Raw genomic sequence first — 144179 nt, 5'->3', positions numbered from 1 at the left:
ACGCCCTGTGAAAGAGAACTTTTCTTTCCTTTAATAAAAAAAACACTATCCGCCCCCTCATGTACAATGCTTGGAATAGTAACAACACTGCGAGGCTTACTAAATATAGCAGCCAGTGAGTGTTAACATATCAACTTCAGAAGGAGTGCAGGGAAATGGTTTCCGTACGTGTTGCAGTTATAGCTATATGGAGTACTATAAATGTAACACAATGTGTTTCGCTTTAATTAAGACGGGACCGATCATGTTTAGCCTAATCAAGCAAATACAGCAGTTAGATGCACTGCGGAATCCGCATGTCTTATTAAGTGGATAGTATTATCCTCTGAGCAATCGGCTCTTTAATTTTTATTACAGGTACTGTTGATACAGAGTTCTCTCCAAACATTTAATTTTAGCCTAGTGTTTGCAATTCATTCCTTTCAAAGAGATTTTGGGAACAGAACGTTCTATTTATAGCAGTCTGAGTTCTCAATGGAAGACGCTTGTGCAGCAAACCGTGCGTTTATTTGTTATGGAAGGAGACTTAAAGCCTTGTTACGTAACATAGCATGTGATGAGCGAGAACGGGTTGGGGAAGAAATGTCGACCATGCAGAGCGCTTTGCACAGAAGATAAATGACCAGAGCGCTATGTTGTGCTGGGTGCTCTTAATCAAAACCGAAACAGTATTGACCAACCCTTTGGCCCCGGGAGACTTGTCGCATTTGACCATTGAGATACTTCACTGGGTTGTGAATGAAGATATACTTGAATGGATAGCTCTAATGAATGAATGAGCACACCGTGGACTACGTTTCTTTGAGACAGCCTCATACTAAAGTAATTGTTACAACACACACCTTAGCTATTAGACAAAAACTTTTCTAACGTTATGCTGCGGGCAAATGTGTCAAAGCCAGTCCGTTCATAAATATGCACCGCCCTTATTCATGCGTTTCTCTCTTGAGGTGACTATTGTGCATCGGCTCTGAACCATGTGATTCTGGTGGTGGTGGTGGGGTGGGGAGTGTATTCTATAAATAGCTCTATAGCTCGGCTTCCATTGACATCATTTAGGCAGGAGAGATGGAAAAATAAACAGTGAGAGAGAGGAGAGGGGCGGAGATTCTTAATCTGAGCTTGAAATTCAAACAAACCCCCATCAATCCTTACTCACATCCAGCTCCCAATAGTAAATAACCAAAACAGTGTCCATTTCCAGAACGTCTACGTCGCCCGATAGGAGATAGAATGGAACAGCTAAAACAGATGGGCGGGACATCAAACATATTAAAAGATCCATGTCTACACACAACCTTGTATACCAGACAACCCAAGGCAAATATTTTGGATGTCTAATTAATGGAAATAGGGTGTGTAATGTTTTAAAACGGGCAATATTGACTCAGAGTGCTGGTTGTCTTCCACACACTTATTAAGGCCAATGATTCCGTTCCAACTGGATTTGATATACCGGACAGACGGGTGGGGTGACTGGTGTGTCTATATTATAGGAAGGGAGAGCAGAATGTCTCCATACCCCTGCATGTCTTACTCACCTACGATATGGTTACGTGCAGCTGGCATTGGCACTGACCTCTGAGTGACGCGTGACGTTGATTATTTCAAATGACGTTTTCTGATCCATTTTGGACAGGGTCTACAATCACAACATTATACTAGACTATATGGTTGACAAAATCCAACCATATTTTGATTTTCTCTCAATCTGTTCTTTCAAGAGAAATTCTGAAGCATTGGTCATATCTTTTTTTCGTCGTTAGTTTTTGCCACTGTCATTTCGCCAATCCAGAGTCGTGGTTAATCACATGTGTTCATTTGGACTATGAGTCGACAGTCGGCTACGACCAACAGCCGCGACGCTTAAATAGCTGATGATTTCGCCTCAGTTGAATACACCATTTATGAACATTTTGAATACTTGTGCCAGACAGTACACGTAGTGGCCTTATGGGCTGCCTAACCTATTTCATCACACTTACGGCGTTAGCTTTAAATTAACAAATAGATTTGAGTAGATGGTACCAATTCTTAGTCTATAGCACCTCGGTTACAGGGAGGTCAAATGGGTGTGATGCGCGACTAAAAATACATTTAACATAAGATAACAGTGCCATAGGCTACACTGTGCACTGGAGAACACCGTCGTGGAAAATGGCCTGACTGTTTCACTCATTCTTTCCTAATGTCATTTTTTAATCCAAAACATTGTATGAGGATGTTTTGAAGTCGGCAGCATCTGTTGTGTTCCATCACGATTAAGTTTTCGGTTATGTTTTATTTGACATGTTACGCCACCTTAAAACAGCATCGTTTCATTGAAAATGGGATAAGACAGCTTCAGACGTGAATCGATTCAGAAGACTTACAAAGTCTACCTTTTCACTCTGTACATGTAGCTCTGGGTATACACTTAAGCCCTGTTCATAATAGGCAGATCGAGTGATTTTCTCTTACTCACTTAATTTTTCTATGCTCTGCATGGGCAAGGTCCCCGCGCGAATGAATGAATGAATGAATGAATGAATGAATGCATGCATGTTGTCTGTTATGAAATGTTTATTACAAGTCTCATTTGCACCATTCAATAAGGTAAAGAGTGGTAACCCTCCTTCTGGCTTTCACTATTTACCCCTTCTATCCTTTCACCCCCACCCTACCCCTGCACCCGTCCACCCTCCTTGCCTGCTGAATTAATTTGATACTATTTTTGAAAGTCAGTGTTTCTAAGGGATACCTAATGACGCAGTGACGTCAATGCAGGTCAATAGCACACTGGTTGAGAGGAGCGTGCTGCCAGCTGCGCATGCAGGCTATGGCAGAGTGCTGGAGAACTCCCCCCAAAAGCTACTGTGTGTACGTAAAAAAACAGCGTCTTTGACGTTTAATAAACACACAGTCTTCTTTAATGCGCTCAAATCCTCAGAACGGTTCAAAATACTTCGTGAAACAACTAAAGTCCAACTTCTCACAGCAAGTCTGCCAAGAAATGGTGCTATAAAGCGAGATGGGATCTGTAGAGTGCGATATCCTCACACTTTTTTGTACTTCTCCCCTCAATCTAGGAGGAGCAGAGAGGTCGGGACGCATCCAGTCAAATCCCATGACCAATGGCAGGACTATCGTCTTTTCTTTTATAACCGCTTGGTTCTCGTACGTAGCACGATGTTCTCGCATTTCCATTCCAGCCTCGCCACCAGAGTGCCAACACAAAACACTTCGCGACAAACAGAAAACTGAACCAACACGGTATGTGACCCATTTTCTTCGTCCTGACACAAAAGGAGCGGTTTGATGCTTTTTTTTTGTCTATCTTGCTCTTTTTCAGTTTCTTGAACCAAGTCGAACGAGTTACTAACAATGTAAGTATATGCTTTATCTGCTTACAGGCAATAACAAATTACGAGATTGGTTGATTTTCAGATGTTGCGGACTATAGTTCATTCATACAGAACAGTCCACCACATAGACGAAGCTGTGGCTCAGTACAACGCTTTCTTCAATGAACACCTGTGGTGAATGTTTGGCAACAGTATTGTTATAGAAGATATTTTGTTGTACATGTTGGTGGTCCGATATGGTGCAGACGTTTGTAAACGTCTGTACACATTTGTTCTGTGTACATTAAGACTCATGCTGCCAATTAACAGTCAGTGCACATGCATACACGCGCATTGGATGAGTGGACCAATTCCTGAATGCGCTAATGCATAGGCTTATTCACGTGCTGGGGTTCCTCAGGTTCCCCTGCCATTCCGCTAAAATGCCTGGTAACAGCCTGCCACTAGGAGCTGTCAGACTACGTTCTATACGCTAATGGCAGGTTTCCACACCACATTCACCTGAAAAATCTTACTTTGATTTACGACAAGAGGCACTTCTATTACAACAACGGAAATACCCGCGTGGGAATTTGTTGAAAAACTATACATACAAGATTATTTATAAGTATTGTTAGCATTTAGGGGGGAAAAAACTCTTGTTTGAGACTGTTCCAAGTTAGCAAGTCATCTTGGTAGAGTGCAGCAATTGGGAAATTAAAGACAAAAAGTTTAACAGAAGTCCCATCAGAAGTCAATATTAATGGTTTGCAGGCATTATTTGCAGGCGTTCTTCAGATTGTACCTGGTGAACCTATCCATGTGCCCTCGCAGTACAGCTACTGATCAGGACCATGGAGAGCGTCGCGTCTAGATCACCTCTCAGTTCTATTGCAATGGAGCACTGGGATTTAAAGAGTATAGGAGCAACGCCCCAAAATCACCAAGGCAGGTAGATGTTACCCACAACAGTGTTGCATACCTTGTTCTGAACATCACACGTTTTCTTACATGTACACAATATCATATTTACCGACCTCGACTTCTTAATTTAAAGTTACAGCATGTCCGCAGCGTATCTATCTTGTTCGCGTCCCGTCAGTACACGCACAGGTACAGAGGGGGTTTACAGAGCGTAATCAATGGAAATAACTTTCTACATAGCATGAAGTCTTTGTTCCAACTTTTCAAATCAAGGCGTGGGAGTTTAATATCACAGGAGCAAAGACGTGGGACTAGCAGGGACATTTCCAAGATGGTAACATCCACGAAGACGTATAAAATGTCTCTCATTATGCCGGCACTTACAGTCCCTGCAAATAATTCAGAACCACTGGTTTGAGGGTTCATATAACCTATAGGGTTCCATTGACTTGAAACACGTTACTTGTGCGTCATTGTGTCACATAACTGGGTCAACTTCGTGAATGGCAATATGCTTATGAAATACAATTTAGCAAAAGTCAAGTTTTTAATGATAACTATTTCATACTGCATATTGATAGTCATGCATGCTGTCAGTACATTTTACTTTATTTGGCAGTTTTTTTGTTTCCTGCTCTTCATTTGTAAAAATGGGTGGCAAAATGCAACACAAGTTGCCAAACTATAGGCGGACATAGCTAAGGCCGTGTTCTTACTGTGTTTGCCTGTGTCGCTGGTGGTAGTGATAATGGGAGGTGTTTTAGTAGAGTTGCCTCAAACTGTTAGATCGTCAGGGCAAGTTTTGTCTGACTGCATGATGTTGCCTGCTAAGATGTTTATATGGTGTGTAAAGTTGGGAACCCGTCCATGGGGATGTGTACCCACTTGCAGATCTTCTAACCACCTAAGGCACCTACTTGTGTAGGTTCAATATGGACACAGACTACTTTTGCTACTTTATATGATTCAGTGTTTGGATGAGGCTTATTGTTGAACTGTATGGTGATAAGTTAGACTACATTTCAGAGGCAGTGGAAAGGTAAAAATAATGCTCGAGCTGACATTTCCATTAATGCCAGAAAAGGAACCTTTGAAACTTAGAAACCAGTCCTTAACAGCACGCAGTATGCGTTCCAAAGATATACCCACCATTGAGCTACTGCTGCTACTTAACTGGTTGGAAGATCTGTCACTGCATCAGATCAGATACAATGCTTATGAAGCATAAGAGGCACGATATGCATGCGTATGTAAGCATGGGCACCAGAACACCATGTCAATATTTAATTAGTGTTTAGGTATGTTTTGGAGGACAGGGGGCGTGAGGGAGTTGTGAGAACAATAATGGGAGACGTAGGGAATAAAGTCAGAGATGCGTTCTTTTGTTTTTATATTACGCGCAATTATAACCACAAATATCATAATTACTATAGACACAATACATGGGTATGTAAGTACTACTTCAGTGCAGCACAAGAACAACCACAAACAGGTTCCCTATAGTTATAACAGTGTAGGCTAACATCTAGCCAGACCTAAGGAACTTGTCGTGCGCTTTCGAGATTTTAACAATTTACTCTGTTTGTACAATCTGGACACCACCAATGCATTTTTCGACCAAAGAAATACGACTCGAAGGTTAAGCAGCCCCAAGGGGTCAGGGAAGAGACGAATCTATGTATATTTTCTAGTGGGGAAAATCTGCAGTGCCAGCCACAGAGGAGCTGTGCTTATGCGATAAAAATAGCATCGAGCGATGCGACGGGCACTGCCCTTTTTCTCTGAGCTGACTTTTCGAGGTAACCGTTTCTCGTTGTGCAGACAGCTCGATTCCTAAATGAAATACCGTGATCATGTCTCGCGTGACATCCACTGGATGCCGGGAGAACGCAAAAGTCGAGGAGAGTCCGTGACCAAATCCAGATGAGACTGAGGTTAGATAAAGGGATGATGGAAAGCGTCGTATTCATAGAATGGTTAAACTCACCGTGTAGCTGTGCTCTGAACTGACAGCTCACGGCGAGTCGATTCCGTGGGCGAACGAGTCTGGCGCGTGGGCACGAGCTGCTAGCAGAAAAGGCAGCTCACGTTGAGATCTTCCATGCACTAGTATTGTCACCTGCTAGAACAGAGCCTTTGTCTGACACAATACGTGCAAATGGGAGCTAAGCACAAACAGGGGATGCTTTCAAGGGTACCAGTAGCCAAGCCTAACATTTCTGCCACAAAGACTTCGATATAATGTAGCAGCACATCACATTTTATACCCCAACTTCCCACATCTCACCTACAATTGTTTTATGGTTTCAGGCAAATGTCATTAGAGATTGGCTTTTGTATGGAGCTATAGGCTGGAAAGTGGGAGAACCTAAACGTGACGTCAATGCCCAGTAACTGACGCAGCCCTGAAACGAAAATAAAATCTATTTTTCTAGTCAGCAAGCTTTAATTGTTGCAGTTTTAAGGTACAGAGTGGGATAAATGAAAAGGACAAACAGTATAACTGTAACATTTGAATAGATCGTGTAAGCATTGATTGTTCCGTGTATATTAAGATACAAACAACATATCAGCCCAGGGTTTTCCGGTGAAAGTTCTGCGAGGACAAGAGGACTGTACAAAAAAGGATTAGCCATATACGGTTGCAACATGCCAAACGAACCTGAAATAACTTAAATGCCAACAGTGTGCGCTCAGGTAGACATGTAGGTAGTGTTTTGTGTTAAAACAAGGGGGTGGTAATCGGAGGCTGATTGTTAAAAAAAACACTGCAATGATGCAATGGAGGGGAATCGGAGCTCTTGTGCAGAGTTGGAGAGGCAAAATTAATGTACATTACATTCACTCCACGTAACGTTCCTGAGCGATGCCTTTGTGAGTGTTTTTTCCTTCTCGTGAACTAAAAATAGCATCCGGGTTTGATCGCGCTCCAGAAATAGACAGAGGGTATCACTTGTATAAAAAGGAACGTGATTCTCAGGAAAACTTGGACTTGCTGCCGAGGTTAGAAATGACTGAATGACTGTTTGTTGATGCAATGTGTTGTTTAAAGGAGGGTGTTGTATTAAGCAATTTGTGCATTTCTTGCCTGCCTTTTTTTTCATGTACATTTCTATTTCCCTTTTTTTTAGGATGGGTTCCCTTTCTTGGTAAGTACCGTTTGCACGTGTAACGTTCACGTACCTTCCTCTATTCATTTTTTGCATGCGCGGGAGCACGTCTTTCATATTATGCTGTTTTTGGCTTTGCATAGGTATAAGTATAGGGCATGCATGTGTGTGCACGGAAAACTGACACCTGCGATTTCAACGAGAATAGCCAGTTTCTGCAGTAGAGGAATCACCCTAATGGTAAATATGTGAATGAGAAGCAACTGCAAACTCCTTTGTCTGACGGCGCTGTTGAGTCTCTTTCCACATTTCTCTCTCTGCAAGTATGTTAAGGAAGGGACTGGAATCCTCCTTTGATGAAGTAACCAATTACATGCTCTCATCTTTTAAGACAAGGACTATTATACATCGTTGATGGAAAAAACAACAACGGAAATATACTGGCGGACTCTGAACTGCAAAAACGCTGACCGATCAGGGAGGGTGTTGTAAGGAGCTGTCCAAGCGGTGTTGGTGCTGAAAATATGTCTTGAGGCACAGGGAAATAGGAGGGGATGGGTTATCGTGTAGTGTCCTGCAACAAAATCACGAACATCGGGAGAGCAACAAATAGATACATTATAGAATGGATTGATAGAAATGAACAATGCCTGCTTGTCTGATGGAAACTAGAGGAGCTATGGACGACAGCGAGTGTTTGAAACTCGCTATTAAGTGACATACGTCGGAAAAGCTCAAGTTGGCTGCTTGTGCGTACAGCAGTTTGCTGATCTTCCCGCCTGCGATGTTTGAACAGTATTATCAGATGATGTGCAGGAAAACAGAGAAGCTATAGGCGGGCTGACTTGCATTACTCTTCCGCCCACGTCATGTATGTCTTTAGTGCACCATACTTAGGCGAAATCATCTTGTACTGGGTGCTCGTCTAATAGTTTTTACGCACGCCACTCTTGAAGCCTTGAAAGATAAATGTATTGTCTTTCTTCCCTGCAAAGAACTGATAGAGTCCTAAAAGCTTTAAATGTAAAGCGGTATCGTGGCATCGCCACGCAAATGTTAAAATAGATTAACTATATTCTTAAAACGATCAGAATGTGATCATCACAGCAGTACCCATCCATTTTAGCTTTGCGTAGCACTAATGAGGCGTAAAGATTTCTAATCTCAGCCGTACAGTTCGTCAATGATTTTATCCTCACTCACTAGATAGACAGTCAACGACTGAGCATCGCTAACAGCTCTGTGCATTAATTACTCCCCAGTACCTTCTAAAGTCAGTCCTCTTCAGAATAATTCCCATGATATCCAGACAGAATGAGCTTTTAGGGAAAAAGTTTGTCTGTCTCTGATCCAAATAGATCTAAATACATGGTTTGCTTTGTGATGTTGTATGGTCTTGTCCTGTGAGAAGAAACTACAGAGATCAACTTCTTAAATCCACTCGTTTTTGTCTAATGGTCATAACCTAGACAGAGGTGATATCGTCTTAAATAATTCAATGCTGGCGTGTCATTTTAGTGGAAACAACACGGCTTCTGGAGTCGTGACTGCTAAAGTGAGTAATATGCGCGCGTTGGCTGCGTCAGGAGAGGCAGTCACTGTGCAGTGCAGACGGAGGGGGGGGAATCGTGACTGATTGGAGACGTCCGCAAATGAAAAGACTACTCAATAAAACTCTCATCAGGATATCATACGGGGAGAATTTTTCACATGTTCATGCCTGGCCTGAATTCCTCTCCATGTCCAGTCCACTGCCCCTGCACCAACAAAGAGAGGAGGGGATTTCTCATTTTTCATGGGGCGGTTGAGGGGAGTCTTAGTTCGGGATGAAATCAGACACAGAAGGAGGGAGGGGGTTGATCCAGATATAGATCGTGACCCTCCCACTTGGTACAGTTACTTGTACACCATTTCAAGAATGGAATGCCTGGGCATGTTAAGGGGCGTTTTGATAGATCGATGGGTCAATTCAAAGTTGGAACAGTGAGAAAAGGACGCCAAAAGTAAGTACGATAATATTTTATCCTGTCCTTATCCAACCTGTTTTTTTAAAGTAAATAAAAGAATTGATGCTCAACATAAGTCTTGTCGTACAGTATTCATTAGTAGCAAATGCCGCAAGTGCTCAGTGTCACTGTTAGGATATGTTGTCACGCATGTTGGCATATTTATTGCCCTCACTATCGTTATTATCATTGCTGGTATTATTCATCTGTTTAATACCATCTTAGTTCATTACGTTAGTCTGTTGTATGCATAAAACTTAAGAGGGTTGTGAGGGGAGTTTAGAGACCCCCTTGTCCTCACTTAGTGGTATCCTCCAGTGAACTCTCAGTGTACATGCAATGAAATCGCTTCAGAGGCTTGTCATGTTGTTGTTGTCGTGCAGGGGCGGTGTGGTGCCTTCCACACTTGAATTACATGCATTAGACGCTGCAACGTTCTGCTATTTTTCATTCGTATAGGCTTCGACGTCATTTGGGATAATCCGTTAAAATACTGTTCATCGTGACTATAGCGTGCTCTCAAACGCATTTGAAATCGCAATTGCTTCTCGGTTGCTATTGTGAATGTGGTTTGTATCGGTGGCGAATCCCGAAACATATAACCCTTCTCATATATAAACAAGGAATGATGTAATTCCTCTAGTATAGACATGGACATAGGCTACACATGAACAGCTGCTTTGTATACAACGCTAGACTAATGTATTTATCTAGAGTCTTGCGCCAACTAGGATACAATCCCCCCCCCCCCCCCCCCCCCCCTGTTTTTCAAAAAGGGGGGTCCCTATCTGAGCGAGACACCGATTGGTGGATGACGATTTTTTGTTTGCTCCAATAAGATCCCTCGCTGCTCTCTATTTATTGCGAACAGATTACAGACTGCTCTCTCCTTACCCAGAGCACTCCAGCGGCTATAGCGGCTCAGTTCAGTACTGGACGACAGCACGAACGAAGGAAATAAAACCTTACAAAATACACTGGTGCTCACAGAGACTGAGAACTTAATGATACAATTAACTAATAAGGCGTATGACAGGCGTCCTTCAAAATCAAGCGAGCTGAAACAATACCCTATTAGACTGGATCGTGGGCAGATAGAGGAAAAATATAAAGTGTAACAGGAGAATTCTCAGCACCACGGACAGCGCTAGATGGCAGTTCGCTGGCAGTGGGATATCTGCCTCAGTGGAAGTCCTCTGTTCGCTTAAACTGAAAATGAGTTGGAGACGCACTTGAGTGCACAAAACGTTGATGTGCCATGGTGTTTCGATGGATGCAGGGAATATGTTGTGAAGACAAGTCAGATCTCTGGATGTCACACTTTAATATTCGGGACTCCGCCGGACAAGACTGCCGTTTGTCCTTCGCGAATCTTTTTGCGGTCTGGGCTTGCTGTTCATAACTAGTAAGCTGGGAAGCCCTTACCCCAAAAAGCATTTGCGGGGGGCGCATTCACCGAATGTGATTCGCAAGACTGAGGACCGCTTATATGTCTCCTGGATGATGATGATGATTATTATTATAATAATTATAATTATTAGTGTTATTTGTTGTTTCAAATCATTTGTTAACGACCAAATGAACTGTTTTATTTGTAATATTGTTAACTAAAAATCAAGTTTGAACTTCAAATCTTGTTGCATTCCCGACTTCCTATATGTGTTTCGAATGAAGAGGGCTATGCCTCAGGTTTCAGCATATATAAGACACATTAAAAATCATTGCATTCATTCCTGCAAAAATAGCCATTCCCCCTCTTGCAAGAGTAAAATCACCTGAATGAAGGGACACAGTGGAAACTAATCGGTGTAAACACAAGGGGATCCTGGGATGGGCAAGTTCCACGTGGAGAAGCAAAATAGGGTGGGGTAGAAAGGGAGGGGGAGTGGGAAAGGGGTTGGGGCGGTCACCTCACCTGTGTATCCCTTGTTCTTTTTCTTGTACTTGAAATATTATCCATCTCTTAATCCTTCGATGCATCCTCCCCTGCATGCGCGCGCACGCACACACACACACACACACACACACACACACATGAAGGTATCAGTGTAAACATAAAGACAGATACACACCAATGTAAAAAAAAAAAACATCATCTTAGAAATACACGACCACATGGCCATCAGTGCAAACCTAGTGCCTATCTGATTGGTTTATACTCGTAGTACGAAGATTGACAGGTGAGGAAAGTGGCGACGTAACTTTCCGATTCCTGCCTCTCGGACCGAATGTGCATCGCCTGTGTGTGTGAGAGTGTGCGCGTGTGTGAAAGAGAAGAGAAGGAAAGAGCGAGCCGCGGCGTACGATCGCCTTTTGCGAGTAGCTGAGCGCTGCGATGTTTTTACCTCCGCTCGCACATTTCATACACACACACTGACACGTTTCTTGTGGAAAAAAGAAAGGATTTTTAATTGATGTCCCATGCCCCTTTACGTCCCTCGTACATTATGATCTTTTAAGAAAAACTCTCAGAGAAGATGTGTGCAATTAATACACTGATAATTAGTGGAGCAGGGTCGAAGAATGGCGGTAGGAAATTAACTATTATTTGATACAAGGCATGGAATTTCCCCAAAACAGGTACTAGTTAAATTATAACTTCGAAAGCCCCTGACGTGTGGTGTAAAGCTACGTTAGAAGTATGTGTCACAAGTTCCTCACAGACTGTCCCTTGCATTGATCAGGGAAAAGCTGTGAATCAGAGTGAAAAGTGTAAACTGCCTTATTGCATGTTTCGTGTTAACTTTTGCGCTTTTCTGTTTGTAGTTCGAGTTCTGAGGCTGATATTACCATTCTGACAGCAATCGCTGTAACAAAATGTAGAAATGTTGTGATAAGCTATTCATTGATTAAACACTCCCCTTTCTTACCTGGACCCGTTGTAAAAGCAACCGACATACTACGTCCAACTATTTGCGTGTAACCGTAAAAAGAATGGACAGTTAAGCAGCTGTCATTAAAACACTTGATGAAGCACCTGTTTGCCATTTAAATATACAACACTTGAAAAGAAACCCGAGATGAAGAATCAATGTAAAGTATGACAACAAAACACAACATCATCATTATAATTCAAGCCGTTTCTTTTAAGTCGCAAATCCGTGCATATCTCAGCCCTTTTGCTTATGAGAGCTGCTGACGGGCCGATGTAGCTGTAATCAAAATAATGAGAGACAGTAAACTATATGTTTTCAGTTATCACGCCTTTACGAAATAGCCAAAAAGCTTACGGCAAGGGCAGAGGTTAGTTGTCGGTCTCTGATTTGGCCGACAGTGCTCCAGACCGCCTTATACACTCTTCTTGAGCTCATCACATATAATATCGACCAAAGAGCCTTGACCAGTCAGTTTGCAAATATATCTACATAGAACTGGTTTCCTGTTGACCTATGCCCCCATATAAGGCCTGCTTGGCAATCATGTGAAATTGGCCGAAACTAGTTGTAGGCTTTCAATAAACAGATTACTGTGGAAGGGGGGCCTACAAACTTGTGAACTATGTCCCGTGAATTGCTTTTATGCTTAAGAAACGTTGTAACTATTGTACGTTACAATGGATCGCTTGGATCATGTCTGCTTAACTATCAGTAAAAACTAATTAGTAAAGTTAGGCCTGCGTTACTTGCGTTAGGGCGTTGTATCTCAGTAGAGCCCCGACTATTTTAACACTTTTCATAAACTCAGCGAATGTTGGTGCCATCTCAGCGATAACTTCTGAACTGTTTGATGTGTGTGTCACTGCCTTGCAAGACTGTCTTTAAGGTCAGATTAGCACTGCATGGAATGTGTTTATATGAATTTGGGATCATATATAATTCCTTGCACTGAATGCTTCCCAATGTTATGTGCCCTTGTAGGTCTGAGAACCGCATATCTGAAGAAGGACTATGAGCTGTCGGTAAAAACGGGTGTGCAATGGTTTCGCATGTTCAGAAAGGTAAGATATGTCCTGGGTCATCCTATTAACATTATACCCGCTTTCCACCGAGATGCACTTACATACTAAAATCTAGAGAAAGAAGAAAACTATTCGCCTCACCCCTCCCTCCGTCTGTATGGAACCCTGCTTCCCTTCTTCGTTGGCTGTGGAAAGAATACGTTTAGAAGAAGACATTTATTATAGTTTGTTTCTACTATGTTGACACTCTGAGATTCTTTTGAATGAAGAGTGTGTTACAAATAAAGTACATTATTATTATTATTTATCTTTTTGTAAGTAAATTATGAACACAGACATTTTATCCCTCCTGGACAGGTGTTATATGCTTCCTCATATTCTTTATGATTGAGCTTGACTTGTCATATTGAAGATGTTTTTCTGTTTTTCTTCTGACAGTGTGTTCGACGTTTCATTTTCTGCGTGGTAGCTTACAATTTACAGAAAGATGGCTTGATTTGTGAATGTAGTTGGGTATTTGAATAGTTACATTACTACATGTCTGCAGTATGAGCAAATGTTTCGAGTAAAGGCTTTTGCCATTTAGATGCCAGTTCAACTGAGCTTGCTTTAAAGTTTTTTCAAGAAAATAATATTTTCAGATGTAACCCCTTTGTAATGACCAACATTTTAATTATATACGTTGTCTCTGTAACAGATCACAATTACATTTATTTTGTAACTCAATAACATAACTCCATAACATGAAACTAGTTACTCCACAACCCTGTCAAGCTGTTTTTCTTTCATGGTTTACCCTTTTAAGGGGATGTCACAACCACAGTCACTCTCCATCACAGAGACTGACTGTTAATGTCATCAGGCTCGTATAAAATACAATTGAAGATGAGAAATCTGAAAATAGCCTTACAGGAATTATGCCTATGTCTTTGTCATTTACTTGTGAGATACTGCTGATGTAAAAAACACATAAACCTTCCACTGAAAATATATTGCATTTTGTGGTTCAAGTCACCCTCATACTTAATGATTACAGCAATGCTGTAGAAGTTTTTTCTTATTTAAAAAACAAAAAAAATATGGATTGCCATGACAACAGTCAAAAATAATTTGTATTGTGTCACTGTAGCCTTTAGTGAAGTTTAGAACATGCACAGATGCTTCAGCCCTAAATGTTTTTGATCAGTTTTGATCTTGTACTTGTTTAAAATAATTCCCTTCTTTTATGAGGTAATTTGTTCATTTCTTCATTCATTTATTCAATGGACACACATTCAAACTCTGTCACGATCATACACAAACTTTCAAAATAGTTAAGTGTGAACACACACATATATGCCTAGACAGGTATACCCCGTATACACAATATGCAGTTAGTCATACTGCATCACAAATCAACATAATACACATGCTGAGACAATACAAATATGTACACATGTACACATGTACACATACACCCTTACACACTCACACACACACACACACACACACACACACACACACACACACACACACACACACACACACACACACACACACACACACACACACACACACACACACATACACCCTTACACACACACACATACACCCTTACACACACACACACACACACACACCATACATGCTCTCAAATAAACTACAAGTCGGTATGCATGTGAGAAGAAATACATATATATACGTATATAAATTCCCATACACACATACTGACTCAATGTACGCACAAACACACACACACACACACACACACACACACACACACACACACACACACACACACACACACACACACATGCACACATACACCCTTACACACGCACACACACACACACACACACACACACATACACCCTTACACACACACACACGCGCGCACACACACAAACATACACCCTTACACACACACATACACCCTTACACACATACTGACTCCATGTACACACAAACACAAACACAGACACAGACACATGCACGCACACACACACAATAATATATAATTCCTTGCACTGAATGCTTCCCAATGCTATGTGCCCTTGTAGGTCTGAGAACCGCATATCTATCTGGAGAAGGACTAGGAGCTGTCCGTAAAAACGGGTGTGCAATGGTTTCGCATGTTCAGAAAGGTAAGATATGTCCTGGGTCACCCTATTTACATTATACACGCTTTCCACCGAGATGCACTAACATTCAAAACTCTAGAAAAAGAAGAAAACTGTTCGTCTCACCTCTCCCTCCGTCTGTATGGAACCCTGCTTCCCTTCTTCATTGGCTGTGGAAAGAATACGTTTAGAAGAAGAGATTTATTATAGGTTGTTTCTACTATGTTGACACTCTGAGATTCTTTTGGATTAGGAGTGTGTTACAAATAAAATGCATTATTATTGTTTATCTTTTTCTAAGTAAATTATGAACACAGACATTTTATCCCTCCTGGACAGGTGTTATACTCTTGCTCATATGCTTTATGATTGAGCTTGACTTGTCATATTGAAGATGTTTTTCTTCTGACAGTGTGTTTGTCGTGTCATTTTCTGCGTGGTAGCCTACAATTTACAGAAAGATGGCTTGATTTGTGAATGAAGTTCGGTATTTGAATAGTTACATTTCTACATGCCTGCAGTGTGAGCAAATGTTTCGAGTAAAGGCTTTTGCCATTTAGATGCCAGTTCAACTGAGCTTGCTTTAAGGTTTTTTCAAGAAAATAATATTTTCGGATGTAACCCCTTTGTAATGACCAACATTTTAGTTATATACATTGTCTCTGTAACAGATCACAATTATATTTATTTTGTAACTCAATAACATAACTCCATAACATGAAACTAGTTACTCCACAACCCTGTCAAGCTGTTTTCCTGTCATGGTTTACCCTTTTAAGGGGATGTCACAACCACAGTCTCTCTCCATCACAGAGACTGACTGTTAATGTCTTCAGGCTCATATAAAATACAATCTGAAAATAGCATTACAGGAATTGTGCCTATGTCTTTGTCATACTACTTGTGAGATACTGCTGATATTGTTGAAAAGGTGCATGAAGTTAAAACAAAACCTAAACCTTCCACTGAAAATATATCGCATTTGATGGGTCAAGTCACCCTCATACTTAATGACTAGAGCAAGGCTGTAGAACTTTTTTCTTATTTAAAAAAAATATGGATTGCCGTGACAACAGACAAAAATAGTTTGTATTGTGTCACTTTACGTGAAGTTTAGAACATGCCCAGATGCTTTAGCCCTAAATGTTTTTGATCAGTTTGATTTTGTTCTTGTTTAAAATAATTCCCTTCTTTAATTAGTTAATTTGTTAATTTCTTCATCCATTTATTTAATTGACATTCAGCATTCAGATGATTAGAAATCCTGCTTTACACACAAACATGCCTTGCAACCTCAGCCTACTTAATAACATTGTGAGTTGTGCAATGACTGAAGTACAAACACACACACAAAAATGTAAAGTTAATCATGCACACACACACAAACTCTGTCACGATCATACACAAACTTTCAAAATAGTTAAGTGTGAACACACACATATATACCTAGACAGGTATACCGCGCACACACAATATGCAGTCAGTCATACTGCATCACAAATCAACATAATACACATGCAGAGACAATACAAATATGTACACATGTACTCATGTACACATACACCCTTACACACTCACACACACACACACACGCTTGTACACCCTTACAAACACACACACACACCCTTACACACACACACACATATATCCTTAGACACACACACACATACACTCTTACACACACACACCCTTACACACACAGACACACAGACACACACACACACACACACACACACACACACACACATACACACACACATACACCCTTACAAACACACACACACATACACCCTTACACACACACACTACACACACACACACACACACACACACAAACATCCTTAGACACACACACACACACACACACACACACACACACACACACTCATACACACACACACACACACACATGTGAGAAGACATACATATATATACAAATTCCCATACACACATACTGACTCCATGTACACACAAACACACACACACACACACACACACACACACAAACAGAGATATATATACATGCCCACAGACACAGATTCTGGATGCACATTTCAGAAGATGCAATCACAGAGAACATCCATGCACGATAACATTCAGAAATGCACATACACCCACACACAAGCAAATACACTAAAAAATGTAAAGTTAATCATGCACACACACACAATCATACTCTGTCATGATCATACACAAACTTTCAAAATAGTTAAGTGAGAACACACACATACAGTATCTACCTAGACAGGTATACCACGTGCACACTATATGCACTCAGTCATACTGCATCACCAATCAACATGATACACATGCAGAGACAATACAATTACGTACACATGTAGACATACACCATTACACACACACACACAAACACACACACACACACACACACACACACACACACACACACACATACACCCTTACACACACAAGTACACACATACACACACACACACACATACACCCTTACACACACCCTCATACACATACACCCTTACCACATACTGACTCTATGTACACACACACACACACAGAGACACATACACACATACACCCTTACACACAGACACACACACACACACACACACACACACACACATACACCCTTACACAACCTCACACACATACAACCGTACACATACTGGGCCCTATCTTGCCGATCAGAAACGCAAGTAGGACGGCGCCAAGCGCAAGTAGCTGTGTGGGCGGCTCTATGGCGCAGTTGCTATTTTAACGGCGGAAAAAACACACTTGCGTCCAGCGCAAGTGTCAAAAGGGTTGGTCCAAAGGAGGTTACTCAGCCATAGGTGTGGTTTGGGCGTAATATGCAATAAACCAATCGGAGCGTCATTTCACATTCCCTTTAAGAGCGAGAAGCGCATAGTCCATAGCGGCTTGTTATTTTGATGGCGGAATTACCTGGTGGAAGACCGGAGAAGTTCACAGCCGAGGAGACCGACGTGAGATTTACACCAATTTTTTGGCAAGCCATATATAATTACAAGGAAAATAAAGTATTTACCACTTGAGGAAATCATTGTGAAATCCATATCCAAGATATTTTAAAAATAAGCATACATGTAGCCTACACATTGACCCAAATGATTCAGGTTAATTGAAGCTGCGTGACATTTGATTTATTGTATGGCTTTGTAAAAAGCCGGGAGATAGATATATATGGGGATGCGAGAAACCCTCCAAAAGTAAGCAAAGTCAAGCAAGCATGTCAAGATATTGCCGTGATTGTTTCTGCAACGGGGCACCCGAAAACGTTGCCGAAAACGCTATAATGACGTCCGGAGACGTGGGACATCCAAGCTGGAAGGTAACACACGTTCTCGTGCCTTCACGGGAGGTGGATCTGCCTCGACCCAGGATCTGACGGCAGCAGAGGACATCGCCACGTCTACCCTCACGCCTGAGAGCGTGCAGGGATTTGGGGGCATGGAAATCGGCACCCAAGCCAGTGCACCAGCTGACCAAACCCAAGGTACATAAATAAAGTCCACATACACAGAGATGAGTTTACAAGATTTATAATAATACTGGCATTAAATAAATGCAACAAAGCCATACAATAAATCAAATGTCACGCAGCTTCAATTAACCTGAATCATTTGGGTCAATTGTGTACGCTAGATGTATGCCTAGTTTTTAAATGTCTTGGATACGGATATCACAATGATTTCCTCATGTGGTAAATACTTTATTTTCCTTGTAATTATATATGGCTTGCCAAACAATTGGTGTAAATCTCTCGTGAAGACGACAGAAGTAAAGTGTCGCCTACAGGTCCTATACTGTGCGGGCAAGCACATGCGCCCTTAAAATAGCGTTCTGAATACGCGTTACAGACTTTAGACATTGCGCCTCACATTAGACCAGCTTTTTTTTGGTCAATGGCGCACGGCGCACGGCGTTGTTTTGAAACTGCAAAATACCACTTGCGCCAGAGAAACGCCTTCTCTGTTCCGCCCCCGCCCATGTCGACGCAAGTTCATTTCGAAGCGCGCCTCTGGAGGGAAAATCGCGCTGTGCGCCGGGTGCAAGATAGGAATGATACATGCGTCGGTGACAATGTCAATTGCGCTGGGTGCAAGATAGGGCCCACTGACTCCATGTTCACACAAACACACACACATGCACGCACACAAACTCACAATAATGTATAATTCCTTGCACTGAATGCTTTCCAATGTTATGTGCCCTTGTAGGTCTGGGAACAGTGTGTTTGTCGTGTCATTTTCTGCGTGGTAGCCTACAATTTACAGAAAGATGGCTTGATTTGTGAATGTAGTTCTGTATTTGAATAGTTACATTTCTACATGTCTGCAGTGTGAGCAAATGTTTACATTCAAGGCTTTTGCCATTTAGATGCTAGTTCACCTGAGCTTGCTTTAAAGTTTTTTCAAGAAAATACTATATTCAGATGTAACACCTTTGTAATGACCAGGCAGGAATGGTAGACAGGTATACCACGTACACACTATATGCAGTCAGTCATACTGCATTACAAATCAACATGATACACATGCAGAGACAATACAAATATGTACACATATGTAGACAAACACTCTTACACACACACACACACACACACACCCTTACACACGCTCACATGCACGCACACACACACAAACAGAAAGAAAAGCAAGCACATCCATGAAACACAACACACACACACATCTATACAGGACCAAAGACACATATTCAGGATGCACATTTAGGAAGATGCAATCACAGAAAACATTGATGCACGATAATATGCATACATCCGCATACACCCACCCACACACACACACACACACACACACACACACACACACACACGCACACACACACACACACACACACGCTCACCCACACACATGAGCATACACCCACACACACACCTATTCTGTTGAGATATATGTTTTGATATTTTATTTTGCTCATTTTCAAAGACATGGAGGATGACATGATTCTGAGAAATAAAAGCAGATCAGCAAAAGTATTTAGAGTAAACATGTTTCGTGCATTTTTTGTATTAGCAGGCTTTCTCGTTCTATATATTGCTTCCCATTTCAAACGTAATTAGAAGTCACAATTTGCTCTCCTCTAGACAACTCACTAACACCCTAGCACTGAATGAGATTACAGTAAGAATCAAAATAATATGCTCACTCAAGCTCAATTATAGCCACACATGCACAAAGACTTTAGGACCACTGAAAAACTTTTAAACTAATAGCGTTTCAAACAAAGACGGTTTCCTGTTGATACACATAATGGTCAACCTGATTTAACCTATAGATGCATTGTAATAAAATTCCCTCACACCCGTAGGAGAAACATCTTTCCCGATTTTATATTTGTGTGTTAACACATTTCTCCCTCCCTGTTTTGCTTGCTTTACGTAAAGTATTTTAACCTGTAGCCTAAAGTGTCGTAATATTGTTTTTTTGCCTGAAAGGGGGGGATCCTTTCTCTTCATGAAGGTCTCCTTTTGCTCCAGCAGTGTGATGTGGTTGCTTTTTTAAAAACATTTTGAGATATCCATACAATGAAACTGTATTTATGTTGTATCCTCCTTTTTACTCCTGTTGCATGCTGCTTTAGTCCAGCGATGTCTTTTACATCATCTCCCTTTATTTTATCTCTCCTTCCCCATCCATTACAGGGAAGCCGTGTCACACTAAACACATTTTAGTCCTAACTGGTCCTGCATCATAGCTGCATCATCACTGCTTCTCCTTCCCACATGGTTAAGTGTGGACAATTGTTTACTGAACATTCTACCTGCATCTTTGGTTGTATTTAACCTTTTACATTTTTTTTCATAATTGCATGTATGTATAATTTATCTGACACATCTACTCAAACCGAGGTCTATGCTCTTGAAAACTGACTCAATTTGCTAAATTCAACTTTAGGATTGGGATGTTTCCATCAAAACTACATACACTTACATTGACTTGTTATGTTCAGGTATAGTCACACACTTGCATCAAAACGTAAGGGTGTTTATCAGAGAGTGGTATTGTCCCTGATAAAATTAGTCTATGATTTTCCACTGTATAGATGATGTATATTATTCAGAAGTAATATTTCACCCTGCGATTTGCTAGAATTGTTACACAGCCTCACAATTACAGAAAGTTGTATGAACTACTAGACAGTCGTATAAATGAACTATTGTGTAAAATCACTGTGCTGTACATTTTGGTTCACAATGTACATCCTGGTTCAGGAAAGACCACTTACCATGTGGCCACGACTTATGTATGTTTTCTGTATGACACAATTTCATAGTCTAAAGTGCAGATAAAAAAACCTTTTAAAGTATTGTAAGCAGTCAGTGATGTATATTTCTGAATGAATATGTGAACAGAATATTTCATGTTCTAATTATGGTTCTGTCTTTGTGTTCCAATGTTGAGCGCAATAAGACAAATATTTAGGTGTCATGCTTGTGTGTGTGTGTGTGTGTGTGTGTGTGTGTACATGCATGCTCTGAGAGTTTAGGTTCTGTGTCCATGGGTGGGTAGCAGTGTATCTCCACCCTGCCTCTCGTCCATGTGTCCTTCCGTTGAGTCATGATGAGTCAGCGGAGGTGTGAGGTGTGACTCAGCATCGGCGCTCCTCCCATACCCAGGTGAGGGTCCCTGTGACGTCAGGCGATCAGGTACAGACCGCCGTACAGTCACTTCTCCACACCTTAGGTTCACAATGCGTGCCGTTTGGGGGTGCGTCAGCGTTAGTTCCTGGCTGCAAATAGCTTGAGATCACACTTCGGTGGGCACAGAGGACATATTAAGATGCACATGGAACATGTGTGGAGCGTATGTTTATTTATGTGTGAGAGGAAGGCATTCCATGCCACATTTCATGGGAAATATCAACCAAAAGGAAGATGGGTGGATGAGCATACACACACCCCCCCACACACACAAACACACACTCAATTCCTGATATTTGCAAATCGTAAGCTTTAAATTATTTGTCAATTTCGAACTATGGAAACAGATGTAGATACAATTCAGACATATTTTTAATGCATTGTATTTTTTTTCTCTCGGAACAGTAATGACTTGAATTGTAGGCAAAAGTAGTATTTCTACTGCTGTCTTTCTGCTATTCCTACAGACCAGTTGCTGGTTTTGTTTTAACTCACAAAAGTTGTTTTGCAATCATGGAACAAATTGTATGTCTCTATAAACATTACATTTGTTCCACTATTTAACTATTCAGTGCTTTCTTATGATGGTCATCTTGAGTAATACCGTTCCAAATTGTATCAAACTACATGCAGTATAATATAAAATGTTCAGCAACACGTAATATGAACTTCAGAGGTTGACTTCATTGAAATAGTGCTGTCAACTATTTCAATAAAACAATACACAGCTATCTGAACTTATTTAAGCAGAATTATTTTTATTTTAGTAGAATTCACTGAACATATTTTTTAACCATATGAAATATGTTCAGTGAATTTTACTGAAATGAATGCTTTCCATCAGATAAAGGCCATTCAATAACCTAAAAAGCCCAAATGGAAGAAGTATGGTGAGTAGTATACTTACATAGACTACGTCTAGGCAGCAATGGCTTTGAATTATTGACAGAATTCTTTATATATAGATTTTAATCTGGTATCACAGATTAAGTCAATTTCGGTTTAACGTTGGGCTTGACTTGATCTGTTCATTGATATGTTGGCTAATCCCTACCAGGTTAAGTATTTCATTATGGCTGAAATAATATTAATCATGACGGTGACAGTGCTCATTTTTTATTGTTTTCACAGTACTTTAAATACTTTGCATTTTAATCAAGGGAAACACAAGACGTAGGAGCTGTTTCGAAGACAACCCAGAAACTACTTTAACATAAAATGTAGCTGAGGCGTACATTTTCTATTCACATTAATTTAATATTTTTGTTCAGATAGCTTGAAGGCACACTTTACAGAAGTGTTCTGAAACTTTATTGATAAATAATTGTAATTTCAGTCTTGTTGTTGAAATTGACCGCTTATGATATGGTGATCAGTCTTAGTTAACTGCTTTTTTATTAAATCTAAGACATTTTAAATAATCAGAATCTATATTGAAATCCCGAACCGTTTTCCCAGTCCACGGATGTATCTTTAGTGATGATATGCAGATTTGGCCACTTCGACACAATACAAAGACTTCAGGACAATATTTAGGCAGATATGGAAATTAACATATAAGATCCATTTGTTCTTATGAGTGACCTTATGAAATCCAGGGTGTAATGGTGAAAAACATAGACATCTGTTTGAAAGTCTGAGCACAAAGAGAGCATGAGAGAGAGAAAGAGACATCAAGAGATGGATAAACAGACAGACAGACACTCCCACATCAGTTGGCAGCAGACAGAGGGTTGAGAGTTGGGTGACGCACTGAATCTGTGTGCCCAAAACTCAGACTTAAAAAACAAAGGGCCGTGTGTATTTATAGATGGTCACAGGTAAATTGAAGCTGTAAACAGTTTTAATGGACGGCCGGCAAAGGAGACAGGGGACTCTGAATCCACCAGACAAAAGTGCCAGCTTATTATCAAGGCACTCTCATCCTAGGTTATTTAAGCTTCTACTGGGAATTGTATAACATTTTCAATTAATAGCTTAATTAGCAGGAATATTCACCAAACTTCAGCTTGGTTTTTTTAATCACTTTCTGATCTGGCTTCTACTGTTTACTGGATAGAGTGGTTACATCAGCTGGATGACAGACAGTGATTATGGTTACCAGTGCATAATTTGAAATGTTAAGTTGAAGGTTTTTCAGCTTGATTACTTTAAGATGTGCATGCTGTATGTGTCTCTATGTGTGTGTGAGAATGTGCGTTCTCCTGTGTATAGTATGTGTGCGTGTGTGTCCCATGCTAGGAACTTCTTAACTTTGGGTGTTGCTTTACCTCTGTCTCTTTTGTGTGTTGTCCTGCAGTGGAAGTCTGTTGTGTCTACCTTAGGATGTATTTTCTCTGTCTTCCTGTTAGATGTTTGTATTTTTGTGTTTATAATGTTGCAGTTGTCATCTTGTCTTGATTTTGCGTGTTGTTCGCGATGTATTTTTTACTTCGATGTATTTATTACTTCGATGTATTTAATTTGATGTAAGGCAGTTTGGTATTTTTACACGTTTTTACAAGTTTAAGTTGTATCTCTAGCGGGTGTGGTTCTGATTTTTTGTGTGCTGTCCTGCCGAAGAAAGAGAGAAAGAGAGAGTGAGAGAGAGAAAGAGAGAGTGAGAGAGAGAGAGAGAGTGAGAGAGAGAGAAAGAGAGTGAGCGAGAGAGAGAGTGAGAGAGAGTGAGAGAGAGAGAGAGAGAGAGAGAGAGAGAGAGAGAGAGAGAGAGCAAACACTCCCGTTACACTGGTGGCCTGACCCATTGTTTGTTCAGGTACAGCCGAACACCAGAGTTGCTGCCTCAACATGGTGTCGTAACCTGTTGCTGCTGCTGCCGCCTGGAATGCCAGCTCCAGCCTATCTTTTGCATGGATTTGTTTGTCCGTATATTTTTTCTGAAGGTGATGTATATAGCATTTTGTATATAGCTGTATATTCCTAATTTCTTCTTTCTCTTATTTCTTGTACTTTTGATTATTAAGTTACAATGGATGCTAAGGTACGGGGTAGTGTTGGGAGGTTTAGAGGACTTCTGACATTGAGCCCTCCAGCTAGGCCAGATTTAGCTAGCCGTTGCTTTGCTAAGCATAGAGTTGGGTGTTCTTCTCTTTTACTCCTCAGTTAACCACCAGTTGAGTACACTGATTCTGATTAGCCTGTTAAGTTAACTAGAGAGCAGGTTACAGAGATCAGTGCTACTATAAGTCAGTCTGTCAGTGTGAGCCTTTTCATTAGATTCCCTTTAGGTCCACCGGGTTTCCCACTAGGTGGTTCTTTCATAGATGCTTCCAAATGTAATCTTTCCCTAAGATCTGAGAGGAAAGACCCACCTTTTTTTAGAGGTGAAAGCATGGATAAGTACTCTCTGTGTGAGTGGGAGGGATTAATGAGGGAGTATCTGAATAAGAGTAGCAACAGTGGGAGGGCATGTGTTGACTAGCTTGTTAGCAGATTGATGGGCCAGGGATGTAATTAGGATTTGGCTCCGCAATAATATCCAGGTGTCTGATTCAGGTGAAGTAGAGGCTGACTTTTGCATCCAGAGACAACACTTTGACAGTACTGTGCATTCGGGTATGCCCTTGGCTGATTTCTATTCTACTATGCCGTATGTCAATGAGCAACCTCTTGCCTATTGGATTAGGCTGAATAAGGCAGCTGAGGTAGCGGAACAGTACCTGGAGAATGAAGGCAGGACAATGCGGCTGCAGACTGTAGAAGTTGCTGCTGCCATGTTTATTAGGCATTGCCCTGACAGAGATCTTTCATTGATGTTTCTAAGTAAGCCTCAGAGTAAGCAGACTGCCTGTGAAGTCCAGGCACCTCTAGATTAGTTTTTTAGAAACCTCAAGGAACAGAGGGGAGAGGGTACCACACTGGACAGGTTACTGGGCAGGTTACTGGGCGTCCTGGAAAGGGTATTGGTGTGTGATGCTCAAGCTCCCCAAAATAGCCGACCTGATCAGAGTGTGAGGCAAAGTTTTAAATGTAAGGTCTGTCAGTGCTGATCATACTACCCATCCACACTATAACTGTGCTTTTTGTGTTTCGGTCCTGAGCACACAGTGTCAGGGTAGGTCACAGGGTGTGGGGTGTGCTAGTGTTTTCTACTATAGTGGGAATTAAACAGAAGCCGGATCAGGGACACACGAGAGCCTCCATTTGGAGGAGGGCAGTGGCAGGCATCTGAGTTTACCCATCTGACCACGCTTAGTGCAGATGTTGTGGTAAGAAGATGTGTTACCAGATGAGTCTCTGGACCCTGTTGATATTGTCCTGGCTGGCTGTGGAGGTAAGCAGACCCGTCCTCTGTCTGTGACGTGGCTATTGGGATGTTTGGATTCCATTTCAAAGTCCCAGTGTTGATTGTTGAGTGGCAGGGGGATCCATTGATTGTAGGCACAAATGTTTCTTAAGCTTCCAATCAGGCAGTTATGTGCAGTGATGGTTTCTGGATTGATGTGGCTCAGCCAAATGTTGCAGTTTAAGAGACAGTGGGCTTTATTCAAGTAATTTGTCTTATCTGGAGAGATGGAAAAGAGAGTCCATCGCAGATAAAGTAGGAACACTGAGGCTGAAGAGCGCAGTCACGCTGCCAGCCTGACTGATCATCTTGCGTGGGGTAGGTCACTGGCTAAGACTCATATCTCTGTTGGCAGCATGGTTGTTCTTGACCCCACTTCCTCTCTCTGTAGTAACAGACAGTTGGACGGGTTGTCTGTCCTATGTGATAGCTGATGTGTTCCTATGTGACTGCAGTCAGCCTTGTTTGTTTGTTAAAAATAAGAACACACTTCTTATTTTTAACAAACAAACAAGGCTGACTGCAGTCACATGGGAACACATCAGCTGATGGCAGGTGATTGCACTGCCCCCTCCCAGCAAAAAGGTCATGGGTTCGATTCCCGCATGGGGGGCTGTTGGCTCTTGGGGGCAGGTCCTCCCCAGACCTTCAGACCTGGGTTATCTCCCAGGCTTTTCTGTGTGGAGTTTGCATGTTCTCCCCATGTTCACAAGGGGTTTCCCTGCACTAAGAACCCCAACAGAAAAATATGCAAAAAGAACAGAACACTCCTGTCCGTCCCTGACCGAGACGGACGGTTTGCTTTGCTGAGAAGCTGCCCATCGCTCCTGGGGGATCCTGGAGGATCCTGGAGGAAGGAAGTCCCGGGATGGGAAAAAAGCAGAGCAAGAATTCATGGCAACCTAAGGCCTCCGTGTGCGTGTGTGTGTGTGTCCTGTGTCGCCTGCATATATAAGGATTCAAGGATTCAAGGATTCAAGGAGTTTAATTGTCATTGTAGTACACAACGAAAAACAGTTTGGGTCACATATAACACGTGTGTGTTGCAGTAAGTCGTTTGTGCAATAAAAAACTGACTGCAGTCAGCCTTGTTTGTATTGCACTGGGGGATTTTAATTATGATTTTGTTTCACATGGGGTCTGGGTAAGGTCTGTTCAGGCAGTTCACTGGTCTGAGTGCTATATCCATTGACAACTGTCAGGTCTCTTCTCACTGGAAGGATTAACTAGTTGATCTGATAAAGGAATATTAGGGTGTCTTTTCCCGGCAGCACTAGGATTGCATGATTATAACCTGCATCTTTTCAGGTCTTTGCAAGAGTCCAGCTACATTCATGAGGATGATGCTCTCCATCTTTGGAGACCAACATTTCTTAAGACTTCTATGTTATTTGGATAACCTTTTGGTGTTTGGCAGAAGAGAGTTTGCAGTGCTTACGCAGTGGTGTTTGACCAGTTGAAGGAACATAACCTGAAGCTGTCTCCAGCTAAGTGCAATTTTCCTAGGAGGTCTTTAAAGTTTTTAGGTCATATAATTTCTTAGGAGGGGGCTACTGTGAATGTGGAGTCTGACGGTGACACTCTGTCTGTGTGTAAGATCCACCCCTTTCTAGGTATGGTGGCATTTTAGTGAGAACTGCTCTGTACTCGCAAGGCCACTTTATCACTTATAGGTGGTTCTATCACTTTGTGCAAAAGTAAGGGTGTAATTAGGCTTGTGCAGTAGACAAAGGTCTGTCCTCAGGAGTGGCCCCTTGAGTGTACAGACTTTTCTAAATTCTGAAGTCTGCATTAGTGAATAATGTGTCTTCAGCTTACCTAGATTTCAATTAGCCTTTCCTCATGTCTGTTGAATAAGTCAGTCAAAATATCATGCTCATCGAGTTCTTCACTATGATGTGGGTTGTTTATGATAAATGTAATCCTTGGTTTCAGGGCCACAGGTTAACTGTGTGGACAGACAATAATCTGCTCAAGTATGTCCTGACGATTTCAAAGCTTGCTGCGATGCTTGATGCAAAGTTTGTTGTGATGCTTGCTGCGTTGTTTGTGCGATGTTTGCTACGATGCTTGTTGCGCTGCTTGCGAGCTCTACCTCTGTCTCTTCTGTGTGCTGTCCTGGTGTTGCTCTACCTCTGTCTCTTCTGTGTGCTGTCCTGGTGTTGCTTCAGCTCTGTCTCTTCTGTGAGCTGTCCTGGTGTTGCTCTACCTCTGTCTCTTCTGTGTGCTGTCCTGGTGTTGCTCTACCTCTGTCTCTTCTGTGTGCGTCCTGGTGTTGCTCTACCTCTGTCTCTTCTGTGTGCTGTCCTGGTGTTGCTTTAGCTATGTCTCTTCTGTGAGCTGTCCTGGTGTTGCTTCAGCTCTGTCTCTTCTGTGTGCTGTCCTGGTGTTGCTCTACCTCTGTCTCTTCTGTGAGCTGTCCTGGTGTTGCTCTACCTCTGTCTCTTCTGTGAGCTGTCCTGGTGTTGCTCTACCTCTGTCTCTTCTGTGTGCTGTCCTGGTGTTGCTCTACCTCTGTCTCTTCTTTGTGCTGTCCTGGTGTTGCTCTGCCTCTGTCTCTTCTGTGAGCTGTCCTGGTGTTGCTTTAGCTCTGTCTCTTCTGTGTGCTGTCCTGGTGTTGCTTTAGCTCTGTCTTTTCTGTGTGCTGTCCTGGTGTTGCTTTAGCTATGTCTCTTCTGTGAGCTGTCCTGGTGTTGCTCTACCTCTGTCTCTTCTGTGTGCTGTCCTGGTGTTGCTCTACCTCTCTCTCTTCTGTGAGCTGTCCTGGTGTTGCTCTACCTCTGTCTCTTCTGTGTGCTGTCCTGGTGTTGCTCTACCTCTCTCTCTTCTGTGAGCTGTCCTGGTGTAGCTTCCCCTTCGTCTCTTCTGTGTGCTGTCCTGTAGTGGAAGTCTGTTGTCTCCCTTAGGATGTCTTTTTTCTGTCTTCCTGTTAGATGTTTATAAAGTTGCAGTTGTGATATTTCTTTACTTCAATGCATTTAATTTGATGTTTAAGGCAGTATGGTATTTTTCCAAGCTATACATTTAAGTTGTAACGCAAGACAGTGTGTGTGTGTGTGTGTGTGTGTGTGTGTGTGTGTGTGTGTGTGTGTGTGTGTGTGTGTGTGTGTGTGTGTGTGCGCGTGTGTGTCTGTGTCTCGGTGTGGTTATGGTCACAGATTAAGAACCAGCGAGACACTTGATCTGTAGGTAGACTGGGACAGCACCCTGAGGGGGCATTTAGAGAGGACAACCTGCAGCCAGGTTCCCACCTCACGGAGGAGGGTTGCGCCTCTAATTACTCTCTCCATATGCTTCGCTCTGAGTGCAGAGAAACCTGTTCCAAAACAAAAAAAGATTTTGGTATCAGTCCAACCAAGGTTTCTTTCGCTGTCTCTATTGTGTTACTGCATATGTTTTAAAATAAGATGCCATGGTGTCTGGATTATTGTTCATCGTGACCTTTTAAGTTCGGATATTTTCTTTATACTTCAGCAAGTTTCTTGTGTGTGTGTGTGTGTGTGTGTGTGTGTGTGTGTGTGTGTGTGTGTGTGTGTGTGTGTGTGTTAATTGTATCTTTAGAGAGCGCGAGAGTGGGAGAGAGAGATATGAGAAACAGAAGAAAGAAAGACAGAAGGGAAAGAATATATGGCTCAGGTACAGTAGTTCTTAATGGACTGGGTCACAAATAATTGTTTAAACCTGACTCAGATTCAGGACTGAACACGAGAAGAGCAAAAAAAAGCAAAGCACATGTTACGTCATCTTGAGATACATAAACCTGTCCTCATCGAAGTGTTTGGACTGTTCTCACAGACTTCTGTGTGCATACATGTTTGTCTTTACAGGAGAGATGTAAGGGGGTAATTAAAGAGCGATCTCATTTTCCCTCCCAGCGGAAGAAGCAGAGAGGGAGGGGTGAGCAGGAGAGAACCAAGGAGTCGGGCTCTAAATAGGGAGGCACAACAGCTGCTGTTTGGGGCACCAGGTATCACCCAAAACATCTTCTGACACACCTGGGGTGGGGCAAAGAGAGGGAGAAGGGAGGAGGATACAGGAAAAGTGTGTGGCCTCTGTGATGTAAATTTTCTTGGAGTTTCAGGTGACTAGGTAGATTGGTGTTTTCAGTGAAGCTGTAGTGTTGGCTCTAGACCCACAGATTGGAATCGTAAAACCCTTAAATTATCCAAAGGTGTGTGTTTATCACAGATTACTTAAATGAATTCTGTCTCATTTTGAAAGATAGAAAAATCGAACTGTAATACTAAAACTAGCTCGAGCTGGACTGCTATTTTAAATGTCTCACATAGATCAGGCAAGGCTGTAAATTGTGTTTAAAATCCAGAATTAACTGATTTAAACCAATGGCATATGTGTCAGTGCATGACAGCAAATACATATGCCCCAGGGGTAGTTATTGCATGTTAGACTATGCAGAGAAGTCTGTAAAGCATTTGTCATATCACTTGCTGCTTTTCTATGACTATGGTATGGCTGGATGGATATTAGAGGAGCCAAAAGAGGGTAGATATTACGAGATTAGCATGTGTCTGTGTTTGTGTGTGTTTGTGTGTTTGTGTGTTTGTGTGTGTCTGTATTTGGGGGTCAAGCAAGACCTGAGAAAACACCAGTAGATGTAAGTGTGTGTACGTGTAAATCCAAGCTTTTCTCAAGGGTTAAACAATTGATGGTCATTCGCAGATAACTTGTCTTCAGAGTATGTATGTATATTATAGGCTTGTGTGAAAGTATTGCACAGTACAAACACAGTGTCTCTTTGCAGTTCTGCTCTGAGGAGACTCTGTAGACAGCGTCTATACATAGACAGCATGTTTACATTGAGAGTTTCTTTGTTTGTGTTAGACCATAAGTATCCAAGGAAGATGTCATTTTGCAGTGGATGAGTAAGGCTTGCAGAGTCTCGATACATGGGCTAACAGAGTGATACAATAAAGTGGATTACTGTGTGTGTGTGTGTGTGTGTGTGTGTGTGTGTGTGTGTGTGTGTGTGTGTGTGTGTGTGTGTGTGTGTGTGTGTCTGCCTGCCTGTCTGGTGAAGGTAGAGGAAGGGAGGCCACCATGTTATGGGTGTTCACTATGAACTGTTAAGCTCTGGTGTGTGTCTTTCAGTGTGTCAAATAGGGACCTATTTGTAGTGATGCTACATCACGGGATGGAAAGCCCTTTGGTGCCATTTGCTAACTGTTTTAGATTTTAAATTAATTTTGTGTGTATTAGAATGCCAAAGCATATTTTTTTTGAGAATAAATCAAATGTGATTTGTATGTTGATCTGAGTTTATTCTCGTATATTTAGTTATTTTAAAAAAACAAAGGGGAGAAAAAAATTGCATCTATGAATTTGAAATATGTTTCACCACATCCTTGACTTCTATACACTATATTGAGAAACTAGATGCATATAAATATTATATATCACCAAATAAAGAAAGATATAACGATGGTATGAATTCATGTATATTCAGGTATATTACTTTCTCTTTCTCTCTCTCTCTCTCCCTCGGTTTCTCTATATGTGTGTGTGTGTGTTTGTGTGTGTGTGTGTGTGTGTGTGTGTGTGTGTGTGTGTGTGTGTGTGCATATGAAAGAGAGAAAGACAAACAGAAAAGAGTGGTATTGTGTATGTAAACTTAGGTGGCTGAGTATGTTTGTGTTAAAGTATGTCAATGGAAGATATACAGTATCTGGTGGATACAAGTCTGTGTGTGTGTGTGTGTGTGTGTGTGTGTGTGTGTGTGTGTGTGTGTGTGTGCATGCAATCAAATAAGTGACCTGTTTTCTGTCTTTGTGTGTGTGTATGTGTGTATGGGTGGTTGTGTGTGTGTGTGTGTGTGTGTGTGTGTGTGTGTGTGTGTGTGTGTCTGTATATTGTTGATATTCAGAGGTCCGAATAGAGACCTTAAAAAATGAAAAAATTAATTTCTTTCAGTCACAGCATGATGACCAATATGGGAGATATACAAGACTGATCAAGACAGAGTATCTATTTGCAGATCTGTCCTTCCACCCACAAAGAGAAAGCAAGTACAGTGCAATCACACACATAAACACATCCTTCTACATTGAGAGATAAATCTAGAGATTATTGTGTTCTGTAAAGCTGCTGTCTAGATAGGTGTTGCTGTTTGTGAATGCATATCTGGGAATATAACAAATAAGGTTACATGGGAATATTATGGAAATATAATGGAAATATTATGGGAATATTATGGGAATTTTATGGGAATACTGACATGTAGGAGAAGGGATCCAGGACTCCTTTTAAATGTTATTGTAGCACTTTGGTCCCTTAAAAAAGACCTGTTGTAAAGAGTCGAGCTCTGTTTAAAATAATATACTGTTGATAACTGCTCTGAGAGATTGTAAGATTTTCCTGTTAACACACGCAGGTATAAAGAGATTTTGCCTTGTTCTTGATTGAACTTAATTATCATTTAAATGTTAGTGAAAAATAAGGGTGCTAAACTTCATATATTAAGGGAACCAAATATGTACATTTAAGAGCCTTTGCCTCCAATAAATGTCTACGCAGTTTGTTGTTAAATGCAGTAGGCAAATAGGATACATTTCTGAAAATATACAGCTTACTTTTGTCCATACTGTCATACAATTTAGAGGCCACATAAAACAAAATGCAGACCTTATCTCTGTGTAATGGGAGACCTCTGGCATTTAAAATATGTCTGATGTTTTGTATTTTTGCCAGAAAGAACCCGGATCAATCAAGTTAAATTGAGGTTTGGTCAAAGCATTTTATTTTTCCTGGTGAAAGTAGGGGAAGTGTGTAGCAGCTAATATCTGTCTCTGGTAAATGATGACTGGCGTTTCTTGTCCATGTACTCCTGGAATTGTACTGTAAAGTCAGTTGCCTGAGCATTTATTACTAGATTTTTAAAATGTGAAAATCGTGTTCATATTGATGGCCGGTCAGAATGTTAGGCAAATGTTGGCAATATTAAAGGTCGGACTAGGTCCTTGTGGAAGACAAAGGAGAAATGACATGGGAGGGCTCGAGGTGATTTCTTATTACTTCTCGCTTTCGTGCCGAAAAAATAACTTTGTATGGTGGATAAAAACGTATATGAAATTGTTGAAATAACTCTGGACGTTATGGACGTCACTGCAAACCGAAAGACCATTAAATGTAACAAACAGCTTCCTAGTTTGTATTTGGGTAGAGAGATTTAATAGCAACCACCGGTGGAATTAAGTCACCACAGAAGTTTATAAAATTCAGGGAAGTGTTTATTTCAAATGCACCTGATTCATTCTCGTTGCTGCTTGTGAAACTGAGGGCGCGAAAATTGTTAACATATAGCTTTGCAAACGGGTCGCTGTCCGCTGCTTGGTGGTGCTGAATTGCTGTGCTCTGATAGTGTTCGGTTTCTTCGGTCTACTTATATTTAAATGTGTTTGTTTCCTTGTAAAAACATTGCCCGAGATGCTGTTTTACTCATGGATATGCGTCTCTCTATCTAAGTTCTATGAAGCAAACATTTATAGTCAATGCTGATTTCCCTCAAAGGCAACACTGCTACAGAGTGAATAACCCGGTGTTAAAGCTGGAAGTACCTATACGGTACGGAAGTGTAATACACTGTGAAGAGCTTGAACTCTTTTTAAATGGTTGACTAGATGTTAAATAGCAGGCATTGAAAGAGAAAGTTGAAATGTTACGTGCTGAATCCATGATAAACAAAGACAATGAGTAAATTGTGTTTCCATCAAATGCATAAATAGGTTTTGGCCTCGACAAAAGCTGTATCCAGCAAGTGCGTGTAGTTTGTGGAGTGTAGCATAATTTGTGTCGATTGAGCAAAGCTAATGATAAACCCATTTTAATTCAGGGTGTAGAATTGACTGTAATATAAAACATGTATTTGTTTGATTTGTGTTTAACTTTAATAAACTTTAATTTCTGTCTGAAGTAACACTCGAGTTGTGTCCTTTGTCTTCTCTCAGAAGTTTTTAATTCTGTTTTTAGGTCATCACATTACAAACCATAACCTCATATATCATACATTTTTGAATTCGTTTTTTTTGTGTGGAAATTGTGAGTTATAATGTTTGTCCTTGTGAGTAATGTAAACAATAAAATGCAAGAAATTGTGGAGGTTTAGGTAGTCAGATATATCCTACTCAATGTCTAAACATTTAGACATAATTTAGACATAATTTAATTTCGTGCTGGAGCAGTGAATGTTCCTGTGAGATGGTGGTCTAGACTCATTCTACATTCTCTCGTTTAAATCAAAGTATTTACCTCACATTTTGTCAAAATAAAATGTTTTGTGTACTCGGAGAACCTTGCATGACAGTTTATTTATATCAAATACCAATTACCATGTATCGTTCGCTTGATATTTACGTTATATTCCAGGTCTATTTTATAAAACGAGCAAGAATGGCGACAGTGGGCATGCATATCATATTAACCCTCCAGACTGAACCACTCACAGCTCTACAAGCCTGTAGCCCTAGCTATCCTTTCCTCTAAAATATCTAGCGTGGGTCCCAAATTCACCTCAAACATAACGCTTTGGTTCATCTATGAGTCATAAAGAGATCTCTATGCGTTGATCAATTTATTGAGCTCTGCGTTTCAACTGAGATGCGAAGAAGTTGAGGCTCTTTGCCACCTGCCTTGATGTTTACATAATCATGGCTCTTCTTCCGTGTTTGTGAATGATGTGTTCTCGCGAGTGTCTGTCATGGGGTTCTGGGAGTTGTAGTCAATAGCACACATAGATTTTTTTTAATGAATCTAAGGTTCAGGCAAAGTAGCCTAGCGATCTAAATCATAAAACTCTCCCTGCCCTATAAACGCCACTAATTACACAAAGCGTAATTTTAAGCCTTGGAAAATGAAAGTTAAAGAAATATTTTTGAAGAGAAAATATTTTGTCAGGCAGAATGAAGGTTCGCTGTATGCCAAACTGACATTTCGTCAAACAAATAGCGTCTCTCCAAAAGCAACCATGAAGGTGGGACAACAGCTTGTCGTTTCGGCCAATTGGAGCAACCCTCCATTCATAAAGTGGTGTGAGCTGCTTTGGCAAGCGTGGGTTTGGAAGGTTTCGTAATCCTGACTGAAACAGAAAAACCTGTTATGAATCAGAGCCAATGAAAGTCCTGAACAGAGGCCTGCATCACCCGCTATCGAAACTGGCCCACCCTCCTTCATACAGAAAATGGAATGAATGAGAATGGAATTTTTCTGACTGGCAGAGCTATTCACCAATGAATGGGACGTACTTATTGGTGGACAGAACCGGCACCCAACCATCAATAGAAGAGGGTTGGCCGAGACTGTATGGAGTAGGTGGGGGGCGTGCGCATAAATCTGGATAGTCTAGTGTGTTGGGGGAGTTGTGGGAGTGTGAAGCTACAACCTGCTTATAAAGGGACTCGCACGTTGTTGCTCTACATTAGTGCATATTGCCGTATTTTGGGCCACTTCACGGTCAAAGACACTCGCTCTCATGGAGTCGTTCTACCTGGCGGACTTGCTTCATTCTGCTGAAACGCCGTTTTACTGGGTCGGTGCACTTGTCACGTCCTCATTCTCGGTGTGGCTGCTCTATAAACTTATCACCGCTATTCGGATATGGGTGATTGGGAACGGAGATTTACTTACTCCTAAATTGGGGAAATGGGCAGGTGAGTTGGTATTTGAATTAGAATTATTTGAATTTTCACCTCCAACAAAAGGTCAATATCTTTCCACTGTTTAAGGACTCACTGACTTCAGAGTTAATTCTCAAGATGATAATGATTTACTAGGTTATTTAATACTAACTTTATTCTCAAACCCTGAAGCAGCAGTAGGGTAGGCTATGTGTTCCATCGAGCCCTCGCTATATTGGGTGATTATGGTTGAACTAGCACTCATTATTTGCTATCTGGATATCATTAGTGGTCAAATATCTTTGGTGTGACATACGCAGTTAATAATTCTTCATTTGAATCGTTCCTTTGGATGATTACAGAGTAAAGTAACCTACTTGTATAACTGGTTGAAGTGAGAGTGTATTAATGGATTGGGTGCTGTTCTAGGCTAGAGGTGATGATAGTTAAAGCAGTGTTCCGGGTAGGGAGGCTGGTGAGTGAATGACTGCGCCATAAGTGAACACATTTATGCGCAAATTTGATGACCTGTAATCTCTAGGTGAGCACCCAGCCAGAGATAACCACATGATGGGAAAAAATGACTAGACTCCATGATGACCAATACAGTTATGTGCACTGACAAGACTTCAGTGACCCAAACGTAAAACACGTATTTTAACGTATACCGTGTAGTTTTAAACGATGCAATGTAAAGTAATTGATTTGTAAAGATTCACGCCCTCAATTAAGCATTTAATGGGAACAATTAATATAGAACATTTGATTGAAAACCACAAATAGGCTAACCTTCATAGGATTTGTGTTTTAAACATAATGTTTTGTTTTCCGAGAGTTATTCCACTAGTCTTCGCAGTTATCGGTCATATTTGAAACAACGTCATGATAAAACCCGAGGAGCCATGTCCATATCCACGGCCTGGTCTGACCCAGTTATCTAGTTCCCTCCGCTCAGTCTGGCACTGCGTCTCTCTACCATTGAGACTAGCGCCCTTGGCGTCCTGCTGCTCCAGCCAATTCGGCTCCTCTGTTCAAACAAATGTTGTGTCGGTTCGATATCGTTGTAAAAGATTTAATGGCGAGTGTTTTATTTTGTTAATTGAATATTCTGTGTAAAACTCCTGCGAGATGACGCAGTTGTGATCTGTAACGTGCACCTGCATCGGTATGCAGTCTTCATATTCACCACGTGTAGTGTAGCGAATGATGACCGGTATGTCGCATTGGTGGAGTGTATGTAGGTGACTAGGCTACATTTTTCAGGTAGATATATTTCTCTAAAGTCAAACTGACTAAATTCGCGTAGACGATGATCGCCCGGAGAATTTCAATACTTTGTCACTGCACATGCGCATGAAACAATGTTATGTGCTCAGGCTACTGGATTGCTTGTCGCAATGGGCGGAAGATGACTTGCACCCGGTAAACATGTCATTGTGAGGGCAGCAATAGCGTCTTAAAGCCATATTTTCCAGCTTCGTGCATGCACGATGCATGGGTCTTACACAACGTGGCGCGATTATCTGGTGAGTTGGTGCGCCACTCCTTGAAACCGACCAAGCTCAGGACCTGTCTGACTTGTCTCCAGCACATTCACTTCCAATGAACGTCAACCCGAACCTCGGGTTATCTTGGAGAACTAGTTTTTTGGTCCTGATATTCTTGAAATACAACTTTAGCATGGTTACGAAGTAACGTAAGACTGTTTCGTACAATCTTTTTAAGATCTTCCCTCACCACACTTGATGCTATGATGCTATCGATTTTCACCATAACGCACAAATCAATTCAAACATATTCCACTTATGTAGCTCTCAGTGGGTTGCTATAGTGTTTGCTATTTCACCAGAGGCAGGTGTGGGATAGAGGACAGATGAAACAGTTTTTCTTTCTTGCAACATTCATGTATGAGGAGCAACCAGACCAACAAGTCCTGTCGTTTCCAACATTAATATCGTAACTCCCACACTAAGCCAATTATGAGTTTGTGATTTGTTTCCTTTCTGCCACATTCTGCCTCTGGTGCCTCAGGAGTTACTGGGAAACAGATATGGAGAGCTGTGTGGAAAATCGCAATTTTAATTGAGATGCATATGCCACTCAGGGCTGCAGTGTTGAATGTGTGCAGGAGACCCCTTGTGCCTAACGCTAGTATTGCATGTTAAGTGTTTTTTCAAGAAGGGCTATGCCGTGCTGACGGATGAGTTGGCTTCAGTTGGTATTTGGGGAAGAGGTTGCTGCTTATGTGTTAGCATTTTGGATCAGCAGTTGGAATTCCAATGAAACTGATGTATCTATTCTGGATGTATACATTCTAAAATGTATGCTTGTTAGTCATTTTATTTTCATCGTCATTAACAAACCAGCTTGTGTTGAATCTTAAGTGAGGTTCATTTTTTCCCCCTCAAATGAAAACTGAAGTTAGTAACCAGCCCCTTTGCTCTCCACATATAATTCAAATAAATAGGCCTACCCTTATATGGGTATGGAATTGTATAAACCCTTACTATATTAGAGAACAGGATAAACTGAATCCTTTCCCGCCCTCTCCCTGTCTTTCTCCTGGGCCAGCAGCATCATCATTGCGTAATAATGCCAGGACTTGTCTGTGCACATGCCCATCACATTGTGTTTAGTTAGAGAGTATGAATATGCACAGGAGAACAAATAACCCTTTATTTAGAGGAATTGGCTCTGCAGTCTCACAGGAATAGCGCTTCAAACTTTTTTTAGATTGTGTGTATTTTCGGAATGCATTCAGTTAAATACTAGTACTGCATGTGTGATTGATGCTTGTAAGATATGATGCATATATGATGAAGATAAAGATATGCTATTTGTCAGTGAGAATGAAATGACGTTAAAATGGCTACAGCTACCTTATTTGCATATGCATGTACATTAGATGTGTTGCATATTCCTTGCATGGTGTGTTACCTAGGGATGAGTTCTTATTCTGAGTCTCCTTGCTTGTGAAATGCGGCATGCCTGTGTGCTGTGAATGATTACTGGCTGTGGTTGTCTCTGTCGTTATACAGAGGTGTGTGTGTGTGTGTGTGTGAGAGAGACTAGGGGGCTTGAGTAGGAGGGGAACGCTGGCATTCATGTAATGGAACACACTCTGAGACACGTGCTGCAGCGGAGGATGATGGGTAAAATAGGATCTCTACAATTGCAGACATAACCCACGCCCCTCAGAGTCTTTCTCCCTCCCTCCCTCCCCCCCCCTTCCCTCTCCTCTCCTCTACTCTGTCTCCCTCTCCTCTTTCTCAGCTTAGTACATCCCTTCACTCCTCCCGCCCTCCCTGCATCCAGTGTTCGCCTCCCTCCTTCTCGTCTCGGTCACGACTCCACATTTTATTTATTTATTTACAAAAGGAAATCTCCCATCTGCTGTTTCCCTTTGGACTTGTTTATGTTTGCACTTTGCTACAATAAGAAGGAGCTTATTAATTCTGTTTTAGTCTTACTTGTACATTTGCAGATAGACCATGCACATCTGTATGTTGCTCACCTGTTGACAGGGCCATGTTTATTTTACATTTATTTTCAGTAGAATGATGTTCAGCCTTAGGTCGAGGTGAAACCTTTTTGAACAGGAAAAGGATTACTGGACTGGACTTGACAGTATCAACCTGATGGTATAGTTGGAGAACATAGGTGAATTAGTAAAGTCATTGGGTGCAAGACTAAAGGTTTTTGTCCTGAAATAGAAATCTATTTTCATCTTGTGGATCTGGTGTGTACTTTTGATTTTGGCCATGTGACTACATGTGCTATTTAAAGCTGCCTGGCTTTTGGGAGTGGGTGGGTGGGTGGGTGTCTGCACGCTGTTCTGCAGCAGCAGTGAATCCAATCCTAGCACAAGGAGGAAGGGGTTCATTCACAAGAGAGGAAGGGAGAGGGCAGGGAGGGAAATGATGCGACAGATTACATAACGCTGCATTCGGGGGAGCACACAAGGACTGCAGTCTCTGCTCTCACCACATCCAGCGCTGATTGGAAGAGTGGGGGTCGATCAGCGCTGTATTGGAATGGTTCTTAGTCCACAGCCTGAGAGTCCACAGAGTGAGGAGGAGGGGGCGAACATCTTGTTAGTTTTCAGGTGCTGAGGTTGCCCCCCCCAGACAAGGCTGCTATTTTTACCCAGGCTGCCGCTTTTTTTAGCCTAGGGATTTTTTTTTTCATGCAGGACTAGGAACGCTTGCATCTGCAGTGGTGAGGGTGTTGGTATTTCTGAACTGGATGCTCCGTTTTCCACAATTCTGTTTTCTTTCTTTTTTTTGCAATCAGGGTCTTGCTCTCCCTTTCTCTCCTTTTTCTTAAGATATGATTAACGATTCCAAGCATATCCACTAGTCTTCCAGATCTCATGTCTTACCCCAATGCCACACACACACACACACACACACACACACACACCATGTTTGCTCTGTGGGCTGCTCTGTTGGCAGCTCTGTTGGCATGTCTTTGGAGTGTCACTGTCGTATGACGCACAAGTGTGCTTGTGCAGCTGATGGCTGAAGCGTGCCACAGACACAATGCTCCACTCTCACGTGAGTGGGAATTAACCCCTGCTGGGAGAGTATGTGTTTGTGTGATGCATTGGATCGGATTTCATTGAATTATTACCTGTAACAACCAGTATGTTCAGCAATGGTGGTGAGAAATGATTGCAACCTTCATTGGGGCCTTTCAATAGTCACATATTTTCCACCTGCTGCTTAGACTGACAGCCGTTAGAGCTCTGTTGGCCTTGTAAACCCGTCTGTCCCGCCCTGACGTAAACACACCCAAAAGAACATGTCAGAGACAAATGCATGTATAGCTATGGTTGTCTCACGTAAGGCACCCCACCCGAAGCAGACATTCTTGGGTGTACATGCACATGCAGACTTTGGCTCAGGCCCTCTTCACATACCATGAACATCTCTCTGTCACACACACACACACACACACACACACTCGCACATACCATGAACGTCTCTCTGTCAGTGGCTGTCACAAGCTCCCATGCTGTGGTATCGATTCATATTAGTTTGGAATGTGCTTTGTGCTAGGGTGTCACCGTGTTCCGTGGTCTCTTGCAGCAACAGTGTTTCCGAGACTGAGGATTCTAGGCTTTTGGAGAGGGCAGATGCATGTCCCTCTAACTATTTTGAAAGGCTTTGTATTTTCATTATTAGAAAAGGCAAATGTTGCAAGGTTGTTTTCAGCCACTTTTACTATCTAAACTATTACTGACTACTGGCAGACTCCATGCCTCCATGAGGGTTTGGTTAGTTTGTTTGCAGCCGATGGCAAAAATTAACCTGTGCAGTCAAATGTGAGAATAGGTTCGCTACAATGCTAACAAGGCTATCCTTGATTGGGCGTTGGGACATGAAATGGAGGGGACTGGAGGGTGTCAAATTCATTATCAGATGTGGTTGGAAAGTGGTTTTTCATTGGCTGAGTAGAGAATCCTTCTTGGGGTTCCCATCTATTGACCCTGCTCACCAACAGCGGTGCATCCAAATGGTCGAGGGAATAATATACCCCGTTTTTTTTTTGCTGTGAAGCTCCCAAAGCAATGATCATTCTTTGCAGAAGCTTTTCTCATTCTCAGAAAGGGGGAAAAAAATAGTGAGCGAATCTCTGTTCTTTCCCCATCTCCTCATCCCCTTTCTTTTCGCACAGCCTTGCATCTCGCCCCTCGCTCGTTTTCTATTTATAGAAGCCCCCAGGATCCCTCCTCACCCCTCCCCTCCCTGTCTGTGCTCTGCACTCGTCATCACCCCTCCTCTCTCACGCGCTCTGCTCCGCTATCCTCATCCCTTCTCCTGTCTGCTGCACAGTATTCGTGAATGGCGCCTGCCATAGCTAACACAAGTGTGCTTGTGTAGTGAATATATGTATTATGTAGTGAAGATGGATTAAAAGATGCAAATGGATATTCTTCCTGTGTTGCCTTTCTCCCATTCTTGTGTATGTAGGATGCAAATGAAGGAGCAATGAGGTCTGAAAAATGGCTTTGCTGACTTGATGAATAGTTTGCACTGGAAACTAGAAGAAAATAAACATAAAAACTAGAACATAATATATATTTCTCTGTTGTGCCCATATGAAGTCATTTTAGAAGTACACGGCATAGTGTATTTATCGCATAGTTGTATTTATCAAACTAAGAGGGACTGTTACGCATTGGGAGGGGGTTTACTGTTCACTCAGTGATGCACCATAAATGGGGACGTTAAATATCAGCAACCTTAAAAAAACGGCAGATGTACCTAACTTTACCAGATATACATTGGCCTCGAGACCTTAAATCTACCTCATAATATCTTATCCTTCAGGAACATGCTGTACGGCATATTTTCAGAGAGCTTTCTGTGTTTTGCGATTCTTTTAAAACATGGGTCTCGGATCTAAAGCCATTTTGAATATCTCTTTGGTCTCTCTATACATAGACCCTTTTCGATTGATTTCTTTTGACCCTTTGTCTGTAAAATTTGAATTTTATTCAAAGACTAGAGGATTTATTTTAGTGCAGAGTCTGTAAGATCTAAAACTGAATGTGTTGTGCTGTAGATGTGGATGCAGAGGCCCTTGATTGACCTCCATTGCTTCTGTCTTTTCCAGTTGTCACTGGCGCCACGGACGGCATTGGGAAATGCTATGCAGAGGAGGTGAGTTCTCAGTCCCTTGTTTCTTTTCCTCTCTCCACAGAAGCATGGTGACTCATCCATGTCAGAGAGGGAGAGAGGCTTTACTCAGAAGCCAGGGCAGGGAGGACGTCTAGAGTACTTGTGTAAAAGAGGGCCCCCCTCGCACGGCTGTCACAAATACCCTGAATGACACACACACACTGTGCACAAATGCACTTAAACAATACCCACAGACCGCACATGTTTAAAAGCTCTACACTTATTTTGCACTCTCCCTTCAACAATGACACAAGACAATGGACGTATCTTGCTCTCCATCTACCGTTGTAACAATGGACAGTGTAGTCTCATCTTTAAGACAAGACACACCACCAAGGCCTTGTGTTAAACTGTTTTCCTGTGTCTTTCTGTTTTTCATAGCTCGCCCGCAGAGGTTTTGCCCTGATGCTCATAAGTCGTTCTCAGGAGAAGCTGGATGATGTCTCCCAGTCCCTTGGTAAGTCCCAGACCTGGGATGTGAGCACTGTACTCTGAAGGTGGAAGACAGTTACTATGAAGGGTTGTCATCTGCTGTGGTTGTGCAGTCCTCAGTTTCATCTTTGATGGACTGAGCATGGTACCTTAACCCCTTGTATCCCACGCCATATTGTTTGGCATGCCATGATGGTGGGCATTCACTGAGAAGTACTGACGCTGTTAGATGGCCAACAGGCTTCCCTTCTCTGTGTATTCCTTTTAGCACATCCTGCCTCTTAGAGTGTCTGTGTGTCATCTCCTTCAAATGTTGCCTGAAGGAAGATTGCTTTTTGATTTTTATCAAATTTTTGTTCATCCAACCCTCTCCAACCTCCCGTTGTAAAAGCCTGGAACTCTTTCAAATGACGTCTGTCGTCATGGAAAAAAGTGTGGGCCCTGAGCGCATATGGAGGGGGGGGGGAAGAGGAACTGCGTCTGAGTGGTTGTTGACGTGTGCAACCCTCTCCTATCGCAAGCAAGGCCAACATTCAGGCTAAGCTCCTGCTCTCTCTCCTCTCTCTCTCTCTATCTGCCCCCCATCTCTCTATCTGCCCCCCATCTCTCTCTCTCCCTCCTATTCTTTCTTTCCTTGGGGGAAGACATTTCTCTCTGTACTAGATGTCCTGGAAAAGCTTGGTCCAATATTGCTTGCTTTTCCGGCAGTATTTACTGTGCTAATGCAGTTGTTCATTGTTGGTTCGGTGAGAGTCAGGCATATTGTGTGTGTGTGTGTGTGTGTGTGTGACTGGTGGGCAGGGGCGGAGTGGGACACAAAAATCCACCGGGACAATTCTGACTGCACCGGCCCACCACCGGCCCACAACGTGCACAAAACTGGCCCAACCCGCATCCCCTCCACCTCCCATATATCAACTACACAAACAAACGGTGGCTTTTGATCATTATTGTTAGATTTAGTGTTGATGTGTGGGTGACAGACATGACAGTGACAGTGTATTTGTATATGTACATTTATGGAAATACGGAACAAATCGCGTACCGCATTGGCTCAAATGTTATGCTAATTCGCAACAATGTGTCCTGTCAACTCACTCGCATCTAGTTGACGGCTGGTTGAATAAATCCGTAATTCTTGTACATTTCCTCCAGCATCCGCCTCTTTTTCAGTCTGGCCTTTTTGCCCTCTCCTTTCCCCTTTCTCTTATGTCCCTCCATCATGTCCGCTTCACCTGCTCTCTCTCCCTGATAGCCGCTAATTTATCTCCCTAGGTTCACTTGATAAAGGCAGAACGATACTTATTTCCCATGAGGCTGTGCTCCAAACATTCTACATTCAACAAAAAAACGAATTAAATCGCTGGCCAATTTATATTTGTGGTCATGAAAGTAATAGAGCGTCTAAATAAAAAGAATTACATCAATATAGGAGGCTAAACAAAAATCAGAAGGTTGGATTAATGGGAGTGAGTTTGACACACACCATAGGTGTGATGTACAGAGACAAATAGTGCTATAAATAGTGGTCGGACTGCTCGATCGTACAACTCTCGGAGAACTTAGAGATTTTCTCGGGACCATGATTTGACGTACATGCAAACTCGATGGACCGCTCATGAATTTGTCACGACGGCTGCGAAGGCCGGGCTGCAGGCTGGTTCTCGAGAGATTATTGGCCGACCGGCCGACCGGGAAAAATCCCGGTCCTCCCGATGGCCACTCCGCCCCTGCTGGTGGGTGTCTGGGCTGCTGGGAATGACTACTTTCTCGCCCTGCTGTTGTTGCTGAAGAAGTGAATGAATGCTACTGTGGAAGGCGCTAATGTACCTCCCACATCCCCTCAGCTGGTTCTTCCTGCTAGTAGAATGAATAGCTCCATCTCGGCTTAAACGTTCAATAGTGAGTGAGCTTTTAAAGTCAGTCCTGTTGCTTTTGAACGGCTCTTAATGTTGGAGCGTGCGCCTCGTGATGTTAGTGAATGTCTGCAAAACACACATAGACGCACACACACACACACACAATCACTCAGAAATGTAATCACACAATGACTGTTATGGCATTGCATGACTGGACTGGGGCTTTGCAATTACCCAGAGTGCTGCTGTGCCACAGTCGTGCTGGAAGCCTGCCGTGGGTGAGGAAGTGGGGGGAGGGGGGGGGTGCCATGGGTCCTCACGAGTCAGAGCTCGCTGTGCCGAACCTGGCACTCCCATCCTGCACTCAGCCTGGCGAGCCTCGGGGGGGGGGGGGAAGAAGTGACCACAGTCACGGCGCAGGGATGACGCTACTGTTCAGAACATCCCCCTCTCCTTTCATCTGGGTAGTACACTTGTCATTTTAGCGTGCCTCCTAAGTTGAGAAGAGGGCTGCCTCCCCTCCTTTTTTTTAATCACCTAGCCTCTCCTTCACAGGGAGGGGATGGCGCTAGCTGTAATGTCACCTTAGTGAGCAATTACTTCTGCACTGGCACAAGCAATCTTTGCTCGTGGCACATTGGAGGAATTTTTCGCCCATAATTCACCCCAGCGCTGTGCCGACAAACGAGTCTTTGGACAATAAATTCTAATTGCAGCAGGCAAATCAAAACACGGGAAAGGAGGTGTGTCAGGAGCTGTGCATTTTGTGGTGAACAGCTCCCCCCGCTGGTGGGGAAGTGGTCGGGTTGCTGCCATTCTTCCCAAAGCACAGGAATGTTTCTCCAGTGAGGTGTGTGTGTGTGTGTGTGTGTGCCTGCGTCTCAGTGTGTCTCAAGTTCATTGTCAGATCCTGAGGTCATGCTTTCGGGGTGTGTCTGCTTTAGGGTATTGAACTTGTTTGGCACGAAATTCTTGAAGAGCTCATACCGCAGGTGGCCCCTGTCGGTTTGTGCACATTGTTCTCAGAACGGGAAGTCCCTCTTCTCTCTCTCTCACACAAATGCATAAAAACACACTCACTGTCACACAAACACACACACACTTGTTTGTTGGTCACCTGTGTTATGTCTCAAATTTGCCAGGTAAATGCTAGTTTCCTATTATTGAATTTATTTATTTTTTTTTTTATTTTTTATTTTTTAACCCAACAGAGAGCCAGTACAAGATAGAAACCAAGACCATAGCTGTGGACTTCGGAGGTACTGACATCTACACCAAGATTGAAGAAGGACTGGAAGGGTTGGAAATTGGCCTTCTGGGTGAGTTTATGACTTGCATGCTTGCACAGTGCTGTCAGGTAATAATTGTTCCTGCTGACGCCAAACACACTTTCCCTTTGTTCCTCTCCTTGACAGCTTGCATGCTTAGCACTGTGTGTGTGTGTGTGGCCACACAGGTGGTTTGAGATGTCTGAAGGCAATAACGTTGGTATTTCACAAAGTATTCGCAGACGTACTGTACACTGGGTTCTTTTTTTTTTTTCAAACATGCCTGTTTTGTGCAGCCTTGGAATTTGTCAGTTTATGAGTTAAACAGGTTGGATTGCTTTCTCTACCTTTTTATAGTATTTACCTTTCACCTATATAACCTAAGGGTTATAATCCACATTAGAAACGAGAAATGGATAAACGTTATGGAAATGTCAGTTTAGTTGGGCATTGTAGCTCATAGCCTTTTTTTATGAAATGGAATTACATGATGTGTGTGTTAATTCAGTGTGTGAATATTTTTCTGTGGTTCATTTTGCAGTTGTTTTTAAAAGTCCACTATTGTAGCTAAAATAATCTTTGGTTGTTTTGGGGAAGCCCTTATTCTTATTGTGCTGCTTCCCCCTTCTGGTGAAGAGAGGAATGGTCGCCTTACGACTTGGCAACTAGCAATAATGACATTTATTTTCTCTTCGTGTTCCTTCACAGTTAACAATGTTGGAATCTCTTATGCCTACCCGGAGTTTTACCTAAATATCCCTGACCTGAACAATGTGAGTTGCACTCCATCAGCGCCTATTGTTTATCATTTATATTGTTTGAGTTGATTGTGACTGACTCTGACAAACCTCTTTGCAATGAAACTAAATATTCCCCTTTTGTTTTATTTCAGTTTATCTACACTATGATAAATGTCAACATCACTTCGGTTTGTCAGGTAGGAAGCATGTTCTGAGTTTATTTTGTTGACTACTAAAGAGACCTCAAAGGGTTTATGAGAACTGGAACTAAATCACAAGCTGTACTATATAGTTCTATTTTATATTCATGAAACAAACCAAATGTGCTTCTCCTTTAAACATGTCTGTTTCAATTCATGGCTGGCTTTGTATGTTGGTCTGGTATGCTGGTCTGGTTATAATCCATATAACCTGTAAACTCTGCTTAAAAAAAAAAAAAAAACACCTCTTTCTTATGCCGTCCACTGAACTACAAACATGACGCCGAACTGATGCAGTTTGTCCATGAACCAATACTCTCCATGCCTAAAAAGTCCAGTTTGCGGTAGCTGGACTGACTCCATGTAAAATGTGCCTGTGCTGATTACTTTTATTACATTTTTTGTCTTGGTTTTTCCATTTAGATGACTCGATTGGTGCTGCCCAGAATGGTTGAGAGGTGAGCAACTTGTCATTCCTTTATGTGTGAAGATGTATCAGGTGTGCTGCAAGTCGAGCTAATGTACCTCCTGGATTTTACTTTCTGGTACTAGCTTGCCTTGGTGCTCCTGAGCAGTCTTGAACAAATGAAATTCACTCAAGTATTCCAATTTAATACACCTCCATAATGGGACACATAGGGCATTTCTCACAAGAATTGTGGGTTATGCATGCAATGCTACAGATCTGGTACTACTGCTGGTACTCCTGATTAGCTGTGACCTGAAAAACTTGAACAGGCAGCTTGTGGAGTGGCTGTAATTGAAGCCCTATAGAAAAGGTATGTGCACGTGTGCGTGTGCGTGTGTTCTCTGACTACCCAGCTCTAGTCTGCATGGCATCCCCAGCCTCCCCCCCACACTTTCTTGCCTCTCATTGTGTGAATTGAAAAGGTGTGTGTGTGTGTGTGTGTGTGTGTGTGTGTGTGGTGTGAGACTAGTCTTTTCATTGGCTGGGGAGTCCCACGTGTTCGCTTCGGACCAATGGGGGAAGCTAACAAATGTGGTGGTAATGGGAACAGCCCTCGCTCCTCCAGCCTCTCTCTCAAGCACATCAGCACAGCTGCAGGGGCACTGCATGAGAAAGCTGGTACCATGGCAACACACCAGGCAACCATGATTGGACTATGGTGTCTGTGTGTATACACACAAAAGCAGTTTTCTATGGCATTGCTGCTAGGGCTGAGTTTCATGGGTCAGGGCTAGCTTAGACAGCTTTCAAACTGTAACTCAGAACATGCTGGTATTGATTATAAAGGAGTTAATGTCTCTCTGTTCCTTCAGGTCCAAAGGTGTGATTCTGAACATCTCCTCGGCCAGTGGCATGTACCCTGTCCCACTGCTGACTATTTACTCTGCCACCAAGGCAAGTACCCATGAGTGCAAGTTTCTGTGTTTTTTCTTTTTTTGCACTGTTGTTTATGAAATGTGTGTCTTATCTTATGGTAGTTTAACAGACATGGTTTTTAATTTTTCTTTTAGGCCTTTGTGGACTTTTTCTCCCGTGGAGTCCATACTGAGTACAAGAGCAAGGGCATCATCATCCAGGTAAATTTGTCAAAACTTGTAGACTTCAACTTTTCTTCCATATGACTATTTCGATGGTATTAATTAATATGCTTTCATCACTCACTACCCTACAGCCACATTTCCAACCTAGTCAATAAGAGCTGTGAATCACTTTTCTCCCTCTGCTTGTTGTTCCCACAGAGTGTTCTTCCTTTCTTTGTGGCCACGAAGATGACCAGGATCAGGGTACCCACCCTGGACAAGCCCACACCTGAGCGCTATGTTGCTGCTGCAGTGAAATCCGTGGGACTGGAGTATCAAACCAATGGCTATTTCCCTCACGCCTTCATGGTAAATCCTTTACTTCAAGTGTCTGAGAAAATCATTGCCTTTCCTCACACACAGCTTAAGTAGGGAACGTGTGGTGGAGTAATTTCACTCTATGCTCCTTTAATATTTTTTCATTTTGTTATTGTGATTTTTACATAGTTTTTGTTTAGTTTGGCTTAAGTATTTATATACCCTCATACTTAGAGCCCCTGAGCCGAAACTGCAAACATCTTAACCAGACTTTAAAGTACAGCACAGTCTAGTCATGTAAGGTCTCAGATACACATACGCGTCTTTTTTCAGGCAGAAACGCTTCAGTAACGCCTTAGCAAAGTGCGGCGGCCAAAACAGAAGCGGTGCGCTTCCCTCCCTTGCGCTGGAAAGTTGAGAATAGTTCAACTTTTAAGCGCACCTAAAAAACGCTTCAAAGACGCAACGCGTGGTGGAGAAGGGGCGCACGCTTTAAACGTGCCGTACCATAGGAATCGATGCATTTGCTCGCGTCCCGTTTTTACAAAAACGCGTATGTGTATCTGAGCCCATAAACATTCCTCCTTTAATTCATGTTCTTTTTTTATTACAGGGCTGGTGGTCTGCTGTCTTCGCACCCATCGACCTGGTTCTCTACCTCGGCATGAAGATGAACAAAGCCCAGCGTGGGGGTTACCTGAGGAGGAGAAAGATGAAATCAAGTTAACCTGAGATTGCCGAAGAAGACCTTCAGGCCCTAATTGGCTGTACAAGCCGATATTGTTTACTTTACATTGAAGACCAACCATGGCCATGGCCACCCAAGCCAATGTTTTGACATAATGTCTTTGTGTGTATCTGTATGTCTGTCTAGTTTTTTATAAATATATTTAGTTTGAATGTCTGTACTTCTAAGGTTTTTTCTTTCCAAGGGCTATTTTGTTTGTGTGTTTTCTTACTGTATTGTATCTTGTTTGGAAATGGTATAAAAATGGCTAAGTCTAACTAAGTGGAGGAATTTGCTACAGGTCTAAAAAAAACAAAAAAAAACTCCTGTGTGGGATATCATTTTTGGTTCGAGTCAGTAGTACAGATATTTTCAGAACAATGGAAACTGTATGTACACTGCTGTTGTAAGCAGATAATAATACCACCCAAGTTACCTTTAAGTTCATTTTTATTTATAATTTCTTTTATATGCGTACATATGCCACACATCCTGCCTTTAATTATTTATGGCTAGAGCCATAAATCTGAAGTTGGCATGGGAAAAAAAAAAAAAAAAAAAAGAACTCCTCCTAAGTGCCTTATTCTGTATAGACCACCAAAGGTTTACTCTTTTCTAAGGTTCAGACACATACTTCAGTCTTCTTAGTATATTATTTGTCGGGTTGAATGTTTAAATGGTGCTGGAAATGTATGGGTGAGTTGCACTGATTTCCATGATGTTCTTCTGTGAGGACCAAAAGTCTTGGCTGGCGCACACTATGGCGATAGAATGTAAACTGACTTTAAGCCATCATCTGAAGGTCTAATGAATGGGACTCCGGGACAGTCAACAGTTGGTTGTCTTTGGAAATAGTATTACCAAAGAATGAACCGCCTAATTGAGCACTGCCTTATCATATTGTGTTGCACAGTTTGGCTGGATTTCCAACACTGCTTTATGGCCTAATTTGTCCTTAATTTTTCTTCCTGACTGCTCATCAGGGAAACTTGCAACCAATGCCTCTTGTCAATCATGACTATTTTCTATGGAAACTTGTCAAGTTATTGATACTGCCAAAACATGTGATATGCAATGTTGTTTGCTAATAAAGTCTTCAACATATACCCCTGGCTACGTTTCTTCTGAAAGAATTTGTAAGTAAGGAAGAAATTGGTAGGTAGAGTTCTTAAGATGAGCTGAAAACACAGAACCCCATACTTTTGCAACAAGCCTATTTGTGATCAGTTTTAGTTTGTAACTAAGCTCAAGGGTAGACTCCTCTATCTGTTTTTACCAGAAGACTTTCCCCAAAGAAACAATCAACAGGAGAAATCCTATTGGTAACAAAAGAGTACCTGGTATCCCCAGAATCTGACTTTATTTAGCCTAATAAGCCTGGTAGGCAAGGGATAGCCTATCTAGAAACTGGAGCAATTACACTGCCAAGATCACATAGGAACCATTAAGTGTAGTTCATTTTGCTATGGGACTTCTTTTCGAGTGCACAGTCTGTGTACACACTACGCAGTTTACAGAGTCTTCTAACGTTAGACATTTATGTTAGCAATATACCATTATACTGCGGACTTGACTTACTGAGTTCTCTGCACAGAAGCACGTTAACACGTAAGTCCTGTGGTGGGACACCGTTGAAATTATTAAATTGTTAGAGTTAGTTGCATGAGATTATCTTAACTCTGGAGACCTGTCATAACTTCATTCTGCCTAGAAGGCTAGTCTAGGTCGCTACCGCTGCATCCAGGAAGGCACGCATAACGTAGCCTACATAAAGGTATTGATGGATTTTGATAACGTTATGAATCTAGATGGGTATTTTGAATCTATTCAACCTCTTTAAACAAGCCAGCGCTAGAAGCTGTGTTCTTTCCAGAATTATTTTGTTGAACAATTTTTTAATCATGGTCTACTCTCTTTTTTTAAAGAGTTCAGCAGTTATTTCTGGAAACGAGCTGTAAATGTGCAAAACTTGTTGTCAAAAATGTATACAGGCCTACTTCAAACATAGCCTAGATTATTTTCCTTATCTTGGCAGCGGTCGGATAGTCAAAAATGACGTCCTGATGTCCTTTCCTAACCAATTTCCTTAACCTCGATGGAAAACGTCATTGGGTCAAGGAAAGATGTGAAGGAGAATTAATAAGTTGGCCACTTGCACTTTAACTATGTAATTATGCGATGGCGTATGTTATTGACGTGGGTTTTCAAATTGTATTGTTGCCAGGAATTGTGGGAAGGCATTGTCTCTTTTCTCTGTAAGGATGATTTCAGTGTACCTTATGCTGAAGGAGATATGAAAGGAAGCATTCAGAGACCTTTCCTCAGCGTTAAGCAAATTCCACCTGCTCTTATCAACACTGCCACTTAGATACTTCTGGGTTATTTCACTCAGTTAGGTAAATTCCTAAGCAAAAAAAAGACTTTAGTACGTCTCATAACATTATTTACCATTACCTTTCCTCTGTCATCCTGCTCTTGCCCTGGAAATCATTCAAAGTGTGACGTCAGGAATGATGTCTAAATTCCAGAATTGCTGCCAGAGGAGACGAGGAAGAAGGAACAAGGGGGGAGGAGAGAGTACTGATGAGTGAGGAAAAACAAGAGCATCCTGTGCTGAAGTGTTTTTAGAGATGGGTCTTCTGACTGTGGTTACAAGGCGTGACATGCGTGACGTGTCCTCTTTCAGTCATCACGTGTCCTTGATGCCCTTTCTTCCTGTGCTTTCTTCAGCATACAATTTAAAATAAGATGTAGCGGTTTATGAACAAAATTAAATCTTCAACCAAGAATTTTATACAAAAAATATGCAACTTTAATTAAACATTGATGTTTGTTGCCTACAGGATCATGTTTAAAAATCAATACATTTATACCATGTTATAAAAACAGCAAATTATCACCTTGTTAACAAGAGAAGTGTTAATGGAGAAGTCTAGCAGATTTCAACAGCTGTAGTATGATGGGCCTTTTGTCTAGATCAGTATTGTCTGACATTTCCACAGACTTTGAGGCCCAATAAGTAGGCCTAATTACATTCAGAGTTTGCTTAGAATAATTGATGCTTTTCCTTCTTAACACGCTCTCTCAAAAGGCTAGTTTATATGAATTATACTTACTGGTGTGCAGTTGTATCTTTCTTTTGCACTATAATAAATTGTATTTTACTGTACGCTATTGGAATTCAGGTAATAACACATTTAGCATAGTAAATGGATTCAAATGGAGATCTTGGCAAAAGTGATGTTAGCATTTGGCGTAATAGACAAAGAAAATAATGATGAAGAATAATCAAATTAAATGTAGATTTATGTAGAAATGTAGCCTCTCCGATGACAATTACATTCAGTAGAATTTATGTTTTTATTGATCTTAAAGTCCTTAATTTCTTACATGCTGTATATAGCAGCAGGTTTGTTTAGTCTTGCAAGAGGTGATGGTGCTGTGTCATCAGTAATTGACGTCTCTTAAAAGTGATGTGGGATTGATCAAGCCCATCTCATTTCTCATGGATGTCTGTCCTTGATTCCTCAATCCTCATTGCATTCCTTCCTCATTTCCCTCACATTTGAATAGAGGAAGGGGCTAGGACGTAAGGAATGATGGAAGGGAAGATTGACACATTTTTATTTTTTATTTCTTATGTAAAGTAGTATTTATTTTATGACTAAATGTATGTAAAATACAGGAAATTCCGACATTCAAGACCATCTTCACTCCCGTGATTTCATGTTTTAAATGCTATTGTTTACAAATGGACTGCAAGACATACACAGTGCATGCAGTGCACCGCAACAGGACTTCTGGATTTTTGTCATTTGTTTTTCAGGTCTTGAATGTTTTGCAATATTATTGCATCCTTTAACTATTAATATTGGATTAATTGCAGTCAATTCATTCAAAAGTCTAATGAGTTATGTAAAGGTTTGTGATCCAGTTCCCTTATTGGCCAATCTGTGAGTCAAAACCCTAATCTGCTTTGGGCCTCCAGACTATACCTCGTGACAACTGAAGTGAGATAGAACTATAGACTGACAGAGCCAGCCTACACTCCTGACCGATAGTAGACACATCACAAATCATTAACTAAAAGGTATGGTTAACAGACATTACAGATTGGAATAAATAAAACATGTTGACAGTACTCCCAGCTCCGTCAATCTTGGTCAACGGGCCAGAAAGTGGTATCTGTCCTCGTCACAAATAACACAATAATCTTTGAACCTGTTGGCTTCCACTTGTCAAAGTCAACAGACTGAAGCAGATGATAACAGAGTCGTTTTTTTGGAAATCGTGGTAAAGTTGTCGTCTAACCCCGGCTTTAGGTCTACATCCCTAGTCTGTATGCAGGGTAGGGCTGCTGAGCCTCAGAATGTGAAATGGCTAAATGTTGCCTCTTGGTGGCAGTATTTACCAGCTAATGAGAATAGGCTGCTTAGATTGCTAGATTGTGAGGGGTTTGTGGTTTTCAGAATTAGAAAAAGGGGATGTGTGAATGAGATGAATATTATTTTTTCCCACAGTGTTTCCTTCATGGGAGACAAACGCCAGCGAGCAAGAGTCCAAGGCGGCTGGGCTAAACCACTCGTCAAACCAACATCAGCTAAACCAAACAGCACTGCAGGTAAACAAGAGGGGCGGGAAGCATTTTTCACTGGATGGTTTCAGTGCATTTTTCAAATGTAGATTGGGATTGTATAGGTGTGCTCATGTCTTCATCTCAGGCCCTTGTCCTGGATCTACATCATGGAAAGCAGGGCCACGGACATGTGAATTTCAACAGCCATCCAGGGTAAGAACTGATTTATTCTGATTCTTTTAACATGGCAAGCTTTTACACCTGGCTCAGACATGTCTGTCTTTTCTCCCCATCTCACACAGCCAATTCGGGACATTCCTGTGGAGAAGGTTATTGAGTAAGTGTTTAATATTTAACATAATGTATGTATATCATTAGATGGGCAATCCATATCTGACCCATTGACCAGATGTTTTTTAAAAGATGAATCAAATTATAGAGAAATCTCAAATTTTGCAGCCATGGGGGAATTTTTTTTCATCACAGCCACTCTTACGAGGGAATCGTTTAATATTTTTTGCTGAAACTATATAGAAAGTATAGGGGTTTCATAAAGCTTCTTATAAATGTTGTTCACCTATCATTTTGGTTATGGGGACCCATGGGGATATGCACTTGGTCTACAGGGCTCAGGTCAGTTTGGCACATTTCATAGGGATTGCGTCAGATACAGCCCCTCAAAAATGAAAATAAAAAGAACAGATGTTGAGGTTTCTTTCTGAAATTCTAACATCCACTGGTCAAAAAGTATTTATAATATCCAACTATTTGTCTTCCGGCTGTCCTGGTATCTGTAAAGTTTCTAGGCCATTGGTGATTTAATCTGGCCTGTAGAGAAGGCTGAAATGGATGGAAAATGTCAAATTTAGCATATTTTTTTTTTCAATTAAAATTCAAATGTGGGGCACATGAAAAAAGCTTTTCAGTGTCCCACATATCAAAAGCATCAAAAGTACAACATTGAATAATTTCTCTCATACTTCTTTCTTCTCTCTTTCTCTCTTACTTGCTGCAACACATTCTTATCTGACTCATTTTTTCCTTATCTTTTTTGTCTTTCGCTCTCAGGAAAACTGGGGTGTATGACATTAGCCATGGCCCATCAGGAGTGTCCCGGTAAGAATGATCATCTCTTTCCCTGAGAAAGTAATTTCTTGAGGAGAACAGGAACACTCAAATGTTCAGTTTATTTTTTCTTCATTTAAGCATCAGGCTGTCTGTCCCACTGCTCTAGTAATGTGTAGGTGAAGTAAATGTTGGAGAGCTCTGGCTCTTCTCTTTATCAGAGTTTATAGATCCCAATCCTCATTTGAAAAACCAGTTCATTGGTACCTGCCATGCTGAAGTATGCGTGGTTCACTGTTATTTCTTCTTTTTCTTTAATCTACCCTGCTCCTGGGCCATGCTCCCACCCTCCCATCACGTGTAACGTTCTCCAGGCTCCGGCTGTTCACTAACTTCCTCCAGCAGGAGGAGGCAGACTGGATGTTCAGTGTTCTCCTGGCTGAGCTTCCCTGGTCACAAAAGACCAACCACAGGCAAGGTTAGTCGCTGTGGCTGATGAGGAATGCTTTTCCTTTCCTTCCTTAAGCTAAACTGAACTTCTGCTTGAATCTTCTGGATGTCAGTGAAATTAATAACGTACTTTCTCCAGTAGTCATATATGATGTTTTGCTATTTTTTAGTTGTGAAAAAAGAACGCTAATAAGACTATGGCTACACACCTACCTTACTTCCACGATTCCCTTAGTTTCAGTCCCACTTTCAGTCGTCCTTCACGGCCTCCCCAAGGTGTTACTTGCTTTACCCATTGAGAGGCCATAAATGCTATAATTATTCCCACCTTAGTGTTTATGCTTTTAGTGTCTTTGAAATTTCCAGAATTTCCCCACAGGATTAATAAAGTATCTATCTATCTATCTATCTATCTATCCGGTAAGTATGATTATCTCTTTCCCTGAGAAAGTAATTTCTTGAGGAGAACAGGAACACTCAAATGTGTTTTCTTCATTAAAGCATCAGGCTGTCTGTCCCATTGCTCTAGTAATGTGTAAGTGAAGTAAAGTATCTATCTATCGATCTATCTATCTATCTATGCAGTTCAATGTCATAGTTCTCCTTCATGTGAAAGGGAAGATCTTTATTAGTGTGGTAGCAAGTAGTTTGGTCTCCTATTTGAAGGTAAATAGCTTGATAGAAATTTCAGTGCAGAAAGCAGGAATCCCAGCTATACTTTGGGTTTAGAACCTAGTAGCATAATTTGGCATCAAATTCAGGCAGCAAAGATAGAAGGCCAAGACCTCCATGTGGTATTTCTGGATCTTGCAAATACCTCAGGATCAGTTTCACGTAGTGTTGTGGAAGGTCTTCAGTTACTTTCAGGTCCCTGAGAAGATTTCAGTGTTAGTCAAAGGATATTGTGAGGATAAGCTTCTACACCCTTTCGCCATGGCAATGGAAGTAATTAAAAGGACATCTAAATGGGTTGTTGGTGTAGTGAGGCTGCTGTCTGCATGGACCCGGGTTGCCTCCCATCCAAGCTTATGTGGACGACAGGACGATACTTACAACAACTGCTCCATGTGCCCAGAGTTAGCCAAGATGAATGACACCCTTAAAAAGTTGAAACCTAGCAAATGTAGAAGTGTATCTATCAGTTAGGGAAAACTGGTGGAAGAGAGTTTATATTGATGGTGAGGAGATTCCTTCTAGAGAAACTGGGGGAAGCATATAACTAGGCGCATATAATCATAATATGGCCCCTGTAAAGTCTCCTCCTGTTATGACCAGGTTCACCCCACCCCCTTGTATTTCTTTTTTTCTTTTTTCTTTTTTTTAAATGTCTTTCTTTCTGTTTACTTATCTCCCCATGTATGTTTTTACTATATTCCTGTTACTGTCTCTACAATATGTTAGTGTGTCTTACTTCCAATAAAGACAAATCAGTTAGCAAGCTAGCTACACACATATTATAATGAAATACATCAGTTAGCAAGCTAGCTACACACATATTGTAATGAAATACCTCAGGTAGCAGGCTAGCTACACACAATTTGTAATGAAATACATCAGTTAGCAAGTTAGCTACACAAACATTGTAATATCTCTCTAAAATTGACAGAAAATGACAGAAATCCCCAGCTGATGCAACCCATGCCATCTGGTGCACTCTGCTCTATTATTAGTTGCCCTGAGTGGTGTCTGTTGAGCAAGCCCGCGTAAACTAACTTTTGACCTTAGAGCAAACGAAAACATTTCATTTCAACATTTCATTTCAAATGTGTGTTTTTTTTGTTATCATTTTCATCACTACTTTCAGTGTAAGACTAGAGTCCACCTCATTAGAGAATCTCCTCCTGTAATGCCCAGTTTGCTTTTGTTTGCTGTTCAGATAGTCACCAGGAGGTAACTGCGATTTTGTAAACATTGATGGTACTCTCAGGATGCATGATCTAGGGGAAGCTGACGACAGCCTGACACATTCAGTCAAAATAAACTCATCCAACTGCGTTGACAATCAGTCATCTGCATTCAAGCATTTGAGAGAGCCCAAAGGAGCGAGACAAGAAAAGAAAGTCATGCTCTGAGTCACTCTTTCCAGTCCTTTAAGTGTCTGCCATGTCTCTCTAGACCTATTTATCGATTCTCACTGGGAAAGGCTGCCATGCTTTGCCAAGGTTCCTGCCAGACTTCTGGAAAGCCCAAAATTCATCAGTCAAACACAAACATTTGCTTTGGAGGTAAAACATTTTCCTGGTGCTGTTTTAGAACTGCCATGTTTTCATTTGCCTCTTTTTTTTCTTTCACATCCATCATTGATATCACATGAGGATGAAGGAAGGAACGTCTGTGCTTTGGGATTGTTACCTCTTTTGGAGTTAGTTTTGACCAGCTGATTATGTTTAGGATCAGTGAGCATTTAAACACTGCCAAGTGCTCACACGCAGAGCATGGGAAGTGGGACTAGCCATTCAGACTCTCCTCAGTAGTCTTGGACATACTGGTACAATACAATACAGTTTGTTTATTTGATCAAGAGGGACAGTGTACATTCATGAACATTAAGATGTAAATGCACCCAATTATAGCCAAAAGGCTAGTTTCCATTGGCAGTCCCCCTGCCAGAGTGACAAAGGATTTACAACCTAAAAAAAAGGCATTAACGTATACATCAAACATAAATCAAAAATAAATTAAATTAAATAAATCCCAAGATACAAGTTCTACTGCTGACCTACTATATATATATAAGGTATATGGCACTTGTTGAGCGAATAGAGCTCTGGCCTCTCTGCACGGCCTGCGTTGCGCGTGTGGAGGCTGCGTTGCAGAACTGCTGCAGCTCGGTTGCGTGTTTATTCACACCACCAATGTTTGTGCCCGGCCTTGCTCCTGCCAGCCCTATCTACCCGCATTGAGTTTGCTTTGATTATGGCTGTCAATACACCGTCAGTTTGGTATCATCCATTGTTGATGAGGGAAAACCAGAACGTTGACCAGTTGTAACCAGAAATTAGTCATGTCAAGTCACTTTTATTGCCACAGTTCAGAGGGAGGGAGGGAGAGAGAGAGGGAGAGAAAGAAAGAAAGAGAGAGAGAGACAGCAATGGAAAACTATTGCCCTTCATCTAATGTTCTGTTAACTGGTCGACAGAATATAATTATAGCCTACATTGGGTATCTATACACATGTAGCCTCTACTTCCCACTTTCATAACATGCAATTGCTAAATTGGTTTAATAAATGGTTGACGTATAGCCTAGACAGTGAAAATGGTCAGTCATGTAATGTTGCTGGTATGATGTCAATATGACTATCAAAGATGAGAACCGCTTACCTCATGCGTGAAAACTAGGCTCCGCACCGAACCTCTACATGACTTGTGTCTCAAAGCGTGCCTAAGACGTGCATTTCAAGCAGGAAAGGTGCGTGCTTTCACCTGAAATGAAAATCGACTGGTAGTGCAACCCCCACGCACACAACGCACAGGCAGTGTAAAAAGGGCCTTAGCGATGATAGCCTTGCTTCCATTTGTAGTGGTTCTGGTTGATCAACCTCTCTCTTTCTCTCTCACTCTCACACAAACACACACACTTATACACTCATACACTCATACACTCACACACTCACACACACACACACACACACACACACACACACACACACACACACACACACACACACAAACACACACACACTGCTGATCTATTCGCTGCTAATCCAGAGTTTTTTGGTACAGGTGAAGCCTATAATGAGCCCAGACTAACATGTTGGTATGGAGAACTGCCTTACACCTACTCTAACTCTACCATGCAGGCCAACGCACAGGTACGACAGTCTTCGCTGTATTTTTCTTTTTTATCTGTCTTACATTTCCTGTTTTCTCCAAAGTTTTAGCTGTAATGAGATATGCATCACCAGTGCAAATGAGTCCTTTTTAACACATTCACTTTCTACATTTTTCAAGGATTTAATGAAGTAATACTGTGATCCTCTGTATGTGCCCTGGTCTGCCCATATTGTCTTGTATTTCCCACATCCTATTCACCTCCTGCCTACCTCTTTTCACTGCTCTCTGCTATTTCCCTATTTCTCTCTCTCTCTATCTGTCTCTCTCTCTCTGTCTCTCTCTCTCTCTGTCTCTCACTCACAGTGGCACCCAGTGCTGAGTAGTTTACGAGCCTCCATTGAAAGTCACAGCGGCTGCTCCTTTAACTCCCTCCTCTGTAACCTGTACCGCGACTGCAAGGACAGCATCGCCTGGCACTCGGACAACGAACCCTCGCTGGGCCTGCAGCCCACCATTGCCTCCCTTAGCTTGGGCGACACGCGCGCCTTTAGCCTCCGCAAGCAGCCTCCTCCAGTGAGCCTTGTGTGTGTGTGTGTGTGTGTGTGTTTGTGTGTGTGTGTGTGTTTGTGTGTGTGTGTGTGTGTGTGTGTGTGTGTGTGTGTGTGTGTGTGTGTGTGTGTGTGTGTGTGTGTGTGTGTGTGTGTGTGTGTGTGTGTGTGTGTGTGTGTGTGTGTGTGTGTGTGTGTGTGTGTGTGTTTGTGTGTGTGGAGGAATGGAGTGGCAGAGGAAGATGGAGAGAGAGCAAAAGATAGGGGAAGTGGATGGGACAGGCTTGGAGGAAGAGCTGAAGAGTTTGACTGGGTGTTTCTGCAGAAACAGCTGCTACAACCTGATTTGCCCTCTGTGTGAACTCTGTTGCTTATGATTGTGTTTGTTTGTGTGTGTGTGTGTGTGTGTGTGTGTGTGTGTGTGTGTGTGTGTGTGTGCACATGCTTCCTTTACTAAGCTCAAAGTCCCAAAGCCCTTCTCAGACAAATGCGTGTTTGCCAGGAAAGATGACTGGATCCTGTGTGTGTGTGTGTGTGTGTGTGTGTGTGTGTGTGTGTGTGTGTGTGTGTGTGTGTGTGTGTGTGTGTGTGTGTGTGTGTGTGTGTGTGTGTGTGTGTGTGTGTGTGTGTGTGTGTGTGTGTGTGTGTGTGTGTGTGTGTGTGTGTGTGTGTGTGTGATGCAGGAGGAGAATGGGGACTACACGTATGTCGAGACCATAAAGATCCCGCTGGCCCACGGCTCCCTGCTGATGATGGAGGGTTGCACTCAGGACGACTGGCAGGTACAACACACAGGGCTCCCCTACACACTATTACATAAACCAGCCTTAGTACTGCAGACCAACCTTACATAATCCAGCACAATTTATGATAAAACTGCTAAAACTTCCAAATAGTCTGATACATTTTAACCTGGTTCTGTTTGTAACATTAGTGTCTATAACAATTATGTACATTCTTAACATTGCTGTTGGTACTTTTGAACTTCTGCAGATGGTAACTATGGCAACTCCTCCTAAATAGCACTGTACATCATGCAGTGTATCATTAGTTGCGTTCTCAACCTTGGATCGAGAACGTTTTGTGTGACAGTGTTTTACAGACGATATCTAATCAATCTAATCTCATTTAAAAAACATTAATTCGTCCGTGCATGCTTTCTGCATTCGTTCGTGCATGCTTTCTGCATGAGAGTGCATTACTTTGAGCCTTTCACTTAACTGGAAGTACACATGAGCTGCAGCACAATAATGTGAAGAACCAGTGTAGGGGGGAGACGAGTCCTTGGCAACAATCCCTCCATTTCAAAAGACTGCTCTTCCTAGCCCGCCTGCTATTGTGAAAGAAAACGACAGTATGACAGACAGCACCCAGACAATGTTCCTGTTCTTGACTGTTCTGTTCTGTTCTGTTCTGGCAAAAGAAGGCTCTGCAAGTATTTCTAATTTCTTGATCCTCTCTTTACTGAACCCAGTAGAGACCTTTGCACATGTGTGCGTTATCACATATTAATGAAAATACTACATGTCAAAAATGTCAACCACATTATATTTCCCAGAATTGTCATTTTTCTCACCTCTGTGCCCATTACAAAACCCGTCTGATGAAAAGGAATACGGTGACATTGCAGGGTATACTTATAGACGAGACACTGTGCTCACACAGGTCACAGACTGCGTGTTCACAGACTGCATGTTCACAGACTGCGTGGACTGCTGTTTATTTATCACTCTTGGGAAATGGACTGCATTCCAAAGACTGACAGAAGACACTTTTTCAAAAGTCTGAGCAGTCAAAGCAGTGGCACGTCAGATTAGAGTGTAGACACTAAGACAGTTAGACAGTTACACAATCCACATACTTATATGAAAACTGTAAGGGCATTATGTGTCTAGATGTGAACAGCCTGCTGCCATGGGGTTTTTGGCCCAGAAATCAGGTGTTATGTAGAGTCATGGGGCAAGAATAAAGGTCAATGGCATTTTATGGGGTTAACTGAATGTCTTATCCCAGCATTAGCGCCTCATGGGCCAGTACTCTGTCGATCGCGTAAGCTGCTCGTAACTCACACCGCAGGGACTAAATAAGCCACAGTCTTTAGCGCTAGCTTAAAGTGTGCACTAAATATTTATTTTACACACGGGGAAAGCGTTGCGTAACTTTGGCTCAACTTTGGGCTTGGAAGGCTGTTGCCGTGTGGTTGGAGTCCCTAAAGACACCCTGTGGATAAACCCCGAGACAAATGTCCTTTCGATTTTTGTAAGTAAGGGCATCTTTCACGTTGAGCCGGCGTGGTCGAGCCCCCAGTGCAGTGGAGAGGCACCTTTGCTCCAGCAGAAGGGAAAACGTGGCCAAAGTTCGCCCTTCATTGTGAGAGGATTTCTGATACATATGTTTGTGTTTGACTTTGATTTATTCTTTACAGCACCAAGTGGCCAAAGAATATCACGATCGAGGACCCCGAATCAACCTCACCTTCCGCACCATCTACCCTTAACCCTAACCTTGCCACAGCGTGAAAGAGGAGACGTTTGTGACCCTTAAGAGAAGTTCACAAGACATGCGGTCGTAAAGTCCACAGTTTTAGGAAGACTGGATATGGACAGAAATAAGTTCACTGAAGTATCCCTATTTCACTTATTTAATGCAGTAGCCAATGTGTCATGAGTGTCTGTGTCATGAGTACTCCAGACGTGTGTCACTTACAGGCAGAAGTGCCATAGCAATTTTTTGGCAGAGGGCTCTCGTGAAACAGCGGGTGTACAGGCCTTCCCCAGCATGTGCCAGAATTTTTTACATCTGTAGCGCTGCTTATTAACAGTGAGAGTCATCATTGTGGTGACTAACCTCTTACAAGAAGTGCTCTGTTTAACATAGAGCTGAGAGAGTTCATGTGTGTGTTTGTGTGTCTTTTGGTGTGACAAAAAAAATATTTATTTTTGAGTATGGCCGCATCAGCTTGTTTTGCAGTGTCGGCTTCTAAGTTCTTATTTTGAAATGAGGTGTCTATAAAACTGACGGACATTCTGTTAATGTTTGGAGAGCACCTTGGTTGTAAAATGTTAGGGGAACAGCTAAGTGCTCTATTACCGTAGTTCTATTTTCCCGAAGGGATGTTTTGTAATGCAAAAATTCAGCTGTAAAAAAATAAAGTGCAATTTGCTCACTCTAGTTTCTGGCCCCTTATTTTCTATTTCTGAGTAATTCGGTCTGAATCAGAGGATTGTTCTGTTACTGTTCTGTCCTTCTTTGTGTAGTCAGTGCTGTGGGGTACTTTCCCAGCTGTATAAATTACTTTAATGGACTGTTGCCATGGTGGTAACTCATCTGGTCGTGTGATTGTATTTGATTCTTTTAATTAGTCCTAAATCTTACTGCTACTTGAAGAAATGGTGAATTATATGTTTCATACAATGTAGGATGGTGTAGGTCACATACATTGTGAAACAATGTTCTTAACTATTGTAGATCCTTATCATTTTAGTTATTTAAAGAGCTTTCAAGCGTTTTTGTCTAAGCTAGTGGAAACGACAGGTGTGTTTACTTAACTTAACATGACCATTTACTATTAACATGAAGTTTTAAAAAATGTACCCTAAAATATTGGCAAAATAATGTTGCCTTAATTAAGCAATACCATACCGGTTTCTACCATGGCCTTGGCCACTTCACTAGCCACTGCAGTCAGAGTAAATCAAGGTTATTTGTTTGCCATGCTATTTTACATTTCTGAAATGATGCTTCTTAAATTATGTTTTCACCCATAAAATCCTGTACAACTCTCATCTGGGCTGCAGTTTTATTAGGGCTGAAGGCACACACACACCTACACACCTATCCTCAGTCTTACTGGTGTGAACTTCGTAGCATTTCTTTAATTGAAGTTCAGCGTCAGTACATCCTGGCTGCTTTTTAAATAGGTTGAGGCTCCCACGGACCTGATAAAGAGAGGAGAGAGACTTGTGTCCTGTCTCAGCCCACAGCAGGAGTCTGGCCGTCGCTGGAGCTGTGTGGGAAGACCAAGAGGTGGGGAAGAGCCTACCTATTATCTGGATGGGTGTGCATGGCAACTACAGAGTATACACAAAGTAATCCAAGAGAGAAATGCCAAGTCGCCCCTTGTTACTTACATAACAGTACATATCCTTACTGTCTGAGGAGTGCCTATCTGGGAGAAATGTACGATGTGCTATAAATGTTATAAGCCTTTTGAAAAAAGTCCAGAAATTAGGTTGTCCCATGTGTTCAGTGTATTGCTCCTTTTCAGGATAATCATCAGATTTTTTTTAGACTTGAAATGTTCATAGTCTGTAAGTCTTTGAAATTAAACAGCTATCGCAAGTAGATACACACAGAAATAGGTACACATGTATAAGATTGTTTACACTCTTTCCCGCCATTACTATTAATAGCTCGTCACTTGAGCAATATCTGTTACAAGGCCTGAGGCCTGACCTGGCACACACTCCTCTGCCAGTAGTGGCATCAGGGCCCTCAGACTCAGTCTCCCCCAACAAACATGCGCTGACACAATGATGGGGCCACACTTGACAGTGTTGACAGTTTCAAAGTGAGCTAACCGAGAGTAGACCCCCTTCTGCATCTCCCTGGCCCAAATGAGTACCCCCCCTCTGTTGACGTTGGTAATGGTTCTCTCTTTTGAGAGATTTGTTGTAAAGATTTAATTAAACTTGCAGTGCTGGCATCTGCTTCTTAAATGGCATTTACCCAGCCAAGAGCCTCAGCACTCCCACTGTTCTCCTAAGGCCGACCTACACTGGGAAAACAAACTGCTGTGCTGCTCTGGGATGCTGTAGCTCAAGCTGTTTAATGAGATAAATGGCCAGTATTTAGACCTCTAATTACTCTGTGTGTGTGTGTGTGTGTGTGTGTGTGTGTGTGTGTGTGTGTGTGTGTGTGTGTGTGTGTGTGTGTGTGTGTGTGTGTGTGTGTGTGTGTGTGTGTGTGTGTGTGTGTGTGTGTGTGCGTGCGTGCGTGCGTGCGTGCGCGCGTGCGTGTGTGTGTGTGTGTGTGTGTGTAGTATTTAGACCTCTTATTACTCTGTGTGTGTGTATGTGTCAGAGTGGGTCAGTGCTTCTGGGAATAGTCTGGCTATCTTGCCTCACTGAGTGCAGAACATGCCTCTGGCCACCTGTCCTCCGGTGGAAAAGTAACCGCAGGTCCTCTGAGGGTGCAGGCTTCCCCGAATCTGCTCTCAGGCCTTACAACGGAGCCCCATGGTCTTCTGTGATGCTGACACACACACACACACACACACACACACACACACACACACACACACACACACACACACACACACACACACACAGACACACACACACACACACACACACACACACACACACACACACACACACTCTCCCCCCTCAGACCAGTAGCAGGGTGTAGACAACACGCTCCTTGTCAAATACCATCTGCCTCAAGAGAGCAGAGGTGAATGTGATAGAGCTGGGCTCAGTTAAGCCTAGTGGGCACATAAAGGATTTTTGTGTGTATGAGTGTGATGTGGAGCAGTTCATTAGAGTGTAAGAAAAAAGGCACGTACAGATCCTTTCACTTCACTTCCCTTCCCTTCACTATGGTTCCCCTCCTCTTCCCCAAAACACTTGTAATGGTTGGCAACCCCAGCCGGTACAGCAATTTATGACATCTGACATACGATTGGTTAAGTCAGCAAAGCTATTACAGCTTGACATTGACAGTGTAATTATTATAATTAATGAATGAATAATTATTTTCATGTTGATATTTGTGACTTCTCTATTCACCTTCTGTTCTCAATGAGAGCTTTTTATGTAGATTTGGCTGCATTCAAAAGTTAGTAAACTATTTACATGGTAAAGGTCACACACGCAAAGACATAAAGAAATCCTCCTTTAAGGTTTAAGGTCAGCCCAAACCCAGCAGAGTGCACAGCTTGATGGAGGCATGTAAGACAAAGTGCCTTGGTGGTAGCTCACTGGGATAAATACTTTTTCTATGATCAAAAAAGTGAACTTGTTGGAAATTCATTTAGTGAAAATATTTAAATATGATTAATGTTTGACAAAATCAATTGGGGTATTGATGACATTGCCAACTGTTCAGAAATGATTAAGCGACTTTATTAAAAACAACCAACACCTTCACAAAATAATTGAAGGTTTCAGTCCATCAGACGATTGTCAGTGGCAGCATTAAACAAGTTGAATTTCATACAGTGTTATTTTTGGTGATTTTTTTAGATCAGTTTAACCACAGTTACCTATCAGATCTTCAGTGATCAGAATTAACATGACAGTATGTGATCTTGGTGTCACAGAATTGTTAATATAACACGTAATGAAGATACATGACCGCAGCATGGGTAGACCCTCCCTATAAATACCCATGGCTATCTCACCCTCTTGGTGCTTTCTGGAGCAAATCTCTTGGGTCATCTGTTCCCGTAAGAAGCTATTTTTACTGCCCCCAGTCCTATCATCTAGAGGGCATGTTTTCATGTCAACGAGAAAAACACATGTGTGGGTCCCCACACTACACACAGCCATTTGGCTTTCACAAGCAAACACAACGTTGCGCCGTGTTCTGACCAGAGATCTGTTACATTTCCCTCCCCATTAAGGCCTTTTCAAAAGCCTCTTTGTTTACTGACACCCTCAGATATTCTCTTTGGCATGTTATGTTACTCACCTCGGTACTGGTCAGTGTCTCAATATCATGTTGGCTGAAATGTATTGCAGCTTCCTGTAGAAGGATGTGTTACTATGTGCATTTGATGATGTATTCAGCCAGTCCCCTGAACAAATGTATTGCTTCTAGTTATACATCTGATGCTATGACATCATCAAATGTTTTAAAAAATTGGGAAAAGATTGTCAGTTCTTGACCTTAATGACCTCCTTTTGATGCTGTTTACACCACATGCTGTTACTCAGATAGGGGCTCGAGTGTGCAGGTGTTTTGTTGTGACATTCACCAGACAGGAAAAAATATTATCAAGGAGGCACTGTAAATCTGAAATCTTGGTGGTACTTCATTGCTTTATGCAGCATGACAAGTCTTTACATCTGTTCTTATCCAACAGTTCTACTTTCTTCAGTTCTCAGTCGATGGCTCTCTCTGCACCATTGCTGCGACCTTGGAATTGTCATGACATAAGAAGAGATACAACCAAGCTTCACTCCCTGCCACTGGGCGAAACTCTACCTCCTGTCAGCTGTTGCCACTCAACTTCAGTCCCAGGAACAATACAATGGAAACTGAAAATCAAGATGGTTCATTAATTAAGACAAGGACAGTGTCCATGCGGTAGTCTTACCTCTAGCTCAGACCTCATAATGCCATGTGGCTTGTAGCTCTGAGGTTACATTATAGTGGGAGGCAACACGAGGCACCAGCTGAAATCCCTGGTAGCCTTGGGTCTCCTTAGTGTAAAGGTTTGACTTTAGCATGTTCGCTAAAGTTAGCAAGCTAATTCAATAAAATTTCCTTCTCATCTATCAAGCCTGAGCCAGCTGTCACTGGTCTTATTGGTAATAGCCTCAAAACATCACAACCTGCTATCTGACGAGATCAACATGACAGTTAAGAGTGTCTTTTTTGTGTCTTGAGTGTGGATTACTTTCCCAGTATCAGTATGTGAATAGATATTGGCATCATTTAATCTGTTACAAGAATGTCAAAAAAATCTGCTGTACACATCAGCATAATTAGATGGCAAAATCTAATTTTGGACTGACACTGGGATAAAAAAAATCTTGCAGATTAACAAATTATTGTATTGTCATCCATAAAAGAATAAAACAGAGGATGCAGATGAGCCTCTCTCGTTGCCTGGCTTGTCTATATGCGTGACCTCTCATGTGAGCAGTAAAAACCGAGGCCAGTGGCAGGCATAGTAATGGACTAGACAGACCTGAGTGGGTTCCTTTACAGGCACTATTCCCGTACTGACTAAATCAGGGTACTTACTTCCCACCCAGTGAGGTGTCTTCACAGTAAGGGATCCATCAGCCACGTGTCATGTGATGTCACCCAAACCTGAGGGTGAGTGGAGTGACATTATTGCAGAGCACCAGAAATAGATGGGGTGGCATTCGGACAGGCACGGCCAGCACGCGCCCCTGTCTCTGCTAGGGCTGATGGGAAAGCTGGCATGTATGATGACCCAGTCTCCTTCCAGTGCTCTTGCAGGGTTATCCTCGGAATGCGTGACAGAATCTGGACCTGTTTTGCACACCTCACGTCACCCCTTTTGCCTGGCAGTAAAACAACTCGTAAAGGTTTTACCTCAGTAGACGTGCACGCACTCCATGTTTGACACGATCAGGGGTCTAACCATCGCTGATAATTATGGGTATCGTGTCATGCGGTGGTATAGATCGTCAGGGGTGTTGGCACACAAATTAAGCCTGAGTCTGATTATGGTTATACTCTCAGTCTGGTTGACATGACAACAGCCACATCCTTTCCCCAACCCCTTGGGATGCCACACTCACCTTTGGTCTTTTAGCTTTTTTGTCCATGTGTCCATGAAATCAATTTTTTTTGTAAGAAGTTAAGGGTAACAAGTGCTATTTTTTAAGTGTATGTATGAAGTGGTTGTGTTTCCATAATTAATTATTATTAATTTGATTATGATGAATTTGTCAATAGATGTTGTGAAGTCAGAGACCTACTCTTCCTGTCTTTGTACGGCCCTGTGTGTAGGTGTGTTGTGTAAATTGGAATGTTTTGTCTTTGGAGTGACGCAAGATCACTTTGAATCCTTATCTTTGAATGTCACATTATGCCTACATTACATTTCAAAACAGTTATTCCTCTGATAATGTGGGTGCATTTGTGCCCTCTCTCTCTCTCTCTCTCTCTCTATCTCTCTCTCTCTCTCTCTCTCTCTCTCTCTGTTTTTTTCTTTCTCTTTGTATCTCTCTCTCCATGTCCCGGTTTCCTTCTATTTGGCTGGTGTTTATTTAAGGGGGCTGATCCTGGTTGACTGGTATGGCAGTGGGAAACAGTGACTGAAGTAAGAGGAGGGGCCAATGGAGAGAAGGGGGGGGCTGGCTAGTGTGTAGTGAGCAGCTATAAAACCCAGACTCAGAGCCATTGGCAGCAGACGCACTCACAGACAGATGCAAAAACCCAGAGCCCGGAGTCCGCAGCAGCAGAAGCAGAAGCAGCAGCAGCAGGAGTAGCAGCCAAGAGGAAAACTCTGACTGACTAGCGGAGGGCTCAGCCACTGACGACAGCACCACAGTGCTTGCCACGGCCACCGGGTAAAACAGGAGCACAGAGTGCTGCGCCAGAGCACACCAGGAGGATTTTTTTTGGAGCACTGCATTTAAACATTTGACGTGAAGCTGTCTACGGAAGCTCAGGCCAAAGAGGCCGGTGCGACAGAGGAGGCAGTGGAGACAGAACAGCTGGCCCTTTGCAAGAAGGGACAATTGGCTTCGCCGACAAACCCAACGCACCACTCGTCCTCACCACCACACATGGCTGCTCGTCATATGGAGGTGGTGGGCTTTCCTGTGCTGCCTGCCCACCTGCTCGCCTCCACCATGGAGGAGTTCCCTCAGCAGCTGCCTGTCCCCAAGGGCCCCGCCCATGGGCGCAGCCGACCTCGTCGACCCCGCGAGGCTCGCTTTAAGACCCAGCCCGTCACGTTCGCCGAGATTGCCGAGGTCGAGGAGGAGGGCGCCTCACCGCTGGAGGAGGAGAGAGCGCGGCGCTCCTTCCTGCAGTCCCTGGAGAGTCTGCGGCGGAGCACCCAGACGCTGCACGGGCCCCCAGCCCGCGCCGCACACTCCTCCACCCCTACACAGGCCAGCCTGGACTCCAGCGACTCCGACTCGGCCCAGTGAGAGAGGCTCTGGACTGGAGGAAGAGTGAGGAAGAGGAAGAGGACAGTCAAATGAACTTTTAGTTCCTCTCCTTGGACTGGACATTTTCCCATATGTGCGTAGATGCTATGCTGTCAAATGGTATATAAATATATATATACACGTACATATCTATGAATAGAACATATCCATAGTCTCGATATGCATCTGATGCATTCTCAACCAAACTCCTCTAGCAATAGCAGTGTGGCCCTAGTTGGCTGACTACATACCACTGCTTGGCAAGAGCTAGTTGTAGCTTGAAAGATGTGATTCAGTGATAGTACCACTTTAATTCCTCACATATATTCCTTTATTTTTACTGTGTAAAGCATTTTGAACTTGAAGCAGAGCTTGAAAGTTGACCTATGTATTTTATTTTTGAAACAATGAAACATTTCTTTTTCTCACCTTGTGCCTGCTCATGGGTTCTTAATGTGCACATGCCCTGTTAATGTGGTAAAGAGGTAGCGGGTAGGGGTGAGTGGAGACCTAGAGCACTGACAGAGCTCTCAACCCTGCTCTTGAACTTTCTCTGAAAAGCTCTGATCTTTAGTCCCTCCTTTTTTGGTAGAAATGTAAAATTAACTACAGTTATGTTTCCAGAAATGTGGAGCAAACTTTTGTTTTAAATGATTCTGATATTTATTTACTGATTTTAGTTCAATTAGAAAAAGACACTGTGGACTGGTAAATTCACTTTTTCGTAGATACAGAGGGAAAATGCATTTATACTTTTTGATTTACTTTTTGTTATCTTTGTACAGTTTCTTATTACTTCAATAAATACAGTATTTCCAACTATACTTTTTTTGACGGTGTGGTGGTATATGTTTTGGAAGAAGGTTACGCCATGGTGTTTATGAGTTCTGGGCTCATAGGGGAAACCATAAACACTCTGAAGAGGCTCGTGACATTCAGTGACTCAGAGAGACGCATGCAGCCCTGTGCATAACTCAAACTGACAGGCACCTACACTGCGTGCCCCCATCGACCCCATTAACCTAACCCTCCACATGTGTGTGGGTTTGTCTCTTATAATTATTTTTGCGAGTGATCCCAATTCCTTAAAAAAAATACATGGAGCTAGAGTTCATCATTATACATTTCACAAGATCTGGCATTGTTACCTGCTTGGCTAGAGCAGAGATACAAATAGTCTGATTTGCCTTTTCATCTAGCTGGAGCAGCATGCAAAAAAATGTAACTCAAGGAACATGTTATTGTCCCTCCAGTGTCTCTTTGTGTGTGAGTCAGTTGTGTAAGAGCATATCTGTGATAGTTGTGACAGTGCATGACATAATGTTTTTAAGCAGGGACAGTATCATGTCATGGAAGTTGAACACAGTTAATCTGGCTGTGCATGGAGTCCTCTTTGTGACGTAAACACAGTGTGTCAGAGGCACTGAATATATAATTCCCTGGCAAATATCCCAACAACCATAATTGTATAAGCCTATTTCTTCCCAATATTAAATGCCAATAGTGAGAGAGAAGAGTGTATGTGTGAGAGAGAGTGGAAGAGAGAGAATGTTCTCACGTCCAGGCACTGCATGTTAGGCTGCTCTAGTTTATCTCTTCACCTCTCCCCACTTTTTGCCTGCAACCTACTTTTTATCCTGTTGCCGTGGTAATGGAGGAATGAAATATGATGTTCAGAAAGTGTCATCAAAACAAAACCCTCTGTTCCATTTCTGCCAGACTGTCTTGTTGCCTGCCCAGTCATCCACACACATACAGACACACACACACACACACACACACACACACGGACGCATCCACTCATACACACACACGCCCACTCATACGCACAAATGCACGAACACACACACACACAGGCACACACACACCCTCTCTACTGATTCACTTGTCTTCTTGGCTGTTTATTTCAGGCTGTATATTGATGTTGGCCACAGCTAGAATATGATTAGAATCTTTGTAAAAGACGGTACTGTAGCTGTATCCTGAGAGCAGCTTCTCTCTGCAATTAAAAACAAAGTGTTCCAAAACAGACTGGGCAAGAAGATATTTCCTCCGTTACATAACCCTGTATTCTGTCCAACTGACAGTTATTCCTTTCGGAGAATCCTCTGAGCCTCTGAACTCTTCAGAGAGAACTACTCAGTAGCCTTGGCAGAGCATTAGTGTTTATCAGACAAGGCCACAGAAGAATCACACTGCCGCATAAGGAGATATTTTCCTCTGTGTTCCACCTGCACAACCAGGGATTGGCCACCAGACAGGCCAAGGAAAATAAGTTGTTAGTGAGAAACAAACAACAAATGTGTGAGAAACAGATGGAGCTGAGCTGAGTGGCATCACACCCACATGTTTGCCTCATCAGTCGTCTGTCCATTATATGTGTGCATGAATAATCAATACATTTGCTTTTTGAGAGTTAGTTTGATTGCTGGCATGAGCCAATCAATCATATAGAATATGCAAATTAATATTCCAACACATGTACACATGAGCGGAATGGTTGGATGGCTGGATGGATGGATGGATGGATGGATGGATGGATGGATGGATGGATGTGGTTGTCATAGTTTTCAAGAAACCTGGAAATGCTGGTTTGGATTAATCCTCTAGATGGAAGGATTGGTGATGAGGTTATTTATTAAAGACAAATGATCAAACTATCTATACAAATCATGTTTGACCAGATTGGTTTTTCCTATATCATAATGCTGTTTGAAATTGTTTTCTGCATATTTTTCTTTACACTGAAAACATTAAAACACCCAGTTTTGATAGCTGTTACGTAAAGTGCATGCAGGACTTGATGACATTATCACTTGCTGATAGATGTTATTTAAAAGAGGGTAATAAGTGTATCATTAACAAGTCTAATGTTCTCAGGGTTCCTGTTCTGTGATGGAGTGTTGCAGTCTGTGTACTAAATGACCTACATTTTCGAGTCTCAGCACAGCCCACCCAGGCTTTGGGCCGGGACCAAGAAACAGAACTCTTCAAATGCAACAACCCCCCCCCCCCCCCCCCCCTCTCTCTTTTTCTCTCCTTGACATTATGTGAAAAGGCCTATGGACAATGAACAGAAGGTAACCCAGTTCTTACACTCTCCAAGAACAAGGTCAGTTTCAGGCCAGATATGAGAGTTAACATTCATGACAGCCAAATAGGCATTGTAACAAATCAGCCCTACTAAGGAGGACCTACCATACTCGTTACAGGAAATAATGTACGGGCTGTTCATCATTCACTTTATAATCCCTGTAGTAATCTATGAACTCAGTTTTATGCTAATAATGCACATCATCCTGGCAAATGTTTCCTGAACAACTAGGCAATCATTTCTACAAACAATAGAAAAATAATATGCTCAAAGAAAAGTATTTAGGAACAGGCCAACTTTTATCAGTGTTTGTGTTCTCTGAGTTATTGTGTTCAGTCGAAGTTTAAATGTTAATTGATTTTTCAACATGCTTGTCACCTGTAGAATGAGGAGTGCTTGTACGAGGCATTTCCTTAAGCCTATCCTATGCTGTTATGGAGAATTGTTGCCTTCAAGTAATTGAGTAATAGGGGAACAGAGTAGGCTACTTCAGAGCAATGTGCTCTAATGGCAAGAAGAAAGATTTTGGAAACTATAACATTACTACCAAGGTCCTTATAAACGGGTATTACTGCATCTGATGACTGATACACTCAGCTGGCAGTTTATTAGTAACACTGTGCCAAAAATAATACAGTCTTATACACCAGTCCTGCAATGAATCTTAGCTTTGTGAAGGTTATGATATTCAGTATTAGTTTAAATTAATTTAGAGAGCTGTTGATTTACTGTGTGTTAATTTTGGAGGCTGGAGTTTGTGGTGTTGGTGAGTTGTATTGCCTTGTTGACACGTCCTTCTTTTATTATTACCTCCCCATTTCACTCAATGCGGCAAGGCTAAATAACAGATACACCTTTGCGTTTATTTCAATATAATTAAGAAGCATGTCTCCCTATGGAAAAGTAGTCTAGATGCTTAAAGTTCACAAATAAAATAAGTGTATAAATAATATAAATAGAATAGAAGTTAATGAATAGAATAAATAGGATTTAAAAGATTAAAAACTATTCATTTGTTTTCTGGTTATTGTTATGTACCTAATGTGAAATGTATTTTCTTTTCTACTCAGTTCCTGATTCTGTAAATGTTTTATAAGGTATTTTATTTTGTTTATAAGATAAGAAATTAGTGTAAGAGTTTGTATGATGTTTTCATTTATATATATATATAAAAAAAAACCTTGAAAACATTTACAGCATCAGGAACTACATTTTACATTCGGTACATAACAATAAATGACCTAAACCAGGAAACATATGGAATTTCAACCTTATTAATAGTTTTTCATCTTTTAAATCCTATTTATTAACTTATTCTATTAAATCACTTATAATGTTTATACTATTTATGAACTTTAAGCATCTAGCCTACTTTTACATAGGGCTACAAGCAACACAAACTACATCCTCCAAAATGATCATACAATTGAATCGCCACCTCTCTTAAACGGTTTCAACATAAACTGAATATCATAACAACCATAAAGGGGGGTTATTGCAGGGCTGTTGATTGCATTACTACTGACATGCGTACAGAGTATTTAGTTTAAATGTTTAAAAGCTTTAGGCATGGCACATGACCCCAGCGTTGTCCAATGAAACGCGTCCCTGTAAACGTGTAACCAGCGATCGCTTGATTGATGGTTTGTGAAGCCAGTGAGAACTACAGCTGCAAAAGACGGAGAATATTCCTCCACTGAGAACTGAGTGTTCGTCCAATGACGCCAGAAGGACTGAGACATTAGTTTGAAGCGCGAACAGTTTGAGTGAATGGGAAAATGGCGATTTCGACTTAGCCTAACTTCCCCCTTGTAACGTTAGCGATTGTATTTCAGAGCTTAAGTACATGTCGTTTTTACGTTTTGTATTGAGCGGTACGTTAATTGTAGGTGTTTTGTTTACTACACACGAAGACCATTACCAAACTTGCTAGGCTGCTCTTGTCAACAAAGGACTTCAAACTTTGCCTTTTCCAAAACAGCGCTTGCTAGCTAGCGGGACTAGCCAACGTTAACGTTTGATATCTGTTAGCTACGGGTTTGTTTTTGCTGTCATTAGTCAGACAGATATTTGATAGGTAACAGACAGAATGATGACAAGGTTGTACGATATAAACATAGTGAACTAGTCTACCTTTAAGGTAAAGGGTAAAGGTAAGGGTTAACCCTCGGAAAGCTGCTCCGCTAAGAAGATGCTTGCTATGTTTGGTTTACTGAATTGTGTGTCTTGCCTAGCTAACTAACACTTTTGCGGGCCTCTTGTTAGCTTGGTGGGCCGATATGGCTTCGCATAATGTGGTTTTTGTTATCGACGTTGATCAGCAAATAGAGTTCGCAGTAAACGGTAGCAGTGCTGGTCCGCATCCTCTGAAACAATGGATCCTAAGGATTTTACTGTATTTTGGAAACAAATATGGGATCGAGAAGGTGCGATGGGGATACAAATTCTTTTATTCACGGGTTCCCCGTAGTACTACTTTGATTTCGAGGGGCTCTGATCTTAGGGAAGTAACAGAAAAGTCGTTTGATGATTTTGAGTCGGAATTCTCATCCAAATTCGATGGAAAGTCAATGTGTCGTTCCCATCAAAAACTTCAGACCACCCCTGCTGCTGCGGTCCATAATGCGACAAAAGAGGCTTTGCTAGATATTCAGTGGGACAGGCCAGACATCACATCACCCACTAAGCTGACGCTGCGTCCCAAAAGAGCATGTCGTTTTGGAACAACTGCTGCATCACCAGACGATGAACTGTCAAATCAAGGCAACAATGTCATGTTTGTGCTCACGCGGTGTCCGCATTCAAGAGCTGACATGGAGGAGTTTGTTTTTCCCCGTGGCAATAATAGTTGTGGCCTTAAAGACATGTCTGAGCACATTCTAAATAAAGGGCTGCAAGATATTCTTCTGAAACGTCGAGTTGTCCTCCACTGGATGGACATTACACCCTATCCTAAGGTAAGGGATGTGTGTAGTGGAATTATGTCACCTACTACAGAGCACTGACCGCTGACACACACACACACATAATAACTTGTATCTAATATACGCCAGCTGCGTTGTTCTTATCTTATCCTATTTTTATTTATATATTTTATTACCTTTTACCTTGCTGCTATTACATCTGCATTTCCCTATGTGGATTAATACACGTTTATCTATATCTGATACAAATCCATTTAATCATGCATGTTTTGTGACCATTGTTTTCACGTTTGTAGGCAGTTACTAGTGAAGATAACCTTGGAACTGACATGCTAAATGATGCCTTGAGACAAATTGGTGGCAGTGTGGTGCCCATGGATGCCTTGCACTCCGTCTGTCTTCCGAACCCTCCGGTGGACTCAAAGCGGGGGTGCCCACCTGTTGGTGAGGGGAGAGCTGTCTTTCCACTGGACACCAGCCTCAGCTACATCTTCAACTCCAAGAAGTTGCATCTTCTCGCCTTCCCATTTGTTGGAGGGGTTCTCCAGTGGGGTCAAGGTAAACTACATGTTTCATCTGTGTGTATCATAATATTATCCTGGAGTAATCACATGGACCCATTTGTAATGTTTTTTAACTTATATTTATGCAGATGAAAATGCATTGACTGGCGATGTCTCCCTGAAGCCAATGTCTAACAGACAGTCTCAACTTTCTGCACCAGTGGTGATCACACTGAGAGCGTTGTTATCTAACTGGGAGTCACACATTGTGGAACAAACTGTCCCAGAGTGTTGGATGTTACAGGCTGTAGACGATCAGCCTGATTTGAGGCACCTCATGAAGGAGATTTCAACTCAAGGGATTTCCATGGTAAATACCCAACCTGGTTAGAATGACCTTGTCTGGAAGTATTGATCATTTTGTTATTCAAAATATGTTTTTGTCCATATTGGTTAAAAACGATCACATTGGGGCTTTATTGCAGGCTTTGTTTGAAGTTGTGTATCTGTAATCGGTTGGTAATGTTTTGCAGGTGGCAGATGTCTGCTGTGGGGGCCTGACACACTCCGCTGTGTTGTCACCTCTCTCAACCCACACAGCTTTGCTTACTGTTCTGCGGCCCTTGATGGTCCCAGGCAGCGAGCTCGTGACCCCTGACCTGGTCTCTCAGGCGGCTGATGAGGAGCTTTCGGACCTGCCTGATGTGGTTAACAGTGTGCTGAGTGTGGTGTACGACCTCATGAAGGATGATCATTGTGACGGTGAGGCCAGAACTTCTGTGAAGGCTTTGGAGAGATTCCAGTTGTAATTAGAATTCATATGACTTGTCTGTCTGTGCTACCAACAGGTTCTACTTAAGTAGTTATTATTTTTATAATCATCTTAATTAGTATTAGAGTTAGTACAGTAGTAGTAATGCATTGCCCCTCCATTATGTTCCAGTGTTGGACTGTGTTGCAGTGTGTAGGTTCTGGTGTAATTCAAAGATCTATTATGGGTTTAGGTTAACTTAAGTTGAGATGTTGGTGATCTGATGTATACACAGCTCCTTAGAAATAGAAAGTGGTTTAGCTGCTTGTTGAGGAATGTTGCATATTCCTGACAGTTGCCTTTTCTTCTAGAGAAGACAAACAACTGCCAGATCCCTGACTGGGCCAGCCAGGAGCTCAGGCATGGGTCGCGCTCTGTTTCGACGGGGTTGGTTGAGTATTGGTTTCCAGATTCGGATGAATCGGGGATCAGCGCTAACCTGATGGAGTCAATGAGGTAACTGTCCTTTCTTACAAACACACCTTGTAGTTTTTGTACAATTTAAAGATGCAGACAGCGATTTGATTTCAGTTTCACGAAAGGTTGTTGATATTCCATGCTCATGAAGCACCGGGATTGGCTGGGATTGTTTATGGCTCGGTAGGAGCCACTATGTTTATTTCCCATTTATAGAGCCACTGTGTAGAAACACTGGAGGTTTTTTGAGCACATACACTGAACACACAGCTAGTGTTGGGAGCACATTTGCTGAATTTGACAAAGTCTATTGAGCTCAATTCGCGGACTGCACCTCTAATTATAACTGTGTAAATAAGACGGTTTTACTGTCAGACAGTAAACACCCATCCATCCCATCCATCCATCTATCATGTTTGTGTTGCCTTCCCCCTCTCCCCCAGGCTGCTTCATGCTGCCCCTAACGAGGCAGAGCTCGACCAGGGAGAGGAGCTGTCAGGCCCCCAGCAGGAGCTTTTCAGTGGTCTGTCTGAGCTCTATCAGACCAGCACCTCAGAGGGCAACTCCAAGGGCAAGAAACGTGTGTACCACACCATAACTGTCCAGCCAGCATCTTCCATGGCCTCCTTTTTTAGTTTTATGCTGTTTGTAATGTGATGTCAGATTTACCTCCCAGCTCAGATGTTGATTCATAACGCTGTATCTCCTGCAGGTGGCGCTCAGCGCACTCCTGTGAGGCAGAAGATGAAGACGATGAGCCGCTCGCTGCAGATGCTGAACTTTGCTCGGCTGAATGTGAAGGCCCAAAAGAGCAACGCAGAGCCAGAGCCCTTAGGGGGTAGTAAGGGGTTGGAAAGGATGGGTAAACGGAGATCAGGGGACCAGGCTAAAGGCAGCTCTGCCACCATGCGTGAGTGCTTCTGCTTGATACTTGTTACCACTGCATGCATATAGTGTGTGTTTTGTTTAGATGAAAAAGCAGGCTGTTTACACATTAGTTACACTATTGAAATAATGCATACTATTGATACTGATGCTGCGGCTTCTGTATGACAGACTTCAAGAGTGAAGCTGAGCTGCTGTCACAGCTGGAGTCCAGCTATCAGAAGGCAGTAGAGGAAAGGCTCTGTTCTTTCCAATCTGTTGTACAGAATCTGCTGATGATGGTGAAAACATTCTTGAAAAGCACAAATTCCTCTGAGGTAAGAGAACTCACCACAAGATCACGATTCAGTCAGGCAGGTTTGCTCGCAGTCCCCTTTGCAAATAAAGACTGGCACAGAAGTTACATTTTTGTATTCCATGGTGAATTATTGGAAATTCATTATTGATGTCACTGCAGGATGGGCACTAAATCTGAATTATATATTGAGTTACTGATTTCTCAACTGTCTGCTCTTTTTGTCACTTTCTTAACAGGAACTCGCCTCAACTTTAATTGAGAAGAGCCTCTTAAAATCATGTAAATCTGTCCGGCAGCTCTATGGAGACGATCCAGATGCTGAGAGCAAAGTCAGAGAGTGGGTGCCATTATATCCTCCTTGCTTTAATCTGTTCTGGAATTCCCATAATTTTTCCCTTAGTCATAAAGCACTGAATCAATTCTGATTCTGAATAGAATGAACACATCTGCATGCAGACCCAAGTTCTCTACAATCTGCTCCAATTACAGTTTCCACAGTTTTTACAGTATAAGCCTGATACATTTTTTGTAAGTGAGCAAAATTGAAGTTGTACCTCATGTAAAAATGTTTGGGGGCAAATGTAAGGTGCAAAACAAATAATTGTTTTGTTCTGTTGCATTATGTTTAAAAAGTCGCCCCTGTCACAAGATGTCAATGAAAATATCATCTGTTTGGATTGCAACAAGATTTCTTTTGACGAAAAATGTTTGTGTCTGGAGCCTGCTTTACAGCAGAGCTCGCTGGGTATGTCTAAGCACTTGTCTAAATCTAATCAAAAATGCACTGTTCTATAGGTGCCAGTTACAGGCAGTACTTAGGCTAGAGCTCTGCAAACAGATGGCCTCCATCCCAGAACATGGTGACCGTTTGGAAGAGATGGCGGAAGAGGTATATTCATTGTTTTGAAGAACCGTCAAAAAATGATGTATTGGTCAGATAACTGAACATGCCAAGGTTTTTTGATTTTCAACTGTGTATGTCTCTGCTGTGTTCCCAGGTTGCCGGTATGTTAAGGGCAATCTCTTTGTCCAGAGATCCTGTCTATCTAGCCAAGTTCATGCAGGATGAAATTATGGCAGCGTAAGTAGCAGCGTTGTTCCCCATTATCACTGCATTTAGCCCCGAGGCACACAGACCGTGTTGAGACCCGTGCTTGGCTAACTGCTGTCTCCTCCCATGCACAGGTACCTGACAGCCATCCCTCGCATCCTTGCAGACGTATATAACAGCCTTGGTACCCAGCTGCCCGAGGCGCTCGTTGATGTGCTGCCTTCGGACTTCTTCAGTGATGAATCTGTGCAGAAGGACAGTGTGTCTCCAACGCACTCTTCTGTCTCTGCAACGCAAAATCCTTCCTCTGTTACCGGGGAGCGTCTGGATGAGCTACGCAGTCGTTCAGCACGCAAGAAAAGGTGTGTGTGTGTGTGCGCACTTCCTCTATTGGTGTGTGTGCGCCTGTGTGAGGCATGAATGTAGCAGTATTATTCTTAAATGTTAATCCCTGATGGTAGACTCCGTGGTTATCCTAACCCGTGGTCTTCGAATGGCTACTTTTGATGTCGGGTTCATGTACTAGTCTCATGGCGGTTCTTTATTAGTGTCTCAGTCTCACCAGATTGCTTGCTATTAGAGCTCATTCATTTTGAGCCCCTTACGCCCTGTTTTGCACCAGGATGCAAATCAAAAGAACTGCAAATCATACATGTTTTTGTTTTTAAAGAATGGATATTTGTTTGCATATGCAAAATGCTATTGTAGATAACAGCAAGCATAATTTGGTGCTTCACACTATGAAATTCCCTAATCGGATTAGTAATCCAATAGTGAATGGAAACGCGATAACAGGATATGCATCATATTTAAAGCTGAAAACCTGAGATCAATTATGCCTCAGAATTTGGTGTAGCGACTGCTGAGTAAACGCTCAGTAAATGAATGAATGACTGACTGACTGACTGCTAAATCAATTGGGACATAAAAATGTGAAGTACTTTGAAAGACTTTAATTTGTTTTGAACTCTTCCAGAAGTGGGATGCTTACACGCCATCGAAGCATGACCGAGGCTTCTCAAAGGCCTCAAATTGAAATGCCCCGAAAATCTACCAGGGCGGTGAGTATACATTTTTGCCAGAGGAGGTGTATAATGATTCTGAATGTCTCCATCTTTGTTACCTGTAATTGCAACATATAATGCCTACTGGTTTGCTGTTAGATGCATTTCCAGTGCAAAGAGGAAGTGTTTATTTATGTGTATAATAGAGTGTGCAGCAGGTTTTTAGACATCATGTCCCTTTCTCTCTATACAGACCAAACCAAAGTTAAGCCTTTCAGTTGAGAAAAAGAACCTTGAACAACCGCCGCCTCAAAAGCAAGAAGTACAAGGTGAACCATTATATTTATTCATAACACATTCAGTAAGTGTTTTTGTATATATACTGTTCCTTTCGAGAAAAGCTTGATTTATTTTGTAATGATAAATGTTCTGTTTCACAGAAGTAACAAAAGTGCGCCGAAACCTCTTCAATCAAGAGACACCGACCAAGAAGTCCAAAATGCCCCGTAGTCAGTCTGTATCAGCTGTGGAGGGACTGAAGAAACGCAAGCGCTCGCAGATGACTGACAACAGCGGTAAATTAAAATTAACAATAAAAACGCACACACACTGACCGAATGTCTGTGTTACATCAACAATGATTTCATCCTGTACTTTCAGATAACCTTGCTCTCTTGACAAAGAAAGTGTCTGAGACGCCTCGACACAAGCAGGTTTCCAATAGACTACTGCACAGACAGATGACTGGCAGGTAAGCCAATCTTTTAATTTGTTAATATATATTTTTAAAAAGGTTGATTATGTGGCTGTTTCAAATAACTGGTTGCAAGTTACTGACTCATTATTTACTTTGTTCAGAAGATCAGGTGAAAGCGATGTGAGCATTGTGGAGGAATCACCAGCTAAACAGCCATCAGGTAAAATAAACCCTCATAGAAAGTCATAGGTGAAACCGTGTCACTATAGTCATTACAATTACGTTGTACTTTATTAAAAAATAAAAAAGAAGCTGTTCAGCTGATGCTATAGTTACTGTTGAGCATTTATGGATTTGTTGTCTCATTGGCAGACGTGAGGAGAAGCCCCAGGATAAAAAACTTTGCACGGAGGCATTCCAGCGTGTTCTATTCCAGCTCTCAGCCACGATCCAGAAATTTGGACCGAGTTCTGTCCTCATCCCAGCTCTGCAATAGTGAGGGCCGCATAGGTGAGCAGAATTTTTGATCAATGCGGAATAGTAGACTTAAGTGGCGGGAAATCTGACTGAAATTAGACAGTAATTATAATATTTGTGTTGCATAGCCTGAATGTGAACATTTAGTGTTACTTGGACGTGTTTAGATGAACAATTTAGATTTATAGTCATTCAAACTGAATATGGATAAAAACAAAACCATTTCCCAAATATCAAAGTCCAGACCAGGGGACACTGGTACGCTGAGGAAAGGATGACCATCCTCCCTAAACTTTCAAACAAAAAGTATATTGACCAATGTATGTAAATTTAACAGATCCACTTGTTAAAACATTGATAACAATTTGTGATTTCAACATGTTGATGTCAATGAAAAGTCTAAATACCAAAACACTGCATCCGACCATGTCTCAAGCATGTTTACTTTGCTGGTAAAAGTTAGTAATTTAATCTTGTTCATAGGAAGTATTAGTGTTGGTGCAGTGAAGTCTCCTGTGCGACTGCTCTTTGGTGCCGCCAAGTCCCCTGGAAGACCTTCTTCGTCCTCGGCATTCATTGGTAGTAGAAGTAGCCGGAGGTTACAGATTGGGTCCACTGAGTCTGATGTCTTTGAGGTATGTACTGACACTAAATTCACAATTGTAACTTAATAGCTAATCATTATATTCCACTGATCCAGAGCAAACTCGACAACACTAAAACAATTTTTTTTTTTTAAATCAATGAATCTGTTCTGTTACTTCCGCAGAGTCCCAGTAAGACGCCAAGAATATCACCACGTAAAACACCAACTAAATCTCACAAGCTTCCGCCATCTGTTGTGGGGAGCGGAACTCCTAGAACACTTCGTTCGTCTGCTATGGCCTTGGGCTCCCCAGGCTCTCGGAGACCAGGCACAGAAGCAGCAAACAGCCAGACCCTCTGTGGGAGCCCTCACAGAGCCTCAGCTCAAAGGGACCTTGTCCTGAAAACCCCGAAAAAGGGCCCGATACAAGGAATTCTTAGAACCCCAGTGAAAAAAGACAGCCCACTGAAAGGAATTCTTAGAACCCCAGTGAAAAAAGACAGCCCATTGAAAGGAATTCTTAGAACCCCAGTGAAAAAAGACATTCCTCTGAATGGGATGCTCAGAACCCCAGTGAAAACTTTTCTTGACTGTATTTCCCCTGGTGGTGCCCAGATGTTCCAGAGCCCCAGCATCAGAACACCAAGAAAGAGTGTGACCTGGTCTCCCTCGCCAAGAAAGAGTGTGACCTGGTCTCCCTCGCCAAGAAAGAGTGTGACCTGGTCTCCCTCGCCTCGGAAACTGCAAGTAGAGGCTACCAGGTCACCTTTCAAAGTTCCGGAATCTCCATGCGTTACCACTCGAGTGTCACCAAGGTTGCTGACGCCAGGCAAATTCTGGAGCCCAATGAAGGGTGAAGGACATGGAACACATGTTTTCAAGACACCAGAAAAATCCCCTCAGCACATATACCAAACGTCTCCAGTAATACCACACCAAAGCTTGCCTAAACGGCTTCTGAGGAATCTGTACTCTCCTGCAAAAGATGTGACAGCAGTAGAAGAGATGACATCATCTGGAATACAAAATACAAATACTACAGAGTCTCCCTCTACGCCGAAGAGAAAGACCTTGTCGCCAGGGACAACTCACTGCATGCTGAGGCGCTCTTCAGGAACACCACAGAAGGACTCCCTCCATCAGTCTCCTTACAAGACAGCGAGGACGCCAGAGAGAGTAAATGTAACGTCAGAGAAATCAGATACTCTACATGCAAGACTTAAGGAAATCCAGTGTGAGAGGGAAGATGTTGCTCAAGGGAGGGTGTACAGTCTCCGAAGATCATCAACTCACGAGAGTCTACCTTTACAGAGAAATGGGAGTAGCCCCAGAACCTCAAAAGTTGAATGTAAAACGCTTGAAGCAAAGGGCCTAAATCCTCAGTCCGGTTCCAGCCAGTCAGCTGAGGGAGGGGTAGAGGACCGCTCTTCCACAGACTTGCAGCACTTCGATTCGTCCCAGTTCAGTGCAGCCACAACTGATGACGAGAGCATTGACATCTCTGAGGCCTCTGTAGTGAGAACCCAGCTCACTGGTGGACTAAAGATGAACATTTCCTTTTCCAGGAAGTCATCCAAGTCCTCGGAGGTGTTTGAGTTTGCAGGCTCACAGAACGCTGAGGCTGTGGCCACCACGCCCTCAAAGAGCTATGGTTTCCGTCAGACTCCAGACCGCAGGCAGAGAGAGGCGGCAGCCCGCCTGGGTTACTCTACAGCGTTTCCAAAGGTCTCAACCCCACGAACTTCAAAAACTCAGCAGAAGACCGCTAGTACTCCAAACACCCTCACCTATCAAGTAGAGCTGGAGATGCAGACCTCTGGGCTTCCTAAGCTCAGATTTAAGCGCACAGACTCTTTCAGTGCTGGGGATGCCTTTGGCGATGGTATGGCTAAAGTGGGCTCTCCCAATGTCAGGTTTTCCAAAACGGCTCGAGTTGACAGCCCTTTGGCTCACTGCGTCAAACACCGTGATTCTGGCTGCAACTCGCCATCACTGTGCTCCCGTGGAACCCCTGCCATAACCACCCCGGGTAAGGGAAGCATACAGACATACATATGCCAGTCCTACACACCCACACACACCCCAACTGGCACGCCGTCCCCAACGGGCGCAGGCGAGCCAATCCCCTGGACCCCATCCCCACCAAGTCGGGGAAGGGCTACCCCAGATGGCCTTAACAGTTGGCCCCGCAAGAAAAGAGTTGGAGTGGTAAGCAACAAGGACCAGGGAATATGGGGGCAAACTTTACAGGAGGAGTTGGAGGAACTTGAGGACCCAGAGCTGGAAGGAGTGTTCAGGTTGCAGGAGGTGGAGGAGAGCAAGGACCTTGGCTTCACCTCCAGGAAGAGAAGAGGTGAGCCGTCTCCTGCTAAAGGGCTGGCTAACGTTCCACTTGACCAAGCTGAAGATATGGACTGGACAGAGGCTTTGGTCCCACAGTTTGACACTAAAGATGCTCTAAGATGTGATGATATTCCGTGGCTCTCTGGAAAAGACTCTATAAGTGCAGGTAAGAATCTGAACTGATAACTGATAGGATGCTGTTTCGAATGGAAGGCTTCTGAGTCTGGCTATCTGTAGGTGTAATCATAGCAGGTATATTATTAAATTACACAATTAATGGAGACCGTGCATGTACATTGTAGCTATGAGTACAATATAATTGTGTTTCTTGCTAAAGCAATAGGATAACTGTATTAAGTAGAAGTGCCTAAGCCACGTAACTGTTATTAAAGAAGCAATATATAGATATATAGAAAAAGAACCAATTAGGTTGTTATCATAGTATTGATCTTTGTTGTTTTCTCTCTTCAATAGTGACTCCTCCCAGCTCCAAAGTAAAGAAACCAGTGTCTGCTAGTGGCATACTGGCTCTCACGCAGTCGCCACTGTTATTCAAAGGGAAAACCTCATCAGCATCCAAAAGAACCACTGATGGAGAAGGTAAGATGACATTTTTAGATCAGAAGAGTCCAAAGTTCTATGCACTTGCTACACTGTAGGGATCTATAGCTGTTTTTAGAAACTGGAATGATGTTCCTCTAGCTCACCTGCCAGAACCCGGTGCTCATAACCCTGCAGGTATAAGGAGCACACATACTGATGCAATGCTCTCATCAGGGGTGAAAAAGGTGATCGATGGCATCATCAAACAATGTAATCTTACTGTAGGTGCGAAGATATCTCACAAACAGTAATCCACAGCATGTATATCCTAATGGTCACCACCATACCTGGCTGAAAATAAACAGGACATCTTTGTTGCCTGTTGTTGCAAATGGTTTCCCCTGGTAGGCGAATACATAAACAGGCATGCACTTTGGCACAGTAGGGCTACAGGTGTTGTCAGGGGAACCCATAGCCTTATATTTACATAATATGATGATGATCCGATATGGACCAAGGTCACGCTCAGTAACACAATGAGAGTCAAAATAACATATTTTTTGCTAATGTGCAAAATAATAATATGGAAGGAGCATAAACAGGATGGTGTGTTTTTACATGCATTGCTTATGCATAGGCCTACTTTTGCCATGCGTTTAAGGTGTGTGTGCAAAAAGGTATGTGAGCAATAGTTGTTCATACAGTTATTTAGTTAGGACAATTGGCTGATAAATGGAGTGCTGATTTCTTTTTTTAGTATTAGCTGTGGAGTTTTTTTGTCAGCCTCGAATCAATTAACTTGTAAAATTACTGCCACTTCCATATCCCAAAGTGGATTGTTGTGTGTCTTTCATTGCTACATAGGGCAACCACAAGGGGGGGCACTTGTTAAAAAATATTTTGTGACACAAGTTTGCTTAATATTATGTATGGCTGGGCGGATATGCCAGGATCTTAAACAGTCCTAAAGACATTTCTGTGGAGTTAAGGGAAGCATTTCAGCGAATATCACAGCAAAGACTGGATTTTCCAACTTGTAACACTCACTTGGAATAAATAGTAGCAAACCATATTATTTTATCCAAACTTTTGTTGCGAAGCTAAAAAATTACCCCTCTGTGACCCCTGGGATTTCCGCCCCTGCTCATGACATCGCATGGACAGTGCTTGCTTGCTGTTCTGTGCCTGATACAGAGTACACCACCCTGCATAACCGCCTTCATTGATGAAAATGGATTCATGTTCCGATTTAGTCCATAATCAGACGTTTCCTAGAAATTTCCACCCACGCCATCTTAACAAGTAGCCTAGCTGACTTTGAAAGATCCAAGCATGACACTAGTTTTTAAAGTGAAATACTTACAACAAAGTTTACTTGTCGTCATGGGTTCCCGTTTTTGCACTCATTAGGTGATTTGTTTAGTTTCCAGAACACTGTAGGGCAGTTCTTAAATATTATTGAAATATAATCTACAATAAAAAGATATTGTTATTTAACTGAACATTTTATTCCAATGTTTTCAGCAACAGCGGAAGGCTGTATTAGCATTTAGATTTATTCTTAATCTCTTTTCTATTTTCCCAGATGAATCTCGAAAGAATGTTCTTTTTGAGGTGGACCAATCCCCTTTCAATCAGTCACATCGCCAAACAGCACGTGGAAGAACCTACAGCAGGAAAAGACTGCTTGATTAATTTTAAGGTTTTTTAACCTCAGATGACAGATGTCTGACATAGTGGTAGGCATTTGTCTGTACTGTTCAGTGTCCTACACCTTTCACACCTGTTACTTATTAAGTTAAGGGTTGGAATATTTTCTGAAAAGGAAATCGTGTGATTGTATGTTTTATTGTTGTAGACTGCATCAAGTCTGTCGGCTTTTTTATAGATCAAGGTTGGATAATTCTTAATTTATTTTTTGCTGTTTTAATATGGACTTTAATTTGTATGTTATTTTAAATGAAAAAGGCTTGTACATATGTTATATAATGTGTAAATTTAACAGATTATTTTAATAAAGAAAGCTTGAACCACTGTCCTGTTTAAATATTGTGATGTGGCTCTTTTAAAAAATGAACTATAAATGTGCAAATTAGAAACTGTTGACAGTGATTTCTGAATCCAATCTTACTTCCTTGACTTTGTTATTCACTTTTAACTTCGTCATTCAGGTATTGTTTGCCTGTGTGCACACTGTTAACATTAGAGGGTGTGGTGACCGTAGGGATCCTTTTTTGGTGGTCAATCTCTTATTTAGAAGGCTTCCAAACTGCAAGTTATATTGGTAGTTTGAATAAATCACTACGGATGTAGTGAGTTTTTATCTGTGGTCGGCTGGCTACCTCACCGTATGTTGGTCAAAGGCCTAAGGTGTGTAAAGTCCTGTGGCTACGTGACATCTTGCCATGTCCCAGATAATCACAGCAGTCAATGTATCATCTCTACCTGTGCCAGCAATGATTTTATGAGAATGAGTGGGGGTGGGGTGCATTTGATGTCATTCAAGCCTATTGTTTGACATGGTCAGAGGTTCTGGTGAGCACTATCAAATACAAACAGTCACAGTAAGATAAGGTGACGCACCTCCTGCAGCTCTTACCTCTCAGAGTGACTTGACCTCGAAGGTAACAGGCAGTAGAGGCTGAACGACACCACACAACGTAAGTTTAACGAATGAGGTTGTATATAACGTTTCTTTAAGATGATTATTTAGAGTATGTGGAAATCAGAGATAGGCTGTAAGTGACGAAAAGTTGTCTTTTCAATGTTCTGCTTGATTGATTAACTCAGTTATATCCTTTTAGCCTTAAAGAGATTTAAAATGGGTGTTTAATCTTTCATCAATGTGATTATGATAGTTAGCTCTGATGGGCTTTAAGTTTTTAAGATGCCACCCTGTAGACCAGCTACCCCTCCTACCTCCTTTGGCTGTCTGGGGACCGTGAGGAGTTGTCAGAGCGCCACCATTCTAAAACAGTGTCATATATGGGCAAGTCACACCTGCTAGCTGTCTGTCAGATGGTGGTCCCCAACCAACAGTGCTGTTGCAGTTTATGGTTTTACAGCTTTCAATGCAGAAGTTTGATAATAACTACAAAGGCAATGCCTTACAGGAGGATATCCACACCAAGTTGCACCCCAGAGGTAACGAGATGTTCCAGGATCAGTGAATGTTCATTCTGTGGCCATGATCCCATTCTTCAGCAACGGCTTAGCTAAAGAAAGCTTTCCTTACAGTAGCTCTATTGTTTCCAACTAACGGCAGACTGTCAGAAAGCATGCACATCGATTTGACTTATCTTTCTTTCCCCACAAAGCAGCTGAATAGCCCATGCTACATTACCACATACAGGGTTAGCCATGGAGAATGACCACTAACATTTATAACTAACATACAAGTCATTTAGCAGATGTTTCCTTCGAAGGCAACACAGCTGTGTGGTACGGATAGGCTTATACATATTTATCAGTAGGCAAAATGTTTGCTCCTTGTGTCGAATCCATGACCTTAGAGTTGTTGGCACTATGTTCAAGTTGCGTTAAATCAAAATCAGAATCAGCTAGCTGTCTGTCAGATGGTGGTCCCCAACCAACAGTGCTGTTGCAGTTTATGTTTTTACAGCTTTCAATGCAGAAGTTTGATAACGCTATTTGGCCTAAAGTTGCTTAATAATAAGCTTTATTAGATTGTGGTTTTCAGTTCGGTTTATCAGTCATACGCTCTATCTTCTAATCTAGATGATATAGATTTTCTGTGTGAAATCGTTGCACTGTGTAATACCAAGAGCGCACCGCCCTACGCTATGAGTTGATAACCAGATTTGCTTCACTCCCACATGAGCAGGATACCCTGTCCTACAGACTGCATTCTGTCTGCTCAGTCTCGACTGTTTCACATTTGCAAACACTGGGACAGTGTCAACAGCTGCGCATTAACTACAGTTATCCTCAGACGGAGTCAGTATTTTTGCAGCCACTGTTTATTTCTTGCTCGGTTGGTATTCAATACACGCGTCTGATTCTCTTCTCTGTCTTCATAGTTTCAGCAGCATACCGACTGCGAAGTCTCTCCTCAGCTCTACCTGCGTCGGCACTCGGGTTGTGGAAATAATATGGCAAATAATTTCGCCCGGATTTTGTCCACCAAAAGAAATGTGGGTATTCTGTCATTAGTTGGAGCTGGATCACTGGCCGCGGGGCTTCTGCTGAGCAGGGAGCAACATGTACACGCCGGGTCACAGGTCCGGAGACTGTACCCAGCCAGGTAAACCTGAAGACTTTTGCAGACTTTCCGAGAGAGACCGAACATCCCATGTATTTACATAACCATTCTCAGTTTCATGTAGGTTATCTGTCCGGTCGGCTAGGTCATCTACGTCTGCAAACGAAATAAGTTATTCATTTTCATTAAGGGTGGGTTGCATGTTCATAATGTGGAGGTAGCTCACATATTTGACGTCTTATTTCTGCTGTGCTTTTGTTGATTATATCAGGCTTCCGTGCATATTTCTAGAATTCAATAGTCTACCCTGCATAACTTAAATCGAAAAAAAAATGCTAATTCAGTTTTGCTGGGAGTCGTTTATTGTAGGCATCAGCCGCTATTTATCACCTACCTACTGTATATTCTTTTGTAAAACAGTTAAACTGAAATGTGAAGGGAAATAATGACAGAAACAGAGGAATGACGAAGAAATTGCTAAAGCCTAACGATAGCCTAAAAATTCGATGATTGAGGTACCGTACACAGAACCGTCTGGAATGTCCTCATGTGACCTGGAAACAGGCTTCGCGAGGCTGGGCATTTAGATCCATGTATGCCCTTATGTATTAGATCGTGACGTAATATGTTTATCTAGATTTTTCTGTAAAGACGTCCCTACTAACATTTAGCTTAAATGTCAAAATTAAATGTGGAGCTTAGTCGGGCTACATAAGGACAAATGGACAATACAATATGGGTTAGTTTGAAAACCGGTGTGGTAGCATATCCATCTCCATATCCATCCATAATCCATGCTACAGTCTTTTTGATACCTAGGGATCATACACACTGAAAAATAGAATTTTCTTCTAGGACTACCTTCTCAGTGTCTGACAGAAATAAATGTATGACTGTCAAACAGACACCTCTTATGTCACTACACGGACAGTATTCACGGCATCTATGTTAAGGAAATGTATCTATCTCTGTGCCCCAATAGTGCAGAATATCCAGATCTTAGGAAACACAATAACTGCATGGCCAGTCATCTGACTCCTGCTATCTACGCAAAGCTGTGTGACAAAGCCACTCCGAATGGATTCACTCTGGATAATGCCATCCAGACTGGTATCGACAATCCAGGGCACCCCTTCATCAAGACAGTGGGCATGGTGGCCGGGGACGAGGAGACATATGAGGTAAAATGAGTCTCAGATTAACCTGTGGGTCATGGAGGTAGCAAAGTTATACAAACGGTCAGTCATCATCAGCAATTGACATTACCCCAAGTAATACGTCAAATAGAGGATCGTGCTTGCTGACTTCCATGCTCCATGTCTTTTCAAAAAGACTGCAGTAGACACAACCTCTCTGGAGAGGGAGGGAGATAAGATGAAGGGAGGGGGAGGAGAGGAGAGGAGAGGAGAGTTTCACAGAAGGTTGGTCCTCCACCCTACGGTGTCAGTTAAAACTAGTCTGACATTGCACTGTGTATAGGTATGGTTGGAAAACCATGCTGTCTGCCTTTGATGAGAGGCTCGTGTTTGAACTGCAGAGCACACCATAGCTGTGTGTTTGGGTTATATGTAGTGAGAGGACGGATATGCCACAGCTGTCCCAAGACTCTAAACTTTAATGTAAGGAATGTGACCTATGGATTTCAATCCCTTATCACATGACGTCTCCTCTGTCTGATATGACCTGTTTTTTTTGTATTTACTTTTAATGTAGCAGATGCATTTTACTCATGTAGTGTGGGTATGTGCTGAACCCTTTGCATAGTTTTGTCATACACCTTCATAAGCCTCTTAGTAATTACAAGCTTTATTACTATAAACCTTTTCAGTTCATAGTGATTTCCATACTTAGATATAAATACAAAATTTGACAAGAAACACTGAAGGATGCAAATATAAAGTATGCAAAAACAAGACAAGGAAATGTATGTCAATAAAACCTTTGTTAAAATGGAAACAAAAATGTCAACATAAGTGTAGGAAAGGCATACAATTCAAATATATATAAAATTATCAATGAACACAAAGTAATGAGCAGAAACTGCAAAGGTAAAACCAGTAGTTGAAACTCTGAATGTTTCTGAGAATGTCATTAGATAGATTTGTTGGTAGCATTTGGTATGAGAGCATTTCTCCACTATTGAATCTAAAATGGCTCCTGCCTCTTTTCCACTGGCAGGTGTTCGCTGATCTCTTTGATCCCGTCATTAAGGAGAGACACAATGGGTACGACACCAGAACGATGACCCATCCCACTGATCTGGACTCCAGCAAGGTAGATAGATCATGACAAACTCCATGGAGTTCATAAATGCATATGCAAGCTATGCTCATGGACTCTTACTGTAGGTCAAATATAATTATTGTATGTGATTTTTGTTGTCGTGACATCTATGAAATATATTGCACCGTCAGGTTAAGTCGGGGATATTTGATGACCGCTATGTGCTCTCTTCACGTGTGCGGACGGGCCGGAGCATCCGTGGGCTCAGCCTGCCGCCGGCGTGCACTCGGGCGGAGCGACGGGAGGTGGAGCGCGTGGTGGTGGACGCTCTGGCTGGTCTGGGGGGGGATCTGTCGGGCCGATATTTCGGCCTGGGTCAGATGACCGACCAGGAGCAGCAGCAGCTGATTGATGTAAGAAAAGAGTCATGGCCTTTTCCAGCTACCTGTATTGCAGGTGAAGGTGAAGTCGAGTCTCAGAGACTTTAGAGGGTTTCTGGGGAGTTTGCTCTGTCACTGGCATTACTTCATTCCATTTGATGAGTCCAACTGGCAGAGGAGTGTCGGGTCAATAGGCAGCTATTGTTTTTTTTTATTTCAGAGATGTTAACAGAAAAGCAAGGGTTTGATATGAATTGTGTTCATACAGGACCACTTCCTTTTCGATAAACCGGTGTCACCACTCCTGACCTGTGCAGGAATGGCCCGTGATTGGCCTGATGCAAGAGGAATCTGGTAGGTTTTACAGTATTATGATCCTTAATTTCACCATCTTCATTGTTCAACAGTACATTCACATCAAGTCTTACCTCACGCCCAATTTTTAATTTCTAAGTAAATTTACTACTAGTGTTTTAAATGGATGGCACATACCTAATATCAACAATGTGTATTCGCGGAAACGGTTTTTCGATTTCGCTTGCTGCGTTCCTCTCTGGTGTATTAGGAAGAGGTCCATTTGTGATGCTGACTGTGCCCTTCCAGTTTCAAGTTACGTCCGGCGCCCAGAAATAGAGCAATGCCAATGCTATCCCATTATGGTCCCGCTTCAGCATTGATCACCTGTGCCCACAGGATGCCAAGCTCTCCTTTTCCATTATTCAGCCCTCTAGTTATACAACGTTCTCTGTTTGCTTCTGTGTCCTGGTCTACCCTCGACAACGACTTTAATAAATTGTGATTCATAAATGACAGTGAGCTACGCTCTAATTAGAGGAAGTGCAGTGGGTTTTGATGACTGTCCATTTTGCCCATTTAAAGGTACAAACAAGCTTTTTAAACAACAGAAACAAAACAAAAACATAGGGAATGTGTTCCTGTAAAATGTGTATTAATCCTTGGATAAAAGCGTCTGCTAAATAACGAAATGTAAATGTAAATGTAATGTGCAGCCCATACAATAGCTCTAACCAGTTTCAGTTTGGAATCCCTTCTCAAACCTTTTATGTCTCTGATGAATGATTCAGGCACAACAATGAGAAGACCTTTCTGGTGTGGGTCAACGAGGAGGACCACACACGTGTCATCTCCATGGAGAAGGGGGGCAACATGAAGAGGGTCTTTGAGCGCTTCTGTAGGGGCCTAAAGGAGGTGAGCTCACATGCATGCATGCACACATTCATTCATTCACATGCATGCACACACACACACACACACACACACACACACACACACACACACACACACACACACACACACACACACACACACACACACACACACATACACACAAACAAACAAACAAACAAATGCGCTAGCACTGGCAAATGGACACACACATGCACCCACACATGCTGGCACACAGTCATCTTGGAGGCCAGACAAGTATCTGTTATTTACCAAACAAAGCTCTATGAGATGCAGTACAGCTGTGGGAGACACAGCAGGCATAAGAACTCCTTTGAGGACATTCTGTGAAACTAGAGCACATGCGTCAAGTGTGGAACTGTGTGAGCGAGTGTGTTTGCGTTTGCGTGTGTGTCTGTGTGTCTGTGTGTCTGTGTGTCTGTGTGTTTGCATGCATGTGTATATGTGAGTGAGTGTGTTTGCGTGCATGTGTATATGCAAGGGGGTGGAGAACACAAACATTCCAGTTCCACCAGAAAACAATGCAGTTCATTAACCTCCGTACAGACAGTGTATGCATTCAGTGGAAATAGCCAATCTCAGAATGCTTATATCATATAGATTTACAACATTCATGTGATTAACCTGCTGTCTTATTTCCATTAAATGCAGTTCCATTGGGGTCTTGCCAAGAAGAACAAAAATACTTTATTCATATTTGTTTGCTGTAAGTGGTGGCTTCTATGTTAAGTGGCTGTCTGTGTGGCTCCATCAGGTGGAGAGGCTGATCATGGAGAAGGGCTGGGAGTTCATGTGGAACGAGCGATTGGGCTACGTCCTCACCTGTCCGTCTAACCTGGGCACAGGGCTGCGTGCCGGCGTCCACATCAATCTGCCCCGTCTCAGCAAGGTGCCGTACAAAACCCCCCACAATTCTCAGCCTCTGAGGAAACATTCAATAGGATCTAGGTACATAGGTACATGTTTTAAGACGATCCGAATGAGTTGTCTATAAGATCTAGATCCGAATGAGTTGTCTAGAAGATCTAGATCCGAAAAAGTTGTCTAGAAGATCTACAACCAAACAAGTTGTCTAGGAGATCTAGATTCAAACAAGTTGTCTAGAAAATCTAGATCCGAACAAGTTGTTTAGAAAATCTAGAACCGAACAAGTTGTCAGGAAGATCTAGATCCGAACAAGTTGTCTAGAAAATGTATATCCTCCTGAGAGCCAGTGATGAAAAACTCATACCAAACAATTTTGAAGGGATGTCTTGTGCACTCCCATGAGAGCCACTGAACCACCATTGTTCTCACATTCCAGACTCTGTTATGAAATGTCAGTTTGTGACTCAGCTAGTTGTTTTCCAATTAGCTTTATAATGACAGAAACACTGAGCCCCCATGCACCATTTAAGTAAAATGACAGCATGGTAGCCTGCATCACATTTATACCCTAGTAGAATCCTGGATTCTTGTAGTTCTTCGAAAACAGCACCTCATTATACAATCAGGGTGTGAGAGGATTACAGAAGGCATAATCTCCTCTTGGGCAAAGCACTGACCCACTTCATCACAAAATAGCTCATTGTCCTAGAACCTTTAATATCTTATGGGTCACTGATACTGAGTCTAAACTACCTGTGTACCTGAAGGACCCTCGCTTTGCCAAGATCCTGGAGAACCTACGTCTTCAGAAGAGAGGCACAGGAGGAGTGGACACTGCAGCTGTGGGCAGCACGTTTGATGTCTCCAACCTGGACCGGCTGGGCCAATCAGAGGTAAGCACATGATCACATGTCTAGGTTGAGATGATATGGTTGTCAATTTCAGTGACGGCGTCATTACGGTCCATCCAGAAAAGCAGAGCTGAAAGCTAATCCATTTAGCCCTGCACTTTCTATAGTCATCAGAACTGCACTGAATTACCACTCAGCCCATGACCCCTCAAGAGGAGAGGGGAGGCAGGGGTGGCGCTAACCTCCATGGATTCTATCAAAGACGAGAGAATGGGAGAAATCACACCCAGATAGCCATCACATATCACAATCAGAGCCACGTCCTACTGCCGAGGCACTTTGATCCCAATTTTACTGGTGTCTGTGTTCTTGGCCCAAAGATGCTAAGATACAAAGATGCTGTTCAAGTCACTCAAATTACATTTATCAACAAACTCTCAAAATTAAGATATTTAACGCTTACAATGTCACTTCTAAAAACAGCAGTGTAAAGCAGTTTCAACCTTTTTAAAGAATAAATTATGAATTTCCTTCATGTTATTCCATACGTCTGCAGACCTCAGTGATAGTCATCAAACTCATGTACCAAAACATCTCAGATTAGCATTTCCGCCATAATTGCTGTGCTTTAATTTGGCCTCCAACTGCCATGGTACTTCTGTTAACAGAGATGCATGGATTTTACAGGGAAGAATCTCAAATCTTACAGTAATTCAAGACTAAAAAGCCTACTAAAAGTGTGTACAAGTACACAAGTGTGAAGAATCACTGATGATCTGCCAACTATGGTTGTTAAATATGAATACTGTCACAGTGGTCTACAGGGCAACTATACAGACGCAGTTACGCAGATACACACACACACACACACACACAAACACACACAAAAACACACACACACAATCTGCCACACTACCTTCTTTCTTGCGCTTTGCCGGACAAAGAAAGCCCGCCATGTCCCCAAAATCGAGTGTGGAGCCTTGCTCTGCTAGGCAATAACTCAGCTTAGGTTTTGCTGGTATAGTCTGGAATTACACATGTGTAAGTGTTACATTCAAAAAAGTGCTGGAAGAGAGTAGCGATGATGGTGATTGGTTTAAGGTTGATACAATCACATCTACTGAAAAGACAGTTGCCAGACCACAGTTAATGCACTGAAAGTCATAGAGAGGTAACATGATCCTATATGGAGCTTAAATCTGACTGAGAATAGTCATTGCTGAGACACATACACAGTTTACATAAACACTGTTGATAGCATGTCAATATACTGGGGAAAATTAGTTGAAAATGGCTCAAGATGCCTTCTACTGTTTAAGATCGCTTAAGATCGTTTGGGACTTCTCTACGTCATGATATTCATATTCATAGACTCTCAGTCTAGGAAACTCTCAGCCCTTGCCTAAACTGGGGTAACATGTATGAAAGCTCAAGAGCTGAAGAAGTTTTTGCATAACCATTTTCCTTGGTGAATGTCCAGGTCCAGCTGGTGCAAACAGTGATTGACGGCGTGAACTACCTGATCGAGTGCGAGAAGAAGCTGGAGAAGGGTCAGGACATCCGCGTCCCTCCTCCCCCCAGCAAGTAGATGGAGCGCTGCCTCGCCCTGTTCTCCAACCCTCCTCCTCCTCCTCCTGCTCTCACCCTCCCTCCTTCCAGTAGTGGTCAGTCGACTTACCGCAGTTATCACTGCAGTAATGATGAAGCACCCCACCCTTCACTGTTCCAAACCCACACCCAACCCCCCACCGTGCTAAGTCTGGTCTTTCCCCATAGCATGCCTTTTGTCTGTTGGATTTAATGAGCTTGATTTTATTTAACTCACAATGAACCGGAGAAGAGAATGTTCTGTACTCCATGATTGTGTTACTGTGGCCTCATTCATTCATGTGGCGGACAACCATACTTGATCAAGTTTTACTATATGTAATATTCAATAACAATAATACTAATAATCTTGGATGTGAGTGCTTGCTCAGGTGAAATAAATAATCATATCCAACAATATAAATAATGATCAATATTTGTACTGAAATAAATGTAGCTAAATAAATTATATGTAGTATTTATCCAAGAATGTCATTGGTGTTTTGTGTGAGTGTATGCTAGCGAATTTTCAGTTTTAAACTTACTACATCCATAATCCAGATGAATGAATAGCCATACGACTTAATTGTTGAAAAGGTAGATTTAGAAAATGTCTGAAATTCCTGACTTACTTAGCAGTGGAACCCATAGAAACCAACCTGATGTTATGGGTCAGACATGGGTCACATCCGTTTCTCCTTCCTTTTTTCTACACTTACATAAGAAGTCCGGATACAAAATGGTGTAACATAGGTTATGGACTGCTATTGATAAACCACTTAAAAGCCATAGTACCATAGTATGGTTCTTGGTGGCCCAGATACCAAATTGTAATTGTTCACAGAGGTATTTTCAATTTTGATAGAACAACAGACACGGAACAGATACTAGATTTTACAATGATAGTGACAGAATTTCAGATGACCCACAAAAGTATTGGGATTTAATACATTCTGGTAACTGTATTGCAACAATGTAGCAACCTCACATATGTTTAGCATAATCGTGATTGAACTGTTGACCAGTGATGCTTTTCTAATACGAGTATGATCTTAGAGGACAAACATTTAACATGTCCTGTAGGGGGTGCTATCCTGGACACCCCCTACAACACTACCTCATACGTATACATGAACAATTTCCTTAAGGAATAATAAGATAACAGGTCAGACCTCAGAAAACTTGTCTGAACTGTGACATTGTGAAATGATAAATATAGCAATGAGAGTCAGGACTGGGAAGTATGCCCTCAAACAGACAGGCTAGTCTTGCTGTGTGCCATATGTGCATGTGTCTTGGCAAGATGGTGAACGGTGAGTAATTGCACCCTCTTGCCATCATCTACTGCTTAGTAACAGTTCAGGACAAGGAATGCAATATTTGTATGGATGTGTGGTCCATCCATTAGCGGGGCCATTAAAAGAACAGCGAGGCACCTGTTCTATGTCGTATTTATTTAGCTTTTGTCTCATATTGTTTGCTTCACGTGCCAAATGAGACAATATGTTAGCGACTGCTTGGTGTGTCTGTCTAAGCTTGTTTAAAGAAAATGCTCTTCAGTTAAGGCCTGCCCACCAGCCAGTCTTCTTCAGGCGCTGTGCTGCAGCCTTCTGTCTTCTAAATCTGGCAGCAGAGGAGAGCTGTTGCCATGGAAATCCATGGCTGTAGGAACTCCTGCTAAGGGTTGTGATGCCAGAGCAATAAAGACAATAACACTAGTGTAGGCCTTGGAAAGTTTACTGGCAGAGAGAGAGAGAGAGAGTAACACAAGACACGCTGGGTACCTTTAATATATCCATGCTGATGCCACGGGGAAAACCCTTGTTTGGTTGTAAATGTAAAGCATAGATTAAAGGTTAATGCAAAATCTGAATAAACACATTTTAAACCAAGAAGATGCATGCTTTCATTACTTTTCTGGCTACAAACATAATGTCGAGCAGTATATTGTCAATCAGTAATGTTGATCAGTATATTATCAATCAGTAATGTTGATCTGTATATTGTCAATCAGTAATGTTGATCAGTATATTGTCAATCAGTTATGTTGATGTTACAGAAAATAGAACTAGTTTGAATAACAGCACTTTGAGCGCTCTCTTATCCTGCAAAATGTACTTCACTAAGCCTGCTTCAAAGAACACCCCACTTAAGGCAGCTAAGTCAGCCACCAACATATACAACACTACAAAACAGTAGTTTTAAGACCTGTGCAAGTTACATACAACAGGGCATGGCGGTAAGAATGACGTCCGTCAACACATCAGGCATTAGGCTACTTTGCATCCCCCCCCCCCCCCCCCCCCTCTTAGTCACACAGACACAAATATACACTCAAGCACACACACACACACACACACACACACACACACACACACACACACACACACACACACACACACACACACACACTACTACTGGCCATTGTTTTAAATTAGAATGCATATCCTGAGACCTGTGCAAGGCTTACATCAACTGTTTCTGTGATGTTCATATGAATGATTTTGTTGTAATAAAAAAGTAATGAATAAAAAAACATAATTGCAATAGCTAGTTGTTAAAATAAATAAGTGATTGTGAATACATACATAATAATTATAAAATACATTAGATGTTGTTGATAAATACAGTTGTTGTGTATTGATTTATATACTGACCACATCATACATAATAAATATGTTGTCTATAAATACTTCTATGCACAACATCCCTTAAAACCAACATTTGCCCGCCTGCCATCCATCCCTCAAAACTTGCCACACACCGCCGCTGCTGAAATCTCCCGTATTTTGCTACTCAAATCTTGGCAGGTATGATTATATTATTAATCAGTAATGTTGATCAGACAATGTCCCATCCGTCTCACCACTGTAATGCATCCCGCTACTCTTGGGAAACCACAACACCCAGTTTTATATTTATCTGTGCTTTTGGCTATCTTTTCCCTCATAAATGAGTAAGCCCATTTCATGTTCCACATGTCATACATATCACCTGATTTATTTAATCAGGTGTGCTTAGCCCCAGCAGAGCCCTAAAGCATGCTGTGCTGTGGGTCCAAAGGACCAGGACTATGAAACTCTGGTTTCAGTGATCATATATGAGTGAGGTCAAATAGCCCTCAGCAGAGTTTTCCCTTCCATAACAGGCAAGATGCCTGGTCTCTTCATTAGAGGGATTAAAATGGGTAACTGACAGTCATGGTGGGTAATACTGAGCAAAGGTCCATGACGAGGACTATCCAACCCACAATAAATGAGGGGTGTTGTTAAAGAATAGGTTCTGACCTGCTAAGGATTTCATTGTTTTCACTCAAGAGGGCCTCAAGGTCTTGCAACTTCAGTCAGGGATGTGCTGCTAATTACTATCATATAATAGAAACGGAATCATATACACACACCCCTATTATTCAGAGCCTCAATGTTTGAGAGATAGCGCCCCCTGCTGTTCGAAGGCCAAACATGACTGACACTTCATGGTTAGCTATGCAATGTATGGTTTTATTCAGAATAACAGACAGTGTGTCTTCATTTCTTAGGAGTCGTGCAGATTGAGGATTGCTTGAGCTGCAAGGGAAACACAGAGAAAGACAATGAGACAGAGGGAGATGGAATAGAGGTCAGTGAGTCAGTGAATAGGTTAGCCCTTTGATATATAAAGGTATTCAGGACTCCTGGGGTTTCTCTGGGCCTCACCTGCCAAACTCTGCAGGCGTGTCCTAACGTCCAGGTTGTGCTGGAGCATTTCCAGTAGCTCAAAGTATCTGAAGAGGGAGTCCCTGGGCCAGAAGACCTGCTCATCTACCTCCTGGTTCTGCATCACCTTCATGTTCTCCTCCACGTAGGTCTCCCAATCTGGAAGCAGAAAACAGAAATTCATCAACAGAAACTTGATGAACAACTGATGATAGTCATTTTCATAATTTATTTAATGTTAATTGTGAAATCACAAGTTTAAATTGTTGGTGGTATTTCTGCTATTTGGGTTCATTACACCCTGAACTCAGTCTTATGTCAATGCTAGTTCAGGCTACTCACTAAGGTTTACGGACTCTCAAAAAAAAAACCTAATAAAGTGTATTCTGATGTATGTTTCTGATAAAAACTCAATCTTCTTTCAGAAATATTATTGGACAAATAAATATGTTTTGACCTTGCTCAATAATTATTGACCTTGTTCAATAATTAAAATAACAGTGCTTCTTTTTCCTGCTAAAATGCTAACAAGGGTAAGCATTGTGTCCCTAGGGGATACTACCATCAGCTGATTCTATTCCAAGGGTAATAAGATAGTTTTGTCTTCTTACACTTTACAATATTAAGATGTCCTTATGTCATAATAAGATATTATGGATATTATTACATTTATGAAAGTAACAAGTTATTTTTAGCCAAGGGGATCTCACCCTTGTCATTTGTACTATACACATTAACATTTGAAAGATTATCGTCTTCCTCCTCCTCCTCCTCTTCCTCTTCTGTTATTTGTGCTAGGCTGGATACAGGAAAACAGAAATTAAGCTTTTTAAGACATTCACATGTTTCATTATCAAACATCTTTACTTCACTTCACGTTTATGTAAGTTTTACATGACTTTGAAGCTAGAGTATAAAAAAATATTAAGCTATTTGTGTACTCATTGCGTCCATGTTTGAATGAGAAATTGTCTTACTTTGGAAGCGTTGAATGACTTTTTCTCCTGAGGAAGAGCAAAAGTAACAGAAATAGCAATGTCAATATCAGCTGAAATACTACCCTTCTCTTTAACACGCTGGCAGGGGGACTGCCGATGGAAACTAGCCTTTTGGCTACAATTGGGTGCATTTACATTTCAATGTTTATTAATGTACACTGTCCCTCTTCAACAAATAAACAAACTCAAACTCAATACAATGCAGGGGTGATAAGAGAGTAGTAAGTCTGTGTCTTTACCTATTAATGATCTGTGCTTTGAAGTGGTCAGCCTTTTGCTGATTCTCAATTTGGTGCACTTCTCTCGATAGATCTTGTCTTATGGCCTGGAAATTATTCACTAAAGGGGAGTCATAAAAATAGGTTATTCCCTCTTCTCATAGAATGCTGTGGCACATTCATTCAATATTCAAATACTAACCTAGAATCCCCACAAAGATGTTGCGAAATATAACAGCACCAATGATGAGCCACAAGATGATGTAAACTCCACATATGTTTGGGTCCATCTCTGGAACCTTTCGTGTATCTGCCAGAACGGCATACCAGTGATCCAGAGTGAAGAGAATAAAAAGAGTGATGAAGGAGTTGGTGATGTCCCTATACGGGGAGGAGACAAAGCCTTAGTTACCACAACACAAATGAATGGAGCGAGTCAAGAATGGACTTCCAACATTTTCAACATTGACTTGATTAACGTGGCATTCACATTTTTGTTCTACAAGGCTCCCAGAGAGCAGCAGGCTATGGAAATAATGCAGTGAGCAGTTATATTTTGGTATGATACATCACATTTAGATATGCTCCAAAGTACTGCAAAAGAGTAAGAGTGATTTTTTTCCACACAGTTTCGCCACTCACTTGAAACTGTCATGGTATACTAGACCCCAGACATCAGAGCGTGTGTAACTTTGGAACAGGATGACTCCAACCACAGCAAAAATGTAAGCAAAAACCAATAGAAGCAGAAAGATGAAAGACATGGCCTGAAAAGAAAAGCACAGGGCATCAGTTGGTTTGCTGTGTTATGAATCTGAAATAATAGTCCTGTAACTAAAATGCTCTTCTACCTTAAATGCTTTGGAGACTGTTAACACAATGAGTCGAATCGAGCGAAATTTGGACACCATCTTTAGAGCTCGTAGGATGCGAAACTTCCTCAGGTGCTCCACAATCTGTATCTGATCTTTGTTTGCAACTCCAATGGCTCTTATGATTTCAGGGAGGACCGACTGCAAAAGACAAAAAAAGCAGAAAAAAATCATCACGCTGCATACTTTTCATATATATTTCGCTATTATTATTATTATTGTATTATGCAGTGAGTCTCACCAACACTGTGACTACAAAATCAAAGATGTTCCAAGTGCTCCTCCAAAACTGTTTGAAATTGTCCAACCATTTAAGCAGGATCTCCAAGAAGAAAATGGCGAGGATACTCCAGTCCATAATTTCCAAAACTAATTTCAAGATTTCCAGATTTGGCTCCCCGTTGTCAAATATCTCTGGATGAAAATATGGTATATATCATTTAGATGGATGGACAAATGAATTGCTGTTTAAAAAAAGTTTTCAAAATGGATGGTTTGTCTCTCACCTGCTTGAATCTCTAATATAATCGTGTTTAAGATAATGAGTGCAACAATAATATTTGAAAAATGTTTACCTGAAAAATATAAGTTAAGGTTGAAAAGCTGGTGAAAATACAATTTGAATTCCTAGCATTTCCACATCTGTGTTCTTGATATAACCAGACACAACAGATAACAGATGTCTACATTAAGGGAAAGCCTATCTATAGGTCACCAGAAAAATCTCTTGTGAAGTTATTGAATAACTTCAGACTGTTATCACATGTTTTGTTCATAACATGAAACAAGGCCTGTTGTGTGAACACCACATCATCAAGTATCATCAACTATTTCTCTTAGGATACTTTGAATGATCCAGTGGGAAAACATGTTGAGAGGTGGTAAACTTTGGTAGCGATTCTTCAGGCGACTTCGTCTGCGGTCCGCCATAGTGACGATGTGGTCCCTCTGAGGGGTTATCTCAAAGCGCACTAGCTGATGGGAATCCTTTCCATTGAGGGCGTTTGCGTCTGTCACAAAACAAGTCAGACCAGATGTGGAGGAAGGTGAAAATTAGCATTTTTGCTGCTTCTGAGACAAATGTAACGTCTTTGAATCTGAAAGTTCCTTTTAGTCGATGTAGCCTAGGTCTTTATTTCGTTTTGATGAAAGAGCCATGCCTACCAAATACATCCTTGATGCAATATTTCGGAGTTCCTCGCTGACCCTCCTGAAGCTGATCAATCAAATAGAAACTCTGGATGAGTTTGGATCGCACTATCTCTGCCCTGGGAAGGTATCTCTCCTGGGCAAGGTTGTGGTGAGAGGCGCGATGCCCCTTAAGAAGAAATGTATGAGTTATGAGTTAGTAACGATTTCATTATTCATACCTTATTAAGTTTCTAATGCTTGGGGTCAATCTGTGAATTACCTCGGTCCCCATGTCTCTGCTGCAGTTCTACAGATCACTCACAACTGAATGAAAAACATAAGGCAAGCGTTTTTCTTTAGAACGGACCTGTCTTGGAATGTCATTGTTGCATGTCAATAAACAAGTTCGGATTGTAATGGGGCAGGCTGACGACACTAAATAAAATTACATCACAATGTGTCACGAGTAGCCTATACCTTATGACAGAGGAAATGTAAAAAAAAAAAAAAAAAACATAATTAAATACCAATAAAACATATAGGCTACCGACTACAAAAGCCTTTAATCAGTACAGTGAAAATAAATGATTTTTCCCACTTAATAAAACGGCATTGTCATTTGTAATATTCCGTAACCCTAGTTTTCAGTGCATGAACGAATGGTAATAAATTACCAAAATACGCTTTTGATCTTAATTCTCAATTTTGCTCATTCCTTATCTTGATGATAAGAATGATGATGATACCCTGACGTGTTGGCTTCCTCAAGGAAATGTATTGCGTACTCTGATTGGCTGATTGAAAGACGATGACGCTGCTGAAAATCCAATGGTGAGATGCCACACTTTAGTTACTTTGAGGATCTCCGGTTTGCACATCCGTATCGCTTGTTGGAGTTTCTCTTTCGGTACTGCTTGCATCGCTGGTACTGAGTAGCGTCTGTGCCTCTGCAGTCTGAAGTGTGTTTTTGCATGCACTGGAGACACATAAGCATCGAACAATGCTTAAGTTGTTATTTGTCGCTTTTCTCGCCATTGCTGCTCAGGCTAGTGATGTGATCGACTTCACAGATGACGACTTTGACAGTAATATTGGAAATCACGAAATGATCCTCGTGGAATTCTTTGCACCATGGTGAGTTTGGCAGCTCCGTAAGGCTTCATATGTACCTAACCACTTCACATTGTGCATGCTTTGATCTGTAGCGTTACCTTTTCATGTGGTAGCCAGTTATACTTATGAATGAAATGGGCGCAGCGGAGGCAAAAGTCCAGCTAAATTAACGTTAGCTTGTTAAAGCGCTAACTTAACGTTAGTGTTAGCCTGTTAGCCAATGTTTACGCACAAACTAGTAACGTTAGTAGGTAACTTAACTGGTTAAATGTTGACGCTCCCCAGTCATTCATTAGTTTTATTTGATAATAGGTAGGTAGTCCCTTCATCGAAAAGTTGAAGTTCGCTATTAGCTAGTGAGTGCTAACATTGCGCAAAGCACTCATTTTTGATTCAGAGATGTTAGCTGACCGACTCCTTTAGTGAGGTGTCTGAAATACCTGGGTTTCCCTACAATGTGCAGCCTAATTGTTGCATGGTGTCATTTTATAGTCCTATGTTGTTAGTTTAGTGTGCGTCTTTGTCTGCGTGTCGTTTGCCATTGGTGTCGTTAATTAACTTGTTATCCACAATAACTTAGCTAGCCATCAGTAGTTCGTAATGTTTTATTGGTATAGCTAGCCAACTACCGAGTGAGTGCGACTGTCATTATTGAGGTCTTTATACGTTTCTGCAGTTTCTTGCTCCTTTGGGTGAGTTTGTCTTTCAAGAAAACCTTGTACTGTTCGAAGAAACTTACTTAATTTCTTAGTTTCTAGTGGATGACTAGCCACAATGTGGGATAACCAGTTTGCTAAGGAAGAAGCGAAGTTGTGGGCACGGCCGCCAATCGCTGTAATGCTCTGATTCGTCACATGAGTTTCGGTGGCCGACTCTCATTGGCTCACGTTAGATATTACGTTGCTCCTGTTTGACTAGTTTCTACTGACCTGAACAAGGCCTCTCCCCATTGATTTATCTTGTGAAACCCTCGCTTAAGTTTTAACTTTTCACTTGTCCTCACTGTCCAACAAACCTTTACTTTCATTGCCTAAGGCACGGATTTTGAACCTAATTTACTATCACTTAACTTCATAGGTGTGGACACTGTAAACGTCTTGCTCCTGAGTTTGAGGCTGCTGCTACCCGTTTGAAAGGAATCGTCTCCCTGGCTAAGGTACACTTAATAAGTGTTTTCACTTTTTTCCACATATTTATAAAATTATGCCATTGCCTAAAAAAAACTAAAACTATTTTTTTCTGTGAAGGTTGATTGCACAGTCAGCTCCACCGTGTGTGGTAAGTATGGAGTGAGTGGCTACCCAACCCTCAAGATCTTCAGAGATGGAGAAGAAGCAGGGGCCTATGATGGACCGCGGACTGCAGGTGGGCTTATTATGATTGATTGGAGTCCCCTACTTAGCCCCTTCTCTTCAACTCTATGGTATCTACTTCTGATGTGTTACTTCCTCTGAGTTTCTGCTGCTTTTTGTCTCAGATGGGATTGTTAGTCACTTGAAGAAGCAGGCAGGCCCAGCATCAGTGGAGCTCAAGACTGAAGCAGACTTTGACAAGTATACAAAAGATCGTGATGCAAGTGTCGTGGGTAAGATGGAAGACCACAAAAAGATCGATACATATCCTCTTACAGGAAAATACAAAGTTCCATGTATCATTGTGTTGGACCTTTTGTTCACCAGGCAAATGAAATACGACACTTGTGACTACCCACAGTCATAGCAGTTGTGTATGAATGATCATGTATTAAGATATTCATCTCTCTGTGCTCAGGTTTCTTTGCTGATGGTGGCAGTGCAGCCCAGGCAGAGTACCTCAAGTCTGCTAGTGCCCTCAGAGAGTCCTACCGCTTCGCCCACACCAACAACGAGGACCTGCTGAAGAAATACAACGTTGAGGGAGAGTGAGTAGCTGGATCATTTCAGTCCTCCCCAACACTTTTGCTTTCTCTTTTCAATGAGCAGCCATCTTGGAATTAGATTTAAGTATTAGATTGATTTGTCATGATGTTTTGCAGGGGTGTCATTCTCTTCCGGCCACCAGTCCTGGCCAATAAGTTTGAAGACAGCAGTGTCCAGTTCAGTGAGGAGAAATTCACCAATGCCAAGATCAAGAAGTTCATTCAGGACAGCATGTAAGTTTACACATTAGTCATTCCATTCCTGTGAAAACCCTATTTTGCCCCGGGTTAGATGTTTAATCTGCAAATATGCAGCATGTTTTGTTTGGGTATTTACTTTCTGGGTTGTCATTTTGCAGTTGGTTGATTGTGATTGCGATTGCCACTCTCATTTGAATTTTAGTGTCACTAGGAGACACTCCTCAACACACATATACACATATTGTTATGCTTTGGTATAATGTCCATTTTGCTGTTGTACTCTTTTATGTAGAATTAGATTTTCTTTTTGATGCATACATTGTGATGTTTTTAGCCAAGTTGTTTATATATGTCTGCTTGTAACAGGTTGTCAAAAAAAACCTATTCATTGCTTTCTACTCAATCCTTTTAATACAATCTAATGATGCACATATTATACTTTTTTTTAATATTTATTTTAATCCACCCTCTTGCAGTTCACGTACACCCCCCCAGGTGGGGCCCATTCCATTGTTTGAATACCACAGTTCTATAGCACTTAGGGATCTCAGCATTGTTCCCTGAAACCCTTCCTAGTAACTAAGTAACACAACAAAAATGTTCAGCATTTTAGGAAGATGGCGGACGTATTTTCTCTACATTCAGATGTGTATTGCTCTTTCCCTTGCTGTTATAGCTTTGGAATGTGCCCCCACATGACTGATGACAACAAGGACCTGCTCAAGGGGAAGGACCTGCTTGTGGCCTACTTCGACGTGGACTATGAGAAGAACCCCAAGGGCTCTAACTACTGGAGGAACAGGTAACTCACACCTTTCTGCCCCCACGTCCCTTTGTGATTGATATTGACCGGTACATTTCTGCCTCTCTGACTAGTAGCTACCTGGACCAGTTGGACGTCTCTATCACAGCCTCATCCAGTGTTTACTGAATGTGTTCACATACCTAGCTTTTCTTTTAAATGTGCTCCTCCAAGCCTTTGTCTGTTTCCACTGCATCACTTGATACCTAAATTGCTTGATAACTAAATGTGATTTTATTCCGATGTTTTTCTGTAGAGTGATGAAGGTAGCCAAGGGATTCCTTGACCAGGGAAAGCCGTTGAACTTTGCTGTTGCCAACAAGAACAGTTTCAGCCATGACCTTTCAGAGATGGGTATGGATGGCAGCGCTGGGGAACTGCCTGTTGTCGGCATCCGCACAGCCAAAGGCGACAAATACATAATGCAGGAAGAGTTCTCGTAAGTAACATTTTATCCAAGTTCTAGATTGCTGTGTGTGTGTTTAGTTTTTTTTCTTGGGTGGAAGTGGCTTTCTGTGTCAGTTTCAAAGTGTATCAGTGCGCCATTAATCAAGAGTCTGGACTTTTATTAGTATGGAATGACCTTATTAGTCTGACTGTTCAGAAGTAAAGCTGTTGGAGTACATCATAAGTTTGATATTCATTCTACACTGAATGCTCAGTTCTGATCCTTACAAAAATGGAATAAAGTAGCAAGTGGTCCCAGCAGGACCGTATCTGAAGGCACTGTGTATTTTGTAGTATTAAATAACAATATTGTCAGAGACTCCAATCACAGAAATGTTCTGATTCACTTTTCCTGTGCAGCCGTGATGGCAAGGCCTTGGAGCGTTTCCTGCAGGACTACTTTGATGGGAATCTTAAGCGCTACCTGAAGTCTGAGCCCATGCCCGAAAACAATGATGGACCAGTCAAGGTAAGGGGGATATGGAGATAAGGTTAAATTATTCTTTAGGGCTTAATAGCTCCAGTAATGTCTTGGCCATGTGCAAAAACTCTGCAACACTGTTTAGCAAAGTTTGATCTGGATACAATTTCAAAGTTGACCTTGCAGGTTTTGTTTGGGTGGTAACCCCCTCCGTGCTCCTATTTTAAAAGCTTGACGCTAACATGACACCCTAAATCTTTTAGCTAATAAACGGCTTGATGTCAAGCCATACAGCGAGTCATTTTTACCGCTGCAGCTTTGTTCAGTGTTCCATAGAAGGTTAATCCTGAGTGGGACTTGAATGTAAACATTGTGACAGCATTTTAAGTACACATTGCAAACATATATTCTTGTATGGTGGTGTGTTGTTCTAATTGTTGTTATTATTACACCTTGCCTGCTCCACCCTACAGGTTCTTGTGGCTGAGAACTTTGATTCCATTGTGAATGATGACAGCAAGGATGTCCTGATCGAGTTCTACGCACCGTGGTGTGGTCACTGCAAGAGCCTTGAGCCCAAATACATCGAACTGGGAGAAAAGGTACATATTTTAAAATCCGTTTCCCATCAGAAGCATTATGAAATGAGACTGGCCACTACTGTTGAACAGTATACTGATACTACAAATGTATAGCAATACCCAGCCGTTTAAAATGGTACTATACCCCTTTTTATTAGTACCAGTACTTTAAGAATGACATCTGTTGAGAGCTGTATTTTCAATGAGATGTGTTGCTGTGCGATATCAGGGCAGTGTGTCTTTGCAGTGCTCTGCTTCCACTTCCTGTAGTCATAGGGGGTGTGCCAACAATTCTTTTTTTCCTCTCCATTGCACACTGCAGCCAACGAGAGGCATGCGTGCAAATATAATTGCTTTTGCCGACCATCCACGGGTTCTCCAGAAAGCAGATACACAAAGTGAAATATGGCATTATTTCGCTTACACAACTGACAGTCAGGGCAAGCCCTCAAACTCAGCAAAGCCTGTCTGTAAAATATGTTTTAAAACTCCTCAGACCAAAGGAGCCAATGTTCAACAGACATGCTGACCTGTTCAGAGAATTCAGAGTGAATGGTTAGCGAGTGTTAGGGATGACATAATTGCATCATGCCCAAGCCCTCAAATATAAGTCAAACGAGTGTGGTTGATTTTACGACGAGCAAACCTTTTCCACCATGGGAGTTTGACAAGGGCAATGATGACTGTTTAATTTGGCTTAATCTGTCACTTCATGGTGATGAAGCTCAAACCCAGGATTACAGTTGTGTTCTAAAGCAGATTGAACACAAATGACTCAATACACCTCCTTGGTGGAGGGCTGCTCTTTACTGAGAAGCATTTTCTGGTCAGATTAGATTTTTCAACGTTTTAGGCATTGTTTCAGTATCGGTGTAGAGATATTGAGGCAGGTTTTTGGTACCATCAGCTGAACTGAAATAAATGTGGTGAGGTTTCAGCAACACTCTTGAGTTTACACCTACTCCTTCTAAAATGTAGTGAGTTGTTCATTCTAATTCATGCATTAACCATCATGTTTTAAAAATGATTAAAAATCATGTTTTGGATGTAGTAGGACCGTTATTGATAATGTACGTATGTGTGTTCTTACTAGTGTCCATGTAACTCATGTTATTGCATATTCAATTTTTTTTAGCTTGCCAATGACCCCAACATCGTCATTGCAAAGATGGATGCGACAGCAAATGATGTACCCTCGCAATATGAAGTTCGGGGGTAAGGAACATTTTTTAAAAACTATTTTTAAGACCAGTTGACACACTAGTCAAACAGCTCTGAATTGACCCCTGCTCGTGTCTCTTTTTTTCAGATTCCCCACAATCTTCTTCTCTCCAGCCGGACAGAAAAACAGTCCAAGGAAATATGAGGTTGGTTTTCAGTTCACCCAGTCGTTAGACAATAACTCTACAGCTTTTCATGTGGTGATTTTTTTTATTTTATTTTAAATGCTTCTTCTGATGAGACATGTTGGTCCTTTTGCAGGGAGGTCGTGAGGTCGCTGATTTCCTTTCCTACCTGAAGAGGGAGGCCACCAATCCTGTGGTGGTTGAGGAAGACGAGAAGAAGCCCAAGAAGAAGAAGAAGTCAGAGCTCTAAACAACATCATCAGCCAACCTGCACTCAAGGGAGTTGTGAAAGGAGAACTAAATTATATTCCACGCTTCTAGAGATCTACAGAATGCTCTGACCCAAGTCATGACGGCAGCCCTCTCTTTGGCCTGCTGGGAACACTGTGGACTGTGGTGGTGGCCGGGCTGCGCCTCATTTAAACATGTCTTCAAAAGGTGGACTGCTTTTGAAATCGAGATTATTTTTCCCTTGCTCTGAACCATGGAAAAATGCACTTTGGTGATGAGACCAGTATCCAGTCACACATTGTTTTGTGTTCTGAAAAAAAAATGGGGGTGTTGGTGAATTGATTTTTTTTTTGGTTTGTTTGATTTTGTTTTGTATCTTGTCTCATTTTGTACATTTGGAAGGATCGTGAAATAAAAGGCCCACTAAACCAATTGCTGTATCACCATGTTGTCTGAAGAACACTTGCAATATTTTTCTTTTACTAAAACAAGTGAATGCAAGAATTTCGAGGGGACAGCAGTCTGTAGACCATGTCTGCCACCTAGATGAGGTCATGCCATTCTCTTCTTTGCCTGTTTAGACTAATCAAATGGTCCTTTACAAGTCAGTGAGTTTTTCCCACTGCATAAGGTACTTATGGTATACTTTTGCCTATATATTTTGCTGTCTGTACAGGCACAAAGATGTAAAGGTCAGAAAGATAAGAAGGGTGTCTTAAGAGCCATTTACGGTTATATGATGGAGGACTAGAACACTACAAGGGTTAATGCACAAAATGCAATTTGGCGATTCTGGTTAGTCCACATACAAGGCAAAAAATTAAACAAAGAAACAACTTACCAAAGTAAGTCTTCAAGAGGACCACAGAGTATGAAAGCGGAATGCAGAATGTGGAAATTACTTTAAATGCCCATCCCTAGTAGTAGCCCTGATAAATCAGTTGAGGTTAACTAACCTTAGTTAAAGCACAAAGCTTACCGGTTGTGAAGACTGTATTATTTGGTCATGCAGCTTTTTTTTCTTGGGTATAAATTAAATATCATCTCTGTTAGTCCAGTTCCTTTGCTTACCTCCATGGCGGTCGAATGCTGTGCACATTCTTATCTGGCAACCCAGTGACAAAATGGTACTTGAGAGATGGGAAAAAGGTCGGATCAAACAGGCAAAAACACACTGGACATTCTGCTCCAGAATGACAATTTTAAAATCATTTAAAAAGGGAATATACTGTACTTGAGTACTGTTATACAGTACTACTACTGAACTGTTTCATTGTTGTTGGAGAAGCCAGTATTTCAGTTTAGCATGTTTCCTTCCTCTCTGATGACAATCATGTTCATGTGTATTTATTCGTTCTGTTAGGCCCATTTTTAAAGGAATGCAAGTGTGTACAATACAATACACATTGTGTAATTGGTCACGTTTGACTATTCCCAATGCACACCACGTTGAATGTCACACTGTTTAAAACAGAGAGTCATGTAAACGATTTGTGCACTAGGAACACAAGCTGTATTACGTCACTTACTGATGCACAACAACACTCTGGCACTCTCCAATATTAATTAGCTACAGGCAAACCGTTCGTTACATTACACTAGCTTTCAGACTTTTACATGCCACACACGCCTTCACCTCGGAGTGACAGCCATCAACGTTACTTTTTGAATACATTTGAGTTTCAGCTAGGCATTCGGTTGGTCTGACAGTCAGTGTTGCTGATTGGCGGCTCGCTGGCAGTCCCTGTTCGTGCCAGTTCCATGCATAGCTTGTGCTGACGTTGTTTATCACAAGGAGGTGCTTGAATGGACCAATGACCGACGCAGCTTCAGACTTGCCAGGACTTGTTCTATTCCTGCCTTCACTACTATCCTGGTCCACGTGTCTGCTAAGGTAGGGATGTAATAGTGCACGTACTACGCATGAAAGCAAATCTTTTCCCTTGTTTGACAGTTTTAAAATCAGTGTAGAAACAATCATACTAGAAAATGTATCAGGTCAGAATAGCATTTAATAACATTTACAGAATAGCAGTTATGTGGGGGTCCTTGTAACGTTAGCTAGCATTGGCTGACATTAGCACCACTCAAGTATGTGATACCGCAACTGCTTTGCCATGAACTACATTTTCTTCGCTGTTGTGGAGTATCTTTCACAGTTAGAAAGCAATGTGATATACGTTAACCATTAACATGTATTGAAACGACAAAACATGTAACGTTGATGGTGGTAACTTAAGATGCGTTACATGCGGAGATATATGTGAGCTAGCTAGCTTAACTCGTGGAAAGCTAGCCGGCTAGCTAGAGACATTCAATGAGAGCTAAGTTAGTTCTTGTTAAACGTTGCTTGTACTATGCTATTAACAGTCTCTTTGTTTGTCCATCTTGCAGATGTAAACTATTTCAGACAGTCAACATGTCGGGCTTAGGGATCACATTTGGTGGAATACCAACGCTTTCCTCCTGGGGCCCATCAAATGTACAGCCTCGGACTCATCATGTTAGTACTTCAAAAGTATGTAAGAAGTTTAAGACGAAGGCCACAAAACGAAGGTCTAAAGATAAGCCAGACGACAGCAGTGAAGCTCATGGACCAACCAGCTGCTCTGCAAAGAAACGGAAAGTGTGTGAGATTCAAGCAGATAAGATAGAAGTCAGTGCACATGCTGTCGGGACAGGTGACGGTGTCTCGTTGGTTTCCAGTAAAAGCACAGGTGTCCAACTGAACATGGTTGATCACTTGCAGCCTGGTGTTGAGAAGAGGGTTCTTCCACTCAATGAACATTGGGAGTTGGATAGTGGTTTTGCCTCGGAGGCCAGCCCCTCCTCAAGTGGCCGATGCTCACCCTGCGTTGGCAGCTGCCGTGTCAAAGTTGTGGCCTTGGACTGTGAGATGGTGGGCACTGGCCCTGAGGGTCATTGCAGTGAGCTGGCACGCTGCAGTGTGTTGAACTATGATGGTGATGTGCTATATGACCAGTACATTCAACCAAGACAACCTGTCACAAACTACCGCACTCGCTGGAGTGGCATCAGGAAGCAGCACCTTAAGAATGCAGTTCCCTTTGAAAAGGCCAGGACTGAGGTAAGGTTTTTTTTTTTTTTTTTGGGGGGGTGTGTGTGTGGGAATGTCAATGCTATTCCTTGAAAAAAAAAAAATGTTTTGAAATTTAACTGTATTAACATGCTCTATCTTTTTTGTCCGTAGATCATAACCCTCATTAAGGATAAGGTGGTGATTGGTCATGCACTTCACAATGACTTTAAGGTTTTGGGGTTCTCTCATCCACGGCATATGATAAGGGATACTTTGTCATCACGAGCACTTCGACAGATATGCGGCTCTCCCAACAAAAGTGGTTCTTCTCTTAAGACTCTAACAAGAAGACTCCTCAATAGAAATATTCAGGTGCGGTCTCAACTGTAAAGCACTAAACTGGCAAGCCCCTCATCAGTTCACCAGTTTAATTTTAATGGCAGTTGAATAACTGAATTGCATCACAAATTTCACTGTAATTCATGAGCGTATTTGTGATAGCAGTTAGATATGACAGTAAGGATGTTTGTCTCAGATGCATCAGCTAAATCTATTAAATAACAAAAAAAGAGCACTTGCCTTGCCATACTTAGTTTCACAGCACATTTCATGGCATTTCATTTAAGATGAAGCATTTGCATCAAACCTGTTGGTTAAGGGTCGACCCTTAGTAGCATTTCTGTGATTTGTGTATTCTCAGATTGGGAAGGCGGGGCACTGCTCGGTGGAAGACGCCGGGGCTGCGCTGGATCTCTACAAGTTGGTGGAGGAGCAGTGGGAGCAGGATGCTGAGAAGGAGCCGAGGCACCCCCAGCCCGACCCCGTCCCTTCACTCAGCCACTACATGTTGGACCAGTACTGGCCAGAGCATATGGACTGTAGCCAGTGAGCTGGCAGATAGATCTGATGATGCTGTATTACTGTGACGGGAAGAGCACATGACGCATGACAGTGTGTGCTCCACTGCCAGTATCCTCTGAAATTGATGTTGCAGATGATGAGAGCTGTAGCCTGGTGGTTATTGTGAGTGTTTTTGGACACTTTTACACAAAACGAATTTAACGCCAGTAGAACTTTCGTAACTTTCCATCGAGTTGCAGAGCACAACTTCTCAGCTGTATGCATTTCTGAGCCCATTCACATATGGTGAAAGAGTTTCTAGTTACACAAGATCTGTCCTCATTACTTAACTAACTAAAAAAAATGGCTGCTAATGGATGCCTCAACCACATGAACTATGACGGACTGTGTCATCTCCATGTATCAGTAACAAAAATGTCATTATATAAAACGAATTAAATATGTAAAGCATCAATGACTTGCCACCCTCACATACCAAAACATTTGCAGTTATGTGCACACTGTTTATTAAATCCATGAATTAATGTGGTTACTATTCAGTGTTACATTTGTTGTGGAATAAACACTGAAAACACTGCACATATGATAATGATGGTGTCTGCATCTAAATGTTAACTTAAGCATTTGTTAATATTCTATTTAAGACATGGTATGTTGTGGTAAAATGATATAGGACTATTTATGAATAAAGGTATTTTACAATATTGTTCCTTGTGTAAAACAAAATAATTTGGCTTGTGAACTGCAATAGAATCTACAAAATGAAAAAGCATATATATATATATATATATATTTTTTAAAGGCAGTCAGTCATGTCTTCATACTTTACTAGTCTATCCAGGAAATGGAACTTGTAAGACTTCCCATTCAGTCAGAAAGTCCCACTAATGGTCTGAAACAGTGTGGAATGCCTTTACACCACTGCTAGTGAGTAATTCCCTTTAAACCTCATTATAGTAATGTGTGTTGGTACAGCTTTTTAACCTGTTTGTGGAAGGGAGGGAACAGACTGACTTTCCCTACAAATTCAGAAACTTAAGGCAAAATTCCATCTTTATTGAATCTGACTCCTTAGAACACAAATGGCAGCATGTTCTAATATCCCATTTAACCACGTTAGATGCAACAAGCCGTCCTTGCTGAGTTGATGCAGCTTTCTTTGAAAACTATGCTGGTTCTGCAATTATTTGCAGTTTCCAGTAGCAAACAGCTGGTCTGATTTTGTGGTTTTACTTGACATGGTGGTTCAATGTTCTTTGGCTGCACCATATTTGTAGCATTTTGAAAATGGAGTGTGCTAGCATTGTGAGAAATGACTTGGTTATTATATGTTATGAAGATTTCACCATATCTGATAGTCCAGATTAAATCATACCTTTTTGACTAATTCATCGTAAATATTGAATGCACATATAATATCTCTATCCATAGTATTAAAACGTTTCTTAAGTTTACTTGTGGGTACAAGGAATGAATTTGGCCATATGTCTTTACACAAGGTCTTTGTGTTCATGTTGTGGAGAAATTCTTTACTAGTCCACCGATAGCCTACTCAACTGTTGGATCAGCACTGGCATTAGCTGAGACAAGGTGCCCTGTGTGAGAAGAGGAAGAAATGCACTTGTGCAAGAGCCACACCACAGCCCCTGATTGTTACTCCTGCTTTCAAATCCTTCTGCCTGTATAGATTAATGTGGAGTTAGATGAGGAAATAAAATGATTATGAATATAGTTAACACTGGGTCCAAAAATAAACTTGACCCAGTACTCGTATTGAGGCTTTAGCCAGAATTGCATGACTCTGATTCCATACATATCACCAATGCCAGGCCAATAAATATTAATTTGTGTGACCAGTATCCCACACACAGACAACAGAGGCTCAAATGTACTGTTTAGACCTAGTAATAGCCTGGTACACTAACATATTGTAACAAATCAGAGAATCATGAATGCTAGCCTATATGTTGTGGTTTTATTAAAGTAACACTGCAACTATTTGACTCTTTTTGAGGTATGGTTTTATAGGCAACTAATTTTGGTATCATCCTCAAATTCATTTTGATAGCATATGGTCATGTGAAGGACAGATAAACACCTTTCACACGCATGATATTGCCAGCTATACTGCCAAAGACACCAGTTAGTGTGTTGGCAGACTTCTATCAGTGTAAACTGGGCTTTTGGTGGTGTTTGCAAGGTTTTTGCATGCCTTTTAAGTTGTTAGCTTACTAGTTTTGGAACAGAACTCTGAATTGCTGCTTTAAACTGTAAAAGCATTCTAGTGCCAAGATGGCACAATCCTTATGCCCTGGTACTGATAATTTAGAAAAGGCTGCATTACCGTCACACACACGGTATGAACTCAGTCACAAGTAAAACACAAGACTGTATGAACATTGTTAATTGCTAATACATTCCACACAGAACATTATGCATCCCTGTCACGTAGCATGATGCCTGCACGTTACAGTATTTCAGGAGAGAGATGCAGCAGGCCTGCTGTGTGTCTGGCTTGGGCCCAGTGGTGTAGTCCAGGGTACACGCAGTTATACGGAGTATACCCACTTATTTTTCAGTCAGCATTGAGTATATCCACTTCTCAAAACAGGGCGTTTATCCTGTGCTGTATGGGCTGCTTAAAAAAATTAAGAGTATACCCACTTCTCCAGGGACCACTACACCACTGCTTGGGCCCATGGACAAGAAGATCTCCAAAGCCCCCACCCTAGATGATGTCTCATCTGCTGGACCTTACCTCATCCCATGGCTCGTTGCAACACTGGGCAATGACTGCGTTGGTAATGGTTATAGAATTGGATTATGGACCATGATTTGGTGTCTTGACCACTTGAGAGGTTTAGCTGCAGGAGCACAGTGCCTAGCATTGTGTTGCCAATCCTACTGCTTTCGTTGCACAGACCCCGTCATTGAGAGAGTAAAGTCTGATTTAAAAGATTACTCCTGGCTCACTACCCACTGCTTGAGTAAAAAACGTGTTGGGGTGACGTCAGTAGTTCAGTAGTCTTGTATGTGGGGAACTGGTCAGAGGTTAAAGTAACAACATCCTGCATATGGAGCTTTCTTTACCACCATGAAAATTAAAATGTAAAAATGTTCTTCCATTTGAAACTGCACTGGTATTGGTCATAATTTTAATTAGACCATTTCATGTACTCTGGAGGTCCAACCAGTGCTTAAAATCATAATGTCAATTATCTTTTTCATTTTATTTACTGACAATATTTCAGTATGTTTCCAGTCATAATCCAGAATTGGGTAGACCTTGTGATTTAGTATTCAGCAAAACATTCATGTCTATAAAAAGAACCTCTGGAATAAAAAAGTCAGACCACATTTACAATCTTAATGCGTGAATTCACATGCGAACTAAAAAAATCACGTTGCAGTTCAGGGAGGGCAACAATAGCTACTTTTCTTACTTTGCTTAAGAAGTTTTGGAATTCAGTCAAGACGCTCATGGTAAACCACACGGCCACATACACACATACACACACACACACCTTGAATCAACTCTTGCCTTCGTAGTGTTCTCTGCCACACCTCTTCCCTTAAACCTGGTCTCTGATTGGCCATGGTCTGATGGGTTGTCTTATTTTCCTCTATGTACCCCTGTTTGTATGCTGATTATCGAAAAATCAGCTCTGCATAATCTCATATGACGTCACTAATCCTGCCATGGGTAGCACTACAAATCATTCAATCGCCTGCTTTACTGTTCACAGGACCTGAGGACCAACTGCAGCATCCCTGTCTCTACTCAGGTGAGTCTTTGGCATTTTTTTTTTTGAGGACACAGTTTTCAGGAATATTCTGTGTGGGTACTGCAAGAGCCAGCTGTTTTTCCTTCAAAGAGTTTAAATGTAGTGTTCTTTTTTGGATGAAAAGAAAATCGAAATTTCAATTATTGATGCTTTTTCGTGTTTGTGTTTCTGTATCTCTGGAAAGGGGGATTCAGTGTGGACTGTAGATAATTGCATAGCCTGGAATGTCTAGTAATTTAAAGATTTCCTTACTGGCGATATCTGCAATGTCTGAGATAATGAGATCAGAGAATGTGTTATTATTGCACTGTGGTAAGTGTGGGATGATGCAAGAATGGAGATTAAAGTTGTGAAGGCTGTGAAGGAATAAAAAAATTAAAAACACACCAGCTGAATGGTTTGTGTTTGCTTAATCTGAAGTTGAATATATCTTTGAAAGCATACTGACCAGTAACTGTTTAGTTGTTTGTAAAGACTGAACACAATGTGATCTTGTTGGAGATGCATGGGACTGTATGACAAGGGAGGAAACAAGGAACGATCAAAGTTTCTCCCAGAGGAATAAGCAGTGAGAAAGTTGGGAGGGAGCAACAAGAACTGCATGGTTCTCATGTGGTCAAAGCTTTTCAACAAAATCCTCTATTCACAGTGAAGTCAACAGTATTCTGAAGATCTGAAGACATGGCTGTTGTTGTGAGTAAATCCACATCTAAATATTCTGTATAATGCCATTATAACATGATTGAAACTATTCCAAGAGAGAAGGTAGAAAGCAATTCCCTTCACTAGATCTTGTTTTATTTATTTATAAGTCTGCTTCAAGTAAAACATTCTGTTCATGATGTTCCTTGTGTGGTGTGATGTCTGATCCTCTCAAAACCACTAAATCATGTGGTTTCCCCTTAGGTCACCACGTCATAGCTGTACCTTAGACTTTAAAAAAATCTGATTTTCCTAACGTGAACCAGGGGTCTTAGGACATGTACAGAGCACACGGCTGTTCTTAAGAGAACGATACCGTTGCTAGCATTAGCCACTAATCTTTGATCTCAGACAAAGGTTTACCAGGCTTTTCTGCATTCATGTGAGGCAGATTATGAAACCCTCACACAGGGCTCTATTGATGCGAGTCCCCCCTCCAGGTCCCAGCGCTGGACTCATGCCCAGGATTAAGCAGCTAATTGTGTGTCTTGAGCGTTCTTGGGTTGTGAGAGGCTTTTTTCTGTGATGTGATTGTGTGCCCCCCCCCCCCCCCCCCCCTCCCCACACACACTCTTTCTCCTGTCCAGAGTGGAACGTATCGTATGGTGTCAGAGGAGGAGCAGGCTCTCCGTGCAAAACTTGAGCACCTGACAGTCAAGGACCATGGGCCTGTGTTCGGGCCCTGTGCCAAGCTGCCTGACCACACCATGCAGAAGGTATGACGTTATGATCTCTCACTGTCAAAAACCACAGCGCACTGATAACTGTTGATGTTTACAGTGTTGGATTGGTATTTATGCCGGTTTTGCTTTTCATAACCAAAAAGCTTTTTTTGAACATCTTTTAACATAATTTATCTCACTTTTTGGTGTTTGGTGTGTTTTGTTTATTTAGTTAATTTAAAGTTCGGTAGCAATAAAGTCTTATCAAGTTATTACTCTGGCACATGACTTATTATTATGATACACTTATGATACACTTATGATACACTTGTTCTTTCCAGGCAAAGGATGAGCTTGATGAGACAGAAGAGAAAAGGGTGTCTGCTGTGAAGGAACTGAGGGGCATCATTAAAGATAAGGGGGGAGAGGACCTGGGCAAGGGTGTTGTCGATACCTTTGGGGAGAAGCCTGATGGTGTGCTGCTGAGGTTCATCCGTGCCAGGAAATATGATGTGAACAGAGCCTATGAACTAATGAAGGGTGAGACATCATCACTAACCTACAGTAGACTTAGACATTATGCAGAGCAGGTAGTAGACGTTCTTACGTAGTACATTTCAGTCCAGTTACAACTTAACTTCAGATCATCAAATACCTGTAAAAGTAGTTTTAGAGCTAGTTATTTTAATAATAGTGTTTTAATAATACTGGTCATGTTGATAAAATATTGATAGCGATGTTGCTGTGTTTTTGTGTCGGCAGGCTATGTGCGCTTCAGACGCGACTACCCTGAGCTGTTTGAGAACCTTACCCCTGAGGCTGTGAGGAGCACCATTGAGGCTGGCTACCCTGGCATCCTCCCCAGCAGAGACAAGTACGGCCGCGTGGTGCTGCTCTTCAACATTGAGAACTGGGACTATGAAGAGATCACCTTCGACGAGGTACGTGTATCATTTATATATACCTTATGTTTTTATATTAATATATATATATATATACTCATGTTTATCCATCCACAAAACTGAAAATGTGAATGGGTGTGTTTGCACTCTAGATCCTGAGGGCCTACTGTGTGATCCTGGAGAAACTCCTGGAGAACGAGGAGACTCAGATCAATGGTTTCTGCATCATTGAGAACTTCAAGGGCTTCACTATGCAGCAGGCCTCAGGCATCAAACCCACTGAGCTGAAGAAAATGGTGGACATGTTACAGGTAATGCTACCATTGTAAATTACAAATGATGACAAATATGTGATCAGGCTATGTAATAGTCTGGGATATGTGTATAGTTACGGAAAGTCACAACATACTTTTACTAGCCACCCTCATCAGATAAACAACTACAAACAAATATGGTAGAAAGGTAGTTAAACTAAAGTACTCATCTCACTAAATATGCAAAATATAACTTTATAAAATGATCAGATCATGAATTTTACAATGTTATGTCTTTTCTGAGTCTATCAGTATACGAGCCTAACACATTTTTTTGCACTCCAGTTCCACTTCTTTTTATTTTTCTGAGTGCACTTTATCTCTATGTGGTTCTGAACACCTTTTTTCTATTTGTGTATTACAAAGACCTTTCCCCGTCCTTAACAATACAGTGTTGGGGGAACATCTGTTTTGCTCTTGTTTGGTAGGACTCCTTCCCAGCCCGTTTCAAGGCAGTGCACTTCATCCACCAGCCATGGTACTTCACCACCACTTACAATGTGGTCAAGCCCCTGATGAAGGGCAAGCTGCTGGAGAGGGTAGGTCGGGCCATCTGATTTAAAGAGCAGAATGAATGTGACACGTTTGTTCATAAACAACAGGCCAATATCAAAAATCACAGCAGTGATCGATCAACTGCTTCACCCGCCGAAGACTTTTGATATGTGTCCAGCAGTTATGGTTCACTGACCATGCACCTAAAACACTTAGCTAATGAAACAGCTTGTTGGAAGAGAAATAATCTAGAATCATCTACCTGGAAAGACAGCATAATTTAATGATGGATGAAGGTGTGATGAAAGTAGATTATGGGCTATTCTTCCAGATTATGAAGGGACTGTGTTATTCATTTTCTAAAAAGCATACGGGCCTATGCACAATTTGAACCTTCCCTGACTGCAGTTCCTCTTTGTCTCCCTCAGGTGTTTGTTCATGGTGATGAGCTAGATAACTATTACAAGGAATTTGATGCTGATATTCTCCCTTCTGAGTTTGACGGTAAAGGCTCCAAGTACGACGGCAAGGCGACAGCGGCTAAGCTATTTGACTGAACATGACCAATGGGACCACACACACACAGACCCCAGGGGAGAATTGTATTAATGGTATTCATTTTAACAAAATTGTAGGTTAACGTGAACTGTGTAAAAACAAATACATTGATAGCCTGAGTGCAACGGAATGAAGCACGTGGGAGCCACAAGAGAGAAAACTTTGGCCAACGTGCTCCCTCTCACTCAGTGCCTTAAAAATCTGCTGTTTTTATTTACAAGCTGGCTCACTGCTGAGCACAAAGTCATCTGGAACCTGACTGTCACCGGGTCTAGTGGGTTAACTTTGGACAATTTGAATCATAACCCAAATCTAATTTGATTATCCATGTGTTAGAACTTAACAAAGGACTGAGGAAGATGGCTTTCCCTATGACGCTCCTGTTTCCCTGAGTGGCTTTCCCTTTACGAAACTAAATCAGACATGCCCCTGAGGTGAATTGCTCTCCATTAGTATCTCCAAGGTTCCAATGGTTTTTGTCCTGACAGTGATGTCCTCAAGACCAACACGTATCTATTTGTTTGTTTTGTTTTGTTTTTATTTGACTCCAATGGGAAATGTGTGTTCACAGAGAGTATAACACTCTGCAGATACCCAAGATGTCATAAACATGCCACTACACAACTATGTGTACAATAAACTGTATATAAAGATGACTGCCTACATGATTGCGTAAAAAAAAGACAAATACAAGTGAATTGATTGGGTGGAAAAGGAAAAACACAATCTAGCAAGGTGCAAGGTGATTTTTAGTGTACCCGAGCAGCAAAACTTGAGTAAATGTCAATATATAATCCTTTTTAATTCAAATGGAATTTGGAATATTTTAATCCAAGTTGTTTTACAAATAGAGCTTGATCCTGTTATGACGGAATAAGCTGTCTCTAAAGAAGCAACAGCCATATCGCGTGTGTGAAGTTGTTGAGGTATAAAAGAAGGTTTTTTTATTTTGTAAAAATTACCCAAGAAAATTATACAAGAAAATAATTTATTGAAGAACACAGTTATATCTCTCAATCTTGGCATAATACATTCACACTCTTCATCAACATTTCTTAGCTACGGGGGTTAACATCATCAAGACAGGATAAAACATGACTTAACACAAACATAATCTGCAAAAGATAAGGCTCAATAATGGTAATTATAATAAGAATAACAGAGTTGATACTTGTTGTAATGCATTTTAATTGGTCACTGACACTGAATACCCACTGGAACAATACACCAATGACACAATGCACAGTCTCAGATTGCCTTGATTCAGCTGTTGCCAAGTTACTGCTCCATTCACTTCCTGGAGAGTTGCATAATGCTACAAGGCATTACACACAATGCTTGAAGGGTTGTTTTTTCCACCACATATCATAAAACCAAAGACAAAGCAAGGTCCTTCCAACACATTTATGTAGTAACCTTACTAAAGACACAGGTAGCAGTCGTCCATGTTATACTAGAGATCGTATCCTCCATGTTTGTGTATTGAGTTTCAACACAAAAACAAGTTGAAGGTCAACGACACCAATACACTTTCATACTGGCTGTGGCTCATAGACCTCCCTCCATCTTCAAATGCTTCTTACTAGGCTTCTAATAATACTTTTAATAATACTTTCAAAAAAACATTTACTCCCTAAATGTCCCATTTCGACCTAAAATATACAACAACAACATGTTTATCCCCACATACTATAAAGTGCTTTTTAAAAATGTTTTATGGAAGCAAATGCAATGCACTTCCTTGATATCAATGGGCAAACACCCATGTTCAAACCTGAATGGTAGAGAAGGACACAACAATGTCTTGCACTATGCCAGGAAAATACCCCCCCATTTCTGATTACTCATCCTATTGGTCAAGGTAACATTTACTTGAGAAAGGTAAAAGCAAAATGTAAAAGTGTCTTAAGGTATAAGCTAATCATTGTCCATTCGTAAGATCAACTTTGTGGAGTGAGATTAGATTCTAGAGCCCAGACTAAAAGCATTTGGTTTGACTGCATTGAATCAGCAGATGGAGCCCCAGTTACACAGAGCAACAGGTTGAATCCTGGTGCACAGGAGAGACAGAAAGGCAACTTTAGGACTCATAAGGGGACAAGTCACTCGAGTAGAAGACAGGCATCTTACCAAAGCGACAAGGTTCGGACTAAAGTTTCGGTAGTTTGCAGTACAAGCAGTTCAGGCTTAAGTACATATGGTAATGTTCCTTAGAATGAAAAAGAACATGGACCATTAAAGTCAAGGTTCTTTGACGTTACTGTGAAAATGTAACATGGTTTACCGTATGTATGTATGTATGTACGTACGTACGTATGTATGTATGTATGTATGTATGTATGTATGTATGTATGTATGTATGTATGTATGTATGTATGTATGTATGTATGTATGTATGTATGTATGTATGTATGTATGTATGTATGTATGTATGTATGTATGTATGTATGTATGTATGTATGTATGTGTGTATGTATGTATGTATGTATGTATGTATGTATGTATGTATGCTACTCTCTAGTTCTTGTTTGACAGTAAACATCTCACTTAAGCTAACAAACAGTGAAGCACAAAACAAATTCAAGAATTAGGATGACTACAACCATTCTTATCAAAGGCTGTATTTGGTAGGAAATACATTTGAACAGCTGAAGTAAAAACATCTTTTTAAATAAGTTAAGAACCTCCATTATAAACACTCTAGATAGAACCTCTATTATAAACACTCTAGAACCTCCATTATTAACACTCTAGAACCCCCATTATAAACACTCTGAATAGAACCTCTATTATAAACACTCTAGAACCACCATTATTAACACTCTAGAACCCCCATTATAAACACTCTGAATAGAACCTCTATTATAAACACTCTAGAACCTCCATTATTAACACTCTAGAACCCCCATTATAAACACTCTGAATAGAACCTCTATTATAAACACTCTAGAACCTCCATTATAAACACTCTAGAACCCCCATTATAAACACTCTGAATAGAACCTCTATTATAAACACTCTAGAACCTCCATTATAAACACTCTAGAACCTCTATTATAAACACTCAGAGGCTGATACAAGGCTGATACAAATATGAACAGCTTGTGGGTCTTTCTAATCATGTGTGTTCAATGCACACATTATCGGAGGCACAGTCCAGATAACTCAATGTGCATACGTACACGTGTATGTACATCATATTCCTCTAAATCTCCAACTGGCCCTATGGACATGGGAAACCCAACTGTCAATACATTGCTGTATGTGAGGATTACCTCTTTTGTTTAACAGTGACTGTACAGAGTGCAGTACTGTGTTGATCAGGAAGGTTGAGCTGTAGAAGTGTGTGTGGTGTAGCAGGGTGGCAGAGTTAGGCCTTCAATTTGGTCTTTGTGCTCCTAAATAAGGGTCTCTGGGCAAGCTGCCTGGCAGGCGGGCCGTTTTCTCTCCCACTGGCAGATGGCATTGGCGTAGCTGATGATCACCTTGTCCATCCAGGTGAGGGGCTGGGGGAAGAGCACGGCGCCCTCGAAGAAGCCCAGGTGACCCCCGTGGAGCGTCAAGGCAAACATCACATTGGGCTTTTTTTCTGTGGGGGGCACACAGAGAGGGCGCAGAAGGTTCATTTTTCAACGAACAAATAGGTAAAACTACTCAATAAACTACTTTGAAACGTATAACTGTCATGGCCTAACGGCTCTCAACAAGTTGGCTCTATTGCCAAGTCATGAAACTGGTTCAATAGATCCATTTGAACTTCTACATACTCATAAGTCATGCCTACTGAGGATAGTGTGGACTGCCTTTTTATGTCAATCATTGTTTATTTAATTGCATTTAGGAGCCATGAAATATAAATACAGCACAACGATACAACACTGTGTAGCAGAGATAGCGTACGATTTCGAGGAACATGGCTTGATTTCAGGTAACACCCTTGCATTTCCTCAAAGCCATCGCCCCTTTCTCTTTCAGACACCCAACACCTCCCAAACCTCTCTGCCTCTCCTCCCTGGTCTCAATGTAATGCCAGATCTCTGCCCGGCAAGCTGAGAAGCCAACCAACCCTGATACCTGTCACTCAGGTGAGTCCGCTAGAAATGCATGACATCACCTGTCTGTCCAGCCACTGCAGCTCTGAGTCAGGACTGACAGGAGTGACCGCAGCCCCACCAGCCTAAACATGACCAGTATCTGCTAAATCGCTAAATCATCCATCGTCATCACAGCAGCTTTAGCCTGTTTGGGAAAGTGGGCCAGTAGTGGCGCGAACCTGACTGATGGCTAATTCTTGTTCCCAGATGGAGTCCCGGCCAACGCTGAGCAGAGCTAGGCTGGGCATGACTGGTAGGGAGGGTGGCGGGCAGGCAGGCAGGCAGGCAGGCAGGCAGACAGACCTGTACCCACAGACAGCTGGTGTGATGTGGTGAAACTCTGTGATGAGTCACTTCTCGTGACCCCCCCCCCCCCGGCCCAGAGCAGACAGGGCAGATGGTGCTCTCCTGTGCCTCCAGAGAAACTAATGAGCCACACTGTGGCACCAGCTCATTCATCGACACAAACCACCACAGGGCTGCTCCGCCGAGACTCCAGTTTCAAGCCTGGGCGAGGTCACATGTAACGTGGGACGAGGCCCCTGCAACGCACCCCACCCAGCCGCCTGCATCCGAGCCAGGAGAGGACCGGTGTAGCGGCTCTGAGCTGGGCAGGAGATGTACCAAAGGTGGAGGCTGAATGTAAGAACAGGATGATAAGCGGACGCTCTGACCCTCCGGGGCCATGGCGGAGCAGGAAGCAGAGCCAAGACCTCCTATAAATAAATCTCGCAGGCGAGGGATCGCATAGCCCTGAAAAATTCAGCACGGCTGTCTGAGACGCGGCAGGCCAGAGAAAGAGAGAGAGAGAGAGAGAGAGAGAGAGAGAGAGAGAGAGAGAGAGAGCTGAGGCCATGAGCACAACGAGTGCATGCACGTGATGACACGCACAAGAGACAGATGTCTGAATGAGATGTGCCCACACAATGGTGCCAATACAATCAGCTGTTAAACCTACTCCACTCCAAATAAATTACCATTCATGCATCAGAGGTGATGCTGCTGCTTCCACAGTCCAGCTGAATTAAATGGAACTCAGTATCTGGCCAACAGTGAAAAAAACATATTGGAGATAACCAAGCAAAATGAAAAACACTAACAACACATAGAAAGTAGAGAGTGCCTAATGGTAAATGTTGAGATGGTCAACCTGAGGAAGCCAACTGTCTCTAAAACTTTCTTTGTAAGTATTACAATAGCACATTACGGCAACCCTTCTGTGTTCCTCTTGTCAGTCACTGATTACAGTGCTGATTACAGTGCTGATGACTTTGTTAGTTACTATATCCTGCTATAAGTTACCAAGTTGAGCAAGACCTACATGTTTGGCCACAGCTAAACCTCAGATTGTTTTCTTATACAAAACCATCTGAATCTGGTCTATTTGGTTTGTGTAAGAGCCAGAGCTGGTGTCAGAGATATATGATCGGGCAAATAGTCTCTTCTGCTGTTCTTTGTCAAAGGCAGGCTGGTGTGGTATGAGCTTGCCCTGTGTTTTACTGAGACAAGAAGTGCGTTATCTGTCTCTTCCTCTCTGCTAACATATGTCAAGTCCATATACTGTGTGTACAAAGCACAAACACTCTCTTCTCCTCTGCTAACATTATGTCAAGTACATATACTGTGTGTGCAAAGCACAAAAACACTGACCAAATCTATAGTCTGAACACAAACAAACCTATATTTAGTCCAAAATTAAAATGTGAAAATATCCAGTAGACACTTAAACTTCAAGATGAAATGAGCCAATGCTATGACGACACGCACATACTGCACATAATTGTGGAGCACCCATATAGCAGTACATATATCTAAGGATAATAGGAACAAGACAGTATTGCAGTAAAATGTAATGTACAGAAACGATCACAAAAAAAGCAGTTAATACCTGCAAGTGCCCGAGGTATTGTTAGAAGGGACTGGTGGACGAGAGGGTCGTCTGATGAGTTGACTAGGAGGAGTGGGACATTGACCTGGTAAAAAAGGTCAGTATATTTATTACGGTGTTATGCATATTATTTTCTTAATATCTAAATGCCACTGTTTTCACTGTTTTTTATATTCCATGTCATATGTTATTATATGAAATATGTTAAGAGTATTAAAAAAAAAAGCTTTCATACGTACATTATGAATATAATGGACACAGCTCTCTTTTTCATAATATTCTTTTAGGGTGTCATGCCCATGGAACTTTCTGGAATGTGGAAACAGACAGAGAATGTCACGTAAACCTCATCAAATAGCTTTTGCAGTCCTCAGATGGCAGCTGGGTCTAGATCCAATCTGGCCAGTTCGGTTCTAGTTCCAGATCAGGGCCAAACTGGGCCCAGAGCCCGCTGCTGTCATGGCAATGGCAACACGCTCCCACAGGCTTCAAATAGGTCATATAGATCTCTGACGGGTCATTACATTACTTGGCATGTGAGCCAACACAAAACTCAAATAGATGCAAAACCATTCAGAAGGCTCACTAATTTCCTAGGAGTCAGTTGAACTGTATACAGTTGTTTATACCTCAAGGTACAGTCTACAGTTTTTGTTATGCAAAAAAACAACAATGCTTCTCGACCAATACTAGATACAGAGTATACCAAATGCAGTAAAAACACCAGAAGCAATGAACATAAACCGGATTAAAAAAAATGTCTTCACTGTTCTTTCAGAATGACATATTTTCTGTTGGTACAGAAACATTTGTATTGTATAAAGTGTTACATTTTTGTTCGACATTCACACTTTTGTTTTACATTTCTGAATCGAGATAATGACAATAAATGCACTGAGAGAAAAACAGTAATCAACTGCTTTGAAACTGTAAATCAGCAGGTGGAATTACCTGACCCTGAAACCTACAACAAACAAATGCATCCTTGCCTACCAATCATTTTCTGTCATCACCCAGCTTCTCAAAGGCCTAGATTAAGTTCCATTTCCTTCTATGGCAGTCACAACTGCACAGCATATATGAGGAATGCTTTACCTCATAATACTGTCATCTATCTGCATGAGCGAAGTGGCTGTGTAGAGACGGCTCAAGTCTGCATCTTTCATTTTGCTTGAATTCATTCCAAAGAGGCTGCCCCTGAAAAGATCAAATCCTGTAAAAAACTAAATAATCTAAGTTTCCCATTTTCAGCACGTTTCTATAAATAACATGATAATTACACTACAAAGACTAGTTCTTACGCGTCTTACATCTTACGCGTTTACAATGCAGTGGAGGCAGAGAAAACAACCGTGCAGCCGTCTTCAGCACAAAACAGAAGCATTAAAAATGTGAGCTCTTTATCTCAGCTGGAACAACATCGTTTCAGGAGAGCAAAAATAATTGTATCACAGATTGCTGTAAAGGATGCACGTGTTACTTTAAGCCTGAAGGGAGTGTGGTGTTACTGTGTACAGTTAGTGGTGTGCACGTAGTAATCAAACAGCCTACACGTATTACATTACAATACACAACATGTAGCCACCAAGGCGAGCCCAAGTCAGAGTCTTGTCTTAAGTCTTGAGGCGTTTCGGTACCTGTGGGATAAGATGATCCTTTTCATGTTGTCTGCCATTAAGAAGTTGTAGAGCCTCCTGCACCGGTCCCATTGTAGGAATGTCTCCTGCGCCCTGGGCAGAGAACCCACAAATTGATTCAGTACCACTGTTATGCTGAACGCTGTATTGAAGTCAAACCCTGATGTTTCTCACCTTAACGCACTGTAGCCCTGGCAGACACTGACACAGCACAGCACCCTCTCCTGATTGGTCCCGCTCTCTCCAAGAAACTTGCAGACAATATTCCCTCCCAGGCTGAAGCCAACCACGATGAACTGCGTTTGGGGGAAAGCCTTCTTCATGTAGCCCACCATAGCAGCAAACTCCCACGTACAACCTGCGACATGTTGACAAGATTGAAAAAAATCATAAGCTTATCATGGAACCATAGCCAACTTACTTCTCTACTTTATTTTCACAGTTCCTGTAGAGTCTTCAAATCCCTTTACATCTCAACTCCCAAATGCCTTAAAACGCAGTTCTAAATCTTGTCATTGAATGACCAACTTATCTTATATATCTTATATACTGTATATATTTCCTTATATCCATGTTCAGTGAGAGCCATACACTCTAACCCTCACCATATGTAAACATGCGGGGTGAGGTGAGCTCAATGTTTGGCAGTGCCCCCAGGTGATTAAGGACAGCACATCTGTAGCCCTGGCTCTGGGAACAACCCACAAAGGTGCGGATGTAGTGCTTCTCGCTGTGGTTGCCAATCCCTGGGCATATCACCATTGTGATGTCATCTGTAAACAAAGGTAATGCAAGTCATAGCAGTGTTGAGGAGCTCACCAGGAAGATGAACTTTTGGGGCATTTGATGAATAAATAAAATCACAGTCATCACAGGCTTGATTAAGTTGGCTTGATAAATGAGGAAAGGCCAAATGGCACAGCATTCATCTGGGCCTGCAAGGCTCCAAAATGATATAATAATAATAATAATAATAATAATAATACACAACTTTAAAATAAATGTATTTTTTATGTCCAAATAAGTGTGGACACAATATCGAAAAAAACATTTATCATGGACTGACTTGTCACTGAATGCCACAATTAACTTACCCCCTGTAATATGGTCAGCAAATGGCTCGAAGAGATCAAAGGTGGCTGTTGCTCCATCTTGCATGGGAAGGTACTTCCGATGCCCACACGGATGTGGGGAGCCAACGCGTCCCATCTTTCCATACAGGGCCGTTTGGAAATGTCCACTTTTTCCCCATAGTAATGGTGGAATATACCTGTAAAACAAGGCAATTTTGTATACATTTGTGTTGAATTAAGTCCAATGCACTGCAGTTAGTGCTAACAAAACTGCTGCCTGCGGTTCCTGACATAATGCCGAAAAAGTAGATCTGTATGGAACAGAAAACGTTCAAGGTAGATTAAAGAAAACTTAAATATGCTAAGACAGAACAAACCCAAAAGAGAAATGCGTGCCAAAATGCTTTTAGTTCTGTATGAAGTTGTGCTTGCGTGTATATCTTTAAGCATCTGTCAGCAGACTCACTCTTTGGTGAGGATGGGGCAGGACTTCAGGATGTAGTGGTTGAGAGGTGTGTCTTGGAAGGTGATATCAGGTGGTGCTGTGGGACTTTTCAGATTCAAGTAGCGAACAATGATATACAGCACTGTTGCCACTGCTGCCAACTTCATGCCATCAACCATGGCTGGCATCTCGGGCGTGATGGTGTACGCATCTCCTTCGGTGTGGGAACTCATGGTGTTATATGATCCCTGGGAAATGGGCACAGGAATGATCACATTTCATGTGCCTTCTACACAAAAATTTCAATAAGATTGGGGAGTTGGGGAGTTGAAGGAATAAGATTTCCCACCTGACGGGTCCTTTTGCCAGTTGAAAACCTTGGTCACTGCCTCCAAGCGGTCTCTACACCACTAGTCATTGATGAAATCATTAAGCAGTATAATTCACGTAAGCACAGTTACAGTTGGCAAGCTTGCTTATGGTCATACAGTTTATCAGAAACTGTCAATGCACAGCAAACGGTAGTGATAGCAAGATGAAGAGACCAAACCAAAATATATGCGAGATCAAATGTTATGTAGCCTACTAGTAGCAGATTTAACCTGTAAACGTACGTATGAGTAACTGTAAAATGGCTCGCAACGGACTACCGCCGTGTATGATAACTGGTTAACCTGGCAAAAATGTATTTTCTGGCATCAACGCAACAGCATCATCAACGACAACACACATCATACATTGCACAGGAATGAAACTTGCGTCGTATATACCATGTCACACCACAAGACGTTCTCGAAAATCTCCTCGTGAAGTACTTCATCCATCAGACTCGTGTCAACAAAACGTTATTCAGTTCGTCAGTCATGGACATCGCACCCACCCCGTTATTCAGCCACGCACACAAAACAAAACACTGAAGATTGAGCTCCTCCAGCTGGGAGAGCTCATTTACATGTGCCTCTGTCATTGGGCGAGAGCCAGTTATGCGTCACACGAGTCACATAAACACAGCCGTTGTGGGTTGCCTATAAAGTATTGCAGGTAGGCAGGCCTACCCTCGGTTTAAAAAAGCAAAACAGTGCCCTATATAAAAATGGTAAGGGCCGTAGCTCTGACGATGTTGCTCGGTCACTAGATTTGGCCCACGGTTGGTTGTCAAAATTACTTTTCTAGTTTGCTTGAGCGCCACTAAAAGGATTCTCAGCTTTAACAAAAATAATGTTTTTTTTTTCCTATCTGATTTTTCCCATGTAAGCCCTGTCTCGAAGGTTCCATATCATGCAATTTCATTCTTAGCCATGACCTAAGTGTTACCGTCCCCATTGATTGTAGGCCTGGAGGATTCAAGACTGCAACCATCTTTACCACCACTGCAACCATTTTTACAAAAATAAGACAGTGAGGGTAATTTTAAACCAATGCTCCAGAATAGTATTCTCGTGTTTGTCTGGTGGTATTTGCAATCATAACAAAAGCGGAAAGGATTATATGAAAGCCATCCCTGCTGAAAATCAAACAATAGAAATCATCATAGAAATTCTAATGGTTTTCAGCACAAATTCTACAAAGTATATTAGGTTTTATCGCAGTATTGATCCTTCAGGTATTGTGAGCAGATTCTTGTTTTAGTTTCCTTTCGGTGTCAACAAGTTTCTCTACTTAACCCTAATCTGAATTTATATCACTATCCCAGTCCCACTTTCTTCTCTAACCAGGGATCATATCCAATCTCAACCCTTACCCAGGTTAGTACTTCGGAGGGGGTCTTTCCCCTGCCTATGTTTGGCATGCCATGGTGTTAACTCTGACTGGAGCAGACTGTGGGGGATTGGTTAAATACAGGAATGCATGTGGTGTTAGGAGATCCGGCCATTTGGTGGGAACCCTGATTACTAGCACAAGGAATTTAACACCATGTCTGAATGAATGAATGAATGAATGAACAGAACCACTACAATCTATACAACTGTTGCATCAGTTAAATATCACCAGGCTAGTTTGTTTTGGAGCCAATTCCATTAAGACTGGATGCTTTGTTTAGGTGTCCATTACGTATTTGTATTGGTTTCCGTTGGAAATGGTTTAATTGTATCCACTTGGTATGAAACACCACATTACACCGCACACATATTACCAATAGAGACCATTACAGTGTGCATTAAAACATACACTTTCAATTATAACCACTAAAACCATTAGACTTTCTGTGATGTTTTGTATTGTTGTTGCAGTTAACTGTTATTGGCGTTAACATCTTCTCTCATTCTCAGACCGGCCATTGGGAGGAGCTATTTACCTAAAAATAGTTATGCAGTAACATCAAATTCCATTAGTCTTGCTCCTCTGTCTTTCCTTCTGATACCTCAGTTTTTCAGACACAGCAGAGATCAGAAATCCTTGTGATAAAAATGGTCAAATTATCACTATCTGATAAACACCGTCCTAGGAAGTGACTAAGAACTCTTGATTATCTAAGAAGGTCATTGCATGAAAGCACATGATAGTACACGATAGTACATGTAACGGCCATTAGTGATATATATTTTTGTATTATCCAAACCACTGCTATAAATACATCTGTGGAGAATTCCAGCCAGATATTTATCACAGAATTATAATTAAAGCTTGTAGACTAGAGGATTATTTAACAGTATCAGAAAATGCACCCAAGCAGTGATTCTTAGCAGCTGATGGAGCATGTGAAGGAGAACAGGAATGTTAATCCTTATTTTTGACTTGATATAGAACTATCCAGTCATATAGGAACAGAAGTCCCAGACCATGATCTCAATGTCCCACTAATGTGCATCATGATATTATACACTAAGTGCCCCGCAGAGTGCAACAATCTGACTCACTTCAACCTCAATCAAATTATCTGAGACAAATCAGCCAAAGAAAAAGAAGGGCACTGGGAAACAAGCCCTTGTAAAAGCACTTAGCCTGCATGGCATATACTTATGTATTTGTCTGATGCAACAGCACAGTCACTGCCTCAATGTATTTTTTAATATCTGAAAGGCCTGAAATTAATTTATGGTTGAGCACAAGCAAGACCTGTATATACCAAGGACTTTTGGTAGTATCTCAGACATATCTCAGATTGTTTTCTAAAGCCTTGCTTTAATTTATCTCGGATATCATATGAGCCACCGGATTATAAAGTATAAGGTTAATTACATTCGGGCAGTAGATGGATTACTTTTTGATCTCATAATCACATGCTTCCTATAAGAGCACATCAAAGGAACATGTGTGAGAAAACACACCCATGCATCTGATCAGTTGTGCGGCAACAGTGAATTAATCAGTACATTATGTCACAGTTGATCAGCGCCCAACATCTGCCTTCAAGGACCAGTCTTCAGCTTTGAAACAAACAAAACCATCAAAGAAAGGGGGATGCAACACCCACACACAAAATCAACATATAAACTTGGTCTGAGATCAAGGATAAAGCCTGACACCCACATGATCTCAATCAGCTCAGGTCTGGCTCAGGACACCATATTCCCAGAAATATTCATTTAGTGTCCGATGCTATATCACTTGGCGCTATACCAACCTCTCTCTATACATACACACACACACACACACACACACACACACACACACACACACACACACACACACACACACATACACATACGTACAAACACACACACACACACACACACACACACACACACACACACGCACACACACACACACACACACAAGAAGGTGGAAATACAGAGATGAAGCAAGAGAGAATTAGATTCTTAGAAGTATTTTGGCATTATTTAGAATTTGTTTTAGTTGTATGTCACAGTTAACTGGTCAAGTGTACGTTCACCAACTCAAAAGAATAGGTTTGTTATAATATCCTAACGTTGTAAACTGAGACTAGTGGTGTTTAACGTATCACGTCTGCACTGCTGCGCTCTGCTGCGATGCTACATTTAACAGTTGGCTTAATCAGTCCCTGGGGGAGGGCCTATAATTATAATACAGGATGTAATTGGATGAAAGCACACATACACGTGCTACCGCACTAACGCCTCCCAGCTCCAGTCCCCACACACAGACTTCAGCCGCTTCTACAGTACAGAGCCTTTGTCGTCGGAGTCGAGTTGAACATTCGCAAGTTCGCGAAAAATAAGTATCTAAAGCCAGCATGAAGCGCACTCATTGCATCTCTGATTGTTTGCCGCTTTTTACCTTCTTTTTTGTGCTGGGTGCCTTATCTGCTGTGAACGGTAAGTTTAATTTAGCCTACACTTCATTGCTATCCAAGTGATTGTAAACGGCTTTCCACGCTTTCTCGGGGAATGGTGGTGGTGTCTGCCGTTGGTTGTTTACTTGTTGTAAGTAGGTGTCAAGGAAGCCTCAAGTACTCTTACCGACCATTTAGCATCACTTTAACTCAGTGTAATTGTTTTCCTCACTTCTTCTCTGCAGCCAGTGACATTAGTTCTCACCGATGTAATTCATTTGTAAATGCCTTTCATTTGTGTTCACTTGTGAAACCTCACAATGTTAAATCTGTGTTATATAGCCTATTCAAGACTAATTTCTAACGGTTACTTTCATATCGCTATTTCTGTTCCTTCTGCCCACCGGCTGCTGACTATGGTATCCTACTGTAGCCTAGTGCTGGCTTGATTTGATTTATTTAGTGGTGTCTGTTATTTAAAACATTTAAAATATTGTGACAAAAATGTACTTTGCTCATTGAAGATGCATGTGGAACTGTCACTCTATGACTGTGCGCACTGGCACTCAAAAATGTGTTTTTTCCTAAGGGCTTTGTTGATCTCATGTATAGCAAGTCCTTGCTTAAAAGGCTCACATAATAATGCAGAATCCTTTATGTATGTGCACATTGTGACCACATCCTTCTGGCTCTTTGCTTTGTTAGTTGAGAGGAATTTCACATAGACCGAAAGGGACACATGCCCTGGTTTTATGTTTTGTTCCGTTATGTTATAGTTTTTTTTAAATTCATTGTTACAAGAGATGCCTCTTTGGAGTCAATTGACCTCAAGCTTTGTCCTGACACGCGTCTTTGCTTAATAAGGCCAATTAGACCAAGCTTCAAGACTCAAGTTTGATTATCTGTCTGTCTTGATGACCTGCTCGTTTTATAATCATATACTTTTAATATATTTTCAGCAGAGTTTTACAACTTCATCCTAACTAGAACACTATGCCAGTGTGTGAACTTGCAGCAATAGTATTCTTGTTTTCTTGGACTGTTTTTGTTTTTGTTTTCATTTCCTAAACGGCAGCTACAGTTTGTGGCAATAGTGGCAGTGTGCCTCAGGCCATGGGCCTGGCTGCAGTCTGTAGGTGTGGCTCGGTGTCCAACCAAAAGAGTGACTCACCGCCCTGAATGTGGCCACCAAAAACATGGACTGAAATCTGACAAAGCTCCGGGCACTTCCTGCCACTAATGACCACTCCTGTGGGACATGCCTGTACTTACTGTGCCCTTCCGCCCCAAAAACACCATTGAGAGCAGGGTGATTTACATCAGTAGGCAAATGCCGGCTGACAAGGGCCACATCCGCTTCACGCCATGCTTGATCTCTACTAGTTGTAGTCACTGACAAAAAAGGTTTCCTCCTAAGGCGCAATTTAAATTATTCATTCTGTTCACACTTTAGGTGAGGAAAGTGTTACTCCCTTTTCTTTCTCTTTGTCTCAGGTCAGCTGAGCCTGTTCCTTGCTAAATATAGAAAAGCAAACTCCTTCCAACTCCTCTCTTTTTGACTGTGTGTGTGTGTGTGTCTGTGTGTTTGTCTCCTGAACCATTGAGAAAACGGCTAGGCTATAGCTTTTGCCATCTGGCATTGAAGCCACTTCCTCGGGGGAGAGTTCCATTTGTCCTTGCTACTTCACTTGTAATGCCAATTACAGAGCGGGGCTCTTCTAGATTAATGTTGGATCGTGGCTAATCAATGTTTCATTCGGTGCCTTCGCAATATGGAAGCTCTCATTTGAGCCTTTCTGTCATTGTCTCTGTCTTGTCCCACTTTCCAATCTGCCGTGATAAATATTTAAATAGCCATTCCCATGATCATGACACTTTTAGATGTTTCGTACTGCTAAAAAAAAAATTGTTGTGGTAAGACCAACGTTCATGTTTATTTTACAAGTGCAAACAGCTCTTCAGATGTTTGTTTATTCAGAGTTTGATGTGTGTCGCCTCAGAGAGTAACCTGCTCATTGGGACGTGGTGTCAGCCTCGGAGAAGAGAGCCCAGCACAGGTTTGGCTACGTGCGGATGTATTTTTAGACAGTTGGTTGTTTATGTTTTTTCCAGGCAGATGGCTGTGCTTCTCTGGGGAAGTCCTTTAAGATTACTGAAATCTCACCTGCAGCTGTAGTGCCGCACACTCTGTTTGTGTTCCGTGCACGCTGTCACGAATGGCTTCTCCGCATGGCGTGCTGGAAAGAGCAGGGTATTCTCAGGAGGATAAAAGTGGCAGAGGGGGTCCATTCCATAGGTCACAGACCCACTCCCTGCCCTGGTTGGTCTGGAGGGGTAGTGATGCTGAGAGGGTGTGAGGGTGTACGCTGAGCTCTGGAACACAGAGTTCCACACGGCCCTCTGCCCTAGTGCGTTGGAATGCTCAGTGGTGTGGGAATGAATGTGCAACGAAACGAAGGTATAGGCCCTGGGATGGACAGACACACACACACACACACACACACACACACATACATATACTCACACACACACACACACACACACACACACACACACACGCATACACTGAGGGATGTAGTCACAAAGGGCAGAGAAATCATTGCTCTCACCCACACACACAGCAGAGATGTGTCAAAAGCCAATGCACCTTTGGCACAAAGCTTATTGCAGACATCCCAGCCTATTTACAACACCTGCTTTGCACAGCCACCACCCCCCTCAAGGTGTCTTTTATAGACTGCTATACATAATCCTGATTAGCCCAGGGATGTATGTGCATTCATTGTCCTATGGGATGTTACGTAGTCAAGAGCTAAAATCTAATTGTAAAATAACCTGTACACGTGACAATACGGCATGCTTGTGTTTGTTGACAAAAAGCCAGATAAATCTTCTCCTAGAGGCACAACAGTGAGGTTAGTTTAGATGAGCATCATGGAGATGGTGTATTCATGCATTCCTAGTCATCAACTTTCTTTTTTTCTTCTTTGGATTTATTTTCATTTTGCAGTTGAGAGCATTTCATTTTAACAATAAAACTTCATAATTCATATGTTATGTTTGACTACAAAAAAAGATACAGGTACAGTTGCTTCATCATGGGACATATGATCGTTTTTAAAGTTTAAATTAAGCTTAGCTGTAAGGTGCTCTTCTTGCACTATGTGAAACTAAACATTTTTTATGTAGGTGTAGTTGTCAGCTGAAATTGAAAACATTTCTTATGTGGGGAAATGGGAAGTTTTTTATTTTACCAAAATGGTCAACTGCGGAATGCGGAAGTTTGCCACCTTCTCCAGATGCAATTGTTAGTAATTGAAGCCAAACCTGCGTCACACAGGGAAATGATTCTAATCGATTGACAGTTTCGTTTTTGAATGAAGCCCATAAGAGCTCAACTTGTACAGTGGAGACTTGCGATACTCAGTCCCATGTTTACTCTCACAACATTCTGCTGTTCACACTAGCTTGTGTGCCCAGCTTCTCCTCAAGGGAAGTCTGTTGTTATTGTGGTGCCCACCTGCTGTGCAAATACAGTCAGCCTGGATGTTTCTTGCCCTAGGCTTTCCTTGTCCTCTCTACAGCTAATTACTCAATGACTGACCTCAACGCCTTGGGTGACTCGTATCACAAAAATGATAATCTCTGACTGGACATTCACACAGTCTGGCTTAGAGCCCTGTTCTTCATTCAGCGTGGTATTTGGAGCATTCTGACCTGACCCCTGAGCTTAAGTTTGTTTTGTCCGTGTTGGTTCAGTATGGCTGGTGATGACTCATAGGCCATAACAGCGCTGGGACACCATATGTGGACTTGGGGACGACAAAATATCCACCAAGGTATTAATCATAGCATTGGGATGGGCCATTTATAATAGTGTCACGCCCTGTTTATGTTGGCATTTTCCATTCTCAAATCTGAATGGGCCTGTTTAAAGGACTGTTATTCTGACTGACTCAGAGAAAGTATGCCACTGAAAGTCCATCCTAAGACATGCTTCGTATACTTTGATTAACATCCGTTCCAGGTTGCTATTCAAGCACAAAAGAGACACAGTGCTCCAACTCCATTTCTTCCCCAATACTGTTTCTTCTCACCCTCCATTGTCAGAAAAACATTTTTCTGGGTGTAAAAATCAGGTTGCTATTTCACCATATGTGCCGCTGTTACACCAGAATAGAAGTGAAAGTGCCTTTTTCTCTCCGCAGCTCTTCCACAGAATAAAGAGTGATGTATTAGAGTGCAGCAGGTGACCACAGTGGGCCTCTGAGATGTGTCTGCCCTCACGTTTGCCTCAGAGCTTTTGCTGATCAAAGGCCTAGTTCAGCTGCTGACACACAGATCTAATGTTTCAGTTGATCAAACCGCTCTTTCTGTTGATGAGTTTGCCCCTTCCCCCCCCTCCACCTCACGTGGATTAATCAAGCTTCTCTCCTGTAGTGGCATATGAGGTCAACCTTCTTGAGATCTACCCAGAGGGAAACTCTCTGAAGCAGGGCGATCTTTGACCCAGCTCCCGATAATCTGATTTAAAGAAGTTCTCATGGGTAAACTTTTTTTTTTTCTTTCTTTTTTGCCATATTCTGAATTTTACACAGAGCTGCATACCATAGTCCCAAAGGGAATAATCACTACTCTACTAGCCCAGTAGATTCAGGATAATATTGATTTTACATAGCATTGGAGTAGTTTCGTTATAGGGGAAATGAACACCATCATAAGGGTAGGGGTAACAGAGTTGGACATGCTGGTGTTTGACTACGATCTCATGTTTCCTCATATCACTGACGCGTAAAAGCATCCAAGTATCCAAGCATAACTTTCACTTCCTTTCCGGAGACCTCCTTGCTAATCTCTGCAGTTTCACGGTGGGAGTGTCTCTCCCCTCTGTCTGCCCTCCCGGTTTCATAGCGAACTCCCATCTCCGCAAATGTCTCTCACAGATGTTGAAGGTCATCCAAACAAAGCAACTGGTGGGAGCAAAAGGCCACGTGTGAGTTCCACTGCAGTGGACCCATAAGAACGAGAGCTCTGTGTGGGGCAACTGTATCATCCGCAGCAGCTGTGGCAAGCCTGGCCTTCGCTAAGTGTGGGAGTGTTGGTCTTGCCTGCTCGCTGGCTGCTCCGAGACAGAGGATGCATTCCTCTGGTAAAGATAAACAAGCGAGGTCGCTTGGATATGGATGCTTCTGCGCGGGCCAGGGCTGAGTCACCGTCCCCGGGGACACTAAGCTCCAGAAAGACTCAAAAGGCCAGAGGTTTGGTGATAACACTCACAGAGCAGATGCTCACTGAGAGCGAGCCGCCTCGGTCGAGTTCCAAGACACGTTCCCGACTCTGGGGGTGGGGGGGAGGTTGGGGTTTGTACCAGTGATTTCCGGATGAATCTGTTTGTATGCTTTGGGTCGACTTAGCAGAGGAGGAATGCAGAGGAAGTGGCGAAGCCTCGTGTCACTTGCACAGCTTCTGGAGAGCCAAAAGTGTTACTTTCAGTGTGGGGTTTGCTGGAGAATGGAACCAGAGCTTTTTAGAATTATAGACACAGCAAATTAGCTGGTCTCTACTTAGCCTCCAAAACACTTAAAGGGGTGCAAATCAAGGGGTGCAAATCACCCACACACTTTTACAGCGAGAAAGAGGTGTCTCTGGCAATGACACTCCTCACAACCACATGATGCGCACTAGTATTTACTCCTGAATAAATATGGCCAAAACTGGAGGGCAGCTCCTCTCTAAAGTAGGAAACACAGACAGTGGAGACTGCTGATTACATTGTTTTCAGTGGCGTCCACTATTCTGGCTTTTTCTGTCTTAAAATTATTATTACTTATTATTTTGTTTAAACTTTAAGATGGTTTAAGATTATTTTAATTTTTTTCTAAATCTTAACAGCAATGCCATATGCACCCTGAATGAGAATGTAAATGTACTTTGATCTAGATTCTTTCTGTGCGGCTCTAACATGTTTCAGCAAGGATTAGTTGACTCATGGGGAAACACGCTGGTGTGGTCTGTATAGAAACCTCCAGAATCCACGCTTGCGTTGGCTTTGTCAGCATTTAGAACTCCGGCAACCGCACATGATGGTGCCCGGCCAGATCAGACAGAGAGACCGTGTGCTCTGTTTCTTCTGCATGGGGCCCTGTTCATCTTCTTCAGTGATAAATGCACAGCTAAATGAATCCTCTGAACCACTTTTACCGTTTTTGTCACAAACTGTATCCGGCCTAAACCTTGTTCAAAAGCTTTCTCTTCACAGAATAAAATCACTTAACAATGGCAGATGAACAAGGATTACTTTACGTGTGTTGCTAAGTAAATAGAAACAAAACATCTCTCTCTCTCTCTCTCTCCCTCTCTCTGCCTCTCTCTCTCTCCCCTCCCTCCCCCCTTTCTCTCTCTCCCCTTCCTCTCTCTCTCTATCTCTCTAACTCCCTCTCTCCCCCCCCCCCCCCCCCCCCATTCCCTGTCTGCCATTTCAGGTGACTACTGTGAGGTGAACATCTGCCACAACGGAGGCACTTGCGTGACAGGAGTGGGGGAAAATCCTTTCATCTGTATCTGTCCAGATGGATTCACCGGAGAGATCTGCAATGACACAGAAACTGGTAACCTCATAACACCCCACCCCCACCCCATGCAGCCTTCAAATGAGATTTTGGAAATAAACAAAAACAACATTCAATTTGTGGTTGTGTCACCACAAGTATCTAGTTTCTCTTAATAATTTGGCATCTGGCAGGCTGATAGTTCTTATCGGATTGTTGCAAAACTGGTTCCTGTTCTAGCACTGATTGGTGGACTAGTTGGTGTCATTAAGTGCACATGAGTCAATGATGCCTGAAGCTCCCAGTGTCTGAAAACTGTTTAAAAAAAAAAAATATGTCAAACTCATGTTTGAACACAATTCAGTGGCATTGAAAGTATACCGTATTTACTTGTGTTTCCATGCCTCTCTAGGACCCTGCAAACCAAACCCCTGCAAGAATGATGGTGTGTGTGAAGTCATAAGCCAAACGCGTCGTGGCGATGTCTTCAGCGAGTACGTCTGCAAGTGCCAGGAGGGCTTTGATGGTGTCCACTGCCAAAACAGTAAGAACCAGTCCAAAGCCTTTAGCTGAGATTCCTCTGTGGCACTTGGCTTTGTGATGCTGCTTTCCCAAAGACTTTCATTTCTGTCCAAACTTAGTCTTATGAGACCGTCGGATTGTCTCCGTAGTAGATCATGGAAAAGTGAGTAGATTCACAGCCCCAGCAACAAGCATTACTTGTGCTTCATGATCCTTAAGTAAGGTGTGTGTACGTGTGTCTGTGTGTGTGTGATGTTTCTTTAAGTAGGCTCTATGGAGCTGTCCTTATATATTTGGGGGTTGTCTATAAGCAGTGAAATTACAAAGGTTGACGAGTGCTGTTGAAGGGGAAACTTTGGGGATTTTTTTTACCCATTTTACCATCTTCTTAGGCCAACTTTTTACTCAGTCCAGTATTGAGTTAGAACGCTATAACCGGCAACTGCATAATGGCTGGAGAAGGGCCCCAGGTTAAAAAAATCCCGAAGTTTCCCTTAGTTATCCATGGGCAGGCCATTGCATTCCGTGAGCATAAGCAGAGCATCTCAAGACCCCTCCTCCAACACAGCAGACGGTATCAGATGTCCGGAAGCTCTGTGGATGAAGTAGACCTCATATTACACAAACCCTCTGTGGCCGTCATGTTGTTTATATGTATGTGGCGCAAAAGCCTCCTTATCATGTACGCATTACGCAACCACACAATGTGACCAAAGCTCAGAAGTTCACTGCTCAGAAGTCCTCCTGAGGCGGGTTCTGTGCAAATGGCTGATGCTCTGCGGCCCGTATGTCAGCCCTGATGCTCTGCGGCCCGTGCTTCTGCTTGGCTGACGCGACCCGTGGGGCATGGGGGGCACATAAGGACTGCTGTCATCAGCAAAATATGCCCCCCCAACTCACACACACAAACACACACACACACACCATGTACCACCACAGCCAACATCACTCCCTCTCACACACACACTACCCTCTTAAAAGTGCAGAGTCATCCGCATCTGCGCTTCTGCCATAAAAGCACATATACATTCTGCGAACTGATAGCGGCATATCAGCTTACCGTGAGCTTCCGCTCTCAGTGCCTGAAGCGGATGTTCTCACACACACACACACACACACACACTGCAGATATGTCCAGCTGGAGACTCCTCCGGCCCAAAGCACACACAGCCATGGGCGGCTGACCACATTTCGTATGCCTTATCCCTAATTAATGTCCTCGCTAATTAGTCTGTTTCATGTGAATGTGAGAGAATGTTCAAAGATGGCATTCTCAGCTCCCTACAGGGGCACTTGCAGCCGGATGTAGCAAACAGACTGGCTGCTCCTTGGCCTGTTTTCAGCAGTGGCTTCTTTTAAAATTGCGTCCAAGAAAAGCATCTCAAATCTCAGTCTCTTCAATTAAGGAAGAGGGTGGTGACCCCACACACCCTTATCAATGCCACTAAACACTAGTGATGTGTGAAGATAATGTCACTTCGGTAATTGATAGGATGTGCGGGGTGGTGTGGTATGCGCGATGCATGCCTCTCCGCTGCTTATTTTGAGTGGAGTAACCTCATGGTAGTAACCATAAAGTGTAGTGCCTGTCTCCCTGTTTTCGTGCTTTTA

The 144179-nt window shown here is 42.0% G+C and overlaps 11 protein-coding genes across 12 annotated transcripts in view; 9 read left to right on the top strand and 2 right to left on the bottom strand.

Annotated features, from left to right (window-relative positions):
- Positions 1-35784: 35784 nt before the first annotated feature.
- On the top strand, positions 35785-49647 carry hsd17b12a (hydroxysteroid (17-beta) dehydrogenase 12a; the record flags this gene model as incomplete). Its single annotated transcript, XM_080842633.1, has 11 exons — positions 35785-35962; positions 42551-42597; positions 42997-43072; positions 46118-46225; positions 46883-46947; positions 47067-47111; positions 47538-47572; positions 48396-48477; positions 48594-48659; positions 48822-48971; positions 49534-49647. The coding sequence occupies 11 exons, from the start codon at positions 35785-35787 to the stop codon at positions 49645-49647; spliced, it is 966 nt and encodes a 321-aa protein (XP_080698759.1).
- A 1491-nt stretch (positions 49648-51138) lies between these two features.
- alkbh3 (alkB homolog 3, alpha-ketoglutarate dependent dioxygenase) lies at positions 51139-63204 on the top strand. The gene is made up of 10 exons (XM_080841927.1): positions 51139-51255; positions 54168-54268; positions 54369-54436; positions 54526-54560; positions 55292-55339; positions 55663-55766; positions 59464-59552; positions 59878-60087; positions 60746-60844; positions 62488-63204. The coding sequence occupies exons 2-10, from the start codon at positions 54178-54180 to the stop codon at positions 62557-62559; spliced, it is 816 nt and encodes a 271-aa protein (XP_080698053.1). The 5' UTR covers positions 51139-51255; positions 54168-54177; the 3' UTR covers positions 62560-63204.
- Positions 63205-69194: 5990 nt separating this feature from the next.
- On the top strand, positions 69195-70749 carry cUnh11orf96 (chromosome Un C11orf96 homolog). The gene has a single exon (XM_080841919.1). It carries the CDS (start codon positions 69557-69559, stop codon positions 69923-69925), a length of 369 nt encoding a protein of 122 aa, XP_080698045.1. The 5' UTR covers positions 69195-69556; the 3' UTR covers positions 69926-70749.
- Positions 70750-75298: 4549 nt separating this feature from the next.
- On the top strand, positions 75299-87253 carry ticrr (TopBP1-interacting, checkpoint, and replication regulator; the record flags this gene model as incomplete). The annotated part of the gene is made up of 22 exons (XM_080842632.1): positions 75299-75976; positions 76240-76501; positions 76596-76816; positions 76980-77208; positions 77569-77713; positions 78118-78254; positions 78387-78584; positions 78731-78876; positions 79094-79194; positions 79653-79746; positions 79856-79938; positions 80043-80270; positions 80885-80969; positions 81166-81241; positions 81353-81487; positions 81573-81663; positions 81771-81829; positions 81982-82119; positions 82570-82721; positions 82856-85181; positions 85490-85615; positions 87144-87253. The coding sequence occupies 22 exons, from the start codon at positions 75299-75301 to the stop codon at positions 87251-87253; spliced, it is 5820 nt and encodes a 1939-aa protein (XP_080698758.1).
- Positions 87254-88581: 1328 nt separating this feature from the next.
- Positions 88582-97312, top strand: LOC308368211 (creatine kinase U-type, mitochondrial-like). The gene is made up of 10 exons (XM_080842327.1): positions 88582-88702; positions 89599-89822; positions 90763-90961; positions 91959-92054; positions 92195-92416; positions 92652-92737; positions 93469-93592; positions 94344-94478; positions 95224-95349; positions 96788-97312. The coding sequence occupies exons 1-10, from the start codon at positions 88661-88663 to the stop codon at positions 96893-96895; spliced, it is 1362 nt and encodes a 453-aa protein (XP_080698453.1). The 5' UTR covers positions 88582-88660; the 3' UTR covers positions 96896-97312.
- A 3116-nt stretch (positions 97313-100428) lies between these two features.
- On the bottom strand, positions 100429-104728 carry LOC308368461 (cation channel sperm-associated protein 2-like; the record flags this gene model as incomplete). The annotated part of the gene is made up of 13 exons (XM_080842631.1): positions 100429-100460; positions 100590-100748; positions 101300-101388; positions 101567-101593; positions 101827-101926; positions 102008-102186; positions 102448-102572; positions 102657-102818; positions 102919-103091; positions 103184-103252; positions 103523-103687; positions 103842-103995; positions 104594-104728. The coding sequence occupies 13 exons, from the start codon at positions 104726-104728 to the stop codon at positions 100429-100431; spliced, it is 1569 nt and encodes a 522-aa protein (XP_080698757.1).
- On the top strand, positions 104692-111265 carry pdia3 (protein disulfide isomerase family A, member 3). The gene is made up of 13 exons (XM_080842409.1): positions 104692-104942; positions 105999-106077; positions 106169-106286; positions 106399-106506; positions 106692-106821; positions 106936-107052; positions 107696-107821; positions 108078-108260; positions 108629-108737; positions 109163-109291; positions 110406-110485; positions 110580-110637; positions 110753-111265. The coding sequence occupies exons 1-13, from the start codon at positions 104809-104811 to the stop codon at positions 110864-110866; spliced, it is 1485 nt and encodes a 494-aa protein (XP_080698535.1). The 5' UTR covers positions 104692-104808; the 3' UTR covers positions 110867-111265.
- Positions 111266-112728: 1463 nt separating this feature from the next.
- On the top strand, positions 112729-115442 carry isg20 (interferon stimulated exonuclease gene). The gene is made up of 4 exons (XM_080842544.1): positions 112729-112741; positions 113242-113935; positions 114059-114259; positions 114588-115442. Exons 2-4 carry the CDS (start codon positions 113267-113269, stop codon positions 114774-114776), a joined length of 1059 nt encoding a protein of 352 aa, XP_080698670.1. The 5' UTR covers positions 112729-112741; positions 113242-113266; the 3' UTR covers positions 114777-115442.
- Positions 115443-119825: 4383 nt separating this feature from the next.
- On the top strand, positions 119826-122165 carry rlbp1b (retinaldehyde binding protein 1b; the record flags this gene model as incomplete). The annotated part of the gene is made up of 6 exons (XM_080842705.1): positions 119826-119951; positions 120239-120437; positions 120660-120838; positions 120952-121110; positions 121542-121652; positions 122037-122165. Exons 1-6 carry the CDS (start codon positions 119838-119840, stop codon positions 122163-122165), a joined length of 891 nt encoding a protein of 296 aa, XP_080698831.1. The 5' UTR covers positions 119826-119837.
- Positions 122166-125564: 3399 nt separating this feature from the next.
- Positions 125565-131536, bottom strand: abhd2b (abhydrolase domain containing 2, acylglycerol lipase b; the record flags this gene model as incomplete). The annotated part of the gene is made up of 9 exons (XM_080842416.1): positions 125565-125755; positions 128149-128233; positions 128388-128457; positions 129244-129345; positions 129786-129878; positions 129960-130143; positions 130391-130558; positions 130880-131055; positions 131325-131536. The coding sequence occupies 9 exons, from the start codon at positions 131534-131536 to the stop codon at positions 125565-125567; spliced, it is 1281 nt and encodes a 426-aa protein (XP_080698542.1).
- Positions 131537-135383: 3847 nt separating this feature from the next.
- The window catches only part of mfge8b (milk fat globule EGF and factor V/VIII domain containing b), an 18766-nt gene continuing 9970 nt past the window's right edge, over positions 135384-144179 (top strand). For both annotated transcript variants that reach the window (XM_080842676.1, XM_080842675.1), the window contains exons 1-3: positions 135384-135541; positions 141981-142106; positions 142459-142590. In XM_080842676.1, coding sequence (XP_080698802.1) covers positions 135460-135541; positions 141981-142106; positions 142459-142590 — 340 coding nt within the window. In that variant the 5' untranslated portion in view covers positions 135384-135459. The remainder of the gene's footprint in view (positions 135542-141980; positions 142107-142458; positions 142591-144179) is intronic.

The sequence above is a fragment of the Sprattus sprattus genome (assembly GCF_963457725.1).
Source record: "Sprattus sprattus genome assembly, chromosome: 7".
NCBI classification, from domain to species: domain Eukaryota; kingdom Metazoa; phylum Chordata; class Actinopteri; order Clupeiformes; family Clupeidae; genus Sprattus; species Sprattus sprattus.
The sequence above is the reverse complement of the archived record's forward strand: the minus strand, read 5'-3'. Positions and strand labels throughout refer to the sequence as shown.

Coding starts and splice junctions, on each gene's coding strand:
- cUnh11orf96 (XM_080841919.1), top strand. CDS start 69,557: ATGGCTGCTCGTCATATGGAGGTGGTGGGCTTTCCTGTGCTGCCTGCC.
- isg20 (XM_080842544.1), top strand. CDS start 113,267: ATGTCGGGCTTAGGGATCACATTTGGTGGAATACCAACGCTTTCCTCC. Junction 113,936..114,058: donor TTGAAAAGGCCAGGACTGAG/GTAAGGTTTTTT, acceptor TTTTGTCCGTAG/ATCATAACCCTCATTAAGGA. Junction 114,260..114,587: donor TCCTCAATAGAAATATTCAG/GTGCGGTCTCAA, acceptor GTGTATTCTCAG/ATTGGGAAGGCGGGGCACTG.
- LOC308368211 (XM_080842327.1), top strand. CDS start 88,661: ATGCCTTACAGGAGGATATCCACACCAAGTTGCACCCCAGAG. Junction 92,055..92,194: donor CTGATCTGGACTCCAGCAAG/GTAGATAGATCA, acceptor TTGCACCGTCAG/GTTAAGTCGGGGATATTTGA. Junction 92,738..93,468: donor CCTGATGCAAGAGGAATCTG/GTAGGTTTTACA, acceptor TGAATGATTCAG/GCACAACAATGAGAAGACCT.
- pdia3 (XM_080842409.1), top strand. CDS start 104,809: ATGCTTAAGTTGTTATTTGTCGCTTTTCTCGCCATTGCTGCTCAGGCT. Junction 106,507..106,691: donor TCGTGATGCAAGTGTCGTGG/GTAAGATGGAAG, acceptor CTCTGTGCTCAG/GTTTCTTTGCTGATGGTGGC. Junction 107,822..108,077: donor TCTAACTACTGGAGGAACAG/GTAACTCACACC, acceptor GTTTTTCTGTAG/AGTGATGAAGGTAGCCAAGG.
- alkbh3 (XM_080841927.1), top strand. CDS start 54,178: ATGGGAGACAAACGCCAGCGAGCAAGAGTCCAAGGCGGCTGGGCTAAA. Junction 55,340..55,662: donor GGCCCATCAGGAGTGTCCCG/GTAAGAATGATC, acceptor AACGTTCTCCAG/GCTCCGGCTGTTCACTAACT. Junction 60,845..62,487: donor GCACTCAGGACGACTGGCAG/GTACAACACACA, acceptor TATTCTTTACAG/CACCAAGTGGCCAAAGAATA.